The sequence below is a fragment of the Scomber scombrus genome, chromosome 7, assembly GCF_963691925.1.
Source record: "Scomber scombrus chromosome 7, fScoSco1.1, whole genome shotgun sequence".
NCBI classification, from domain to species: domain Eukaryota; kingdom Metazoa; phylum Chordata; class Actinopteri; order Scombriformes; family Scombridae; genus Scomber; species Scomber scombrus.
The window spans coordinates 25,909,425-26,023,205 of record NC_084976.1 but is presented as its reverse complement, the minus strand read 5'-3'; the positions used below and the strand labels follow the sequence as shown (position 1 = coordinate 26,023,205).

The following is a 113,781-nucleotide window of genomic DNA, read 5'->3' as shown; positions in this document are numbered from 1 at the left end:
TTAACATAGTTTCATTTCAATAAATGTTCAAATGATCCAATATTTCAGCTAAAAATCAAAGATTAGAGATAAAGTCCAAAAACTGAAAACAGATTTGTGTATCAGAACTTTATTTTTTAATTCTTTACTCTCCCATTAATCATCTCACGACCCCTCAGATATATCTGGTGATCCTTTGGAAGGGTCCGACCATAGGTTGGGAACCACTGGACTAAACTAGCTAACTATCTCCACCTCAGCAGCTACAACAATAACATGATGTTTACATATTGATGCTTTAGTATTTATAATCAATTGAAAGTCATCTATAAACTGATAAGTCATTGCATAACAAGTTTTACTTTAATTAGGTATATTTTGCTGCTAATGCTCATGTATTGTTATTTTAACCCTAACCCTAACCCTTGGATTTTTAATGCAAGACTAACCCTTATAACTAATAATTAAAGTAATAATTAAAGTATTAGTAAGTCAGACTTTGATTTTGATGATGGTGATGCCCAAAGATGCAGCTGCTCCTCCAGGTCCAAAATGTGCAGATATATTTCATGTTTGTCCTGAATGGCTCATGTTAAGGCATTCTATTTTCTCTTGCACTTTGGTCCCGAGAAACGCAATTTCATTCTAAATAAACTTGAAACGAAAGTATTAATAATCTAATGATGGCATATATAAAACATATATCAGTCACTGCACATCAAGTACTTTTACTTTAAAACTTTAACTACATTTTGCTGCTAATGCTCATGTACTTATACTTTAGTAGGGTTTTTCATGCAGGACTTTTACTAGAATAGAGTATGTTTTACATTGCTCTATTGGTACTTTTACTTAATCAAATAATCTGCATACTTCTTTCAGCACTGGGGTCTAACAGCGAGTATTTCTGGACACAGTCATTTGTTCCAAACTCCATCAAATTCTTAAACAATGCTGCTTGAGGCCGAAGATTGTGCAATAACTTTTATAGTGCTTTTTTTATTACGGTGATCTTTTAGCATGTGTTTCTTCCATTGGTGTACGAATGTGTTATGTGCAATGTTATGGGATATGTGCAATACTGTTATGTAATTGCTGTTGGGATGGTATGGCTGGTGGTGTATTGTTTGTTGTCATTGTGGATGTCAAGGCATTTATGGCGCAGTTGCTGAGTCCAAGACAAATTTCGCTAAACGGGACAATAAAGTACATCGCAGTTTACGCTACATTTGCATATCTGCAGTGCAGTTCCACCTTCGGCCTCTGGGGTGTGACAGTAAGATCATCAACAGTTCCCTTGCACTTTATTTAATGGCACAGAAGAAGTTTCAGATTTTTTGGGGGGTGAGAGGGTGAGGGGCTGGCCTTTTTTTTGTTCCACTGGAGAATCCTGCTTGAACGGTGAGCAGGAGCACAACAGACCGAGGAGAAATCAACCCGACGCCGCGGACAATCGTCTAAATCTCGGTTGCCCGGAGGAGAGGGGGGGACCAGCAGCAGCAGCCCTGCCCAGAGACGGACGTGCTGGGAAGAAAGAAGACGGTATCTCTGCTGCTGGCTGCAGGGTCAATGAGCAGACAAACCACTGGCAGCTATCGACGTTAGCCTAAACTCCTCTGCGGGGTCTGGGGGTGGGGGTGGGGGGTTTCTGGTAGGGGTAGGGGAAGGGGGCGGGGGGTAACAACTGAGAAGGGAGAAGACTTACACGCCGATAGAAGAGGAGGGGGCTGGAAGTCTGAGACGCTTCCAGCCTGAAGGGGCCGGAGCTTTGGCCACAGCACCCTGGACTAGTTAGCCTGTACCCGCGCTGCTAAGTGAATGGGATGGAGCCGGGACCGTCTGGCGCTGGTAGGTTTTTTAAATTTTTAAATTTTTTTTTACTTTAGTTGGTTAACATGCTATCTTAAAAAAAAGCAGGGGGCATCGTAGCCTGGCCTCGGCGTCAGGAGGGGATGCACAAGGAGGCTTTTGGTTTAAGAGAGAGTAGGGTGCTCTCTTGCAGCTTCCATGCATAACACTTAGTATCTCTCTCTCTCTATATATAAAAAGCGTTATTATTTATCCAGATGTATAGCTACATACAAGCCCTTTTGGAGTGGCTGTAAATATCCTCACCATGCGCGGGGGCAGGGAGGTCGTGGGAAATCTTGGTGAGGAGGGAAGGAGGTGAAGCCCGCCTTCAAGCAGCAGCATCTGGCTTCACCCCTTCACACTACCAGCCTTCCTTCTTTCTTTTTTTTACACTGACAGCTTCTGGTTTGCTCACAAGCCCTCAGGTAGTCTAAACAGTGTTAAACACCAGCTAGCAGTGCCTTTTTACATGCATGCACACACACATACACATACATACATGCACAGGCCGAACATCTGCAGAGAGAGAGAGAGAGATTAATTATTTATTTATGTGAAAAACCAAAAATATTCCCCCAATTGTGATGCCTGCTCATCTGCTTGTTGGAGTTGTCAGACGCTGGGGTTTTTTTTAATGTGGGAAGGACTGAGAAAACGTGCAGTGCGTTGCGTGTGTGTATGTGGGTTTTTTTTTTTTTGCTCTGCAGGGTTTCAGTTTAAGATTTACAACTAGTGCTTATCAGTATCACAGTGATGGTGCTGTATTTTCTTTGATGTGGAGGCAACCAAATAAAACACTCACTTTAATAACTTTATACCCCAGGTCTGAAGTCCACCTATTATTGTGGAAAAGCTCGAACTCTGTCTTTTGCAATACAACCTTGAATCTGTCTTGAACTAGTGGAGGGCAGGTCCAGGATTTGAATGCTTTCTTTTTGTATTGAGATAGTTTACTGAGCTCACAGACTCTATTAACTATCTCTGAATCCTCTTTGGATGTATCCAAGGCTGTCTTTATTTGCACAAGTAGGCCTGAGTTTGAAATTACATTGTCAATCTAGATATTAAAAACCGTGACTACAGTTGAAAAGGCTTGTTTTTGTTTTTTTATGATGTGGGGGAGGTCCCCCCAGGGCCCCTCATCTCAAAGTCTGTTTTTGTGTTTGAAGTGTGATGATTCAATGTGCAATTTCCCAAAATTGAACTGATTGCCATTTTTAGCTCATGGTCAACAGCCAATTGTTCAGAGAGCCAACTAGTTAGGCCAAAACAATTGGTGCATAATTGGCCACTTCTTCTCATTCATGTGCTTGGCCTCTTGTGATCTCCTGACAAGTGGCGGGGTCTTCTAGTAAACATCCGCTATTCCATATTTTTAAGTTGTTAAAGGGTCATTACACTTTTATTTGTGTTTTGCTTTTTCAATTTCATTGTTTTTTTGAATTTGAACTCAATAGCTCTTTTTTAAAAAAATAATTACCTACACTGGAGATACTACTGAGCTATTACTGTTGAACAATGAAATTAATTAAAAGCTTCATACTGAACTCACAGTACAAGCTGTTTGACAATGTGTTGCACTGCAAAGAAAGCTGACCAAATGATCCCAAAATATGCAGATTTGGCCATTAATGACTGAAGTGCACTAAAAACATACATGTTCCCCCCCAGGTAAAGTAGAGTGGGTTTATTTCTTGTTACGTCATCGTAAAGATGGTAATAAGTGAGTGTCTTCATGTTGTGATGCAGCTCTAACGCTCTGCTTTATGTCTTATTGCCCGGGAAAGACTGCTATTGTCTTGGGATATGTGAGAGCCCTGGCTCCACTTCTCACCATCTGCCTTCACTGGCACGAGGGCGAAGTGTGTGTCATTGTGTGTGAGTTTGCAACAACCACAGTGCACTGTACACACTCACATATTCACACATGTACATGTTATTTTGCATACAGTGTATGTGTGGTCAACACATGCCTGGTTTCTGTGTTTATCGTGTTTGTCAGATGTGTTGTAGTGAAGTGTCTTTCTACACTCTGTTGAGCAGAGCGTCTCTGTGTTTTAATGCTAATGTTACTCGTCCTGTCATTTTTGACATTTTCTGAAGTACGTTTGTTCCTAGGATTTTCATAGCAGCTATTTAAAGCAGGGCTTTTCCAGTTTTGGAAACACAGGTGCCCTGGACTAATGTGGGAACATGCTCACTGCAGGACCAAAAAGGCCAAGGTCTCTTCAGTATGACCACAGTCGCACCCTGCCTCCTCCTCCCATCTCTTCCAACAGCCTCACACACACAGGTCCCCCTGATATCCATGACAATGCTGTGTTGCCGTGGTGTCTCCATGGTGAGGCTGGGAATGTAGAGGGGGGCCCCCAGTGTTTGTGTGCATGAGTGTGTGTTCCCCCGTAGCAAGGGCACTCCCTCTGTCTGAGTGTGAGACGGAGGAGCAGGGCAGCTGGGGTCTTTGTTGTGGTGGAGGAGGGCTGTTCTCTGGGGACCCAGAGGTTAAAGCACTGGGCCCCTCTCAGGCAGGAGTCACAGCTAGCCTCACATTTAGCACCCAGTCTAGGAACCCCTCTGTATTGACACCAAGACCGGCTCAGACTTGTTCTTAAGACATGACACTGGTATGGATCCTGATTGAGACTCATCAGTGTGATTAAAGTTGCATTCTATGGGCCACTCCTGTTTTCAAATGAAAGTTTTTCTGGCAGTGAAATATCGCCTCTTTAGGCCTAGATCATACTAGCCAATGCCACATTTAACTTAAAACACTTGTGAAGTGTTGGATATAGACAGTTTTAGAAATAAGACTTAAAAGTGCACAATATATCAAGGGCTGCAACTAATGTTTGTTTTGATCATCAGTTATGCCAACTTCACACTACACAATTGTAGCCCTGATTTTCCATTCACAGTTTTTAGAGATCACCGACAAAAGCCCCAGATCAGACGGAAATTGGCATTTGCTTGGTGCACACAAACTGTGGCGTGATCTCGATGTATGAACTGTTCAAAGATGTGATCCGAGAGATTCATCGATGTATCGAAGATGCCTGAAATATATCAAATAAACAAAATATCTGGACCTGTCAGGGAATCCAAATCCTGTAGTGTGAAAGGTGTTGTGACTAGCAATGAGGGCAGCAACGAGCTACAGCCAATGAGAGTGCAAGAGAAAGTGTGAGGGGAAACCAGGAGGAGGAGTCATAACAACACAACATCAACAAGCATGGCTATGGAGCTAAATTCATCCCAAAAGTAAGCAAACATGTTTTACAGATGCTCGACAATTCTCAAACAAACGCAGCACTGCATTTTTCAAATACAAAAAATACCTATCAAACAAATACACCATACTTCAGAATCAAATACAGCATGTCTTCTCTTAAGTATAAAAACTTATCCTACAAAGACAAAAATGATGACGTGACCTTTAGTACAATATTTCCACCATGATTGTCAGATGTCCCGAGTAATTCGCCTTCCTTAACAGCAGTCCCCTTATTCCCAAATCTCTTCATTATGGAATGCACAAAAAGTGAATTTTTTCTCTTTCCAAACAAATGTATAAAAAAGGTCAAAAATGCCCATACCAGGAAACTCAGTTAATTTATCTGTATATAATCTATTCCTGCCCCCTTTGCTCCTTCCCTTATTTTAATAGCTCAGCTTTCTCTACTTGTATATTCCTTCAATGTCGTTATGTTATTTCAACATTTCTGGCAGTGACAGCTGGCAGTGGTTGTTCAGTCTGCTCTGATCTGCTCAACCCAATCTCCTGGTGCGTTTAAAGGCACATTGTGTAGGATTTATTGGCATCTAACATTGAGGTTCCAGATTGCAACCATCTGAATAGCGCTCCCCTCACTCTCCCCATTCAACCTACACAAAACTTAAGAAAAACTCAAAAAGTTCCTCTAGAGCGAGTGTTTGGTTTGTCTGTTCTGGGCTCCTGTAGAAACATGGTGGTGTAACATGGTGGTGTAACATGGTGGGCTGTGTGGAAGAGGACCCGCTACCTATGTAGATATAATGGGCTCATTCTAAGGTAAAGAAAACAGAACAATTCTTATTTTCAGAGGATTATACATTAATTAAAACATACTTATGAATATCATATTCCATTTCTGCTAAGTCCATACCACTTCTTATACACTACAACTTGCTCAGGTAATTTCTGAGAAAATCAGAACAACAGAAAGATTGTGCCAGAAGTCATGTGATATTGTTTTTTGTCTTTGTAGGATTTATTCTTTTGTACTCGAAAGACCTGCTGTATTTATTTCTGAAGCAAAATGCATTAGTTTGTTCATGGTGTTTTGTAAACCACACTGTTAATGAATCATAGAGCATTTGTAAAACATGTTAATGTGAAATTAGTTTCATACAGGGCTACAAGAAAAGTTCACTGATCTGCTTTGTCCCAAGAAGAGGAGGAACATTTAGTTGAACTTTGGCAGCAGCACCAATGCCTTTTTGGTGATTGCTTGTTGCTTGTGTATATCCATTTTTGGAAGAAAAAAAAAATCTTGTCACACACATGCTGTCACGTCATTTCCTGTGTCACTTCTTGCATGTTTTTTAATGACAAAATGTAGTTTGGAAACCACAGCTTTTTTGGGAGGATTCCTCCTGGTGAAAGTGACCTCCTGTTGCTGGTCATTCATGTAATGTGCAAACCCCAACGATCTCAAGATTCCTGATTACAAAGACAGAAAGTTGTGTAGTGTGAACAGTGCAGTGATCTAAACACATTGAAAGCCATGTAGTCTGTGCTTGGTATAAGTCTGTGTATTATTTTCTTTATTGTCGATAAGTCAATTGGTCTCTAAAATGTTAGAAATGGTGAAAAATGCCATCATATGTACCCAGAGCCTGCTGTCTCATCTTCAAAATGATTGTATTGATCTGACAATGCAGTCATTTTGATTCCAAAACCCACAGACATTGAATTTACAAAAGAGTTTATTTCAAAAATCAATCTATCATCAGAATAGTTGGGAACCTGTTTAACAGCACCACACTGTAGGAGTTTAACACATTCAAAAGTCACACTTTGCTACGTGAGGAAGCGTTATTCTAATATATCCCTTCTCTTCTTGTTCTGTTCCCCCCTCCTCCCTCTTGTTCGTCATCATTTCACCTAATCTGGTTTTTGCCCCCCCCCCCCTTTTAAATAAAATTCCTTGTCAATATCCTCTTCTATCACCCCTCACCTCACCACTTCTGTAACATACCTCTCTCCCCCTCACTGGCCTCCAATCCACAATTTGCTGCTAAACTGTTTCCCTCATATTGTTTCTCCTCTTCCCTATCTCTCCTCTCCCTTTTCCTGTCTTCCTGTCGTGCCACTCATTCCGTCCACTATCACGTTCTCTCGGTCGCTGCCTACGCTTCCTTCCTGACTTTTGCCCACATTTCTCGCCCTCGTTGCCCTGTCCTCAACCACTTCCTTTGGCACTTCTCTCTCCTCTCTCAACCGTTCTTTATCTCTTGTGGCCTGCCCTTCCTCTGCTCTGACTTGTTCTTGTTCTGCCCTCTCTGTCGCTTTGTGCACATCCACTCCCCTCATTCCTACCCTCTGTCCCCAAACCTCATCGCCTCTGCCACCTGTCCTTGTCAATGGCTCCCCATTCCCCATTTGTCCAGTGCCCATGGGGGCCTTCCCCCCACCCCTGCAGCAGGTGTTCCATGCCCCGCGCCGGCCAGGCATGGGTACCGTGGGCAAGCCCATCAAGCTGCTGGCCAACTACTTTGAGGTGGAAATCCCAAAGATGGACGTGTTCCACTATGAGGTGGACATTAAACCCGACAAGTGCCCCCGACGAGTCAACAGGTAACGTGAAGACTGTGATAACACCTGCCGTATCTCTTATATTCTTCCTTCATCTGGTCATACTGTCAAGATAAGATAAGATATTCCTTTATTAGTCCCACGATGGGGAAATGTACAATATTGCAGCAGCAAGTGGATAGCAAGAATAGGGTTAGGGTTAGAAAAAAAAAGTATTAACAGAGAGGATAAAGAACAATAAATAAGTACACAAACAATAGAAAAAATATAGTGAAAAATGTTCCTTGTATTTCTTGTGTGTGATGTCCCACATTGATCTGAAAGATAACGTGTCTTAAGTGGTTATTAACCAGCAAGACATGTATTTTAAAAAGTCAACAAGCAGCTGAGATGTCAGCAGTCTGAAATGGGATAATGAATGCTCGACAGCCACTTGTAATCACTGTTGTCAGTCTGCAGTAACGGCAACAATTTCAACATGAACAATGCTACTGAGGTTTAAATGTGATTCTTTGTAACAGCAATTTATCAATTTAAACAGATTTGTTTCCATGTTTTAGTGACAAAACTGGTGCAGCTTATGTGGTCCTCAACCCTCAAGCATAAAACAATGCGACCAGTTTTAGACATTTCCATCCAGTGAAACTTATTTTCCAGGCTTCATATAACATTATGTGCTCTGCTCTATTCTGAAGGGAAAGCTTATGTCAAAATCATATCAGGTTTGATTCCAAACCAAGTCAGCAAACCAGCAAAAGGCAATGTAAGAAAAGTCCATGAATCTATGCATCAGATGGTAAAAACACACACTAGCTCATATGTGTTTCAGATCATATTAAGCAGCAGCAGGAGGCCTCCTCTACCCATATGGTGGATTCAAAAGTGAATCTTACTTAACTGACCCTTCCACCTTGACCACTGTTCATGCTGTAGCGTGCGCTTGAAGACGTCCTCGTATCAGATGGTTGAACAGTTTGCTGTCAGATGCAGGTTAAATCAAAATGTTAGTTTCTGAATCACTGAAGTCACTGATTTGAGGAAGGATTCTGACGTTATTGGATGTAATAAATATACTTTTAAGTCAAACTTGTGATAAAATGCAGCAACAGAAATAGGCATCTTTACAGTTTAAAAATATTGGGATGTAACATTAAGTTCAGTGCCTGTAATTAACAGAAAAAGCAAAAAGGTAATAGGTACTCTAAAACTTTTCTTTTTGTGGTTCTATTCAGGGTATTTCTTTGGTTCTCTCAATAACTCTACACACCAGGGAGAACTTCTCTAGACATTTTTTACTGACCCCATCCAAATATGTTTTTCAGCTGTGACAAATTAAAAACAAAAAATGAGCTGCCATGTTCACGATGTATCACATTTATTACTGTAATCCGAGTTAAAAACGGCACATAAACATAAACAATGAAATTCAGGAGGGAAATATGTTTTTGTTGTCTGTCTGCCTTGTTGATTTTTTTTTTTTCATGGTTCTCCAGAGAGCCAGTTCCTTGTAAAAGACTGTCAAGTCCTCCTTTGAGAGGAAATTGCAACACAGCACACAATATGTGTCTTCATGTTTGATCCAGGAGAATCCTTTTACTTAAGAAGGCATGAATGTTATTTCATCCTTTTTTTGCTTTTAGCTTCCTCTGCTTTCGACTCCACACTGAAATTGTGGTGTGAAGCTTGTGACTGTGAGGTAGCTGTCAACAGTATGATTGGCTATCTCATTCGACATTTGTTTTTTGTGTGGAGTCGGATGTCAGTGGAAGGTTAGAAGCATGGATGTAATGCATCTATATAAGCTAACATGGTTTTAGTCATTTTTTTGGCACCTGCCCAGTCACTGAACTCTCAGGTCTACTGTCCCGATTTGGCTCACCAGTAGCCTCGGACCATTAGATAATCATCAATAATCATTTAAGCTGTTGAAAGAAGGGTGTGAAACAGAGAGAATCTGTCTTAATGCTGCCACTTTAGAAGAGTAGCAAAAGTGCATTTACATAATACTATTTTATTTTTTCTCTAACCACAAATGATTGTGAAGCCAGATGTTACATTACATGTATATATTGTGAATTTGTTTTTTTGCATGTTTCCTCAAGAAAAGTTCATTCCTTTTCTCAAAACGGGATAAAAAAGGATAAAAGGGATAACTTAGTTTTATTGTTTATCAACACAGCTATGAACCAATGATAGTGTCCTCATATAACATTCTGCTTTTGATTAAAAAAACTAATACTTCATTCAAATCCCTGACAGTTTCAGCAGAAAGACAAAATTGTTCAGGGATCACTTCAGGAGAAACCTTGAGCTTTGTTCTCTTTCTAATGAGCAGGAATGTCAACAGTAACAAAACAACTGAAGCAAATCTCTTAATTGTGATTACGCAGAGTTGTAGGTTTAGAAAAGAATAAACAGGAATCTCTAAAGAAGAAGTTATTACCATCCTCTCTAACATGCAGAGGGGATCTTTGAGCTTCAGTTTCCTTTGGTTTTAGGCTTTGGACAAAGGATCCAAGAAGGCATCCAAAGGTCGAGCCCCTTTAACCTTTTCTTTTCAGAACCTCTCCTCAGCCCCCACACTTAAATGAAGGCCAAGGCACTGGCATTAAAAGGTGGCCCCCTGCCCTCACCCTCACTCTTTTTGTCCTTGCCTCTCCCCCCGTGACCATGAGATATTGCATCCAGCAGCTGCATCCTGCGCAATCAATATTCCATCATCTTGAGGACTGCCCCCTTTGGCCCCCTCCGACCCCCCAATCACAATAGATCATCCTGATCAGGCGATGGCTTTAATTGGCAGAGCTGCTCCTTTCTGTCTACAGCTCAGTGTAATTGGCGGTGCATATTAATGTCACATTGTGTTTGTCGCTTTCTGCAGGGAGGTGGTGGAGTACATGGTGCAACACTTCAAGCCCCAGCTCTTTGGAGACAGGAAGCCGGTGTATGACGGCAAGAAGAACATTTACACGGTGCTAGCACTTCCTATTGGGAGTGAGAAGGTAGATGTTTGTTGTGGTTTTGTGTTACACAGAATAACTTTGTATTATTCAGTGATTTTAATCTCCTGTAAAGCATGTATGACTACCCGAGATTTAAAGACAATCACAAACACCTACTGTTTTACAGAGCACTCACTGTGTGGTTGCTGATCTTTACTTTTAAGGTGTAGCTGAGTATTAAAGTACAAAGTGCTCTGTATCCTGTAATTTCCTGGCAATTATATATATATTTTTCCTAAAGTCAACTATGTAAATCATATGAAAAGACCAAAACATCTAATTACCTGGTACTACAGGTAAGTACTGTTTGTGTAGCCAAAGCTCGATAAAGCTTATTCCTCTGTGCATGAGATCTTCATTGTTAAAGAAATTATTACAAACATTGAGCCACACTGTTGCACAGGATGACATTTTTCTTCGTTATAACAAAACAAGAGTGTTGTTTATTTTGAGTCAGTATCAAATATGCCGTCCCTGTAAATACTGAGAAGTGCGCCAAATCCACAGCTTAATAGTACCCAACAAATGCTCTGTTAACTCATGTTTGTGCAATGCAAGATAAAAACTACACGTTACAGCTGTTTTTAGGAAATGATTTGGCTAACAACTGAACGTTTTTGTTTGAAAAACCTTTATCCATGGAGGCTTCACTGAGAACAATGCTCTCTCTTCTCTGTAAAACCACAAAAACCACTGATGTGCTGACCTCAGAGCAGCTTGGCCAGAGCAGTTTGGGTTAAGTGGCGTTTGCCTTAGTGTTGGTACGAAGGAGTGAGGGGCAAGTGCTGCTTTTTCAATTTTCACACCCAGGTCATCATGCTGGTGCAGGGATCGAACTGGCTAATAACTTCCATTCACAGGCCAGCTACTGTAACCTTAAGTGACTCATTTTTAAACATTTACATCTGCAGTAGCAACAACTGGGCTTTAGACTGAGAGTCACAGACAGGAGGAGTGAGTCAAAGAGTACAGAGACAGACTCACGCTGTGTATGTTTTGGTCTTCTCATGGGATGTGTTGACAATAAGAGAAATCTAAAATATGAATTAAAGGATACGAACTTATATGCTATGACATGGGGTCATATTAAGGAGTCCATAAAGGAGAACAGACAAAAAAAACAAGAAAGCAAGACCATGTAAGCTCATCATGTTTTGTTGTTATAATGTTGTAAAGTGGTATATAGTAAGCAGGAAAGTGTGAAATACTTTGTTAAATAATAAATCTGTCTGCAATGAGGTTTATATTGCACTTACAGAGCCTGATAATGCACATTTCTTACTATAATTTTTATCTTTATCCGAATCCTTGGTTACTATGCTCCTCCTGCAGCCTTGTTCTTTCTTTCTCACTTCAGGTGGATTTTGAGGTAACAATCCCTGGTGAGGGTAAGGACCGAATCTTCAAGGTGTCCATCCGTTGGCTGGCCAAGGTGTCATGGCGCCTGCTCCAGGAGACTCTGGTCAGCGGCCGGCTGCAGGTCCCCCTCGATTCAGTTCAAGCGCTGGACGTGGCCATGCGCCACCTAGCCTCTATGAGGTACACACAGCTTCCCTCTTATTTACACCAGCACACAAACACACATACACATACTGCAGTATCTCCTAATCCTCTTAAGGAGTTCAGGGAGGAGAGCAACAGTCAACATCGACACCATGTTTTTGTCAAGCTCACTTTCTATTGACAATATCGTGGAGCCAAGCAAGGTTAACCAGGTTGTTCTGTTCACTGCATCAGATCATCATAGCTGCAGGGGTCAGAGTCACTAAACAAAAGATGCTTGTTAGCTGAGACTTGTGTGAGAGTGTCCAATGAACAAAACTGAGCAGCAGAATACTTAATACATACTTCATGAAGACTTGACCTGAAAATGGTCAGACATTGACAGTCTCAAGTCACAGATGTCTGAGAAAGACTAACATGTTTTTGTTATTTACAGAGGAGAACTTTTCATCCCTAAAACTCCAGTTTTGTGTTGTTTTTTTAAACTCCTACACGAGGCTACAACTTTACCAGACATGAACACTCACACTGAGGTTATTCTTCGGATTCATTCTTCGAAGTCATTTTGCACATTCATCATTTTCAATTTCAACTCCCCACTTCCTCCAATTAGGTACACTCCAGTGGGCCGCTCATTTTTCTCCCCACCTGAAGGATACTACCACCCACTTGGTGGGGGGAGGGAAGTCTGGTTTGGCTTCCACCAGTCTGTACGGCCGGCCATGTGGAAGATGATGCTCAACATTGATGGTGAGTCATTGAGGAAAAGCTCACCAGAGTGCATGTAATCAGTTAATGATGTCAGTGTGTTTTGCTGACATTGCACGACTGTACAGAAGCAGTGGGGAAGAAATTACAAGTTAAAAGTACAATCTGCTCTGGGAACAAAGATGAGTTGAATCATGAGTTATGGTTTATAATTATCATCATGAAAATAGGTTGCTGCTCTCTTTTCTGTGTCTCCCTGTAACATGATTTTTTTCTCCAGTTCTATGCATTAAATTTTGATCTAAAGGCTCATAAAAGTTGTGTACCTCCATGTACATCTTGTTAAGTTCCTCTTCCCTGACTTATGTAGGCTAATTCTGCTCTCCGTCTCCCTCTAGTGTCTGCTACGGCCTTCTACAAAGCCCAACCTGTAATTGAGTTCATGTGTGAGGTTTTGGATATTCGCAACATTGATGAGCAGCCCAAAACTCTCACTGACTCACAAAGGGTTCGATTCACCAAGGAGATTAAAGGTGGGTTCCTCGGCAAGTATAACGTTTCATTTTCCATTTTCCACCAATGCAGTTTATACATTTCTGTAGACCCTTTAAATAAGATACTGGATATTTCAATTTTTAATTTTGAAATATAAAATAGATCTTTTTTATTTAATTGGAACCTCTTCTTTTTAACTTTGCGTTGGATTAACTTGTGTGTCCTTCTGTGTCTCTGCTTGCATAACGTCCTTATTGTTGGCACTACCAGGCCTGAAGGTGGAGGTGACCCACTGTGGCCAAATGAAGAGGAAATATCGCGTATGCAATGTCACCCGACGTCCTGCCAGCCACCAGACGTAAGTGCAGCTGTTGAGAGCATTACATAATGTTAATTTGCTTTATAGTAAGCTGCCACTTCTATGACTGCTTTGTGCATTAGATCAAATACATCTATGGTATACATTAGTGCATACATCTATAATGATGTGTTCAACCTGGCTGTATAGATTTGAACAGTATACATAGATAACAGTGTAAATAACCACCTTTTGTTAGAGATCTTCTTACAGTAACAAAAGTTCCCCTTACTAATGGCCTCAACACATTTTCATCTGTGTTTTATCCAAAGTTTAATTACATTTAGTAAGTGGTTTGACTTTAGATTAGAAAGTAAGAATTGTTTGGTCTCCTTTTCTCTATTTGATGTAAACATATTTTAAGTTGCTGGTCAGACTAAAACAAGTTTTAAATGGGTATGAAGCAATTATTACAATTTATACATTCATGTCAAATCAATCAATACATTAATTGACAGTTGACTTATTGAACTCAAATTATCATTATTATTATTATTACTAGCTAATCAGGTGCTGGCCAGTGTTGCATTGTAATGAAATGTGTTAATGCAAACTCTCCTCATTACAGTAAATGCAACTTCTATGCCCCCCCCCCATATAAATATTACAGTCATTCATGTATCTTGTCTTTCTCTCTCAGGTTTCCCCTCCAGCTCGAAAGTGGGCAGACAGTAGAATGTACAGTGGCCCAGTACTTCAAGCAGAAGTACAACTTGCAGCTAAAATACCCCCACCTACCTTGTCTACAGGTGGGACAGGAGCAGAAGCACACATACCTGCCCCTGGAGGTGAGGATGGGTTCGAGGATAATTTAACTGTGACGTTGCAAAAATATGTGTGCTGTCTTTAAAACTATCTTGTGATACATTCAGGTTGTATGTGATTAATCAATGTCTAAACACTTTGGATTTACTCGTTCCAGGTTTGTAACATTGTAGCAGGACAACGATGCATCAAGAAACTGACAGATAATCAGACCTCCACTATGATCAAAGCAACAGCTCGCTCTGCACCAGACAGACAAGAAGAGATCAGCAGGCTGGTGAGTTGTAAACACTACTGATGGGTGGAAGACACATCAGCTGAAGTAACCCGTTGTATAGGAATGTATTTAAAGTGTAAGTGACAGAGACAGCAATCTATATGATGGATTTCCTTCACTCTTCCTCCCCAGATGAAGAATGCAAACTTCAACCTAGACCCGTACATCCAGGAGTTTGGGATTAAGGTGAAAGATGAAATGGCCGAGGTGACAGGCAGAGTGCTTCCAGCCCCTATCCTGCAGTATGGAGGACGGGTAATACATAGTTCATTTATCAACTCTAATAAATAGGTATAGTTAAATTAAAGTTTGAGTTATGATGGTGAGAGTCTGGAAATAGAGGCACTTAAGTGTTGAATAGCAAAAAAATATAATTTTTTTTTCAAATGCAGTAGTTTATATAATTTTGCGTTAAATCTGACCTGATTTGGTTTAAACTTTCTCTCCTCTGGTCCTCTCCTCCACAGAATCGTGCCATAGCTACCCCCAACCAGGGAGTGTGGGACATGAGAGGGAAGCAGTTCTATAATGGCATTGAGATCAAAGTGTGGGCTATTGCCTGCTTTGCCCCCCAGAAACAGTGCAGAGAGGAGGTGCTCAAGTAAGTACTGAGGGGTAGCAATATAGGAAATCATTTTAATTACATATATCTCAATATATTCTGGTAGTGGTAAGTTATTAGATGCTGTTTTTATTTTGCTGTTTAGCAAAAACATTTTTTAGTGATTTCTTTACACACACTGTACAAGACAATAGAAAGTTAAATACAATGAATGAGAGGTAAAGCATTAAAACCGTAGCTTGCTTCACTAAATTCTGTCCCAATTAATCTGGTTTCTTCTCAGGAACTTCACAGACCAGCTGCGTAAAATCTCAAAGGATGCTGGGATGCCAATTCAGGGCCAGCCATGTTTCTGTAAATATGCCCAGGGAGCGGACAGCGTGGAGCCCATGTTCAGACACCTGAAGAACACCTACTCTGGACTGCAGCTCATAATCGTCATCCTGCCAGGGAAAACTCCTGTCTACGGTAGGAGATGTTGTTTTTGTTTTCTTAAATATGCAACATGGTAGGTCTTGAGCGTGAGTGATGAAGTACAGAGATGAAAAGGGTTTCAAATTGTCTATAAACTACTAAAACATCGAAAGACCTGTTAAAGCATCACCAGTCCCTAAGGATCATGGTGTTCTTAATGTCCCATTTCCAAATTGTCCCCTTCAGCGGAGGTGAAGCGTGTGGGGGATACTCTCCTTGGCATGGCGACGCAGTGTGTCCAGGTGAAGAACGTGGTGAAGACGTCGCCTCAGACGCTCTCCAACCTCTGTCTCAAGATTAACGTGAAGCTGGGAGGCATCAACAACATCCTGGTTCCTCATCAGCGGTGAGTTTCTGTTTGTGCTGCTTTTGAATTAGTTTTACTCTCATGTGAGCCATTCATAGCAAACTGGTGCTACGGGTCTTTGGTGTTCGCACAAGACATGAGTGTGCAACTGTTCCATATGTATCACTGTTAGATCTTATAATTATAACAAAACCTCTGCATAATGTTTTATGTTTCTTTGTTTGTATGTTTAGAAATGTTGTAACTTTAAAATAATGTGTTTTCTTGACTTGGTTACTATATTAAAAGTGTGTTTGGTCTCCTTATGCAACAACCTACACTTAAATTTGAAGTATTCAAAGCCCACAGCGTTCTGCCGGATGATCTGTATTGACCCATCTCAGCATCTCAGCTTGTGATTATAATATAACTCCTTAAAAACAAGCCCACATTGCCTTCATGAGCAAGTGTAATTTGCATTTCCTTCTCCATTCGCTCTTGTAGGTCAGCAGTGTTTCAGCAGCCTGTTATCTTTCTGGGAGCAGACGTCACACACCCTCCTGCTGGAGATGGCAAGAAGCCCTCCATTACTGCTGTAAGTCTCATTCATAATCCTTTAACCTTTAGAGCCCGACGGATGCAATCTGTTTCCAAATTCTCTGTCAAATTGCTCCTGAAGTATTCATCACAGTGAGGTGGGGCGCATTACAATTTGCATTCATCTCTACACGCATTACTCTTGTTTGGATCACTCATGAACTCATCATTGCATAGATATAGAACACATATCACAAGAAAAAGTGGAACCAGAGCTTTTTAATGATGCTAGTCACACGTATATACCATAGACTGTATATAAGAAATGGACATAAAATCCATGACGTCACCCATTGGTTTGTGGACTGCTGCTCGGGGGCTAGTTTCGGATCTGAGCAGTGCCATCTTGAAAATTCCAGGTGCATGCTGGGAAAAATAAAAACACGGATTCTACTTATATGGGCATCAAGAGGGGCATGAGGAGGAGCGGGGGAGGTTGCGAGGGCTGGATCTCGAGGACATTGGGCACGCAGCACGTAGCCACGCCCTAATGCATACCCTGCTTTATCCTCAATTATAAAATCAGTGAGGGCAAAATTTCAAAAATGAACATCATACTGCATTGAAGAAGGCTTTAAACTAGCGACTGAGACCATAAACACATTTTGAAAACGTTTACTGTCCTTTTGACACCAAAACGGTCGCCCCCTGATGGCCTTTTGATAGAATGCAGTTTTAAGTTACTTCCGCGTTGGCCTCCGCTCAGAGGACCGGAACTCCCCGCCTGGTATATACCAAAATAATCACATTATGAAGACAGATTCTTCACCCATCTTCACACTCCTGTTTCTTGGTTGAATAACTCACAAAATCCCAATCAACAGACCCCTTTCCAATGCTGCTAGTTGTTAATCTATGCGACAAAGTGTTGTTGAGTAATTCAGTTTTGAAATTACAGCAAATTTATGATATGTTTCCAATATAGGGCTGACCACTTGGGTTGAAGAATAAAATATACACAAAATATATTTGCTTTTCATTGCAATGATTCAAAAGTTGTGATCAAAAGACCTGTGCACGGAGTGCCCTGGCGGTCGAGTGGTTAGAGCGCATGCCACATAATCGCAGCGTCCCTAGTTCGAATCAGGCCAGGGACCTATGCTGTAGGTCATTCCCCTCTCTCTCTCCTCCTGTTTCCTGTTGGCCTTTCTGCCATTCACTGTATAAATAAAGACATAAAAAGCCCAAAATAAACCTTTGAAAAAAAGAAGACCTGTGCACAAGTAGGTTAAGCTCACCTGCACAAACACATTTCCATTTGGCACAAAGCATATTTTTTCCCCAATTGCTAAGTCAGAGAGTCAATCTCCCCAAAACAATTATGAAAAAATGTCTTTACAGCAATTTATACTGAGATACATGTAAAAACAATTTCATAAGACACAATCTACATTTCCTTGATTAAAGGCTAATATAAAAAAAACCTACAAATATTATCCTGTTAAATGAAAGATATAGGTAGCCTAGACTGTTCTGGGCAAAAAAAAGAACAAGATATGGCATGTATGAGCCTTTATAATGACAAAGATAAGAGCTGAAAGGTAAAGGTGAAATTACCTTGAAAATAGCCTGGGGCTCTCAGGGTTAATGAAACAACACTCTTTGACTTAAAACTCAGTCTCATTAAAAAAGAAAGGAATCTGTGTGTCGTACAAAGCCAGGTCACTTATTAAATTTAGTTTAATATAGTTAGATAGTTATTTTTTATTATTTTAGATATTTTATTGACAGAATGATTAATTGACTATCCAATAACACCACTACAGTGATTTTATGTGTCTGCTATTATGTATTAAGTATGGACTGTATAAAAAACATTAAGTAACTCATAGGTTATTGAAGCCTAATTTATTCTTTGTTACTAAGTTAGTACTGGAACCAGAAAATTTAGATTTGGAAAGGACACAATTTTGCAAATATGCCTCAAAACAGACTTCTAGCTGTGCTTTAGACTCACATCCATTAGAAGAAATTCATTCAGAGACCCTGACTTTTTATAGTTAAAGAAAGAAGTTGAAGTACTTTTCTGTTAACCTCAAAACAGGGTTTAAAAAAAAAGAAAAAAATCAGCATCTACATCAGTGTCTATTAAAAGAGAACTGCGGCTGGAGGCCCTGGCGTCACTCAGCTCTGGTGGTTGTCACTTGGTATAGATACACAAACAAGTCAAAGTAATGTAATTTACACATTTCAGTCAATTAACATTCAGAATAAATCAGCATGAACGTCAGCCAGGCCCTGTCCACAGTCTCTGTTTGTCTTGGACTCAGCAGCACCAAATAGAGCAGCTCTGACACAACTGTGGCTAAATGTGGATTGAAATGACAGTTTATTTGGTAAATAAGTTGTCTTTAAGTACAATGGAGGCTTGCCAATGTCTTTTTCATCAATACATCACTCTGCTGTTGTTTATAAAGCTCTTAGAAACTTAGTGTAACTTTTTCTTTATTTAGAAGTACGCATGTTATGTAAAGTGAAAGTAAAACACTAAAGTAAGCTACAGAAGGATAAATAATTGTTCAAAATTGCCATGTAGTGTAGTCTGGCTTCTCTGATGGCTGTCCAGATGTTAGGTTGGCAGGTTTATTCCATTTATAGTCAAATGAAATCAACATGGGAATGTAAATAATGCAAATGACTTCAAGATGTCATACAAAAATAAACGCACACGACTGCAGTTGCTTGGTGACAGTGGCACTGGTGCACAGCAATTAATCCCCCAGCCTTAAACTCTACGGTCGAGGAAAAGAAAAGCTGCGAAAGCAAATTAGAACACTACAGAGTAAATCTTATCACATTCAGCTCATATGTGAGTATTTATTATTACTATTCAGCAAAACCTTGAATGCACATAAGAAATGGGGATGTTTTTTGTTTTTTTAAACTGTTGAATAGATTACATATACTTTAAGAACTTGGCAAGGACATTTGTGAAGAATTCTGACATTTCCATAGACTACTCAATTAATTGCTTTTAAAAAAGTTAAAAAAAAAAATAGATTACTAAATAATTTGAATTATGATTAATTTCAGCCCTAAAGTACAGCTCTAATAAATACTGTTTAGGCTCAGGTCATTCATAACACTTATAAAGACTTAAGAGAGTTGAACTAAAGTATTTTGGCTGATTTAAAACATTTCAAAACACCAACATGTTTCTTTTCTGAAGAATTAAAACAGTGGTAAATGCCCAGAATCACTCTGCTTTGAGAGACCATTTCATGAGAAACGTCTGCAGTCAGACTTTTTGTTTAGACTTTGATACACAATAACTGAGGCTGAACAAAGAAAAAAAAAAAAAGAGTATTAAGAGAGTTTGTGAAGGATAAGGTGAAACAAATGGCTCATCACTGACTCATGTTCAAAAAGGAAATGACGTCAATCCTCGTTTGCCCTTGACCTCAGCTCTGCTGTGGTTGGCTGCGTTGTTGCCTAGCAATTATGACAAACTATTGAGTCACACAGAGAGGGAGGATGGGAGAGGACCGGCTCTATATTGATCAACCTGAACAAGGAGAAATCTGCTAAAAAATTATGATAGTAGTGCAGTGTAAAGGTTTGAGGGGAGAAAAATAAAAGGTTGATGTTGAGCCTCCACTTCCCATCATTGGCCACTAGGGGGTGCTAATGTACACAAACACATTAGGAGACGTGCTTCATAATTACTATGTGAAATAACAAGGAGGCTGATGACGTGTGAGGGTTGTTATTACACAACAGAGACTAATAAGATAATAGGCATTACATTTTTTTGTTTCCTATTCTTTTACATATATATTTGTGTTTGTAGATGGAGTATTTGAATGGAGGGACTCAAGAATGATACAAAATAGAAATTTAGGAGGAATAGTGAAGATGATCTGATGCAAATTTGAAGAAGATTGATGAAGATTTTGAAATTAGTGCTTTGTGAGCTACATTACCAAAACAATAACCACTTACCATCTTGGGGGGTTTATAAGCACTCCATCCTCCACTTCATCATCATCGATTGTATGGATGCCTTAACCATCTTACAATACTTGCATCCTTTTTTGTGTATGTGTTGCCAGTGGGAATCAAATCACTAACTCTGGCAGTGTCTCACTCTGTCTCTCTCTTCCAGGTGGTAGGTAGTATGGATGCCCATCCCAGCAGATACTGTGCCACAGTGCGAGTCCAGAGACCCAGGCAGGAGATCATTGAAGATCTGTCCTACATGGTGCGTGAACTGTTAATTCAGTTCTACAAGTCGACCCGCTTCAAGCCCACCAGGATCATTTTCTACAGAGATGGAGTTCCTGAAGGACAGTTGCCGCAGGTATATTTGATGGGATGTTTTTTAGACTCTGATAGATTGTCCAAATTGTGCTTACAATGTGTGATTTCTTATTGCCGTATTTATATAATGGCACAAAGTTGGCAAAGGGCATTTCAGCATTTTTCTATGATAATAAATGGTGCTCTTCTACGTAGATTCTCCACTATGAACTCCTGGCCATCAGAGATGCATGCATCAAGTTGGAGAAAGACTATCAGCCTGGCATTACCTACATTGTGGTGCAGAAACGCCACCACACGCGTCTCTTCTGTGCTGACAAGTCTGAAAGGGTGAGCTCTCTACTTTCTAACACATTTTTTGTCTCTTTTCATACTTGCACATCTGTTTTTAGGTGTTAAATAATTATAATCTTGGGTTTTTCTTTTGATAGATTGGGAAGAGTGGGAATATTCCTGCAGGGACTACAGTGGACACCAGCATCACTCATCCCTTTGAGTTTGACTTCTACCTGTGCAGCCATGCAGGCATACAGGTACTGAGAACAAAAATGTTGTAGTACTGTGTGCATAGTGAACTTTTTGAATTCCTTGAATGGATTGTAATAGACTGAATGCCTCTCACCCCAGTTCATGGGGTCCAACCACATTTGAATCACATTATATAAACAACCACATTATGTCATGTGTTTTGAATTTTATTTTTTACAAAGCCTTGTTTTCTAATTTTCTTCTCTTCTCTGCCTCCAGGGTACCAGCCGGCCATCTCATTATTACGTCCTGTGGGACGACAATCGTTTCACAGCTGATGAGTTACAGATTCTAACCTACCAGTTGTGCCACACTTACGTGCGTTGTACCCGCTCCGTCTCCATCCCTGCCCCAGCCTACTATGCTCGTCTTGTGGCCTTCCGTGCCCGCTACCATCTGGTGGACAAAGAACATGACAGGTTAGTGATATAATGAGTAATATAAAACAGGGTTTAAGACACACTGCACATAGAAACAGTGATTTCATGGTACTCCTTTTGATGCCTCATTATGTGATACGCCCCCTAGTGACACATCTCAATCAATCTTTATTTATATTATTTATATTTATTTATATAGCACCAAATCGCAACAAAAAGTCATCTCAAGGCACTTTTCACATAGAGCAGGTCTAGACCGCACTCTTTATTTAATTTAAAGAGACCCAACATTCCCACATGAGCAGCACTTGGCCCTTTTAACGGGAAGAAACCTCAAACAAAAACAGGGCTCTAGGTGGACGGCCATCTACCTTGACTGGTTTGGGTTGAGGGAGATAGAGAGAAAGGGAGAAGAGAGAGAAAGGAGAGCAGGGGCACAAATGAATCATGCTCCTCTTTTAAGATTTAAAATCTATTTACTTTCCTCATTACAAATGGGTCATGCACATTTGACTCTGACTGAGTTGAGAAACTGCGTTCTTCGTAATGTTTTGCAATTCTCGTACATACGAAGGGTCATTGAGCTTTGCCCTGCATCTTTTCTCTATGTCTTTGCAGTGGAGAGGGCAGCCACGTGTCTGGTCAGAGTAACGGTCGGGACCCCCAGGCGCTTGCCAAGGCTGTTCAGATTCACCACGACACCCTGAGGACCATGTACTTCGCCTGAGCTACACCAACCATCACCACCATCGTTCCCTCCCACCTCATTTCTACCTGAGTGGGCAGATGACCCACCACCACCACCTCATCCCCATCCCTTATTCCCAATGACTACCCACTACACATACTCCACAGACCTGCCAGTCAGTCACCCAAATCCAAGTAACAAAAGGCCCTTCACCTGTAAAACACAGGCAGACTCTACAGCCTCATGCACTCAAAAGGTTATGAATATTATTATTATTGTCATTTTGTTGTTTTTACTTTACCAGGACTATTGCTCTTTTTATGTTGAATTTTTAAAACGTCGGTATTATTATTATGTAATTGTATTGTACGCTACCTTCACACTCCTATGTATGCAAGTATGCAATACGGATGGGAGGAAAATAGGCGATAAAAAGAAGAAAAAACTTTTTTAACTGCCACCACGATGCTGCCTCTTTACCCATCTGAATGCCGGATGCCAGTGTTCCAAGCCCCTTTAGTTTGGGGATCCTCCAGAGGGGTGGTACTGGGCACGCACACTTACATGTATCATTTTAACGTTGTCATGAACTACATACATGTTTTTGAACAATGTTATTTTTTTTAAACAGCCTTGAGGAGTCTGAGGTATGGTACATTAGCACTTAGTGATAGCATGTAGGTGCCACCAGTCCTGCACATAAGAGTTTGTTAGTTCATGTGAGGCTAGCCCTCTGGTCTTTATATTAGCAGAGACTGAAAGAGCAGGTGTAGCATATCGTAGATACATGAGTGAATTCCTGCCGCACTCTATGTGCTGGTTGGCCAGTCCCTTAGAGAATTAGCCTATAGAGGCAAGCTTAGCATAACAATAGAGGGACCATTTGCATAGAGTGTATCAAATATACTTGCACCCCATGCACCTAAACCAGCATTATTAACCAGCCAAAAGTGATGCCAACCAATGGAACAGGGGCACATGAACAGGAGGATAATTTTTTGTATTATTTTATTATAATTTGTTTTGTTTATTTCTGTATGCATTTGTTCTTCTAGGATTTATGAGGCACTTTTTTTTAATTATTATTACTTATTGATTTATTTTACTTCAAAATGGTGAGACTGGTCTGTCCAGAGGCTTGACAGCTTTTTGAAGTTTTTCACACCCAGACTCGCATAGTTTTCTGAACAAAGAGGTAACTAAGGCAATAGGCAAGGTCATCACTCCTCTCTAGATTTGAATGCAGGCAAATATAAATGTCTGTGATCACTTAAGTGCTGCAAAGCTGAACTCACATTCAGCGGTTGACCTTGCTCTGATCATTTTGCACATTCCAACATGTTATCGGTGGAGATCAGGCCGCAGTGAACTCTAATAAAATAACCTCCAGCTGCGCACTTCTTTGCGTACCTATACACACCTGTCCCATTTTTACACAAAGCTCTTCCCTCTGCAGGCATTTACAACTCATAGCCTGGATAGCAGAAGCACATAAATCACATCCCCTTGTTCAGTCTCTTTCATAGCATGTAGAGACTATTTTTTCTTCAAATGCACTTGTTCCCCTTATTTCCCTCCTAAGCCAAACTATATGGACAACCCACCCACTCACTCCATCACCCTTTCCATCTTCTCCTCCTTCCCTTGCTCTTCTCCTCTCACTTTTAACATTGCACACCTGCAGCATCCCCCCTGCCCCAATCCCCTACCTTGTGTTAGCCAATCCCCATTGGTGCTCTGTGTGCATGGGCGGCACAGATAGGGGATTGCTACATTGGACAGGATGGGCCACTTTTACTACTACTTAATATGCCCTGCCTTTACATCTAGTCACTTTCTGGATTTATGGAGAAAAATAATGCATGTAATTATTTTTAAAGACTGGATATTCTGAGCCACCTTATTTTGGTTTCCTTAGAGGTAGGAGCCCTGCGCTCACCACTGCCTGTCAGTCGTTTTTGCCTCGATTGTGTAATGGTTATAAAGACTGCTTTTTTTTCCTTTGTCATTATTATTATTATGATGATGAATATTGTGACTAGTGTCAGAGTGTATCCTCAAGAGGGCACTGTGGAAACGGTCTCAAAATTCCACCTCAGTTGCCCTTAAGCGCCTCAAATCTTGTCTGATGGTCAGAGCCCCTTTGAGCGGAAAGGGATCAAAAGATAAGAGATCAGATGAGTTTCATTTTTAAATCATTGTTATGAACTTGCATAATCAAAATGCCTTTGTACACTGTTTTACTGATCCTTCATTGTGTCCAAGGTGAATTGTATATATAAATATATAATAACCTGTTATGTATTTTGGCTCACCAGTTGCCGGGCCTTTTCATAGTTGGGGGGGAAGTGTTCTACCCCCTTATTCTGTGCTAAAAAGAGAAAAAAAAATCAGTCTGGGGGCATTTCCAAGCACCACTGAATCCAGATGCAGTTCTTCACTCACTGAAGCCACAAAGCACCTTGCAAAGGGGGAAGACGAAATGGCAGTCACCCTGGAAATGCATCATGTGGACACTGGAGAGTCCACTCCTCTCCACACAGCCTCACTGTCTGACTAAGCAATATTGAAGCCACTGATCAAGAACAGTCCTTGTCATAGCACTTCCCAATAGATTTGAATGAAAGGACATGGAAGCATATTATTTTGGCTCTGTATGTGATAGTATGGGAACTCTGTTGGGGAGGGTTATTTTTTAAAGAAAATAAAATTGTTTTTTATTACTCCTGTTTTGTTTTATTTACTTGTATCTTAAATATTGTATGGTTTACAAGATATCATTTAAATCTTTATGGTCCAAAACTAGCACAAAGTCAAAAGAGACTATAACATAAATGGATTGCAGCAAAGTTTACACATTTTACATTAAAGAAGTTCACAGTTTTTCAGGTGTGTCTTTCAAACAACAGCTGTGTTGCCCATATGAACATTGAAAGAGATTTTTTCCTTGCTGTAATCAATTATCCTGTTCATACTGGCTATTAAAAGATCCTCTTCAAATGTGCTTTTAAAAGATCCACAGTCTCCTCCAGTCATTTTGTGCAAAGAAATTAAGCGTATATGAGGCTTCAGCAGTCCAAGTTATATGAAGTGGATATCTGACACATTTACAGTGTTTCCCTGCTGACCTGTGGTGGAGGTATAGTAACAGAAAGAGGGACTTTAGCATTGTAAAGACTGTCATGTTAAAAAGATATATATTTTATTTAAGTAATTTGGACAGCTGAAGCTTCATATTATCCTCAGATTAACTTTATACATGTTTGCACAGAAGGATGCTTGAGGATTTTGGTCTCCCTTCACTGACATTGTAAATGCATTATGAAGGGATCTTCATAATATCTTCTAATGGTCATAATGAACAGGAGGGATGATTATAACAAGAAAACAGGTTTCAATGTTCATTTGGGTACCTGACTGTTGTTTTAGGATACACTTGAAACTACTACAGCAGAGGATAGGAGGCTCTCTTATAAGTTTGGGAAACGAATTAATTCATAGGTTCTAATTTATGAAAGGTTTTTGCAAGAAGAAAGATGAATTATTCAGTAATTTATTCATAGTATTGTAAACGTAGGGTTACCTTTGGATGAAGGCGGAGTTGATTCTTCTGACGTCTGGTGACACAGAGCCCACCTCTTCCTGTCGGTGTCAGAAAGGCAACTTCACCATATTTAGCTGGCTCGCCGAAGCCCTGCAGAGTTGATCTGTCAACCAGACTGAGAATCTTGATACTTATCGGCGGATACAACCCGGTGCTGACAGCTGTGATCTCGCACCGTGACACCGGCTACAGAGGACGGCGTCGCTAGGATACGGAGCTCGGTTAACGGAGCCGCGTCAACGGCAGTTTTTAATGCGTGAAAAGTAACCGTCGTCTGACAGAATTCCAACTATCCAACTGCCGAGCTAGCCAGCTAGCTAACTACTGCCGCTACGCTCGCTCGCTGTGCTCCTAGATACCAATTAATGTCGTTTCTGTTCATGTTCAGCCATCGGTAGGAATTTATTTGGACTCAGTGACCCCGCTGTGATGATCTCCTGACAGCTCCTCTCGTCCGTTCCTGACACTTTTCTAACCCCTGGCTAGCGAGCTAACTTGGGGCTAACTAGCAGTTTTTTTACTGCCTCTGTGTCGCGTTGAGCGCAGCAGTGAGTACGGTAGCTTTCTCCGTGGCAGTGAAATCCGATTGGATACGTTGACCGTGTGGACGGGGACGCCCGAAGACCCGGCCCCGGCCGGTGTAACGACCGTACCTAAAGGGCCCCTTCTGGCAGCCTGCAGGGAGGGGAGCTACAGCAGTAGAGACCGGGGCACCCAGACACTCAGAGCCGCAGAGGCGTCGCACTGCCGAAGGAGGCACCGGACTGAACGGAGGAAGAGTACCAGACATTTGACATCTGTGATCCGGGAAGTGAACCGGGCAGAGACCTCATGAATGGAAATCGGAACTACAGGTAAATGATAACATAGAGCAGGGCTGATTTTAGGGTCAGACCTTTAAAGGGGCTCAGCTCCTAATGAGAATTTGACATACAATGCCCTGCAAGTGTTCAAACCTAATATTAATACATAGTAGAGTGGTCTACTATAGTGTATAATAATAATGGTTCAGAATAAACAATGACAGATTACTACAGAGAGGACTCTTAGATAGTTAACGAATCCTGAAGGAAAGGCAATATGATCTAAAGTACATTAAACCTGTTAAAATAAAACCATTTGAACCTGTAGCATAATTGTTTGTCCCATCTCTAACAGACAGGCTCACAAAATAATTAAAGTTGTGTAAAATATTTTTTAGGAAAAAAAAATTATATATATATATATATATATATTTTTTTTCTTTTTTCAGGGGTGCTGAGATCAAATTTAGAAAGGGTCTAAACATCTAAAAAGGATTCTAAAATTGCCACTAGAGTCTTCTTCTTTTTCTTTATCAAACTGTAAGCATGTTTAAGATGATTCAGTGGGAGACGTTGGGGGTTTCATCTTGAAGGTGTCAGACCATAGACAGGGAGTTTTTTAGCCTCTGTCATTTTGCCTCAACATGAGTCATGGTGAAATATGGTGTCATTTAATGAAACTCTTCGTCATGCGAGAGTGAATTCAACTTTCCCCTTAAACTTTAAGTAAAAAAGTACAATATGTGACCCATAGCCCAAAAGGTGGAGATGAGTTAATGTAAATCTCCGTCAGCATCAGTCAGGTGTGAGACTTCATCTACCAGGTGCTGAAGTCAAGCCTGTTATTCCCCCTCTGATATCAGAAGATCCCATCATCATCAAGTCATGATTTTAGTCCTCATGGTGTAGGAGGAGATGTTTAACAACTCAAATCTAGTGTGGCCATTTACCTGCTAACTTGTGGCAGGCAGGGTAAAAACTGTCCTTTCAGGGCCCTGGGGTCACCATCAACCACTGACCCCACACTGACCTCAGCATATTTAGCACTAGCTGTGCCCATGCTTAAGGTATCTAGCTAATGCTGTTCATACATGGTGAGTAGGTAGTTTTTAGTGAGGATGTTGTGGATTTGTGGTTGTTTTTGGAACAAATTGGCTCTGTTTAACCTGTAATGTTTAACTTTACACACTATTTTCCCACCTACAACACTACTACCTTCAGTTGAAAAACATCTAAACCTTGATGTTGGACTCTGTAGTGTAACCCTAAACATTTTCGTCCCATCCCTCTGATGATTAAAAACTGTGCATCCAGCACACAGCCAGTAAACTTTTTTTTCTTGATCATAGTGGCGGTTAAACAGTCCTAACTGCCTGGCTTTGTCTCAGCTGTGGAGGCTTTCCACTTATATTACCATAAACTGAATGCCAGGTACTCTTGATCAGCCTGTGACACATGATACAGCAGTTGATCCTCACCCACCTCCTCCCTCCTCCTCCTCAAGAGGAGATCCCTCTCTGACTGCTACCCACTGTCTCATTAGTGTCTGGGCTCCTCTCAGTTTGGACACTTCCCAAAGTGTGTAGCATAAGGGAACAGGAGGTGTTTTCCCAGTAACCAAGCACCTACAGTAAAGCCAAACAGACTTAAACTGTTATATGTGTGTGAGTCTGTGCCTGTGTGTGTTTTAGGCAGGTGTGTGAGCCCACAGTATGCCCCTGAACTAGATTAAACATGGTATGTCCTCGTCAGCAAAAAACGAGCTTGTGACCAGAAAGAAGCACCTGTGTTTAGTGTGCACAGGACTGCTTAAAACAATTTAGTCACATTTTTAGGCTCGATCACATATTTTCATTTTACTCCCTTATAGACCTAGTAGGATTGATCAGTTAGTTGACGGGAAAATAATCGGCAACTATTTTGGTGATCAACTAATCAAAATGTCAAATATTTCATGTCGTTTGTGGAGATTTTCTGCTTTTCTTGCTCTTCTGTGATAGTAAATTCATTGGAGTTTGGAAAGTTGGTTGAACAAAAAAAACAATTTAGATTTGTCTACAGGAAACTGTGACCATCCTCACTTTATTTTATAGAACAAATGATATATTGATTGAGAAAATAATCCTACTTATAATGTAAATAATTATCATTTGCAGCCCTACTGATATATCTATTGTAGTTATATGATCATTTTATGTTTAGTTTAGTTTATTTATGTTAATTTTGTGCAACTTTTGAGTTGTGTATTCTTCCACCTGAACTCTGAAGCTCCTCGATTGCCATGGAGGTGATAAGAAAGTAAACATGTGCAATTGAATGGCATGTGCTTGTAACATATAATTCAACAGCAGTCTGAGAACAAATCAAATATAATATCACGAGGAGTCAGATCTACAGTAAGTGCGTTTCGGAGTGAGGTCGGTGGTTTCACATTAAAGCATTAATACAGTCAGACAGGGGCATGTCCTCCATTGAAGTCTTTATCGTGTGTGTCAGTGTTTGTTTACTATTGTATATCACCAACTGCCACAGGCCCACCAGCGAGCCTTACGCCTGGGTGAATGATTTAAAAGGGGCCCTCCATCAGTCAGTCAGTCAGTGGTCTGGAGAGCGGTGTGAGAAAATGCAAATTGATCACCCGGCTCAGAAACTCACAGTCACTCCTCTATCCAGCAGAAGTCTGAGCAGCAGCACATGTGGCATTAAAGCCCGGCTCTGGAGAGATTAGCACTACTGATATAATGAGCGCGAGGATTTCGAGCCTTAAGCAATTCAGATCTATTTTGACGTGCTAACCCTGAGGTATGCCCACGAACAGACGGTCACTTGATATTGATGTGATGTTACATCATGGCTGAGTCACAAACTCTGAACTACTGTGAGTTTTCTGATTGTGGGTTAAACCATGATAACGTTCAATTAACCTTAAATTAGGGCTGGGCAGAATATTGTTATTATATCTATTAGGACCCGACCGATACTTGATTTTTGGGGCCGCTGCTGATACCAGTATTAGGGAATTGAAAAATGCTGATATCGATATATTGGCTTATAACGCCATATATACATAATACCTCCCACTAATAAGACTGAGGCTGTCCTTACTGTTCCTGTCCCAGGAATATTGTAGATTTGTATAATTACAGATTATATTAGAGATTGTTTATTGTATATAGTATTTTATTTTATTTTTTATCACTTCATCGTGACAAGGCTACTGTTGTGTCAATTTTGAATTTGCCCCTAGATTTTTTTTAATGTGGCCTATATATCTTCTTTTTTTTTTTTTTTTAAATTGGCACATATCGGACAGCATAAACACGGATACCGATATATCTATGATAGGCTGATATATCTGTTGGGCTCTACTATGCATCAGGATATGAGACTTAATGTCATCTTAGATGTTGGATATTGTAATATTGTGGTAAGTGTTGTTTTTCCTGGTTTTAAAGGGGCGTAAAATAATGTTAATATCTGAACTGACCAGACTCTTCTGTTCACATATTTGCCTTGACATATAATCATTATATCCACATCACTTATAATTATTTATTTTTGTGAAAACATCAATAAACAACCCTACAATACTGTTGCAATATTGATATCGAGGTATTTGTTGAAAAGATATTGAGACATTTGATTTCGTTAATGTCACCCAGCCTTAAACATGAAGGTGTTTCTCTCCCAGCTTCAAAGTCTGCATGTGACTGTCGACTGCGATCCTTTCATGTGGCTGCACAAATATATGTACGTGGTTTATAGAAAGACGCGACTTACTGGAAAGTAATGAATGAGACAGATGTGTAGTACAGCATTGGGGGAATCTCCCCCACCCCCCACCCACCCCCCCTCTGCACCTGTCCCACCACAGTCTGTGACCAGGTGGGATTTGAGTTGGCTGGAGATGACTCAACTTTGTATGAAAGGCAGGTTTGGTGGAGGGGGGACAATTTGCAGTCCATTATCGCAGCATTTAAAAAGAAACAGGCAACTTTCAAAGAGACGATCTATTTGGGGTATTTTTTGAGGATGTCTAAAATTAGCACACGTTCTGTCAGCTTGTCTTATTGATGTCTTCTTCTTCTTTTTTTATCTTCTTCTTCTTCTCTTTTCCCATTTTTTTGTTTTACTCTCCTTTTTTCTCACACATCTATGTTTCCCGCTCTTTTTTTCAGTTCACAGACACTTACCACTCCCTCCACCTCCACCTCCACCTCCTTCCCCCCTTCCTTGGTTACTGCCTCTGTTTCCCTGTCTGTGGCTCAGTGGGAAACTCTGCCTGCCCCGTCATTCTTCTCCTCGTAGGTCGGTCCTCTTGTGGATTTTTGTGCAGACAGTGGGGTCGCCTTTGAGGGGACGGCTTACTACTTGATTTGCAGTCTCTCCCCATAATACTCAGTTCATTCAAGCAGCCCACTGACAATAGACAACCCCCCATCTGCAACCCCCAGCCACCCATAAGGCTAACCATTGCCATATTGTTGGAGGTTTTTGGGTGGAAAGCAGTTTGCTGTTGCTCTTTGGGCTCATTGTGTCAGAGAGAGATTTCCCCCTTGGCTTTATTTTACCAGAAAATGGAAAAAAAAACTAAAAAAAACTTTTCCCATTAATCTCTCTCAGAAGATTCAAAACGTTCTCTGTTTTTGTGAAGACCGTATCTCATTATTGGCATAAGAACTAGCCAAGTACTATAATAGTCCTGCATTTATTATAATGCATTTAACGCTGCAGGGCTGCAACTAATGATTATTTTCATTATTGATTAATACTGTTGATTATTTTTCTCAGTTTATCAATTAGTTGTCTGGCAGGCCCTTCCACAAGGATTGGCTGTACAAGCCCAAATTTGGTGGCCTCTTGTACACTCTTAATGCCATTTTTCCATCATATATAAAACTCCAACATGACAGTATTTACAAAGAGCTTAAAACTCAATCAAGCTTAGATTTGTCTTTTAAACTGAAATCCTAAATAGCATCTCTACTGATGTGTTATTCTACTCCCATTTATTTTTTCTTTCTTTCTCATGCTCCTTAACCCTTACGTAGTGTTCAGGGTCAAATTTGACTAATCTTTTTTTACATTTGAGAGCTGTAAAAACCCTATACACATTTATTTTAGCCAGACGCTTCCTAATCTGACCCACACTGTACAAAAATAGAAATGAAATGCATATTTATTTTTTTCTGTGTGTGTAGCTGATACATATTTTTTTTATATGCAAATGTAAAAGTTTAACCTGTGTTTATTAAAAATATCAACATAAAAACAAGTTGTTTTATTCGTCATATTGTATAAAATATTCTCGTGGACCATAAAATAGTGATTGTGAATGTGTTTTTTCTACAAGATTGATCAAACATTTATTAATGACTGATGGGGAACTGCTGTAGAGACTAATTATAAGTCACAATTTGATCTGTATGTAAAGGGTTAAACAGGAAAAAAAGGCCCAATTTAAACATAATAAATGGAAACAAGTACGTGTTTCAAAATACAGTTGCACCGAATCCGATACTGATATCAGTTGAATATTGACTCAAATAGTTGGATCAGGTATCAGTGACAATGGGCCAGTAAACCAGCAAATTTATATATATACTGTATGTATTAATGTAAAGCAGTGTTTTAAGTTAAGCCTGATATTACCTTTCACATAAAAGAACGATCCCAGTCTCTTCCACACATGGAGGCGTACAGCTGATTAATTAAACACTGATATCGGATCAGTACTCGCTATCGGCTGATACCTAAATCCCAGGTATCCGTATCAGGACCAGAAAAGTTTGGATTGGTACATCCTTACTTCAAATACGCTTTCTGAAATGTTTTATATATTGTGTTTTCTCAGAGCTACAGCTGCAGGGAACGTGTCTTTTCTTTTTTAAATGTTTGCTGGAAAGTCGTAATTATGTGTTGGTGTAGTAGACAGAGAGGAAACACTGCTGGCTGACACATGCTGTTGTCAGAGTGTGTGCGGCTGATGGCAAACTCCTGCGAGTGGGCCGAGTAGAGAGGGAAAAGTCAAGGGATGGTGTGTGTGGAGGAGGAGGAGGAGGAGGAGGGGGAGGAGGAGGAGGTTGTGATGTGTCACAGAGATTAGAAGCCAGAGCAGCCAGACCACGCTTCTTTTCCACCACCACCTCCTCCTCCTTCTTCTTTTCCCCTTCCTGAGATCTGTTTTTTGGGGGGAGCTACAAGGGGCTCATTTTAGGGGGAAGTTATGGACAGGAAAAGAGCGACTTGGATGGGTGTGTGTGTGTGTGTGTGTTGGGTCGGACTCACAGGAAGAGGACAGACAGACAGACGTCAGATAATAGTTTCATGTAGACAACTTCTTCTTCATCAGTATTGCTTTATCACAAACATTAGAGATATATATTATTAATTAACAAAATGTGACTGAAATGTTTCTCACAGGGAAATATTTATGAAGCTTGCGATCGTCTTCCTTTCATCCATCTGTTAATAAATCAGACATGATGGCCGACTATCATTTTGCCAAAAAAACAAGCAGACTCTGCCACATAATGAAATCACTACTTAATTGTGTCCATATTATTACATTTTTAGGTCAGAGAAGAAGTTGCATTTATGCTTTTTTTTTTGACGTTTCTTCCAACATATATTGTGTGTACATACAAAAAAATAAATAAACAATAATCAATCAATCAATCTAACTTTATTTATACAGCACCTTATATACAGGCTAGTGTAGTTCAAAGTGATTTACAGTTAGTTGATTCACAAGCTGGTAAGACAGAATAAATGGTAACATAAAAAAAGGAATAAATTAAATTAAGTAACTAAATGAAATAATTAAATAAGTAAAATAAGAGAGAAAAGAGAAAGGGTTTATTAAAAGTTAGAGAAAAAATTAACTGTTAAAATACATTTAAAACAAGAAAAGTAAAATAAAAGATGAAAGCTAGACTAAAATTAGGTCTAAAAAAGGGATAAAGAGACAAAAGAAACTGATTAATAAAATCGATAAGAAGATAAAACTTATAGAATGATAATTTAAAAAAAGTAGAACAAATTTAAAGTTTAAAAACAATTAGAACATTACAACAAATACAACAAAATAGAATTAAAAAAAAAGACTATAAAACAATTCAGTTCTCAATCAAAAGCCAGGCTGAACAGGTAGGTTTTGAGTTTCTTTTAATTATTAATTACTAAGGATCATGATTTAAAGTTTTAGTTTTATTTTCTGGGTAAAAAACAGTCAATGAAGACTGTCCCAGTCATTGAAATGGGATAATGATTCATGTTGAAGTCACATTTGACGCACAGGAGTCTTGATCGCACCACCACAGCACCTTTCATATAGGTGAGTGTAGCTCAGAGTGCCTCATTGACAAGTTGATAAAACGACAGAACGAGTGTAGATCAAGGACGAAATAAAGCAAAGGAACAGGATGGATGTATCGTAGACAATCGGGGCAGTATTGTGATTTGGATCATGTGGCTTTCAATGTCTTTACTGACGGTCTTTCATTTGCTCTGTGATGTCAGTTGGAAGTATTGAGCTGAAGGTTTGCAGCATAAATGTCTTTGTTAGATGTGTGTTAATGAAAAGGGAGGGAAAAAAACGGAGACTGTTTTTTAAACTTCACTCTCGACAATCTCTAATAGCATCAGAAAACCCTGGAAGAGAAAACGTTGGCAGCCCAAAACCGACTAACACACACATAACTGCTGGAAGTGCGGCTTAAATACTGATGATGAATGGGGAAAATATGATTTTCTTTAATGCAGGTAAGACATCATGATTAAGACGCTGACATGACAGTTGCAGTAATCTGAATTTTCACATTGTTTTTTGGCTCTAATTAACTCATTAGAGAGTGGGTAAACTCTCCAGTGACACAGACCTGGCCAAGTCAGCTTAAAAAGTCAACAGCCTCTGGCCCCTGTCCACTGTTCCACTCAGGCTGGACGGGAGAGACTCCGAGGAGGACAGAAGGCTCTATTTAACCTGCCCAAGTAGATCCTTCTGGTCAGTGTAACAGAGCTAGTACTTTGTGTGTGTGTGTGTGTGTGTGTGTGTGTGTGTGAATATACATGTGTGTATCCATCACATATCCCCCCCCCCCCCCCCCCCGAACTTGCTTCAGGGTTGGGTTGGTTTCCACTTTTGCCGATTCAGCTTAGATGTACAAGCGTCATCATGAGACGTTTAACCCTTACCTGTACATACTGCTCGGGGGCAAATTTGACATCTTTAGGCAAGGCAGCTTTGTTTATATAGCACATTTCATACACAGGGGCAGCTAAATGTGCTTTATATAAAATAAAAAACATTTAACATTAAGAATTCGAAGCATAAACATACAATTTAGAAAATAAATAAAACAATTATAATAAAAAAATAATAAAAAAATAAAAAGTACAGAAAAATAGAAAGAGAGAAAGAAAACAAAAAGCTAGACTAGAATAGAGCATAAAATATGAGAGTGCAGCATAAAATAATGATGTGCATTAAAATTATTAATAGAACATACAGTGCTAATGAAAGATTAAAATTTAAAGTGCTTTAAAAGAGCTCAATCATAAGCACATGAAAAGAGAAACATTTTTTAACCTAGATTTAAAAATATTCACATTTGGGGCTGATTTCAGTTCTGTCGGTAGCTTGTTGCAGTTGTGTTCAGCCTAACAAGCTAAATGCTGCTTCACCATGTCTAGTTTGCGTTTGAGAGCACTTTTAGATTTAAATTTGATAACTTCTCCTAATGTGACCCAGAATGTGCAAAAATGGAAATATTGTTATACTTTAAAAACATTTTTGTAGAGACTGTTTGACCCAAATGTCTTTCATTCAGACATATTGTTGGATTCTTCACATTTGAAACAAAAAACATTAAAACTCAAGAACAAACTCTGCTCTCTTAAAGCCTCTTTAAGGTTTAATCGCCCCTTTATCTGTAACTGATGAAGTGTTTATGAATTATTTGTGATTCAGACTGTGACGGGTCAGAATATGAACAGTATGTGAGGGTTATGTGTATCACATGGAAGATCTGACACTGACCAGCAGCCAAAGACAAGCTGGAGGAGGTAGGCTGACCCGGGCTAACGGCGCACATCTCACTGATAACCTGAATAAACCTGACCAGGCTGCTTCCAGCTTCCAGCAGATACAAAGAGATGCAACGGGTCGTTCTCCGAGCCTGCACCGCAGATAGCAGCTAGTTAGTATTCAATTCATTCAATCCTTATTTATATAACGCCAAATCACAACAAAAGTTATCTCAAGGCACTTTACACATAGAGCAGGTCTAGACCGTACTCTTTAGTTTGATTTTAAAGAGACCCAACATTCCCCCATAAGCAATCACTTGGCAGCAAGGAAAAACTCCCCTTAAACGTGAAGAAACCTCAAGAAGAACCAGACTCTAGGTGGGCAGCCATCTGTCTTGACCGGTTGGGTTACGAGACAAAGAGTGGAGAGAGGAGAGAGAGAGAGAGTGTGAGACACACACACAGAGAGGCACATCAACAACATCACTAATAATAAAAGAAGTATGATTAATGGTAATAAGAAGAAGAGCAGAATGCTTAATTTGAACAGAACATGATGAGTTTAATTGATTTCCGCAAATCTAGCACTTATAATATGGGAATTTCCTGCACATATTTACAGCAAGGTATAATCATGTTCAGCCAACTTTTGCACCGGTGCAGAATGCAGGACGATGGGCTGGAAGCGCTGCGTCAGACGGTCCGACGTCCGCCCCGGACAACACACCTGGAGTGCTCTCTCTCCCGCTCTCCACAAGGCTATGGTAATAACTAGACAAGGCTAATAACCACTAATTACTATATAATATAGTTCAGAGAACAGCTTAAATTGAAGCAGAGCAACAAAATGCAATCTGAGGTAAGAATAGGAGGAGGTAAGACCTGTAGTCCCCTCCCAACAAAGTAAAACATTTAAAGGGGGGAATTCCCCCCCACTTGATGAGTTTCAGGCCCTGTTCTATCATATATACCCTTCTGTTTTCATTCTGACCTCCTCACTCACATACATGCACTGTGTGTCACTGTGTTTCATGTTCATCCTGAGGGAGATTCAGACATTTTTGCACGTTGTTGTGACTGACCAGACTCTCATCAGCCTGTCAGCGTGCGGCCGCCTGCTGGTGTTTATCTGCGGCAGAGACAGGGTGGCAGTGACTCCCATGGGTGCCAGACGCAACACTCCAGAGGTTGATGAGGGGAATGGGAGGGAGGGGTCCGACTGTGTGACTGTCTGTGACGTGCATCAATCCATCCACGCCAGAGCTATCACTGTCTGTGTCTGTGTGTGTGGGTGTGTGTGTGAGTGTGTGTGTGTGTTCTGCCCGCTGTGACTGACGCCATTGTGCCTCGACACTGAGCGCTCACTCTGTTCCCACAGCTCAGGCCTCTCTGGATTAGAAACACAACAGCTGTATTGTGTGTGTGTGTGAGTGTGTGTGTGTGTGTGTTGCTGTGGGTATGTGTGTGGACATGTGCACTCGTTAGCAGCGTGGACGTTTGTGTACTGGGGGAGGGTGGACGTGGCTGAGGGGGGGGCGGGTAAGCAGGGACGGGATGTCAGCTTCTCACTATCCAGTTATTCTGGCTCTCGGCCCAGCGTGTACAGTGTGACTGTGTTATGTTGCAAAGCAGCGGAGTGGAAAGAGTTCACATAGCTGAGAGGGTTCTGCAAAATATTCATGTGCTAAGAAAAGCATCACAATTATTAGTGTATTTACATTAATTTGACTTTATTCCACATGCACTTGCTGCATGGTATCGCTCAGCTTGAATTACAATTAGTCAACTAAATTATACACTTGAACTCACCACAAATTTCCCATTAATACAAAGAAAACCACCAAAGCAATTTATTTAATTTCACCGGCTGCTCATACTATCGATTTGCATGTATATTTTCTTTTATTCTGACCAATAAAGAATGGATCTTAGGACCTCACCGATGAATCTTTTTAAACTATAATAATATTAGTGTTAACTTCACTATTATACCAGTGCTTTAGTTGAACCAAGCTAAAGTAATATAGAGAAATGCTGACAATAAACTTAATCCTTACATACTGTTCAGGGTCTAATTTGACCCATTTCTTTTATATTTGAGAGAAGAAAAAAACACATTAAAAACTTTTCTTCTAGCCAGAAATGTGATGACTTATCTTCATGTGACCCAGAATATACCAAAATGGAAATATTTTACAACTTTCTAAAAATGTTTCACACTCAGAATTATGTATAGAGATTAATATGAGGGGATAATTATTATACCCAAATATGATCATAGGTATGTAAGGGTTCAACTACCAGACAGGGGTTGCATAGCATGGAGAAAACCTTTTTAAACCATGATTATATCGTCTATATTAGAAGTTAGACTGCAGTTATTTCACCTTGCCAGTTGACTTGTGTAAAACTGATCCTCCAAAAAAAAGTGGCAGAATATGTCCAAACACGGCGTTGCCAGCTAAACCGCACGAGCGACACACAAAGTCAACAAGCTGCTAACTGAAGCTGTGTGTTCAGCATACTGAGCATACTGACGGACAGCAGGAAAGTGGATTATGTCGCAGGACTTGTAGGAGTAGTTTGAGAAGTTTCCATGGACATTTTCAATACTGTATTTCTGCCCTGAAACATGTTATTTTTGGAGTTTGTTGTAAGTGACATAAATTCATGCTAACCACAGGGGCTGTTCTCCGAAAGAGGAACCTACCAACATTTCAACAGAAACCTTTTCAAGGCTGCAGAGCTTAAGCATATTAAAATATAGAGTTGATTGGCTTGGTTTGTGTAACATCAAAATACTTAATTATAAATAATCTGCTGTAATTGGAAGGACTGTAGTTGGTGCAGAAAATGGCAAAAATATTAATTGAAGAACATAAACATTCATCAAAACAGTTGAATGCAAATTAATGTGGCTCTTTTTTATTAAGGGATAATTTCTTTTTTAATGCAAAAACCCATACTGCCTTTGATTCTGAGTGTTATATTGAGAAAAAGTGGATTTTCTTCTCGCAGTAAATAGAAAAAAAAAATAAAATTATATATTTCGATGTGGGAAAAAGTAGCTCTGAGTACAACCTGTGTAACCAACCAATAAGCCCACAGACTGAAGGGCACTTTTCTTCTACACCTTGCCACAGAGTTGCTGCATTTTCATGAGCTAATGGAGTTAATTTTTATTCATGTTCAAGAGGGGGTTTACCCCACCTTTTGTTGCCTCTCACTGTCTGAATATACAGGCTCAGGAAATGAGAAACAAACAGATAGACAGGGGGAGGATAGAGGTTCCTCTCCTCTGTTTGTTAAAGCATGTCCTTCCTGCAATTATATGAAAGTGCCCACATGCACACACAATGTCGAGTATTTCTCAAATCAACCAGGGGAAACTTTCCCTGAACCCTCACACTCACCGTACAAAGAGTCAATAAGCCTTTCATGTGTTTGTGGTTGAGTCTTCGCTATTTATCACAGCCATCTATATCACGTCACCTACCAACAGCGCAGGGCTCCGTGGTGTTATCCCTGACATGCTTTTCATTAGTGTTCAGTGTTCAGACTTGCTCAATTTTGGATTTGTTCCTGTAAACTCATGCAAGCATCTCTATTTTCCAGGGGTTGTTGTACACCTTCCCACACACCCTGCCAGCCCTGAGAGTAGCCACACACTGACAGTCAGGTCTTACTCATCTCATCACAGTGCATTGTTTCCTCTAAGATCTTTTTTCAACAGCGAAGGCTGAGGGTTTGTTTTTTGTTGTATGTTTGTTTTTGTACCTTGGTGGTACAGTATGCCAGCGGTCGGAGTAAACAACAATATGTCATTTAAAAAATGAGAAATAAAACTAACTTTATTTACATTGAACTCTACATATACCCACAATTTATAGGTGCAGATTGTAATATTTTAGTTTTGAACATTCAGAAATGAACTAAAATTACTTTGTAGGCTATAATTGTATAATTCTTAACATTAATAATTAATTATGAATATAACACATTGTAATAATAACACAGCAAATGATTTTTTAACTGTTAAATCCATAAAACCTAATGTTGGATAGCTAAATCTACTCCTTTCTCTCCTCTTCCCTTTTCTTCTTTTTCCCTCTCTCTCTGTCAGCTGTGCACTGAAGGTCAGTTTGCAGATGTAACCAATCAAGTCAAAGCTGGGTGATTACTAGATACTCTTTTTGGTACTATATAAACAAAAGTTTGGATTTTTAACTTTTGTTTCTTTTCTGGAAATGACAAGATAACCAACAGCGACATAACCAGAAACATCCATCTTCCTGGTGATCTCTCTTTAGCCAGCTGCCACATCATTTACCTTTTTGGGAGTGAAATGAAAAGTCATCATAGAGATAAAGCCTCATTTTAACTAAATTAATAAGCTGTTTCTTGACCATGACGCGCTGCGCAGCCTTGCTTTGCTCACAGTCAGTTTGGACACTCCAGTAGAAAACAAAGAGCTGATTTTGTTGCTCTGATGCACCTCAATTCTACTTGTCTCCACTTCCGGTGTCCATTCTTTCAAAAGTCCTTTGCAAAGTCGTGTAATTGTTCTCTTCCCATTTTATAAAAGTCTGCAGCAGCAGCTGCTACTGAATGAATGTGGTGGAAACACTGCTGCAGTAACATTGCTTACATGTGTTGGACAGTTTTTTTGTTTCATGTCTTTATTGATTTTAAGGCATTTGTATGATCAGTCTTCAGGTTAATACATCAGTTGCCTCTGAATCCTGAAGCCTGAGAATGAAGTACGCTCCCAGCCATCCCCCCAACCCTCCATCCCCGTCTTATGACCCCCTCGCTCCTGCTCCTGTGGACGAGTACGTTTGTTGTGTCTGTTTGTGGAGGGAACAGGGACACACAGTTTTCAAGAAGCAGAGATAGCAGAGATAGGAGGCAGGTATCTGATATGTTGCTGAATGATCAGGGTCAGGGCAGATATTCTGAAAACGCTGGAAAACACATCTGTGTGACATGCTGGGCAGATTATAAACATCACAGTTTCCTTTTTTTTGGGTGTTTTTTAGTCTTGCCTGCCATGTGCGTGATGTTGTAAGGTCCCATCTGTGCTCACAGCAAGCAGTAATCACTGAGGCCAGAGGAAATTTTCTTAATCTGAAGATTGCTTGAATGACTGCTATATACTGGCTTCAAAAACGGCATCAAACTGTACTACATGAAAGAAAAACATCCTCAGGCCTCTTTCTCCCTAAAATACAAAGTCAGTTTTTTTCCCACAAGAGGTTTGGGTCTTGTCTGTTTTTTACAAGTTCAATTTTAACTTGAGGTTTTTCTAACATTTCCCGACTAACATGAAACATTCGCTTGTGAAGAAATATGAACAGCGTCTTTCTTTTTAGCAGAAGTATTCTTAAAAATCCCAACATAAAAAAATGTCTCAAAGCATTTTCTGAAAAAGCGACAAAACAACCCAGAGGTCTTTTATAATCACAGGAAGCCAAAGAATGCAGAGGCCAGTTAGCCAAATATCACGATGGTGGGGTCAGTGTTTTGTTTAGACCCACACAACTTGTTTGTTTCTTGATGCCTGTTTGTATCTTGTCAGATTAGCACCAGCCAAACTAGAGTCAGGACTGCAGGTGGTCAGGCAGACTGCGATACCGGGCGCTTTTTGTGGGAAGGTTGGCCTTGGAAAATCATCTGTGGGGAAAAATTTGTGTGAAATCTTGTAGCAGTTTTTCACTGTGTGTGCATCTGTTGTGGAAAAACATCAGGAGACACTTTTCTTTGTGCAAAATAAAAGCCCATACTACAACTACAAATTATACATCTCTGTCTTTAGGTTTCACACTGACACTCTGTGTACGCTTTAATGCCTAAGTAGGTGGAAAATCAAAAACTTAAACCTCCCGTGGTGTGTTTTTTTTTAGTTTTTTGTTTGCGTCATATTTTAATTTATCATTCTGTAAGACCTTGCCATTGCTGCTGTAATTCATCCTCTGCTGAATCCAGAAGCAGGATGCTCCGCTGTGTGTTTTTCTGCCCGCGGAGCTCACTGACTCATGCTGAATGGAAGCCAGTTCAGAGAGGCAGATGATAGCCGGAAAACACCAACCCTGCCCACTCAGTAATCCTGCCACTCCCTGCTATCCTCCTCCTACTGGCCGACTTTACCAAACCCATCACGGCACAGAAAAAGAAAAAAAAACTGCTCTCCGTAAAGGAGGTTTGTAGCCAGGAGTTTTATAGGAGCTCTGAGGGTTCGTTCACTCATGAAAAACCTGAAAAAATCATAGAATAAAAAAAAAAAGAGGTGATCTCCAGGCCTGGAGAAGTTTTTGAAAAGTAACTAAACCCAGAAATCCATAGAAATTTGCTTCACATATACCTAAATAAAAGGTTATAATATGTGTTTCAATTAAGAAAATTATTAAGAAAAATATAAAAGTTGGGTTCATGTAAAAAATGTTCAAACCGATTTGATATTAAGTAATATCATACAGTACCAAACAGTAATATCGAATTTTACCACTAGGCTTGGCGTGTAACTCAGCCGCTCTCGAGTGGAACATAATGAGAGCCGCAAAAGCACTGCACTGGAGGCGTTCAGGTGCAGTGTTGAGTGTAGGTCACCTGTGTGTTGGAGGAGCCCACAATACACATGACTCTAGTGATGCAGGTAAAGTGGAGGAAAATTGACTTTGAGCCTAAATGAACTCTTCACGTTGGGGTCACTCCCATGAGACACGAGCCTGCACAGAGTCCCGTAGATTAAAAAGAGAGCGTGTATGTGAAAAATATCTGATCCGCTTGCTGTCTAGACACAGGGTAGAAGAGCTAAGCATCCAGACGCTGCTGCTGCGTGCAAATCAACTCTCCTTCCCACTACCAACTTTTTTCACCCCGCTAACCAACCGTAGCCAGCAGCAGTGCTTTCCTCTTAGCTGCTGCGGCTGCATGTAAAACACAAGCCTACACGAAAGTGGTATGGAGAGGTGATTTGGTCATTTGTGGAGGTGAGGATCCGCTGTGCTGTTTGGATATTTCATCAATGTTTTCATCAGCATGTATCAGACAGACCAACCCGTACTGCCCTTTTTCTCTGAGGACAAACTGATGAAAGGTAAGGATAAATTACTAATGTTTTACTTTATACATTGCAGACACATTTATATATTTAAAGTGTGGCTATTTTTCACATTTTTTCCCCCATTTTACAACTCCTAATCCAGAGCAAAATGTTTAAGTGTAATAGGTTAGTAAAACATAAACAGGCAATTTAACAGTATTATTGTCCTTCACATACTTAGTTTCGGTTTTCATTAGCACATCATATCTGGAAGAACAACTGGTTACATTTCTTGCTCTTTTAATAGATACAAAACAACAATAAACACTGGGGAGAAATATTGCGACTTAACAACGTAGAAGTTACTTAAAGTTTCAAATTTTTCCCCTCCACAAAAAATGTGTGATACAATGTGTAGGATAAAGACAGCATGTGTAGTTCCGTACATAAGGCATTTTAAATGACTAAAATGAAATGAATAATTATTAATGCACATAATATAATCAGAATACAGCACTGTGGTTGGTCTCACCTAAGCTATGACTGTGTAATATTCATTAATTTGGTGTGTTTAACTGAAATAAAAGTAAGTTGTAAATTTGAGATTTAAAGTAATCAAACTGAAATCTCTCCATTATATTTGTTTGCAGGGCTCATGGGATGATTTCTGAAGGAAAAGCACCTGCACGCATCCATATCCACACTGAAACTGGACAGCAGTCTGCACAAAGACAGTCAGATTGATACTTGATTTGCAGCAGAAGCCTCCCTGAACCAACTCACGTCCTCCAAAAATCATTTCAGAGGCAGAGACTAAAGATTAAGATGGACTGCAAACAATTCTTGATCACTCTCCTTGAGAAGTTGCCAAAAAAGGCTCCAGTGCCTCACACATTAGTGAGAAGCATGCACTGCTTTGACCCGAGACGCATGGCTGAGTCTGAGGAGCAAATGAAATGAAAAGAATTCTGCACATACTTGTTGAAGCCAAACACATAAATGAAGCAATGTGTGATGATATCCTCCAGAGAGTTTAGGGAGCTCTGTGATTCGACTCGTCTTCAGGCTAAAATCAGGGAATTTGACGCCAAAACAGACCGAGCGGACACCCTGCTGTACGAGACGGTGGGAACAGAAACATCATTTGTCAGAGCGTGGGATGTGGTGATGATAGTACTGCCTCATGGACAGCAAGTGTGGAGAAAGAATAACAAAGAATTGAGGATGGAGAAACCGGAGAGGACTCTGCTGGCTCAGATTGTTGACCTGTCAGGTCTATTAGAGGCATAACCGAGAGATCACAGAAGAGCTGCTCCTTTCAGCTGCAGGAGTCAGGCAGCCATGGCTACCTGCATGAATAGAAGAGAAGGAAAGAAGAGCAAGCTGCTGACGACAAGAGGAAGGCCCTCACAGATGAGCAAGATGATATTAAAAAGAAGAGGGCTGGGATGGAGGCTGGTATTTGTGCCATTGAGAAATCGGTGGATGAAAACACTGAGAAAGCAGAAGCCACAAGCAAACTGACCTGCATCACCAAATCCAAAAAGGAAAAAAGCATCTGTGCTGAAGATTAAAACGTATGTTGATGAAAAAAATAAACTGTGTGGATTGTTAAAAGGAGGCATAGTTGGTTTAAAATCGTATTAGTTACAAAATGTTGTAGTCCAAATGTCAGTTTCTCTCTGATACTTCGGACTCTGAAGTGAATGTCAGTGTTAGTGCACACTTTTATTTACTTGTTTATTTTCTTCCCAGTCATGTATGTTATGTAGTGCTCAGGGTTTGAGAGATTGTATTCTGTAAACATCTTACTGGTGTGTCAGCGTTTCTTAATAAATGTTTATTTTGTATCCAACCACATAGCATGTCTTTCATTTTTGTTAAGATATACAGTGGTACATTTTGACATGGATTTGTATTCTTATTTTTCATGTATACGCAGATGTTTCAGAGAATGTGTGATCATGAAAATGTTCCTCAACGTTATGGAAATTAATAATAATAAAAATTGTGTGTGAACCCAACTTGAATGAATTGGAGATTGAGATTACAGTCTGTGGTAGACACGTTTATTCCCTATTTCATGTGTTAATGAGGACTTACACCAATAAGTCTTCCTTCCTTTTTGTTGCTCTTCGTGTGTGAAATTGGGTTTACCTCACAAGTTTTACTCAGGGCCCCATAGGAATTACCATCACAAAAGTTAGTGTGCACATAGTTTTGTGTGAGAGAGACAGCCATGGCAGGAATTCCAGACTTTCCTCTTTTTCATCATTTTCTCCCAGCAGGCTTTTTTCAAACACGAGGCCTTCACCCTCCATCAACCCTGTTAGCCTCAACTCCACAGGGGCAGAAAGCGTATACAGTACTTCAGAGCCGCACTGTAAACAAACATGGTTGCTCATGTTGTCTGCTGTTACCCCACAGCTCACAGAGGGTTTCTGTTCTGTTGTGGGGACATTTTTATGAACTTTCCCTCAGCGGGGCCCTCAAACCCCAACAGCACCCACACGTGGCTCTATGAGTCAAATCAGTGATGAATCACACTCCGCTCTGACTCTCATTTATCAATGACACATTCGGGGGCAGTTTTTTGGTAGACTGGAGAGAACCAGACTTACGGCTGTGGACACAGAACTAGACAGTTCAATAAAAAAGTCCAGGAGGCTGGAGGGGGACATAAACAACACAACACTTTCCAGGAAAATGGCTGAATTGTATCCGAGATTGACAATAGCACAACGCACAATAGCATCATAAGTTTAATCCAAACATTGTATTGGCACGTCAGCAAAGCCATTTGTTTTCTCAAGTGTGATGTGGCAGGCAAGCCTCAGCAGACCCAAAAATAGCACTAATGTGAGTGTGGCACATTAAGTTGAACAGAACTCTGTTTCAGCATCAAAGTGACTCATGTCTCAGACATCTCACAGCCCTTTCATGAGTGTGCGTGCACACCAGTCATATTTTTTTTTTTGGAACAAATGTGGACTTGTGTGACTTTTAAGTAGATGGTCTAACATGTTAATGTTGTGAGTCTACACGACTAACCGCTCATAATCCTGTCATGCATTGGTTTTATTTCATTAACAAATCTAGAAATTAGTGTGAATCAGTTTATTTATTATTCAGTTATTTTGCATTGGCCTTTTCATACTGGTCCTCATTTATATGGCAAAAGCCATTATGAGAAAATAACAATGAAAATTGTCTAAGTTGCTTACTTTTAGGAGTTACAGTGTCTGAGGTGTGAAAGGAGTGTTATTTTTTATGTTTATTTTTGCAGCATGTCACATTTCTCATCTAAAAGAGCCGCTTTTATTTCCACCACAGTGAAAATTAACAGTTTTAGTTTAAATGATTTCTGACAAAGTCACGTTAAGTATTATCTTTAGGGAAGAATTATTGTATCGCCACGTTGCAAACATTTGTCTTTACAGTGAAGATGTATTTAATTGCTATCAGGACTGCTTCATTTCCAAGTAGAGCTGTTTGCTTTAGAGTTGGTGCTCCACAAAAATGCTCATGCATTGAGTGTTTACAGAGCTGAGTTTGTTTTTTCCTCATGGGTGTGTGGTGTTCATTTTGAAACTGGCTGACACATTTATTATATCATCTCTGTACTTTTTCTAAGGAGGTCAGATCAGATTTAAAGTGCGTGTTGCACAGAAATATGACAGTATGGTTTTACTATAGCAGTATTGCAGAGGTGTGTATCATTTTATAAAAAGTTGAAGTCGATGTGAGTGTTGTTGGTGTTTCCCCTCCACAGTAGCACTGAAGTTACGTTGACTTTTGGAATTTCTCTGTTTTTCCACCGTCAGGCTGTTACTGTTGCGTTACTGTGAGTGTGTTGTGTGTGACACGTGCAGCATTGTTCCATTTCATCTTTTGAATGATATCATTGTTTTCCTTTCTTGTTTTCTCAATACCAAAACTGATATTGTAGGATTAAAAAAAAAAGTTCCTTTCATATGTGAACACAAACAAATAGTTTTGGCTTGTGAAATCTCAAGTTTAGATTTAAAACTTTGTGACAGATCTCTACTAAAGCAGGATATTATAACAGAACAGTACATTTTCAACAGTAAAAGTGACTTTATACTAAATTATAAAGAACAATGAATGAAGCCCTGATACAATAAAATGTATTTTGAATACATTTTTGTAAGTAACGTTTATAGAATATGCAAATATTCATGTTTACATTTTCGCATATATGCCGATAAATAATGCAATCTCTCTGATAAGGTAATATCTGTCAATAATGGTACTTATAATGTAACAGCTGAGCTTTATATATCTGTTTATACAACATGATCTGTTACATTGTTCAGTGTGTTCAATGCACTGCACACTTTTTCTAATTCCCCATATGTATCCTCTCCTCCTCCTCCTCCTCTCAGGAGCCGTTGGGGCCCAGTCCCTGTTCTCCATGCCCCGGCGGCCTGGCTATGGCACCATGGGGAAGCCCATCAAGCTGTTGGCCAACTGCTTCCAGGTGGACATCCCCAAGATGGATGTCTACCTGTACGAGGTGGACATCAAGCCTGACAAGTGCCCACGGCGAGTCAACAGGTAGGATGGACCCTGTGGCCATTATTTTTATTTTTATCTGTATCTTATATGCTTCCAGTTATATAATTATACCTTCTCTTTACAAATGGACATTTAGCTGTTGTCTTAATGTGCACATGCAGTGTTTTGGTAAGAGATAAATGTCTGCTGATAGACACCTTACAGCTGCCTGATAATGTGATGTTTAAAGTCTTCCTTTAAAATGTTGATATCTTTTTTTTTTATTACATTGAGTATAACTTACTGCAAATGACTTTTTTGCGTGTTGTGCAGGGAGGTGGTGGACTCCATGGTGCAGCACTTCAAGGTGACAATCTTTGGGGATCGGAGGCCAGTCTACGATGGAAAGAGGAGCTTGTACACAGCCAACCCGCTGCCTGTGGCACCCGCAGGGGTGAGCTGGAAAAAAGACAAATACACACATACACACAAAAATACTGTTTCCTCTACATACACGCACACCGACACAATCTCAACATTATCTGAACCCGACAATGTTGTATAAAATACCTGTAGCAGTTAGCCACACAGAGCTCATGCATGAACACATGCTTCTGTCGTGTTCACAAATACACAACTAACCACCTGAACCAGGACTCCACTAAGTGATTTAATGTTGCTGTCCGCTCTCTTCTTATTGTTCCCCACAGGTGGACCTGGATGTCACTCTGCCAGGTGAGGGAGGGAAAGATCGCCCCTTCAAAGTTTCCATCAAGTTTGTGTCTCTAGTCAGCTGGCACATGCTCCACGAAGTGCTGACCGGCCGCAGCATGCCTGAGCCCCTAGAGCTGGACAAACCCATCAGTACCAACCCTGTGCATGCAGTGGACGTGGTGCTGCGACACCTGCCATCCATGAAGTGAGTTGGTTGTGTTTTATTTGCCTGCTTTTTTCATAAAGGTTAAGACTCAAGGCTTCACTCTTCTAACTATAGCTGTGGGCCTAAATGTGTTATTGGTATTTATAGATCATTAGAAGATTATTAATGATCAAATTTAGTGTATTCACGATCATAAAAATAAAAGGATGATAATACTGACATTTGTTACTTTCACTCACCGTACTCTTACTGAAATAATTTAGGGAGATCACATAAAAAGCAACCAAATTGTGATGCAAGTCCTGATCTATTAAGCTTTATTTTATTGTATTGTCCCTGTTTTTGAGTATTGGTGAGCAGAGTGAACTTAAGCTCCATTCTTTAAATAAGAAATGGTCTTTTGATGTTGCTTTAGCAGATTTCCTAATTCCCATTCAAGTGTTAGTCACAAAGAAACAGCCCATTTATCCTTGTCAGCTCTTCCCAGCTCTGATCTTCAGTCATCAAATAAAAAGCCAGAAGATAAAAAAATCAAACACATTGTAAGAAACAACCCCTCTGATTCTCGTAGTAAATACTATATATTTGTTTTAGCATACTGGCGCCAATATCAGCACTCTGATCCCAACGGAAATCAAACACGGCTTATATGAGATCTCGCGCAGCGCCGTACTTGACCTCATACCATCTTCTACTCGATATCACTTTCCTAATCTCCAGCAAGAGCACAGTCGAACACAATATCACCTGCACTTTAATGAAAATCTTTTTCCAAATCATTATTAAAAAGTGGTTGTATCGACACCTTTCATTTGGCTCTGTTCGCAGGAGCCTGCTATTACATTGGCGTCGTGTCACATTGTCATGCTCAGGATTCAGCAAGAAAAATGTAAGGCTCATACAATTATTAATGGGCCTCCTGGGCAATGTAAGAAGAGGTCGATGGGTGCAGGCGATGACACCGACCCCTCGTATTACTGTTGTAGTTTGAAGAGCAGCTGAATGTGATACTATATAAACACATATTGACCCGCATTCTCAATTCAGGATGTGCCAACTAATCGTATATTTCCTGTCATCTCCTGCGCCCTTTTATACTTACCCAATGCTCTCATTTTTTTCTCTTTGTTTATGCCCTCACGCTGGCGACAGCCACAGTCGGAGGCATTATGTTTTCAGTATATCTGTCCTTCCGTCCCATTCTCATGAACACGATACCTCAGGAATGCCTTGAAGGAATTTTTTCAAATTTTGGAACAAACATCCACTTGGGACTTACAAGATCACTGTGGCCTCACATCCATCCCATTCTCTCGTGAACGCTATACCTCAGGAACGCCTGGAGAGAATTTCATTATGTCTGACACAAACGTCCACTTCAGTTTCATCCACTTGGACTCAGGATGAACTGATTAGAATTTGGTAGTCAGAGGTCAACGTGACCTCACAAATCACGTTCACGGCCGCAACTCAAGAATTCATACGCTAATGATGACAAAGGTTCACACAAATGTCTAATAGAAGTGATGACATTTTATATTTAGGTCAAAGGTATGTTACCATATTTCACATTTGGTCAGATACTGAATCGGTGACATTAATCGCTCATCTTTGAGATTGTAAAGATCTTCTGTGCTGCTTGGTTGGAGACGTATGTGTGAAGCGTCTATGTTTTAGAGTTTGTAGCTTCTTTGCACAACATCCATATCTAAAACATTGTCTATTTTCATGGTTACAACATTGTGCTCCATCCGAATTAGCTTTATTGGTCAAGCATGTGAACAAACACAAGGAAAATACACTTATTAACTTCTATTAAATTCCTCCATGGTACTACAAATATTATATGAGTCAGGACAGTCATGAATGTAAACTGCATCTTCTAGGGTTGGTGGAGGCGTACAACAACGAGGCAGTATTTCTAGCTTTCTACAACCCCTGATTGCTTTACCATGCCACCATTTCTCATTCCTTTACTCCCATTGCTCTTTTCTTGTTATCTTTATAATTTTGACTTGTCTCCATCTAGGTACACTCCGGTGGGCCGCTCCTTCTTTTCTGCTCCAGAGGGCTATGACCATCCCCTGGGAGGTGGAAGGGAGGTGTGGTTTGGCTTCCACCAATCTGTACGCCCCGCCATGTGGAAGATGATGCTTAATATTGATGGTAAGAACAAAATTCTTGCTTAGATTTTGCTGCAGTGGTTTATCAGAGCTATAGTAATGCACCACAGCTTTAACAATGTAAACATCTGTCTCAGATACAGACTAATGTTCGCTTATACAGCTGTCTATATTTTAAAATACTCACACAAAAAAAGCACAAGAGTCATATTGTTTTCCTTTTAGTCCAATCTTTGGATTAAAAATAAAAATAAAATTCTTCTCCACTGTACAGTCGCACAGAAATTGTTTTCTCCCCTTCTGTCACAGCTGGGGAAATGAGATTTTAATAATTAAACAGATAGATTAGAATGACATGTAACCTCCATGATACAAGCTATTTTTAGAGATTTGTGCGTGATCAATTTGCTTTCAGTGATGTGATGTTTGAGGAAATGTAATAGCTGTAGTTAAGATAAATCTAGCCCGGCGATGTCGCGCTCATGAGAATGCGGTTACACTTGAATAGCTATTTCATTGAACAAGGTCAGCAGAATACTATCAAGTCTTTTTTATCATCACGGAGGCTGTAGCTGTAGCACGGGGCCAGAGAGAGAGAGAGAGAGAGAGAGAGGGCCAGAGAGAGAGAGAGGGAGAGCCAGATATTTTTTTAATGAAGCAGCACAGTTTCCACAGGCTGGAGAGTGAATTACCAGAGAGCAGACAAAGGAGTTGCTTTACTTGATATATTTTGTTCATTTTTCCTTATATCAAACACAAAACTCTTAGCTGCTGTTGTTTATAATTGCTGATGAATGAGGTTAGGTGTACTTGGTGATGGCATCGATCCTTCTCTGACATCGCAGGTTTATTAGTTGTGGAGCAGCAGATTAAATTGAACAGAACGGAGTCAGTTCTGCTGGCTGAGAACCAGTTGCTTGGAAAAGCATGGAACAGCTCAAGATCTACTTTTGGTAATAGGTTCCAGCGTTGGCCCCAAAATCTCAGTTTGATGATCTGGAATAACACACTACAGTTGCAATCTGATGTTATTTGAGGAAAGTATGTGTCAGAAAGGATGGTGGAGAATGTGTTTTACCATATGCACACTACAGGAGGTTGTTGAAGACCACTTCTCTGCTGAGGAGAGGAACTCGGAGGAAGTCGGGTTCTTGGCTGGATGGGAACCAACTAGTTGGTTGCTGGGGAGACAGAGGAACGCTTATGTGTGTGTGTGTGTGTGTGTGTGTGTGTGTGTGTGTGTGCGTGTGTGTGGTCATGCCTGCATGAGTGAGACTAGTGGGTGTTTCTGGGGTCAGGAGGGTAGCTGTGTGGAGCGTTTCCTTGAGACAGCTTTTGTTTTGCTTTAAGTGCTCGAAGCCTCTGACTCTATTTGAATCTCTCCGTCTTTACTCTTTGATTCTCTCTTTGTCTCATTTTCCCGCTCTGCCATCCTTGGAAATCAATTGGGCGCTTCAAGTCTCTCCTCTGCTCTCCAACAACAAACTAGAACTCCAACTGTGCCCCAAAATAAGATATCCTATGGGATGGCAGATTATGTTTATGCTTGTTTACAAGAAACTCATTTTAAAACACTGGAAACAAATAGAGACCCCTACTTTACAGACATGGAATGAATGAAGATATTATTTGACCATAGAAAAGACATAGTTAGAAGAAAGAATAAAACAGAGCAATTCAGTGAGGTACTGAAGTACATTTACAATACTTACAAGGTCTAAAAGTAACCTTGGGAGAGGTTAGAAAGAGGTTACTCAGATGGAGAACACAGGACAAAGAACTAATGTGAAGTGTGTTCATGTGTGTTTGTTTGTAGAGGGGAGGTAGTCAGGATGAGGGGTGTATGTGTCACATGTGTGTCAGATGAATGAGTGTGGCAATACTTGGAAATGTGAATGTGAATCTATCCATTCTATTTTCTAACTCTTTGTGAACTTATATGACATGAAAATGGCTTAAGTAAACTATTAAGACTATTTAATTACATGTGCATGAAGGAAGCAAACACTACCTCCTACGTTTGGCATCATGAGTGAAGAAAAGCTCAAATTCCAGATAGCTGTAATCATGAGAAATGAGACCTTTTCAGTTTTACATCTGCATGAATGATGAATGACTCAGACACTCGTAAACACACAGAAATACAAACACAATGCGTGGGGAGGACAGTTGCGATGATGTCACTTCCTGTGCCGGTGATGAAAGGCTCTCATGTCTCATGGGGTAAACCAGAGGTGTAAGTGTGTGTGTGCTCAATGCAGGTATACAACACTCATGGATGTGAACTTGCAGTGCATTTATTAAACACGCAGTCAGAAACAGGTTACTTACATCACAGCAGCTGAGCCACCGCACTCTCTCCATCTGTCTCTATCCATTTTTTGACACATACTCCAGATATGATACAGTCAACTTGGTATTCATGCATTAGCTTTGTTACTTAAAGCTGTGTGTAAGTTTGTGGCAAAAGTTTAAATGAAGGGTTCTTAAATTATGAATGAAATGTAAACTGGCTTAGTTAGGTAAGTATTTAATTTCCCTTCTCTTAAAATGCCAAATACATCCTCACACGAAGCCCATTAATTTACAGTGCCAGGCAGAAATCAAAAAAACATTTCCATTCACTTTTCCTTCTCAGACATTCAACATGTATACTATGCAATTTCAGTGTTTAACTCTTGACTCCTGTCCTTGCTTTATCTTGCAGTGTCTGCCACTGCCTTCTACAAGGCCCAACCTGTCATCCAGTTCATGTGTGAAGTGCTGGACATCCACAACATAGACGAGCAGCCTCGCCCCCTCACAGACTCGCACCGGGTCAAATTCACCAAAGAAATCAAAGGTAAAAAGAGCGTGTCAGTGAGAACATGCTGACTGAGAAAAGAAAGGAAAAAGAATCAGATGAATAAAAATGCATTGTGTGAGAGTTTGAAAGTGTGAGTGGAAAAAGTAGGGAGAGCACATGTCACAGCCTTTCACACACAGACAGGTTCTTAATGCTACTTGATATTATTCACCAGGTTTGAAGGTTGAGGTGACGCACTGTGGAACAATGCGGAGGAAGTACCGCGTCTGCAACGTGACCCGCCGGCCTGCCAGCCATCAAACGTGAGTCAGCCTCTGGGCGGGTGGGCGGGCGGGAGAGGGAACAGGAGACTCTGGGTGGAGTGGTGCGGATGGGATGGGGGCGGGGAGCACCGACCGCAGAGGATGCGATCGCCAATTCGCTACCGAACTAACCAGATAATAGCTGACTCATTGCTCAGCCATGCCCTTAACATTAGTCATCAATTAGTGAAGTAGCAGTTGTAGTGCAGTGTTTGTCATCTGCGGCAGAATACCTCACTGTTTTTTTTAATCCTTTAAATGGCTTCATATGAACATATGGCCAACAGAAAAAATGACCCATATCTATAGGAATGTAGCATTGAGCAGTATATATGTAAAACTATTTTTTAATCATATATTGATTTTAAGGTTTGATGAAGAAGATGGCTTTAAACTAAGTGTTATTATTACATGCTCTGGCTATGATTTTATTTCAAAAAGTTCAATCACTGCTAGTTTACATTCTAAAAGGGGTTATCCAGTCTATACCTTCCTTACCCGGTAGTTATTGGCTGTTTCTGTTCTGCTGTCACTGACATAAATACGGTAACAAGTCACAACACACTTCCATGCCACAAGTTAGAAATTGTGATATATTGTTCCAGTCCAATTTTTTTTTGCCCCCAATCTGACTCATTTAACCACATTAATAATTTAAAGCATATTAAAGTTAGTGCTAAACAATTGCATTAAAAACAAAACAGCCTTGCAGCAAAATATAGATTGATACTAGCTTATAGTGATCAATTAAAATATGCCTTGATCAGTTGTAATACAATGTTATAGATTAGCTGTGGACATCCTGATAGTGCTAAATGCACTTGATGGAATAGCTTTTGACTCAAGATGCTCTTTTCTCTGCAGGTTCCCTCTACAGTTGGAGAACGGTCAGACTGTAGAGCGTACTGTAGCCCAGTACTTCAGGGAGAAGTACAACCTTCAGCTTAAGTATCCACATTTGCCCTGTCTACAGGTGGGCCAGGAGCAAAAGCACACCTACTTGCCCCTGGAGGTGAGAGAAAACTAGCTGATATCCTTCTTTGTTATGGGGTCTCACATCAAATTGACAATCATATTTCAAGTGTGATGAAATTTGCCGTGTATGATCCACTGGGCTGCTCCCAGGTGTTTCTGTGTATTGTCTATATAAATTTGAAGCACGGAAGCTGCAGAAAATCTTCTCTTGGCTTAGTAACGGCTCAAATGATCAAAATTTGCATGTTCAGCTTTTGTTTGAGCTTTTGCCTTTGTCTCCTTGCAGGTGTGTAACATTGTAGCTGGTCAACGGTGCATCAAGAAACTGACAGATAATCAGACCTCCACTATGATCAAAGCCACAGCTCGCTCTGCACCTGACAGGCAGGAGGAGATCAGCAGACTGGTGAGTCCTGGAGACACCTGCTGAATCCAGGTCTTCTCTGTCAAATTACACTGTGGCATCTGTTGATTAGTAGGCTTTGTTTTAATACTGTAGGAGCCAGCTATGACTTACATTCAAGGTTGTAATACGGTAATTTAATTGCATAACTGAAAAAACATTTTTTTTAAATTTGAATGAGCATGCGCTTGACATGCACAATGCATCCCTTGGTGATGGCACAGTTGAGAGTGAAGGCCTTCCAGAAGAGCACTCACTTGCTTTTTCCAACAATTATTCATATCTGAAGCACACATCAAAAGTCCTAGCTAAAAATACTGACAATGAATGCTTCTGGTTCACCTGTAGGTAACAAAGGTAATTTAAAATGACCCAAATTTTGCATCTTGTAGTCATGTTAAGTGGATTTTTCCAGTTTCACTCTCTATATTAAAATCCGTAATAAGGAAGCAAACACAACATTTCATTTTAAGACAAAATTGAATGGAAAACAGCTCTGTTTCTGTTTTTAAAAGGTTGTTACAAACTTTTATAATTACAATAAAAGCCCTGTTTTCCATTTTCCAATTTTTGTTCCTTAAAAAGAAATTGATGGAGACGAAGGAACATGGATTTAACTACCTTGTTTTGTAATCATCTCGGCCGGATTCTCATTTTATATTGTTAACAGAGGCATGTCTGCGTGCTTATCCATCACATTTGGCAATTACAAGGCAGGCCTACCAAGGGTCAACAAAATGCCAGAGTCGTAAGGGCTTTAATGTGTTTGATGCTGCTACCGTGTCTGCAGCTTTGTCTCTGGCCACGATCAGATTAGCGGTGCACATTTTGTACCTGTTGTTACCATATTAAAACATGTCTCCCTATCTCTTCACTCAGCATCAAAATGACTGGACTTCACACTAAATCGTTGTAGACATCACTATGTGGCGTTTTCATTTAGATACGCCATTGCTTGATACTGTGTGGTACGGGTGGAATATTAGAGGTTGAGAGACAGTAAAGGACAGAACAAGCAGATAAGCTGAACAACATAATAATCTTCGTAATACATTTTGAACTGTGGTTACAATCACTTTGGAATTTGGTGCCACCACCTGACGTTTTGTGGCATGTCACCAATTCATGCTAAAAACTTTAATTGGAAAACAGAAATTGCATCAAGAGGCATATCGAAAAATTGATACCAGCACATACACCAAAAAATATAGAAATCAATGCATCGTTAGGGTAACAAGCATAGGGGTTATCTGTCAATAATGGCACAAGCTTTTGGCACAGGGGCAAACATTGTAAAGATTACATTTTTAATGCAAGACCCACTAAACCACTGCTGTAATTTGGCTTCAGAGCTGATTTTAGTTCACTTTTAATATCCAAGAAATGATCTACACTAGTTATTCACAACAAGTCAATGAAAAACATCTTCTATATTCACAGTTAACATTTTGTCTTTTTTTCCTTGCAGGTGCGCAGTGCCAACTACGAGGCCGACCCCTTTGTGCAGGAATTCCAGTTCAAGGTTCGCGACGAGATGGCCCACGTGACGGGGCGAGTGCTACCCGCCCCCATGCTGCAGTACGGCGGCAGGGTGAGCACAGAGCACTTTATGGTACCCTTCCTTTAAATCACGCCCATTCTCTCTGTTTGTCTGACACGCTGTCCCCTTCCTCAACCTTTATTCAAACTGTCTTTAAAGGGGGAACTAACTCAATGGCTTCCGTTTGTTCTTCATGGTGTCTTTTTTGCTTATTTTTTGTGGTTGAGTCTCAATAGGGCACATTTGTGTCCCTCTGCCGCAGAGGTTATATTTGAACAATCCTCTGGAATCAAATTTCCAAATTATGATTGGATACACTATAAAATATTGTGAGATAGCAGATCATAAAGGCAGATATCGCCAAAAACTTTTCAATGATTTTCCTAAAAATAATTTTCCTTGTTGAGGTCAAGAGGTAAGTGGAAGAGGTTTCCAAAAATTGGATAAAAGAGGAACTTATTGAGACTGAACCACAGTGTTGATTAACATCTGTCTGTCTGTCTCCTCTGTCTTCTAGTTTAAACCGTGAGGAGACAAATACTTTTGTACATTTGGGTGTGTGTATTATTGAAAACTATGACACTGTTATGCACACTATGTTGTGCGTGATACACACATTCTAATTGCATCTCACATTCTGTAGATTTCATCATGCTAGCTTTGCAATAAAATACAAGATGGTCACAAAACATCTTAATGTTTCTTCTGGTCTGAAAGATAAAATATTTTCTGGTGAGAACAAAGACTTTTAGCTGCATGTTTGTTGGAGTGAAATGTTTTTTCTGTATGTGAGCATTTATGTACAAAAATGTTAATATGTTTTGGTGTGGCTGAAGAGTGTCTGTGGGTTCTCAGAGAGTGTGTATGTATGTGTGTGTGTGTGTGTGTGTGTGTGTGTGTGTGTGTGTGTGTGTGAGTGTGTGCGAAAATGTGTTTCTGTCTGTTGAAGTGCGTGAAAAGAATAAATGCGAACGTTTGCCAGCATAATCATGAGTACATGTGGTGAGACTGCAATATTGTTTCAGAACCGCACTGTAGCCACGCCCAGCCACGGGGTGTGGGACATGAGGGGGAAACAGTTCCACACAGGGGTGGAGATCAAGATGTGGGCCATCGCCTGCTTTGCCACACAGAGACAGTGTCGAGAAGAAATCCTCAAGTGAGATCCTTTGCTGATGTTTATTTCCTGTCTCAGAGATTCTGTTGATACTGATTCTCATTCAACAATCATTAAATGTATTTATATAAAAAGGCAATATGTTGGTTGATTACTCATCTCTTATGTCAGCTGTTTGCAGCTGGCCATTGTGTTTGTTTCAATTTTAATATATATTTTATTTATTTATTTTTATTTTTATTTATTTAAATATGTCAGAGTTAGATGAAAGGATAGATATCATCTGTAGTCCCTGGCCAGATGTCAAAAATGTACCTTAAAAACGTATCTGTGCTGCATTGAACAAACACTACAAAAAAGGAAAAATACAGTGATACTGCTATTGTGGCTACACAACATTACAAACACTACACAACTTTACTGTAAGTTTGTAAAGTTTGTAAGTTTGTTTTGTTATGGATTGTAGAAGAAAAAAATCATAAAATTACATACCATATGTGATTAATAATTAAAGTTGCATTTAAAATATAAAATGTTTTGTTAAACTAATGAACTAATTTCAACGTCACACATATAATAATATAAACACAAGAACAGTATGTTATGTTGTTGAAGATTTAGCAGCATTTTTATTTTTTCCCAAGCTCAACCACAGGTGGAGGTACAAGCTTCCAGTGTTTCTATCACCATTCTCCTCACTGTTCACCTCCACTCCCTCTCTTCCCTTGTTTAGGGGTTTCACGGATCAGCTGCGTAAGATCTCTAAGGATGCCGGGATGCCCATCCAGGGCCAGCCATGTTTCTGTAAATACGCCCAGGGAGCGGACAGCGTAGAGCCCATGTTCAGACACCTGAAGAACACCTACGCTGGGCTGCAGCTCATCATCGTCATTCTGCCGGGAAAGACTCCTGTCTATGGTTAGAAAACGGCTTAAAAATAAATATTCCATAAATAGTCCAGATATATTGTTAGGGTTAAGACTGTGAGGAAACAGACCATTTCTATTCTCGGACTGTTGCTTACCTTAGCTTCCCAAATATATGTCAATTAGAGTTTTCTGTGCACTCTATGAAAAAATGTTTTATTCAGCTTTTTATATTTTTTACATTTGGATTTTTTTCTCAGACTGCGATTACATGTGGGGTTTTTTTCTGAAATCCTGAAGTGTTTACATTTAGAACTGCTTTCCTATGTATTTATACTTAGCTACAATTTAATCCTTTGACAGATAATTGTGAAGCTTTGAATGAGATTACTCATCATTGCAGAATAATGAGTTCAATAGTATTCCACTTCTTTCCTACGTCTCCATGTTAAGGGCTAGTTTTTAATGTTTGCTTTTTTCTTTTTCTTTCCACCCATCATAGCGGAGGTAAAGCGTGTGGGAGACACACTCTTGGGCATGGCCACGCAGTGCGTTCAAGTTAAGAACGTAGTGAAGACATCGCCTCAGACGCTCTCCAACCTCTGCCTCAAGATCAATGTGAAGCTGGGAGGCATCAACAACATCCTGGTGCCACACCAACGGTCAGCCGTGCTCAAAGTTTTTCAGCCTATAACAGCTTGAACCATTCAACTATTGTTTAAAAATGCGTTTTGTGTTTGACAATTGTGCAGATATTAAAAAAAAAGAAAACATACACCAAGGAACACACATTGTACCATACATGGAGACACTGTACCCATTGTAATGTAACTCCTATCTTTGCTATGTCTTGATCAACAGACCATCAGTGTTTCAGCAGCCAGTTATCTTCTTGGGAGCAGATGTTACACATCCACCTGCTGGAGATGGGAAGAAGCCCTCAATTGCAGCTGTGAGTTTCTTCTTCATTTTCCCACTGATTTTTTTTTTTTTTAATAATTTATTACCTCTTTTGTCCATGTATCTGACATCGTAACTAGCATTTCAAGCTGATTTATCATCTTTGCATCTCCCTTCTTGCGCCTCTGCCTCCTGAATCTGTCATTATACCCTCTCACTCATGCTTGATCTGCTCCTCCCCTCTCTCACCCAGGTGGTAGGCAGTATGGATGCCCACCCCAGCAGGTACTGTGCCACCGTGCGGGTCCAGAGGCCCAGGCAGGAGGTTATCCAGGACCTGGCCTCCATGGTGCGGGAGCTGCTTATCCAGTTCTACAAGTCGACTCGCTACAAGCCCACCAGGATCATCTTCTACAGGGATGGAGTTTCAGAAGGCCAGTTCAGACAGGTCAGCTCCCAGTTTCTTCTTCTTTGCATTCCTTTCACAGACCAGTCAGGGTGTGAATTTGAACACTAAACACCAGCCCCAAATTCTAGCTAAATTTAGCTAGAATATTCTTTACTTTCTTTTTGTAGGTCACAGTCTACATGTTTTTATATAGAGATAATACATTTGGATCTTTTTTCCACTTCATAGTTGATGGATACTGGTCAGCTGGTATTTCATTTCAAATCAAAATATATGAGCATATTCTTAAAATATTTTCAATCACAGACTAGTGAGAAATATATTTACAATGAAGGACAACATTTTCAGGTTTTTCATTATTTTAACCATGAAGTTAATATTTCTTCTAATTCATCTGACTAAAATTGGTTTTGTCTCAGCTTTGTAATTCATGAGTGGATGCCCAGTAGAGAAGTTTTTTATAAGTCCTTGAAGTTGAATATTTCTCACTTCCTCCTCAGGTGCTGTATTATGAGCTGCTGGCCATCCGTGAGGCCTGTATCAGCCTGGAGAAGGAGTACCAGCCAGGCATCACCTACATTGTTGTGCAAAAACGCCACCATACACGCCTCTTCTGTGCCGACCGCAACGAGAGAGTGAGTCCCTTAATACACACATGCTTGACAAAGCTATGGTACCCATTAACGTTAGTACAGTGTGTTATGTTTTAGTCCATATTATTATTTATGCTCTCTGCCAGCACGTTAAGTACTTGGAGCAAGCCTCCTTAATTACCTTTTGTTGTCAATTGGACTGTTCACCCTCCTAACCCCTGTAATTACATTCGATTAAAGCATTAGGGCCCAATGCAAACCGAGAGCTCTGGAGTGGCACTCAAGGCCCCTGGAGTACAACCAAGTAACAACCTTGTTTTCAGTGCAGGCGCTCCCACACAGAGCCTTAAGCTCTCTAGAGTATTAGACTTTTAATCGGTCGATTGTGATGCACTTGGTAAACCTTTGCCTCGGTCGGCCCATCAACTAGTTCTTTTTTTTAAGCAATTACAGTTTTTACTTCCTGACGTTATTGCTTTGAAAGCTTTGTTTTCTGCCGCTGTTTGTATCCTCCATTTACTGTTCTAGTTGTTTTTATTACAATGGTTAAAAAAATTGTTTTTTTAAAAGTGAAAAAAGAAGGAAAGGGAATTTGGGGCTAACTAACCTCAACTCTCCTTTTGTTAGGTTGGACGTAGTGGAAACATTCCTGCTGGTACTACCGTGGATACGGACATCACACATCCCTACGAGTTTGACTTTTACCTCTGCAGTCACGCTGGAATACAGGTCAGACCAACCTCTGTCTTCTCTGTCCAGTCCTCTGCTTTCTCAGAAGTGTTGCACCACACTCTGGTCTAATAAAATCTTTAATTCTGCAGGCTTTGTGCTTTGGCAGAGTCACGCACTGTTGCAAATAGATAGTGACAGGATTCAGAAATTAAGTGCCAACAAGAGAAAAGAGGAAATATTTAATGTTTTTTATTTGTTTGTTTTTTTCCTTTTCTTGTAATTACGCACCCAGAATTAGAAACTTGAGACTTTTTTCGAATACTCATTTTCAGCTTAAGAGCTGGAAAAGTTTACAGAAACGTATGATGCAGTTTTATTGTGCTGGTACTCAGTTATTGCACCTTTGTGATAATTGAGTGCTTATGGCCACAAGACAGGAAACAGCTGGACAAAGTGGTGGTAACTGCTTCACACATTTTGGGCAGGATTGCTTGGCCACTGGCCGCTACTTCAACACTAGAAAAGTTAATACAGTTGCTGTGAGGTATGAAAGAGTATTAACACCAACAACATGAAATAGACTAACATTCTGCTACATACATGTTATAAATAATAATTAGGCTACTCTAATAGTAAACATATTCTTTTCTTATTTCAAGTAAAGTAAAGCATTTAAAGATAAAATAATGTGCATGAGTGAATCGATCATTTTGGGCTCTTACATCATTCCTATTTTCTGTGCCATCACTTTAGATTTGAGTGTTTGCTCTCAAGATTTCTGCTTTGTGTGTAGTGGCACTTAACAATCACCATGGTCACCATGAAGCATATGAGGAAGACTGGTTTTGAACTGCCAGTAGAAAGTATTTCCTTAATTTTATGCACTACATTCATTGAGTATTGGGCTGTGAGCACTTCCAAAAGGCAGATGATCTACACTTAACCGAGTACCTGAATGCCTCCTGTGTAGACACTCGCTGCTGCTTATCTGCTAAACGTTGTGCTAACACTACGCTTTCTGTCTAGACACAGGATCAGAGTATCCATTCTTGATTTAAAGCTTTGTTTTCGCTACTTTTCTCGTTTTAGAGCAGACTAGTGTCACGCCTCGTCTCTCCCTGACATGCTGGACACACTTACCCACCAGTTCACACCTTTAACTCCTAATTCGTCTATGGGAGGTTAATCTTGGAACTGTGGTGCTGATAGCAACCCTGTAATAATAAAATATCTGTTTGTAAAGGTTTTATTGTTTGCCAGTGTTTGTACCAGTTGTTTAATGTCTCAGTGTAGTGTAGTAGAGACTGGCCTGATGTTATTGTATTATGTGAGCTGACATGCAAGCACATTCCCGTATGCTATGTTGAATTGACATTGATGTATTGTGTTGTCGATCCCTAGCGAATAATCATAATACAAATGTTTTACTTAATTCTCTTCTCTCAGGGCACCAGTCGGCCTTCCCACTACCATGTACTGTGGGACGACAATTGTTTTACGGCTGACGAGTTCCAGCTGCTCACCTACCAGTTGTGCCACACCTACGTACGCTGCACCCGCTCAGTCTCCATCCCTGCGCCAGCCTACTACGCCCACCTGGTGGCCTTCCGTGCCCGCTACCATCTGGTGGACAAAGAACATGACAGGTGAGGAGTGAAGAGAAATGTTTGCATAGTATTTGTCATTCATTATTTGCATTGTGCTGCTGTTTTACCCGCCTGCATTCCATTATTGTTTGTCGTTTGTCCGTCATAACAGATCCTCTCCTCTCTCACCTTGCAGCGCTGAGGGCAGCCACGTGTCTGGTCAGAGTAATGGTCGGGACCCCCAGGCGCTGGCCAAAGCTGTTCAGATTCACCACGACACCCTGAGGACCATGTACTTCGCCTGAGCTGCACCAACCCTCCCCAGCCATTGCCACCCTTAACACACATCAACACACACAGACACAACCATGCACGCCTGGCTTGCCAGTCAAGGAGTCCTCATAGGTGCAAGTCTCTCCCCCAACCCAACCCCAACCCAAACCTCCCCCCGACCCCGCGCCCACACAAACACACACGCCTAGTCAATCCGGACCTGACACTGTGCAGAGGAAAGCAGGGAGGAAGGAGGGGAGGAGGCACCCCCACACTGGACTGAGGATGCAAACGCTGCTTTAAAAAAAAAAAGAGAGAGAAACTCAGCACTATTATGCAATATTAAACCAGCCAACTAGTTTATTTCCACCCTTATCAGGCCCCCTTTTCATCGCCCCTCCTATCTGTTTTTCCCATCTGTCTCCTTTACTTGTGGCCTAGTGGGGTGTTTTCCTTGTTTGTTTTTACTTTTCCCTTCCTAATGTCTACACTGCAGTTTGGCACAGTCTCTCTTTATAGTCTACAAATCTGCTCCTCTGCCATCTACAGTACCTCAAGTCAGTTTGAGCAGCAGCACTTTTACATTCTGTCAGTTTTACTGTAGTTTCTTTTTTTTTCTTTTTTGTTTTGTTTTTGTTGTTTCTCCCCAGTGTTTGAAACAAGGGAGCAGAGAAGGAAGGGTCAGATTCTGGAGTTGTTAAGTGGAGTTTGATTTTTTTTCTGAATATTGTTATTTCATTGGACCTCATGTCCTCCCAGTTGCCACTTATTTTTCCTAAATTCCTCTCGTTTCCTTTCTTGTTCTGTCACTTTTCACTAGTGTGTGAAATCACCAGTACTTTGTATGGAGCGACTTGTTCTTTTGAGCACACTGCCACCTGTTGGCTACGAGGTATAAATGCCCCCTTATAGTCAATACAAGGAGTTGTTGCCTGTAAGGTTTCAGATCAGTTTTGATTTATCTTAAGAAGTCAGCTGTCACATTTTAACAGGGGCACAGTTTATATTGGCTGATATATCAATTGCTCAATTGCAGCCATCTATGGATTTTATTTAAAGTATAACACTGTTATTTTATTCTGGTTGTTATTTTTCTTCTACATTATGTGAAACATTTTATGATTCTAACTTTTAAAAAAAAATCATTTAAGCTTATGTTTTTAATCCTAGCAATCGTCATGCATTCATTTCCCTCAGTGCTTTATCTCACGTTTCCCTCCCTTGTGTTTGAAGTGGTTGGTAAATAGAGATCACGTCGATGGTTTCCTCTAGTGCAATAATCAGCTGAACGAAGGGAAGAGGATTTTAGGGGACATAAACGACTCAAAAGAACGGTTACATTTCATTTGGAAGTTAGTGTCCTCGGAAAGGAGAAAAGTTTGCCACTTGCAAGGCACTTTTATGTATTTCTCCTCGGTGAGATGATTGATCAGCATGTTTTATGAATTTGCCCCTGCTGTTGGGCAAAACAATGGTGCAACTGCAGTTTTGGTGATTTTTCATGTTTTTACTTGAATTGAAGGATTTTATGCGCCTCTGTGGTTTGAGAATACTTCATCATCAATGGGCATAATTTCAAAATTCCTGATCATCAGTTTGCTAATGAGGCTGATTTGATTAATTCCTAAGATTGACCCATTTTGGAGATCAAAGCTTTTCACCTGATGACAGAAAAGTGGAGGACAAAGGCCATAAAGAGGTAGTATTCAAGTGCCTGGTGGAAGGAAGTGTTTAATGGTCAGTGGGTAAAAGAATCAACTAGCATATTCTTACGAATGGGCAGCATAAAATGGTTTAAAGATTTTTTTTTTGGCATTTTTGCCTTTATTGGACAGTGAGGCAGCAAAGAGGCAGACAGGAAACAAGGGGAGAGACAGAGATAGGTATGACATGCAACAAAAGTCCCTGGCTGGAATTGAACCAGGGACGTTGTTATTATGTGGCATGCGCAGCGACTATTGGTCTACCAGGGCGCTCCAGCATAAGATAGTTTAAAGCAAGAAAGTTTCACCCGATGCCTCTTATTCCTCTCAACACCTGTCTACTGACTTTTCTATACATCTCATTGAAATCATCCTAAGATAAATGTATTTATTATGTTTGCCTGCACAGCAGTGTTAGCTGTTGGCTTTGCTTATGAGCAGCAATCAAGCAAAGCAGGTCGTCTTTTGCTTAATCTTCACCTACATGGATCCAGCTGCTACAGTGTGTGTACCTAATGGGCCAGGTTCATGGGCACGGGATCAGCCTAATCATAAAGTAATTCTTTTAATAAAACCGTTCCTTTCAGTGGAACTCCTAAGTCGGGGACTAGTCTAATTCCTGTCCATGTAACCAGCCCAAAGAAAAAGTCGAGACCAGCTTCAGAACAAAGCTGAGGAGTCGGGTGGATGACCAACACAACAACCAGAGCTACAGCTGACTGTTTATTAGTACTATGAAATGTGCGTCTGGATTACGGTCACCACTTCGTTCCTCTGTGCTGCTGATGATCTGAAGCTCGTCTAGGGGGGGTGGGGGGGTGTTTATTAAAAGTTATCTGCACTAAACGAAGCATGTGTTTCGGGACTGAACACAGGCGTGGTGCTACTCTGTCTGAATTAGAATCTGAAGCTGAATTTCTCTGAGACTTTTTAGGAGTTGGTGGTAGGTTAGAAAAAAACGGTAAACCTCACTCACTGAGGGACACGGGAGGGTCCCACTGCTATGGTTGGCGCGGGAGCTCTAGATTAAGGATTTCACTGGGTAGTTGTGGTCACCATTGAGAACCAGTAAACGGTACAGTGGCGCATGTTTTGAAGGCAGGGGCTGCCTCTTGGACAGCGAGGTATAACGTGTAGAGTCCTGCACCGGCTGTTTGACTACCTTTCATAGGCTAGCCTTTCCTGTGTGGAAGCCTCATGATTTCACTAGTGTCTGAAAGCCTTTTTAAAAGCCAGATCAAAAGTATATTTGTACATTTTAAATTATGTAATGCACACCACTTATTTTTGCTAACAGAAAAAAAAATGTAGTCTAATTATTAATCTTAGTAATAAATGTATCATGTTAAGTAACGGTTTAAAAAGGTATAACAAAGTTTTATTATTGCAATAGACTGTCACTGTATAACGTATAGTGTATGTGTGAACAGTGGTGGGGTTGTTGAAACTAGTGATGTGTGTTTGGACTGTCATACTGTTATTGATAGGAATGTGGACTTAAACCGCCTCTTGCTTTGATGTTTGGAAAAAAAAAAGTTGCAAGATGTTGGATGCTTATTTCTCTCCTTTTTTTCCTCTCTAGATGTTCATACAGTCTGCGGTTTGTCGTAGAGAGACTCTTGAGAGAGAAAATATTACATACTGTATGCGAACGCCAAAAAGGCTTTGTATTAAGATATTACATCCCTGTTGTGATGACCCATAGTCGAGTAGAAGTGGAGTTGATCGACATATTGAGCAGAGTTTCTGCTCTCGAATGTTCTTGGATGTTTCTTCAACTGTCGCTGATGCCTGCTCCTCATCAAGGGGGAGAGTGAAAAGGAAGTGGGCGCAAGTAGTTTTGAAAGTGTTGTTGATCCATTTCAAGGACACATGTGATCCAAGTATAACATAACAAGTGGTAGTAGTTCTCCATTCCTTTGTGTTAAAACCAGAGGAGGGAAGGGGGGGAAGGTTGGGGGGGATTTACGTCGGATTGCAACCTCTGTTGCTTTCTTCTCCTCTCTTTACCCGAGCCACTTTGCGCGCTCACAAATACAAAGAGTTGGCCTCCCGGTAAATCTGCGGTGTGACAAAGCCTGTAATCTTATTGTTACTCCCCCCCCCTCCTCCTCCTCTCGCTCCCGACCATTTACTCCCTGTGCCAGAGGACTACATTCCACGGCCGCACAATCCCATCCGATCCCCCTGGGAGGCGTAAGAAAGATTAGAGCTGAAGGACAATAGTGAGGTCTGGTCAGTAAGATAGAGTGGGTTCCCCCGATTCATTCGAGCACGTGTGATTTCGGGAGGACTCGAGGCTGGTAATTGATAGCTTTGTGAGTATGTGGCAGGTTATGTTGGAGGTTGAACAAGTCTGCAGGTTGTTTGCCAGAATTAGAATCCATTTCTAACTATCGCTATCTCTGCTGTCTGTGATGGATGTTAAGTTTGTGTGTAAACTACACTCTTGAGGGCAGTTGAACACATGTTTACATAGCAGATGTGTTTGCCTCGCTTACAGCTGAAATGTCATCAGCTCTGCTTTGCAAATATTAGCTTGTAGAGAAGTGACCTAACATGGGCGAGACCATTTGGGCCTGTGGAAGTGAAGACTTGAAGGGGATACAATGACATTATCCGGTTTGCTTATTTTTCTTCAACAGACAACAGAAAATCCTTGTTTGTCCTTCCAGTTCTATTAAAATGACTTAGAGTTGGAATTGATTGAAATAAAAGCTTGCAGCTAATTGTGGCCTCTGGCACTCAATTAGCACCGCTAACGATAGAGATAAGTCTTTTGATGGAAGCTGAGGAAAAAACATTTTACCTACAAAACTAAAAACAGTCTGGTGAAGAAAAATAGCCAAATGAGCTTCAAAAGGTCAGTGTCTCCCTTTTTTAAAAAATGGATGTGAAGGTGTATTCCATTTTGAGTAATCGATCAATATCTCTGATTTTGGTTGCTCTCTATTCACAGTGGAAGGTAGCAACGGAGTAAGAAAAAAAGTCCACAGAAAGTGCCTTTCCTCTTGATGGTGCTGTTAATTGAAAGATAAAAATGTAAAATCAAAGAAACAGAATCTCCTTTTCAAGAACACATTGCGATGCAGGAACGGCTGCATTTTACACACACACACAAACACACACACGCATACACTCACTGTACGTGTTTGTTTTTTAGAGACGGCAATGCAAACTCGTGTTTCATGTATTTAGACATTAAGCCTACATAGAAATAGAATATATGCCAAGTATATGGTTGTGGTTGAGCTTTTTCGCTTACTAGTGCATTTAGTGTCTTGGACCAATGGTGTCGTTGGTACAGTGGAATGTGCGTGTGGACGGGTGGGTGGGTGGGTGGTTTTTGGGGGTGGTTGGGGGTCATAGTTGACACTAGCGCGGTGTGACACAGCCCAGCCCACGAATGACAAAACATAGCACAGCACTTTAGAGACTGCCACTCTCACTCAGACACATAGCCAAGAGGTTTCAATCTCTGTCCCTCCAGTCCCCTTCTTCCTCCTGAGCGGGAGGAGGAGAGGATCAAAACCTCAGCGCAAACGAGGAGTCGAAGGGATGTGTGTTACCAAACGAAGCAGTCTGTCATTAAAAGTGTGCCTCATGCTCTCGTGACTTTGTTGTTGGCTCGGTTGAGTCAGCCTCGGGTGGTTGTTTTTTTTTGTTTTTTTCCCTCCGAAACCACCGCTTGACACTTTGTTACAGCTAGGGCTGGGTGTCAAAAAAACGATATCAGTACCTCCCAGATTGTTGGCACCAAAATTTTGAAGCATCCCAAAGTTAGAAAGAGAGAGAGAGAGGGGGGAAAAAAGTGGTCCAGAACTTTTTACAATAGAATCTTGCACTGAGGAATCAAGGTTTTTCTTCTTGAAGGGCATTTTAACCGAGGAAATCAACATATGTAGAATCTTAAAAAGGCAGAAATGTAATTAAGTCTGTTGCACAGGGAAGTATCATTCAAGTGTCATTTTCCAGCAGGTATAAAGATGAAATTAACAGAACCAGTGTCAGTATTGAAACTTTCCTCGCGATGCCCAGCCCTAGTAGCAGCCCATGGCATTTCTTTCATCTTTAGTGCAATGCCCTGCCATGTGTCTTGTCCCTAATGGAGGGAACGTGTGCCCAGCAGTATCCCTGTCTTGAGCCGGTAGGGTGTCGACTGAAAAACTAAAAGGGTGGTCTGTTGTTCTGTGGGTACCTTTTCAGTCCAGGGGGTGAAATCTTTCTATTACAAGAGATCTCAAAAACACTGCACCTCACTTACCTTGGTATGCTGCATATGTTATACTACATGAAAGAAAACTGCAAATTGCTTTTATTATGACATATAATGCTTGAGTAATGCCTGATTGCGATATTCTTATACAGTAACTATTTTAGAGTCAGAAGAAGTATAACTGTAAAAAATATTCTCTGTTTTGTCTTAACACTTATCCGATTTTTGAAAAATTGTTCTTGAGCCGACTTTTGTTTTGTTGTCCTATTTAAATGTGTTGTTCTTTAAATATATATATGAAATATATATATGCGGAATATTTTATGGTGTATTTATTGAGAGTGCGTTCAAGCGGCTGGAGTCTCCGCATCATATTGCAGCATGGTGGGGGCGGAGCCAGGAGGACGAGGCCTTAGCCCCTCCCCCTCCATGTTGACGCCTTATTCTCCTACACGCAAGCACAACAATATGGAGGGGGGTGCGAGGTGGAGGAAAGGGAAGAGGTGGATTTTGACCCGTTACAGAGCTGTGAGTCAGGTTCTGGTGGATATTTACGGGTCAACTCTCCCTTCTTCCTCCTTTTCTTAATATTATTTACCCTCCACTCTTCTATTTACCACCTGAGAAGGCCAAAATGCCAACCCCCACATGTTGCAGCTCATCTCTGACGAAGGGAACCATTTCTGAACCACACTGACTCAAGTGTCGAATAGCTGACTTTTTTTCATCCCAAGCTGCTAATTGGTACGTTAGCCATGTAAATTCCCCGAGCCAGTACAGGGCAGGTGGGAGATCATAAAAGAAAGAAAAAAAGGCGGGGGAAGGAAAGATATCGGAAAGGCAGAATTTTAAGGATTAAGGTGAAAATTTTAGTGTAGGCATTGCATCTTTCCTCTTAAAAGTGTCTCCTGTCAAGTCTTTTTTTTTTTTTTTTTCCTTGTGCCAGAGCAGCATTTTACAGCAGGAACAGGTCTCATTCCACGGTTAAAAGACATGCCTCAGCCTTAAGTGCGTTCTTACATAATCGTCAGATTTATATGTGACTTTTGCAATGCCTGTGTTGGGTGGCCTACCAAGAAAACAAGCCTCCGTACTTGATCTGCCCTGATTCCCCAACCGGCATCCTCATCTCTTCTCATCTCTCATGTAAACCACTGACATTGCTACAGACCTTGGTGAACTCTGATGTACGAATAAGTGTAAGCTTTCAAAAAATTGCTCTGTCCCGTTTGTACTGATGTCAGATCAGAAACCATGTCTGGGTCAAACTGTATTTTAGAAACAATTCTTGGTGTTTGTTTGAACCTGCACACCAGATGAGCAGTGCTTACTGCCAGTTCAGATATCATGTATACATTCTGAATGACATGAAACGTGTGCTAATTTGACTTTTATACACTTTCCTGTCTTTGTTATTGGTTATCAATTTATTGTCATCTAAGAACAGTATTTTTAAGTACAGTTTGATCCGGGCTGGACGGGAACCAGGAGGTTCCCCAGTGTGCTGGATAACAGAGACCTGTGCCTGTATAATGAACCAAGGATGAATTGTGTTGTGTTATTGCTGTTATTTTCTTTTTTTATTTCTGTTGGTTGTCCCCCACCTCAACTGAGGATCAGAGACATGGAGCTTTTGAGTGTTGTCAATCCTGTTCCAAAGCAAATAAGCCCACTGTCCTTTTTAAACCAAATAATTTTGGTTGAATCGAAGTTTACTTCAATGTTTACTCCCATGGCTTTTAGATGGTAACCTGTTTTCATCCCATTAGCATTCCAATAACGACTTGGAACCAAATATTGCAAAAGAGATTAGGCTTCTGATGCCGTTTTCCCTTGTATACACACTGGTTTTGAAGGCAGATATGTGACCGTGGCCAAGGATTTGAAACATTTTATGTGTACACTGATTGTTCAGATTGTAGTAATTTTTTCAATGTAGCATCACTTGTATTTCTAACCAAGATCTTGGGCTCTGATACCTCCTGAGTGAGGCACCAGCAAACGGATGTATACGTTGAACAGTGAACCTTCCACCAGATGATCCATGTCTCAGTCTCTCTGTATGTTGCAAAGGCTCTGTTGTACCAACAGCTCTATTCCTTTCAGTTTTAAATGTCTCTTTTTCTTTTGTAACTCTCTTTATAGGTTGTTGGCCTTTTAGTGTTGCTTTGCTTCAGTTTGAAGTGTATCTTTGACTAATACTTGCAATAAAAAGCTTTGCTTTACCTTGGTAAGATGTCATACATGTGTGAAAAGTGAAATGGAGAAATAAAATAGCCACAGATTTATTTAGGAACATACATTATGAATGCACTCAGGAGCAGCAGAACAGCAGCTACAGTATAACAGTATAACAAAACTAATCCTACTGATTAGTTTTGTTATACTGGATACTGATCATACTGATTTATACAATATTGCATGATATCAATCAGGTATCAGTTCTGCAAAAGTCAAATAATCAGAGACTGACTTGATTTTACTGTGTTGGTGTTTTTCTGTTCACTCCTGTTGAATTTACTTGAAAGAGTAAAATGTCTTCTAGTGAAGCTTTTTCCTTGTTAGAAATACAATAAATACCAAAGTGAAATATGTACCGCTAAAGAAACACATTTACAAATCTTTGATACCATTTTTATGAAGAGAAAAACTACCACAAGCATACCTGATGTACCTTTAAATGGTGATGGTCACTTGACCATTAATTTGTTCAAAATATTAAGCTTTGCCAACTTGGAGCAGAAGACTCGTGAACAGGAAGGCTCAAAATCAGGGCCAGGATTAGCCAGGATTTTAGAAATCATAAAGTCTGAAATTTACCTTAATTTTGGTTTATTATTCAGACTTTTCATATTTAATGTTTTTAGTTAAGTGCCCAGTTAAAGTTTCTGTAATTTCTGTTTCCTAACATTAAGGGCTAAAGGCTATTTCAAAACCTGCCCCACACTACTGGGAATACAGTCCTGGAAGAGAAATGCTGAAGGCTTTAGTAAAATCCCACAGGTTTACTTTAGATTGGAGTCTAGAGACTCAGTACACACTCCAACCTCTAATCTCTTTCACTCACTCACTCACTCACTCACTCACACACACTCACAGTCGTGTTTCCTTCACTTCAGAGGACATTACTTGACTTACATTAATCTCCTGAAGATTTATCCTAACCATGCACCTTAACCACAATCACTAACTTGTCCAAGTCTAACCTTTATTTAGCCTATACTTAACTTTAAAGTCTGTGTAAAGTAAGAATAAATATGTGTTCTGAGTTTGACATACCGCAGAAAAGTGTGTTGTTAACCACCCTGCCAAATTTGAATGATTAAAAAAATCGCCATATATATGAAATTAGCCTTCAAAGTTGTGTAAAAGTCAGCCTCTTTCTCTGCTCCCAAACGCTGTGGGAGTGCCCGCCAAGTCTGCTGAAGCCCCGCCCCCTACCAAGTGTCACCTGTCAATCAAAGTCACCACCTCTACCAGAAACATGGACGCTACATCTGAGAGCTTGGCATCTTGGCGGCTAACTCGGCAGCTAGCTCAGCTATCTGGCTAACTGTAGTAGTAGTAGTGTTAGATTTGGCGCTTTTCCACTATACAGTTCTAGCACTACTCGGCTCGACTCGACACGGTTCCAGGAATGACCTTTTCCATTACAAAAACGTACCTACTCAACGTGGGCGGGGTCGTCATAGCAGGGCTCCGCGAAACTGCAGTGACTTCGTTTTATACGCGACACACACAAAACACATAAACAAAGGACATTGAGGCAGTGGTGTTGCTGCTGTATGTGGCTTTTTGTCACACACAAAGCAAGAAAATTGAGCCGTATGGCTGTAACGCTGTTGCCAGTATTTAAAAATGCCAGATTAGATTCTTGTGTGGGACGGCTCATGACTCTTCCAGCGACAACTCTTCTGACCAATCAGTGGCCGGCAGTCTGTTGACGTCACATTTAGTATTGGCTCGGCTCGCTTGTAACCTCACCAGAGCAGGTACTAAAAAAGTACTAGGTACTATCCCTAATGGAAACGCAAAAAAACTTGAGTCGAGTCGTGCTGGAACTGTGTAGTGGATAAGCGCCAATAGTAACAATAACTCACCACTAGGAAGGTTAACCACTGAGGAGAGCGAACTCTCGGTCTTATATAGTAGGGGAGGGAACCCGGTCACACGGGTACGCCACTACGTCATAGGGTAGCCCTTTTTTGCAGGCTCAGAAAATCAGGAAAAATGAGAGGATGAGGAACAGTTTAAGGCTCTATCTCCACAATTCAGTGCTGCATAGTTATCAGCCTTTTCACGTGTTTTCTGTAACCATTTTCCAACATGTATAATATGTTTAGAAGAAAATCAATGAATTGACTTTACACAGACTTTAAACCAAGTCTTTACCCTTAAATTAATCATTTACGTTAAGGAGACTTTCTTTTTGTCCCCATAAAAGGAGGTGAGTCCCCAAAACATGAGGAATACCTGGACTGTTTTGGGGACATTACATAGCCTTAGATGAATTTCCTGGAGACTTACCCTAACCTTAACCTTAACTAAAGACCTGAAAATGAACTTTTTCCCAATCGAGGCGCAGCTTTTGTCTCCAATTAATTGATCCTAATCATGACAAGTAATTTGTCCCGACAAGTAGCCTATGGCAGACCACACACACACACACACACACACACACACACACACACACACACACACACACACACACACTGCTGCTTGCATAGATCCACATCCCAGCAGGCACCCAGTGAGAATAGTCAGTAAATGTTCATCAACAACAACCAACAACAACCAAACTGACATGCTTGCTGTTCCCACTAATGAGCTGAAGTGTTTGCAGGTGTGATACCTGCGCCAGTGGCGTGAGGTGGGGGTAACTGGTGGCAGCAGCTCCGGCAGTAAAAGAGGGGGACTTCTCTAAAAAAGACTATCAAGCCTCTCTCTATCGCCATGGTAAACACACAGGTGTTTTCGCTTATTCTCACTGATTAAACCTGTTAGGTCGGCTCTGGCGTGTACTCTGACTGATCGACATCTCCCTCTCCTGATAGTTTGTTGCAGCACTTAGTGGAGGACAAATTTCACCAGTACATAAAGTTTGATTTTACATAATTCCCAACATGGTTCCCCACAATGTCAAACAAATAACTGAAAACACCTGTATGGGTCTTTTAAAATATGCCCTGGAAGAAATAAAGGATAATAATCTTGAAACAATTGAAACCCCTAAAATCTTTTTTTTCTCTTCTTCTTTTTTTATAGGGCACAGGTTTTATTAGCAATATGTCAAATTTATTAGGCTCAAAAGGCTGAGGAGGAGGATGTTTTTAGCATGACCCGGATCATTTATAGGCTGCAGACAATGTAGACCTGCAGTATTATCACGAGGATCATATAAAGTAGCACCTACCCTCATTTCACCGAACACTTCTCATCAAGATAGAAGAATATTGTGCCGATTCATCCAGAGGAAGGATCACTCCTCTGTTTTATAGGTCATGTATCCGTTTTTTCCGTGCACTCACACTCTTACTTAGCCACACCCTGCGTTTCACACAGTTCACCGTATGCTCAGCAAACTGGGAATCACCTCATGAAAAAGAATGAAGAAGAAGAAGGAAGAAAGAAGAAAAAGAAGAAACTTCTTCCAAAGAATTCAAATGACCAATGTGCTACACTCTAACCCGATTACTAACTAACTAGAAATGAAACAATTGACCATTAATAGATTTGTCAGTTGACTAAAATTAATTGCAACTATTTTGATAAATTCTTCATTTTTTAAATGTTTTTTAAGTTTCTCAAATGTGAAGCTTTTCAGGTGTCTCTTTATTTCTAATAATTGTAAAGATAAGAAGTCATGTATATATGGGTGTATAGTAATTCTAACCATGTTGCTCATTTTTTTGAAGTGGAAAACAGTAAAAACAAAGTCAAGGAGGTATTGTTGAAAGCTCTGACATAACATTAATGAATACAACAAAAAAGTACTGCATTTGAATTCATATTTCGTGTCAGTAGATTTAGGGTTACATACAAAGTGATAAAATAATGCAGTGTCAAAATCAGTACATAGCCTATTTTTATTTATAACATTATTCAAATGTGGAATTGTGACTTACTGTTGGATTCATAACCACTTTTCTCTTTTATGGCAGTTGGACTTCGTGATAATTTAATGTTACCAAAACATGTAGCTATCAGAATTGGTTTTGTAAAAATGTTTATTTCTTCACTTTAGGAAATTTGCAAGGAGCCGGGGACGCATTACACTGCAGCACAGCGTAATGAGAGAACAATAACCAACAGAAAATGATCACTTCCCCTCATTAAAAACAAGGTGAGATGGATGCTCTGCGAGGAAACAGACGCTCTGCAGGCTGGTAGTCAACACTGATTATGTTCACATCCAACTGTCATAAACAGCAAGGTCCCACTGCGCCCAGCTACATCCAACCGACAAAATGATGGTGTTAATTTCTGCACATAATTTAAATAAAGCAGAGCCACTATTTAGTCAAACAGGCGTGTGGGTGTAAATGCAGCTGCCACAGTTTCTCTCACACAACATTCATGATGGTAAAATAACACTGTGACCAGTTTGAAGGTTAAAAGCTAAAAAAAAAGAAAAAAGACAAAAGACAAAAAGCACTGTCCTGTTTTTAAGCATGTTGTCCTTCTGGCCAATCAGTAATGTCAAAACAGATGTTTGTCCTATAAATAACAGTAAACAGTTACACTTGCAACAAGCATTGCCATTTGAGAAGAAAGTTTTCTTTATTCTTATGTCAGGGTTAGACTCATTAAACTTACATTAATATTCATGATTTCTTTGGCCACTTGAGGGCAGTGGAACAAGCTGTAAAACACAATATTCACATATAATCACCTTTAAAGAACCAGTGTGTAGGATTTATTGACTTCTAGTGGTGAATTTGCAAGTTGAAACAAACTGAATACTGATCCCCTCACTTTCCCCTTTCAAAGCATGTAGAAGAACCTGCTTTGTCTGTGAAACTTGACAAAACCCTGAAACACCCTGTCTAGAGCCAGTGTTTGATTTCTCACTTCTGGGCTACTGTAGAAACATGGTGGTGCAACATGTCGTGCTCCGTGGAAGAGGACCTGGTCCCTATGTAGATATAAAGAGCTCATGCTAAGGTAACGAAAACACCTGCCCTGGGATTTTACACTAATTAAAACATACTTATGAATATTTTTTATTCTATTTCTGCAAAATCTGACCACTAGATGCCACTAAATCTTACATACTGGTCCTTTAAAAGCTGATATAGTGAATGTTTAAGTAAACAGTTTCCAATTTCAGCACACTCCAGACACAGAGTATCCAGTTGCAGTTGGGTTTCTGACCATCAGATAAATATAAGTCCAATATCTCCTGTCTCCTTTTAGCTCCACTGACCCTGTTTTTTTTTCCTTTAAAAAAAAATATCTCAGCACTCCATATATTACTCCATCATTTGGTCGCATTACACTCCCTATATGCAAAGCTAAAGGGAAAAGTCAAAACTTACCTTTTATGCAGCAGTGGGTTGTATCTTCAAAGACATTTTTGTTATCTTACAGATGTGTACTGTCTGCCAGGAACGATAAAATATTTGCCTGGCGGGCAGAACTTGTATGTTCATACCAAAGCATAGTAAACCTCTCTGAAGACGCTTGATAGCAGCTAAAAAAAAATACTTTAAAGACTTTTCTCTTTGCGTCTGTGTCACTGAATCAGAATAATTTACAGAGAGCTGAAGTCACAAATTGAGCTAGGTCTCCAGCAGCCCCTGAAGTAGATATCTGACTCTATGATCCACTGTGTTCACCTGCTAATTGCTTACTTTGTCAGTTTGTCCTTTTGTGCTGCGCAGGTCACAGAGATCAGGTCACATAAAAACAGCTGCCTCCTGCATTTGGAAATGATGATGATGATGAGAGTGCTGAAACTTTACCAAAACAGTAAAGTTGTGGGGCGGAAAACAAAGAATGAGCTAAAAGACACTAAAATGCTCCCCAAATCACTGTCGGATGATAATATTGATTAGTTTTTAGCTTTAACAAAATCTGAATATCACTGCTATAATATCAGTGATTTTATGAAATGCTGGTAAATATTTGGTTGTATTTCACTAACAAGTGTTACCAAAGGATGAAAATAAAGATCACAGCCAAGTCTGCTTGCTGCTTTTTGGACAGACCATCAGATATGTTAATTCAGTCCTTTCTGAGGATGCAGTTTAGTGAATTATTCAGCATGCATCCCTTTAAGAGTCTATCTAGTTTTTTTTTGTTTTTTTTAAATAAGAATTTCCCCAGTGAGTACATTACATCATTTTGCCATGTATTGATGCATCAGCAATCCAGGCAGCTAACACTTTATCATAATTACCAAAGGAGCAGTATAATTAGAATAAATACCAACTGAAAATATGTGTCAGCTTTAATACAGGTCTGAATCACTATGTTAATAAATGAGTTTACGACCCAGCTGAACATACAAACTGGTCTGACAGCCGCTGCCTGAGCTGCACAGGTGTCTCTCATACAGCTGATTAGGTGAAGCCTTGTAAATCATTTCCATCTACTGTTTGTTCTGTCTGGTTATAAAATGCTGCTTTGACTGAACATTTTGTTGGTGTTCACTTTCGTTTCTTGTTTTTCTATTTTTCATTTGCTCCCCGTCTTTGTTGTTTTTGTCACAATGTCACCACAGCAGGTTTCCTTGATTAGCTGCATCTGTAACACCTTGACCTTGCAGCTATAAGAGGAAGACTTGGAGAAGAGTGGGGAGCTCTTTATTCAACACTGTGTTTCTTGTGTTGTTGTTACTGTGAGTTTGTTGTTTTAAAAGTTGGGCTGAAGGTCTCTGGTTGTCTTCTTTTTTTAGTGTAAATAAATAAAGGATGTGCTTTATGAAAAAAAAACTGATACATTTAAATTTATAAATGTATCTTGTGCCAAAAAAAGGGCAGCGTACTGGAAAAATAGACATTGCACACAAAATACCTTATGCAGTGTTTTCTGTTTAAAATGAGAAATCTACACTGATGAAATGCAATCACTGTCGACTTTAGAACACACTGATCATATCATCCAAGTTGTTGAGTAACAAATTGTAGCTTCACAAGCAAAACAGACTTGGGGGTTGAAAATTCAGTGAAGAGGTTTTTCATTAGAGGGGCTCTGAGAGAAAGATTACAGGAAGTCTCAATCACATCAAGATGTCTTTTTCTTTTTTTACGACATGCAACGGGACCTGAGAACAAATTGCATGTAGTTAAGATCACAACAAGACAAGAGCAGTCACCACATTTACTGCCTCAGAGGTGACGTGAGGAAAACTAACCTATATTAGATAAAGATAACTGGTTAAGTCATGATTCAATTTATGGATATAAGATAAAGATAGTTTGTTTATAATTACATATAATATATATAGATTAAAAAGATAAGAAGTCATGTATATACGGGTCTATAGTAAATTATTAGGAATTAATAAAAAAAAGATGTGTGTGTATGTGTGTCTGAGACAAAGTTTATTGGGAAAAAAATTCAGTTAATATATATAGAGAAACATCAATAATTAATGAATAGAAGGAGTGGAGAAGAGGTAGGATTAAATACATTTTTGCTTCTTCCTACTCCTTTTTGGACATGTTAATGGATTATTGATTTCATTTATTGATTTCACTGTGTATACTGCTTTTCATTTACTTTTTATTGGTTTTTTTTTGTATTTTTATTTACATGTTCAAATTAAACATTTCAATCAATTAAAACAGTGTTATCTGGCTGTTCACTTTGAACTCATCTGAGTATTTTAATTAACTTAATATGAGTTTTTTCCCCTGTTGGCTTTACGACCATCCTCATCCCTGCAGTTCCACCTCTCACCAGCAGTGGGAGCAGTTCACCAACAGAAAGTCTGGCTTGATAAGAAATGTATGGAGCACTGTGACCTCTGTCAGGGGCTCACAAACAGTATGTTCAATAGGATGTAAAGGGTGGGTCTGTGTTTTGGGAGGTGAAGCCAGAGGATGTCAGAGTTATGACTGAACTGGACAAGACGTATGTGTGGATACGTGTTGGGAGACATGAGGAGAAGATGAAGCTTGATGGCACAATTCCAAAATTACCTAAATATTTTTTTTTACATCACAGGATGTTATTATGAATCTATTTTGTCAGTGCTGTTTTCATTTTTATCTCTGACCTTCACCTTTGCTTCTGTCAGGATAGTGGTGTGATACACAAACATGACACACAGGCTTCATGCCTCTCTCTCCTGTGTCCCACAGATGACAAATGATCTGGTAGCATAGGGAATTATCACAGATGTCAACCTGCAAAAGAGGATCCACCAACAGCTGCAGCGGGCAATCATTGTGCTGTGCTTTGGCATCTGCTGGGCACCATCAGTAACAAAATATTGATCTTAATATCTCCATAGTCTTTGCATATGTAAGCATACTTTGTGATTGACTGTTTGCTGAATATGTGTTTGGCCCTCTGAAAGTTTCTGCAATCTATTTTTTACGAACTTTGATTGCTTTTCCTGAACTTTTCTTTATTTATCATTGAGCCAAGATGACAGTCACTTTAAAGGATTAGTTTGACATTTTTGAAAAAAATATGCTTATCTGTGTGTGTCTGGTAAATATAAGGCTTCAGCAAGAAGGCAGTTAACAGGAGGTAACAAAATCCACCTAATAGCGCCTCTAAAACTTGCTTTTTATTACATTACATCTTGTTTATTTATTCTGTACAAAGACAAAATACAAAAATGACAAGTTATGGTTTTACATGGGGTTATGCACAGAGGCAGGTTAGCTGATTGCAGCCTTTATACTAAGAAAAGTTAATCTAATTGGTTGATTAAATGTTGGACTACTGTTTCAGAGCTCAAGACATTAATAATAACAACATAGTTCGATTATGAAATTACCTTCTCTATAAAAAGCTGGTCACGTCTTTCCACCTTGGCTACTAGAACAGCCATTTCCCTTTAGTTGGCCCTTCTGGTGCCATGAGTGGGAATACCTTTGGCAAGGAAATCCAGCTGTGATAAGAACAACACTGCTGGAATGCATTCACAGAGACATACGTTGAATAATTGGGGTCAACAGCAGTGAAAAGTGGCCACTGATATTTCTCATGGATGTGTCATGGATTCAGTGCTCTGTTCTTTACAGCTGCACGGAGTACAATACACCCCACAAACAATCTGAATTTAAGAGTCCACTATTGTGTGTGTGTGTGTGTGTGTGTGTGTGTGTGTGTGTGTGTGTGTGTGTGTGTGTGTGTGTGTGTGTGTGTGTGTGTGTGTGTGTGTGTGTGTGTGTGTGTGTGTGTACACGTCACGTTACTGAAGAGATGGTGATAAGATAATATTGAGCTGTCATGGATCAGCAGACAATCATTTCTATTTTATGGAGTGTGTGAATTATGACGGACTGCTCTAACAGCCTTTTCCAGTCATTATTCAGTTATTGTACACTTGTCAGTACTCAGAGTCTGGCAATGCATCTATAATGAGTTTCATTATTTACAGCAATTTTTGATGGATATATTGCTGCAAAATTAATGAAAAAGTACCCACTCCAGTCTAAACCATGACAGTTTACTAATATCACATTATTATGATTATTATGTATTTATTTAGTTTTTAACAATAACGGCTTTGTGGAGTAACTGTTGGGTTAAAGAGTAAAACCATGTTTAATATATTTGACCTTTTTCTTTCTAGACCGCCGGCTTCAGTTGGACAAAAAGAAAAGTATGGTACTTTTGTGAAGCTCCTGACAACGTTTTAGTAAAAGCCAACACATTTCTACCTTAATATTTAATTTTTTTTCTCAAGTTTTTCATTTTTCATTTGAAATCTTTTGACTCATGCGCATACAATAAATGAGATAACTAAACTGTATCATGAACGTGCAGTACTCATGCCGACTCATAAGACAACAGAAACACTGTTGCAGAGGTGCAGATGAAAACTTCTCACATATATTAAATTTTTGTCCCAAACTTTACAAATAAAATCTGCCACAGAAAGGCTCCCATCCTTAAACCTAACTCAAGCTTTTCATAATCAGGTATGCAGAACACCTTATCAGAAATAAAGGACATTTCACTAAAGCCGCGTTTCTATTGCAGGAACTTTCCCAATGGGACTAAGAACCTTTTGAGGAACTCATTTCCTCTACCTGTATTTCCTCTAGAGGGAACCAGACTTTAAAGTTCCATTGAGATTGTTTTACCCTCCAAAAGTCACTGCTTGGGAAGGGTTTCAGTACTTTATAAAAGCACAGGGTCAAACGCACACACGTTGGCTGCTACAACTGCTATAAAAGAGGAAGTACCATAGTAATGATAAGAGTAGTCCTTAAAGATGCCCTGTATAGATTTCATGTAAGCAGACAAAAGGTTAACATTAACATTTAGTGTTATTCAACTAAATGCATTGTGTGTATCCTTTAGGTCTAACAGAACTGCTGAATGCATTTCCTTCCTTAATGTTTTTAATCCTGTGTTGTTTATATGTATATATGCTTGCAGTCTTCTTTTTCTCCCCTGCCTTTGTTAGCATATAGCTGCATTTCTTGGCACAGTCATTGGAATAGTGTACGAGAAAAACAAAACGAGGACCCTCTCTTAAAAAAAAATACTGCTACTAGAGGTCAGAAATTACACAGCACCTTTTATTTATTTAATTTTTTACACCATCACAATAAAATATGAAATTAACTTAATCTTCAATCTCACATAAATGAACAATCAAAGCTCTTCATTATCACAACACCTACCTGTTTTTAAAGCTAATATAACTGTACACACATATATTTGGCTGTTGATAGAGTTCTGCTTTGCTCAAGCAGTATGATTTTCCTTCAAAATAAATGCAATTGCAATTCATTCACCTTTTGTACATCCAGCTTGGTCTGACTTCAGAGGACGCTCTCTGGCTTGCAGGTTCAGCCTCATATGATGGATGTGCTTCTCATGCACCTGGATCTCCTCTGTAGTCTGGAGCCACATGAGACCACAGGGTAGACTAACATGACAATGTGAGCAGTGCTAATAAGCTTGTGATGGAGGAGTTTTGGCACAAATCTGGGTGAGGGAGCCATTCTCTGCTCTTTTTTAATGCTTATACTAGAAGGAGAATGCATACAGTCCGGTCTTTGATGTACGTTTCACATATTGCCTACATTTGCAACTTTAGTAGACTTGCATGAGACTTTGTTTCATATAGGACAGGCTCATTTAGAGGACAGCCATAATATTTCATCATTGTCTTCCCAACCTTGGGATATAGCCACAAGTATCTATTCTTGTATCAGTTTGAAATTTTTGGCAATAGTAAGGATAAATAATAGGGCGTCTTCCCTTTTTGATATATTTCAAAACAGCACAGAAAGCAGAAATGATCTTTGGCTAAACTCCCGAAGGCACACCTAAACTTTCGTGGCAGATGTTCGATTGCTTTTTCCTCTCACATCAGATCTAACTTGTCCTCCATTTGACCTCTGGTTTTCTGGTGTAGTTTCCTCCATGTGGTCCAACATAGCTCCACTGAGCACAGCAATAACACTGTTGGAGGTTAGAGGGTTCATATCTTATGTGATGTAATGGGTGTACTGTGAAAGTTAATGTTGCCAGTGTGGGTGATGTGGGTGATTTTTATTTAAAAAAAGAAGGGGGGATCCTTTGAAGACACACAAGTTGGATCATCGGTAGGAAACAGCAAACTGAAACTGTATTAAACACCAAATCAGCAAAAGCACAAACTTATGCAGAGGATTTAAGTTTGAGATCTACTACATACAACTCATACACAGATTATTCTGGAATTAAACTAGAGTTGAATTTATCAAGATTATTATAATGCTAGAAAGAAAAATGATTGATAAATAACTGAATTTCCTGATTATATATCAGTTATTGCAGGTGTTTTGCATGTTTCCATGTGCATTTTTGAACAAAAGGTACAGACTTAGATTCACTTATATTCTAAAAGAGACACAAAATTTAGGGGAAAGTTCTGCATGTTTTGTCTCTTGACAAGTGAACCAATATTTGTAACTTAGCCTTTCTACATAAAGTTAAGCCAAATTTCAATAAAATATTTTTTTCTCACTAACTGAGGAATTTTCAATAAATGTGTTTTAATGGTGAATTCATATCATGGACTTAAGGCAAATAGATTTAGTTCGGTGTGTTTTTGTCACATTATGTGCAGGGATTTTATCATTGAGGCAATTCACTTCAATACAATGCAGACAGAGAGAGAAAGATAAAAGCTTACAAAATGGTTATTTTATTAAATACACAATCCAGCAGGAGGCAGTGTAAAGACATCGCTGGCACTTCAAGCTGAATATCAGTTTTAAGATATGCTTCCACAAGCCAGCAAGCAGCTCACTCTTCACATTGTTCCAATGCAGTGTAAGGTCATACTGCTCACAGGACAGGAAGTTCCTCCCTCATAGTCCACTACATTTCCTGTTCTCCTCTCTGAGACCTTTCGAGTAACAGAAGTGTTTTAGTATTCAGGCCTTTTTTTTTCAGATGGTGTCATCCAAATGTTCGTGCAGCCTCTCTCCTCTGTTATTGTGCCTGTGTCTCCTGAAAAGAAACAAGTGTCCAATTTAGCTCAAACAGCAGTGATAAACCATACACTGGCTCGAGTAAACATGACAATTGTTTTGTCAGCAGACGCAGCCCGGCCTGTCATGCCTCATGTGTGTCACTTTTCATGTGGGAGGATGCTGGGTAGCATTATGTTGTCATTTTGTATCCACAGATTTTTTTCTGGCCTCTTTAAAGCAGCTGCTAACAATGTCTTATTTTCTCTCAGCGTATGGCTTTATCATCAGAGAATAGCCTAAAAGGAGATTTGTGTCGTTGCCTGCCAGTGTCTGTGTGCTTTACTGTACCTCCACAGTAGAAATGCCAGCGCTCCTCCTAACAGCAGGACCAGGAGGACCAGACATACTATAGCTGCCGTTGCCCCTCTGCCCTCTGTCTCACAAGGTGCTGTCAAGCAGGAAAAAGATGCCCGAAGAGGGGAAAAACAAAACAAAACAAAGGTCATCTGACATTGCTGACTTGGTAGTAGAGGAACGGTTCACTGCAACAAGTCTGTACAGTTACCAAAGAGTAGAGCAGCAGCAGCTAACAGGATGTTTCCTAAAATACGCCGTCTGTCTTTGGATCATCACGTCTCATGGCAGATACAGAGAATTGCATTTGTCTCGCCTGTTTAGCTGCAGTGGGAGCAGCAGTAGCAGTAGTGGCGGTAGTGATTTATTGATTGCACTGTGGAAAATCCCTTATCACTGAAACACCACCAGTGATACAATACACAGAACAAAGTGCAATCAGGACACGGCTCGGATCGACGCAAGGCATGCTATAACATAGTCTGAGCTGTGAACTGACTTTAAATAAGATGTCAATGAGCTCAGAAGCAGCAGCACTACAATCGAAAAATACTTCATTAAAAATAAAAGTGCTGCATGAACACATTTTACTTGGATAAATGCAAGTAAATGTACATAAATACTATAAAATGTTCTTAAAAAATCAAAGTTTGAAGTAATTATTATGCAGAATGTCCAATTTCAGAGTGTTATATTACGTACTGTCGATTTGGATGAATATGAGGGATGCATTAAGGTGTAATCAGCATTTTGACTGTTGTAAGTGTGCATGATGGAGTTGATTATAATATATGTATGTACAATTTTGGCTTAGAAGTAACATAAAATAGAAATACTTTTGTAAAAAAAGTACCTCAAGATTGTACAACACCGACATAATATGTGTTTCTGGCCACCTTTTTCTTTTATTTTTGGTCTCCACCAATTAGGGCTGCAAACAATTATTTTCATTATTGGTTAATCCGTAAATTATTTTCTGAGTTAACATATTTATTAGTAGGTTGGTCTATAAAATGTCAAAAAATGATGAAAAATGTTGCTCACTGTTTCCCAAAGGCCAAAATGACATCCTCAGATGTCTTCTTTTTGTGTCAACCAACAGTCCACAACCCAAAGATATTCAGTTTAGTATCATAGAAGACTAAAGAAACCATTAAATAGTCACATTTAAGAATCTGGAAATAGAACATAACTTAAAACCATTAAGGAAGGTGTACTGAAGAGAAGAGTGTTAACAGCTTCATGCAACAGAGAAACAATTAAGAGTCAATTCGAACCTGCAGTATAGGTGGCCGAACTGTGGCTCCTCTTGTTGCTAACCATGCAGGTGAAGTGGCCACACATGGTAGCCATGGTTACAAACAATGTCGTTCCATCAGTGGAGACCTTTCCCACAGCCTTGGTGATGGCGACTCTCTCGTGGAGCCAGCTGAAGTGGGGGTCAGTCCCCCAGGCCTCGCCGCAAACCAGCACAGAGTGAGACACGTTGATGCTGACTGAGACGTGATGTACTTCCTCTGGAAAGACAAACAGAGGTGAGGATATGAGTGAAAAATGGAGATAAGGACGGAGGTAAAAACTCAGAGCTGAGCAGAACCAGGAGATGATGGTGAGATGTGAAGTGCTCAGCCGTGGGCATTTATCTGCTATAAAATAAGAATAATGGCACACGGCTGTCCAAGAGGGTCTAAGACAAAGAATCATGAGGGACGTTTAACGCTGTCAAGAGAAACTGGCTCAGTTTCAGAGACAATAATGAAAGCGGAGAGGCATAATGTCGGAATATTGGATGATGGAAAACCCTGGAAGCTGAGAGAGCAGATGTAGAGAAGAGTGGAGCTGATGAATTGATAGTGTTGGAGCAGACAGATGAGAGTTAAAGCAAAACTAAGACTAGACTGGAGTCATCTTGAAGCACAGAAACAAAGCCTGTAGGCAAATCTAATTTCATGTGTTTCATTATTAAATGAGACATCCACCATCAGAAAAAAACAATGCCTGGTGGTGTGAAATTAAAGCACATTATACTGTTGGTAATTGAGGTAATCCTAGAAAGGCCAGGACAAAGTCAGTTGATGAGTATTTGAAATATTTCTGCTTTTGTATGATTACTCTGAGATTTATAGAAGACCACATGTCTATATAAACTGCCTGTGAGATTTTCAAAATGTTGCAGGAAAACAGTATTTACACTCTGTTACTCTTGGCTGCCTCTAACAGCCCCAACATCCACTGACCTTTCTAATGCATGACTATTTCCTTGCCTATACAGATTGTGGAGGACAGAATCATGTACAGTCCGTGTGGCTCAAACCTCTAGACTGTTCTTGAGGTCAGAATGAAAAGGTATGGAGAAGTGGCCTTCGTTAATTACTCCCCCAAAACTCTGCAACAGTATGCCTGAGGTCTTAAGGGACACTAAGTCTGTTGACATTTCAAAACCTTTGCCTTATTTTTGCAATTAATGATTGTTTACACTATAAAATGCCAAGAAATGAGGACAAATGGTAATTCCAGTGTCACATAGCCCAAATTGTTATTTTACCATATTTAATTTTTGTATGAAAAACTGTTTAAAGAAACTAGGATTCAAAGGGATTGCGGTTTCCAAGCAAAACAAACAAACAAACAAACAAACAAACAAACAAACAAACAAACAAACAAACAAACAAACAAACAAACAAACAAACAAACAAACAACATTTTTAAATCTGAACTTTTAACATAGTGGGGAAGTCCTTAAAGTTCTGAGACTGTAAATTGTCACACTGGATAATATGGTATTTTCAAATGTTGGCATTTGAATTTGATAAACTGCTTAAAGAGCAATTTAGCATTTTGTTTTAAATTCAAATGATTCAATGATATTGCCTCACACTTTGGGGGCGAGGAGTGAATGTCATAGATTGTTCAGGTATTTGGGGTATCTAGAGCAAACTTTTTCATTTCAGAGACCCCTAAATTGACTCAAATTAGATAATGGACCCCCATTTGATAAGTTCTTTTGCTTTTCAGATGTTTTATTACAGAACGTGTATGAAAAAAGTCAATGCTCCAGTCATACTTGTAGTACAGAACAACTTGCAGCCTTCATCAGGGTCATCCACCCTGATGGCCTGATTGGTCTATTAATAAAGTTGTTCTATTCGACTGGTATTGCTGGAGCTTTGACTTTTTTTTTTTTTAGACTTTTTCCCTTCTCCATGCACCTTAGAAATAAGTTGTGCCAGAAACCTGCATTACTGCATTGCATTACTTATGGATGGAATTACAGTGAAATAAATTATTCCCCTTTCAATCCCCTCAAGGACCCCTGGGGATCCCCAGACCACTTTGAGAACCATTGATCTAGAGGACAAACATCTACTGGAAAGCTACTTCTTTTGTATAAACTAAATATACATACAATAATGATTCAGAATCAATTGATAGTGTAACTGTGAATATAATGTACTAATTCAAAAAGGTGGATTTAGTGTTCAGTTAATCTACTCTGATTGATTAATAAAACTGCTGACTAATTTTGTCAATTGATAAATTGTTTCATTGCTGCTATAATGTGGACTAATGAACTCAGCATTCCTTCACATGCTACATATCATAGACCCACCGTATTCCCTGACAATGCACTCTGCATGGGTTTTGGCTCCCGTGCCGTCCGACACAGTCACAGTGAAGACACTGCTGTCTGCTCTGCTGTATTCACTGATCTGAAGTGTCGTCTCCTGCTGCTCCACGTTCACACTGACGCCTGGCCTTGTACCAGCACACTTGAGGCTTTTGCCAGGGCACGTGGCCAGTGTCTCTCTCTGAGGATTCCTTCCAGTTTCAGGCACCCGTTCCCAGGTTACCATGGAGACCTCTTCCTGGGGTCCGTGCTCGATCTGGGCCTGGAGAACCAGACTTGATCCGGGGATTGCATAGATAGGCTCCTCATTGAGGATGCGCACTGACATACACTGGAGCCCACATGGCACTGAGAACAGAGACAGAGACATTTTTACTGGATGCTCATCAGTGTTGCTTTCATTCCTCTTACAGTACATATTTCTATTCAGCTGGACAGGATGACTTGGAGTGTTTCATATTCATCAGTTTTGACCTTTTGGCTTTTGGAGGGTTTTCATTGTTTGGGCAGAATGGGAAGCTAATAAAACAAACAATGGCGTAATACTTCATCTACATCCTCAGCATATAGTTTATGAATATGTATGACCACTTCCCATCAAACAATGTCAACAGATGATTTATAGTGCATGACAGCCATGCCTAATGTGATATCCATCAAACCACATCAATATCCTAAAATCTGTGTCAAAACTGCAGTGGACCTGGTAGGCCTCTGTGCATTTACCACAAGGAGTATTAATCATGTGTCTACACTGTGCTGTGGCTTGATAGGCAAAGGACCGAGGCGATGTAAATGATACAAGTGTGGTAATTAATACAAAAAGAACTTCGAGGGAAATACAATTCTTTTACATTGGTATTTTTGTTTCCTCAGAGAATACAAATATGCAACGGTCTTATCCTGCAAACAAGAAAACATAAAAAAAGGAAATGGGGGTGTTTTTCTGTATTGAATTTGTGTTTACTTCCTGTATTTTCAAGCAGATTTTTAACCAGAAATCATTAAGACTGTGGTTGCAACAAAAAAAAATCCTTACTCAAGAGCAGAAGTGGGGCAACTCTCCAGCACAGGAAATACTGTAGATCCATAACACCTGCTGATATAGACAGAGAACAGAGAGAGGAATTTGTCCATGACCTTAGCAACAACACACTATTTCCTCTGTACTCATGCAGGGGGGGTGCCACTACAGCAGGAATAATAACAGCACCTCAAGAGAAAATGTGAAATTAAAATGAGAGCAAAACCAATTAAACCAGCATGTCCCTCCTAAAAAAATGTAATCCAAATGTTTAGGGTATTCTTTTTTTTCTTAATTTATTTGTAAAGTATCCAAAGAACAACAGTATTGGCAGTGCAGACTCCACTAGAATCCATACTTGGAACAAAATGGGGACAGGGTCTGCTGCCAAAACTAAAATGAACCCCCTCAAGCACAGCTGCTACAACAAAACACATAGGAAATGCTGATAGCAATGCAGGAACACAACCCAACCTGCATGCATTAAATATAACCTGGAATTCCCCTTCGCAGTTTACCTTGAAGTTGTCCACATCAAAATAAGCCCCAGAGCGAAATTCACCTACCTTTCATAAAGTTGACACAAAAAATAAAGTCGAGAAAGAGCTCTGCCACTCCTTTCACTGTCCCAGAGGTTAAGGTGCAGCACGCTTCACTCTGCTAGCTGATTTATGGCCCAAAATAAAACAATATAAGTGCTTGCCATTGCATTACAAGAAACGATCTAGTTAATAATGGCAGTACCAGATCTACAGCTGTTACTTCAGCACTAGACTAATGTAACAGGAGGAAAGCTCAATGTGTGAGGACTTTCGCCTCTGTCTGGCCCTTTTCTCTTCTCATCAGGTCCAGTCAGTGAGTCATGTAGGCGTCACCTTGTTTTCAAGCCGTTCAATTTCCTCCCCTCCCCCCCGGCTTCCCCCTTTCCTCTACAGTAAAGGTTTTTTTTCTGCTTTGTGCTTTAAATAAATGAACTTTCCATTGTTAAATCAGTGTTCTTCATCCCCCACCACCCACCCAACACACATACACACTGCCTTTCCCTGACCTGTGTCCAAGCATACATGCTCCCACAACAATACGGCATGTTAGATTTGGATTTTCACACCACTGTTGTTGCACTGTTGGTAAGCAGAGATAAAATGCAATGGTATTCTTTTAAGGGGAAGTCAGTGACAATGTTGAAATTCTGTCTTATGAAATAGGCTTTGTACTGCAGGCTTCTTATCCAGCACAAACACTATTTGCCCTGCAGACACAATATATTGTCTTGGCTCTGGACTGTAAAAAAGGGGTAATACATGAATTACTCTATTCTTACCCCCCCCCCAATAATTGTCTCCTGCATGCAAAACCTTCAAGCACGTAAAGGGGAAAACCAGCCTTTAATTCCCATTCCCAAGGGAAAGTTCTGTGAAATTGAACAGAAAACCCTCACAGTCTGCTACGTAGACAATGACACAAATTAAGTTCATATTCAAGTCTTTTCTAACATCTAAAACGCTAAATTTAAACCTCAGTTAGTTCTTCTTGTTGCTTAAACAAGATGACATGATATGGTCAAAAGCTCCAGAACAGCTGCCAAATGGACCTTGAGATGAGATTGTTTTGTTAACCAGACACCTCTTTCATCGTACCAGAAGTGAAACTTAATGAAATCACTTATTTAGGGGCTAGCTCTGCAGTTCCTCTCTTCAGGAAAAATATCCCGGGGCACTGATGTAACGAGTGATTCAAAACTGATTACAAATCCATTTGTATTTTCGGAGAGTTTATGAATAATCAGGGGATTCACAGCTGTGGCTCGCACAGAGTTCTTTGTCTGCAGAGGAGTGCTATTAGCTGGAATTAACCAGCGGGTGGCACTAATATACCAACTGAAGAGTGTCAACACTTTGCTTTCTGCTTCTGCTTCTGTGTCTTCTGCAGTCATTATCAAATGCTTCTTCTTCCATATGCAAAATCCTTTATGTGTGCTGGTTTTGGTTCATGTTAATCCACATGAGTGCATATGTTAACAAAGTAAGCAAAGAATAGATTGCATAAAGATGTTATTACCTCCATATCATTTTATCAACTGCTTCATTGGCTCATTACTGCCATGTAAGAGAAAATGAAAATGAAAATATTATATTCTCTGAAAAAGTGATGTTATCTCTGCATAACTGCTGTCAGTTTGTTTATGAGTTTCATAACTGTGAAAACACTTTCACAGGGAAAAAAGGTAGCATAGTTTAAATCCAACAGTGATCGAAACTAAGTATTGTACTTAAATCGGAAAAATGAGGTGCTTGTACTTAATTCAAGCATTTCCATTTCATGCCACTTAAAACACATACGTCACTGCAACTTGCAGGGGAAATTGTGCTTTTTATTCCAATAAATTTATGTTGCAATATCAGCAAGGTTATTGCACACCATCAAGTCTTAGTGACAGGTGCGTAGGATCAAAAGCTTTTAAATAGGAAACAATCCATCCATCGCTTGTTTTCACTTTATTATAACATTTTGTCTCTCAGACCTTTATCAACCCAAATTCATGAAGATGTAGTTATCTGTTACAGAAGTGAGTGTGTGGGACATTTATTTGTGTGTGTTCATATTTAAAAAAATGCAGCATGGAATAAAAAAAATCTAAATTTGTATCATTAAACTAACTATCTATAATGATTTACCACAGGGTGTCACTCTTTTGCAAATACTTGGCAGCTGGCCCTTTAAGAGAACAGGTGCGTCTTTGACAGGTAAAGGTGGAGAAACAGGAAGTAGACACATTAGTTAGCAAAAACAAACCAGTACAGAGCCTTAATTCCGTATAAAAATGATCACGAAGGCAGAGGGGAAGTACTTTGGTGAGTTTTATACAACTAACTCTGTATCACTACTCAGGAGAGAATGTTTCTGTTTGTTTTTTTATCACGTATTGAATTGAATGGCACGCTAGATAATAACTAATAGCAGGCGTTCCCATTTGAGTTGGAGACATTCTGCTTTAAAAACTGCTAAAAAACCTGTGTAAGAATAATCAGACTTCATAGCAAATGTAATTTTGTCTATTAAAAGAGTTTAATCTCTCTGCAGAGCGGCCTGACTGACGACATGAGACAACCTTTGCTGCTTATCAGTCTGTCACTGGCAGGTAAAACAATTTGCACTGACAGTCTCCTCTCCTCCTGCTCCGACAGTACACCTTCAAACGGTTCAAACAGCTCACAAAAGCCTCTAAAGAGTATCGGTGGAGTCTGAACTGTGGGAGGGAGGGGGGATACAGGTCTGGGAGGAGAAGCTGAGGTATTCAAAGCACGTTTATAAAACAATTGCATTTCAAGCAGAAGGCTCGTCTTAACCGCCCTTAAACCTGAGAGGCTGCATTCCCGTCTGTGCACTGACTGCTGAGTGACGTGATGCGTTCACGGCCCCCTCCCAGGCTCCTAAATCTGAGCTCTCATGCTTATTCAGAGTGACTTGGGGGCTATTGTTTTATATTCAAGCATGTCATTTGGTGTTTTTTTTGGTAGATGGGGATGAGTGACTATACTGTTTAAAACCCCCCCCCAAAACAATTATAATGATAGGATGCGTGACTGTTGTTAGTGCATGAACAATAGGTCTACTACCGATACTGATGCTTCACTAATGTGTGGGAAAATACATGTGGGCCAACCTGGCTTGCATTTGTCACAAAACAGTCAATATGAATGTGTTTAAATAAAAACAGAAGATCATAGACTGTACAATTTCAAAAGATGCTTAAAAATCTGTCACAGGCAACATAAATATAATTAACAAAGCTTCTTTCATCCCTTCTTAACCAAAAGCTTTAGGAAGATAAACTGAGGGAGACAGCCTGTAATGTGGGTGTAAGATATTCTTGTGTCATTGGGGTCTGGTTATTGGCATATGCACAATTTAAAGCATAAATCTGTTGACATGCTTTATTTTTCTCAGGATCATCAAATCCTATGAAAACACCAAATCTAACAATGAATTGATCCTACTAAGTATTTTCTGTGCGGCCAAAGCTTGATATAGCTTACTGTGTGTCATAGACCTCCTTTGTTTCCCCAAAATGATAAAAAAGAAAAAAACCCACATCCATGATTCACATCGTCGCACTGGGTGCTATTTTTTCTTTTTACCAGCCACTGTAGTTTATTTTAAATCAATCCTACATCTACTGATCTGCTGCTGTAAATACTCACTATAATGCAGAATGTTGTATTAATCCAAATGCTAACAAATGCAGCTTACTTCTGTTTGAGTATCATTTGCTAAAAAACAACCCAGCTGTTACGCAGGCTTTCCTTAAAAAAAGAAGAATAAGAAAACTATGTCTTTGTGACTTGCATTTAATGACACTTCCTTAGGAGCCAGTGGGCTTGTGGCTAAATTTCACACATATGTAAAGTGGGAACATCACATCAATCCAATGATATCAACATCACACGCAGATGTGATTTAATGATGGACTTTGGCCTGTAGCTGAAAGAGATCTAAATTAAGTGTTGAGAGATGGTCTTTTCATTGGATTTGTTGACATCCTACAAAACTCTAGAAGAATGCCAGCCTTATTGTCAAAGTGTCTTTGAAGATCTTGCATAATGGGTGTGAAAGTAGTAGGGTATCTATTATTGTTGTATAAAATTTTCCCGTCCAGAATTTCAGATTTCGAATTTCACCCAGTGTTGAGTGAATAAAAACAAAAAAGATCAAGCATCAAAGATTCACCTTTGTTATATTCAGCAAGATGAGCAAAGAAAATTAGCACCGGGAATGTAAATGATATTTTAATTTGTTCATTAACTAAGGCTTGTTGTTCATGCATGAAAGATAATAATTAAAGTAATAATCAGCAACATGTTCGTATAATTAAATATTCATTTCGCTGCTGTGTATTGGAAAATGATATTGCGAAATTGTAACTCAGCCTACACAGTTCATGAAAGCTTTTGCTTTTTCTATTCTAAACACTTGTGGTTTGGTGGATACGATTCTGGAAATCGTCCTTTGGTGCGTAAGATTTGTTTTACATTTCCAGAAATAGAGGTTGGTTTGGAATAAACAGATGGAATGGGCTGTTAGAATAAACAGTTATACACATTAGACTAACCTACAAAAATGTAAGTTTAACATGAGATCCAAGTAAAAACGTTTCTGGCTGCCAGATAAAGGAGCAGTGTGTAGAATTTAGTGGCGTCCAGAAGAACAGACTTGGCAGAAATTGAATATAATATTCATAAGTTTGTTTTAATTAATGTATAATCACTTGAAAAGAAGAATTGTGTTTTCGTTACTTTAGAATGAGTCCTTTATATCTATATAGGGAGTGGGTACTCTACAGCGGCATGGATGTATAAAGATACCTGGTTACAATGTTGGAGGCGGGCTGAGTTGTTGTTTGGTGTAGCTTGAAGCCAAAAAAGCCACATCCTGCTGTAAAGAAATTACCCAGATGAAAACCTAGCCCTTTGGCTAACTTGAATGGGGATAAAACAATTAAATTATTGGACTGAATGAATCAGATTCTAATGTGTGAAATGGGTCATTTCGCGGGGCCACCATAGGTTCTACACGCTTGGAAGCGTCACAGCAATCACTGTTAAATAATGATTATGTTTTATGGCATAACAACACTGTGGTTGAGGTCTGATTAGGTTTAGGTTTAGGAAAGATGATAGTTTGGGCTAAAAACTGTCCCGTCTCCTGCCGCAAAGTCTGGTTTATGCCATCTATTTATTAAGCCTTTCATCCAACCTGGCACCTCTGAAAATGGAAATTTGTCACCTTATACAGATCAGCTCAGTCTCATGTTGTCTATTTCACCTGTTATGGGAGTTCAGATAACCCTGCATGTTGAAAAATGGTGCTAAAGGGGTACCCAGTCAATTAAAAAGGGACGCAAAGGGGTCCTGACGAAGCTTCAATTCGTGATGAGTTGGGAGTGACAACAGGTTGTAATGTGGTTTTGGATTCAGTCCAGATTTACAACAGTCGTTGACATGACTTCTTGGCTCTCTGCTGTAGCGCATTCTAGGAATGTCTGCGACTAAATCACTTACATAGTTATATATTAGTTATATAGTAATAATTCACTGTAACACAATAAAGTCTGACTCTTACTATCATAGTTGGAGCTATTTGAATTGCTTTTGTGGCCTTGTAAAAACAATCCAACTGCTCATGAACACATTAGTACTGTTCTGCGTCACCCATGGGTGTTTCCTCCCTTTTGATTCATGACTCTTTATCTTCTTTCTATCTCTTTTTAAAAAAAAAAGCACAATGCTGATATTTTTAATCGGGCACCGAAACACAGTTGTTGTCTTTAACAGCTCAATGTGAGAAGCTGAATGCAATCCATCTTGCTGTTGGCTCTTGTCATTTTATACTCTGCTCCCCTGTGAAAATTGTGTGAAGGCAGTCCAGCGAGACTGATCAGGACCATATTGATTTGATTCACTATAATTCATTGGCCAGAGCGTTCTTGCGTGGTAGCTTTATACGGCAGTAAAAGGGCATTGAAAATGCAGACTGGGTTTCCCTGCTTGAATTTGTAATACCAACACAAACAAGAGAGACTGGCAGCCAAAATGCAAAAACACAGAGTTAGAGAACCATTTCTTTCCAACTCCACTCACATACAGAGTACAAATAGATAAACAGCATGCAAGAGTTACATGCCTGAATGTGTAAAATCAGTGATTCTTTACATAAGTGTTTTTGAGAAATTGCCTATGCACCACTGATTCTTGAGAAGAGAGACAGCAAATATTTCAGCATGGCTTACGTTAAGACAAGCTAACAAAAACACAAAATAGATGTTTAGCCTTGGATCACTCGCAATTCAAAAAAACATGGTGTGAAATCTACAAGGGACAAAGGAGTGTGTACCTTACTAATGGGTTTTTACCCCCTGAGCCAAGTCTGTGTGCATATATAGATTTTGTTCTCTGCAGTGGTAAAAGGAAGTATTCAGATCCCTCTCTTTAGTACAAGTACCATTTCATTGACATAAAAAGTTCTGCATTCAAAATATTACTGAAGACAATGTACAGAACTTTAGTTGATCCTTAAATTTGCATATTATCATTTATCAGATTATTCGATTGTTAATTCTGATTCATCATTGGGGAAGCAGCATCTTACAGTTGTAGCTGGGTTCAACTACTTTATGTTTAGTTATGTAATTTAGTCCAGTGGTTTCCAGCCAAGTTTTGGGCCCCTACAAGTTTACAAGATAAATCGGATGGGTCGTGAACCTGGATGTTCTGTATTTGTTATTATTTGGTATTAATGTGGCAGGAAAAAAAGATTTCTATTCATTTCTGAAAAATGATTCTCTTATGTTTGCTTTCTTGTCAAATATTAGATTATTTGACCTCTTTGGGTAAGAACAGTTACAATCATTTGAGGAATTTAGAAAGGGAAAATACTCTGCTAAAAACTCATAAACATTTGAAACAACACTTTTTTGGAGCCAAAAAGATTGGGAACCAGTCATTTGAGCTTTAACTATACACTGTATTTTATAAGCTCATCAAATACTTTTTATGCAAAGTATTAGAGCTGCAACAATTAATGGATTCCTTAGTCAGCTGACAACAAATTAACTATTGTGATGATGGATGATTCCTTTTGAACCATTTTTTAAAAAGAAAAATGCTAAAATTCTTAAATATGAATATTTCCTGATTTCTTTAGTCTTTTATAACAGTAAACTCTGCCTTTGGGTTTGTTGGGATAAAACTACACAATTTAAGTTGTACCTTGGGCTTTGGGAGTTTGTGATCATCACTATTTTCTGAAATTTTATAGCTCAAACAACTGATTGATTAGTGGAGAAAATAGTTGACAGATTAATCAATAATGAAAATAATTGTTACTTGAAGCCTTACAAAATATTAGTAGAGTAAAATGTATAATATTTCTTTCTGTAATGTAGTAGAGGAGAAATATAAAGTTGCTTTGAAAGGAAATGCTAAACAATTCTTTAAGTACAAGATGCTCAGAATTTTACCCAAGTATAGATCTTGAGAAAATGTTCATAATTATTTTGCACCACTGGTTCTCTCTCCTTTTATTGTCTTTTTAGTACTCTCTGCCAATGTGCTGGCGCAGGATCCTGTACAAATCCAGTTCCAGATAGACCCTTTGCTGATTCAAACTGGTACTGATGCAGTGTTCACAGTGCTGACAGTGCCTAATGTACTATCCATGACATGGCAGTACCAAGGAGGAGTCACCCTTGGTTTGTGGGCCGGAGGAAATGCGGTGGTTAACCCAGTGGCCCAGTTCCAGGGCAGGGTCACCATCACTGCCACCCAGCTGCGAATCGGAAGCACCCAGCTCAGAGATGCAGGAAACTACACAGTGGAGGTGACCCCCTCTGCTACCACAGGCCTGGCTACTAACTCCAGATCGGTACAGCTGAGGGTGTTTGGTAAGAAATAAAAAAGTTTGCCTGTAAGTTCACTTAAGAGAAGTGGGAGGGGAGGTAAAGGAAAGGAAATAAGGAGGGGTACTGGGGTGTGTGGGAGAAGGAGATTTTCAGGGAAGTGATAATGTTAAGGAGGAACTGAAGGGAGTAAAGAGAGAATCTAGAGGATTTGGGGAGTAAGAGAATTAGTCTGGGAGGTATAATGAAATTAGTGACCCATAGTAGGCGAGGTAAAATTAATGAAAAATGAGGAGGGGATGAAGCTACTGGCTCAGGGCTTTATGCTAATTAAAACTCATTTGATATGCAGCGCTCATGCTCTGAGATGTTTGATATGGTAGCAGTTTAAATGTAGCGTTACATTTACATACAGTACATACAGTATTTGCATTCATTAACATACAGTATTGTAATGGAGCCTGAACAGCTGAGTGTCTCTTTATTTTGAGTTATAAGCCCACACTGGAGGGATGACGTGCAGTCTCTCTCATCCCTGTCATCCCCAGCGCTAATGGGGTGGCAAGGTGACCAAATTGTTAAAAGCATTAGTCTATTATTGCTGAAAGGTCACATCCACCAAATGCACAACAGCAGTTCATGTCATGTGGCAGCTGTGTTCTTGAGCATGCCTCTCAACCTCCTACATACTCACTCATAAGTCACTCTGGAAAGGCGAGCCAGCTGAAATCCTAAAATACAAAATGCTACAGCTGAGTCACAGGCGAGCGGAAACAAAAATGCAAGTGATTAGAGCTATTTGGTAGTTGCCTGAATGTTTTTGTTTGTTTGCTGTTGCTGCTGCGGTTCTCTCTTAGTCACAGCCTTCTCCGTCCATACGCCCCCTCTTCTCCCTCTCCAATTATTTAACTTAGGCTGCCCGCCAAGAGGCATCTCCGCTAACTCTCATTCCGTCTGCCCCCTTTTTCAACATCTGTGCCTCTATCTGAATCCTGTCCCTTCTTGGCTCTCACTTGCTTTGATTACAAATTATTCTCAACAGAAACATAAAACTGTACTCCATTGTTCTGTCAGTCCAACCTTTGAAGAAAGCTCTCTCACACTCTGATGATCAACAGCTAATGGTGCCTTTTAGAAATCTTTATTTTTTGGGGGGTAATTCTGCTTTTGCAGCTCTTTGGAGGAATCTTTTATGTTTTACTCTCTGTGTAGATGCAGTGGCCGGTGTGAGTCTGGTTGTGCCGTCAGTGGCCGTGGAGGGAAATAATGTCACTCTGAGCTGTACATGGACATCTGGGACAGAAATTACAGTCCAGTGGGGCAAAGGAGGTGCAACCATCACAGCTGACTCCAGGATCACAATCTCAGGTGGCTCGCTGGTCATCAACCCAGCCAGGCGGAGTGATGCTGGGGACTACACATGTACTGTCAGCAACCTTGTCAGCGCCCGCACTGCCACACAGAGCCTCACTGTCTACTGTGAGTGTGCACTGATCGAAGTTGCAGCTAATCTGCTGTAGCCACTGCAAATAGCAGTAGCTTATCTACTTATCCACATTGCACTGAATATAGTGTGCTGAATTGCACTCAGATACAGGACATTCTTCCATAAGCTTCTTGATTTGTCTTGATCATACCCCTTATTCTAGTGTGACAGTCTCAAAGTATTATCCCAACACTGCCAACATCACCCCGGTGGCCTACTGAAATATCCACAGCATCCCTATCTTCTGTCATCTAACACAGATTTCTTTGCTCAATTGAAACACACATCAGGTCATGAGTGATGGTAAAATCCATTGAGACTATGCATGCCACAAATACATGCATTAATGGACATGTAAGGCACCAGACAGCAGACTGAATTTGGTCATGTAGAGTGAATAAACAATGCAATATCAAATTCAGAGGGGATTTTGCAGTCCTGCTTTCCAATTAAAGTTTATGAAATGAGCATTGGATAATTCCCCTCAAACCTTTCCACCTTTCTTTTGAATTATACTTTATATGGATTCCTTCATATCAGATACACTCCACAACAGGTATACAAGTCCCATTCCATCACAAGCTTCAGGAGATTAGCCAAAACCAAAAATCGAGATGTCACATTTAGACAGAAAATCACACCAGCACTGATTACACCAGAAACAAAGACCAAACTATAAAACAACAAAACAACACCTTTCTTTAAATTTGTCCAATCCAAAACAAATCCAAAACCCAGAAACATTTAATTTATGGTGATGAAAAAAAGAAAAAGCGGCATGTCCTCACATTTAAAAAGGTAGAATTTTTAATCAAATTGATCACCATCTGTTCCCCTTTACGAATTAATCAAATATCAAGTGCCGTTGTTTGATTTTTTAAAATCTACTAATCAGTTAAACAATTTATTGCTTCAGCACTTCAGAAACCTGTTGTACTTTTTTTTGTTGCTGTATATAATTTGAATTGAAAGTCAAGCTAAGCTTTAAAGGTTAGTATGTAAATTCTAGTCTGACTAACAAACTATGTTGAATAGCAGGCTGCAGTAATTTGTCTGGGAAGTGTTTCCTCATTATGCAGTATTTTTCTTCAGCCTCTGTGCAAGATATTGAGCATAATGTCCCTCACCAGCCAATCTGATTCACCGGTAACCATGACTTATTAAGACACATGTTAATTTGAAGAGGTGGAGGCTACTGCACTTCCTCATTAGCTGAGTGAGTTTTAGCTAGACCTTTCATGCCTTTGACTTGCTGAATTAAGCCCAAAGTTAATATACACATTTTCTTTGTTGCTCTTGTGAATCAAATGTTTGTGATGCTGTTAACAATTTTCCTCTGATCATCACCAAACCAGATGGCCCTGACACCCCTGTGCTTACCAAGGAGACCCCGAAAGATTGTGTAGGAGGAGGGGATGTTTTGGTGGGAAACACGGTGCGTCTCACCTGTCTGTCTGACTCGCTGCCCCCTGCCCTCTTCTCATGGCAACGTGATGGGCAGCCAGTCGCATCCGGCCAGCCCGACAGCGGGGTGCTCAGCTTTCCGACTGTCTCGACTACTGAGAGCGGCCGATACGTCTGCATGGCCAGAAACGGCATCACAGGAGGCACGTCGGAGCAAGGGACAGACTTGGCCATCGTAGGTGAGTTATGGTAGATGCTGACCTCTCTGTGACTGATAATGATGACGGTAGGTTTTGGACTCCGTCCCTGTATCTGTCTTAGCGACAGGAGAGGGGCTGAATGTGTCCTGGGAGATTGATCTGGTGAGAATGTGGTCAAAGTCATTCAGTGACTTTCACACACACACACACACACACACACACACACACACACACACACACACACACACACACACACACACACACACACACACACACACACACTCTCTCTCTCTCTCTACTATTACTTTATCATCCTTGTACAGAATCTTCTCCTCTTTCTTTTTTTTTCTCTTTACTCGTCAAATCTGTCTAAGCTCCCGACTCATTATGTTTATTAATTCTCCTCATTTGTCAACATTCTTTCTATTTCAGACACATGTCTCAATGGAGGAGAAGTGGCAGGGATTGTGATTGGCTGTTTGCTGCTGATCATAATCATCGTGCTCCTCATCTTGTTTCTTGTGCGAAGGAGGAGGGGTAAGTCTGTGTGTGCAATTGTGGACATTTTTGTTTGTCCATTTTTTCATTTATTTCTTAGCTTTTGTTGGCATGATTGTACTTTTGCTGTGACACACTCTTTATGAAATGCTTTTTGATGCTCGCAGTCTATATTTTACATAAGAGCTCTGGTGTTTTCTTGCACTTAAGTTCTTGCACTTTATTTCCATTATTTCAGACCAGCAGAGACAAAGTGACACTGTGGTAGTGTTGAAGACTGATGCAAATCCCAGGCCTATAGTAAGCCACCATAAAGTTTATATATGATTCAGTATTAATTTTGTCTTTAGTTTGTCCATGTGATGATGCTAAATGGCTTTTCACAAATTAACCTTCTTATTCCATCTCTCTTTTTCTGCCTCTTCTCTCCCTCCCTTCATTTTTCATCTGCTCCCATTAAGCCTTCTGATCCACAGCCTAATGGTGCAAGGGATTTGGGCCAAGGTCCCCATCCCCCTCTCTATCACCATAACACACACACACACCACCCTGACCACTTATACACAGGCGCGCGTGAAAGCCCTGGCAACCCACCGATACTGCTGATGAACGGCATGCATAACTCTGACACACACCAACACAATGGGCGTACCCACACAAATAGACTCCTACACAATGCCATTCAGAACACAAATTCATACCCACACAATGGCATTGACAACCTGGCGTTCACACACACTGATGCTCAGAATGCAAACACACTCCCAAACACACAGCAGCAAAATCCTAACATTCTCATACAGGCTGGTGGTGCCCAGGGCGGTGCCCAGCCACCAGCGGTCCACGTCAGCCTTAACACGCTGCCACAGACTGCCCAGCAAAACAACAATGCACAAATGCCCACCATTCATGTCAATCTTAACTCATACCCAACCAATGGCCAACAGGCTCATCAGGATAGCTCATTTCCATCTACCAATGCAGCCAATAATAATGCTTCACAAACCCAGATACAAACTGGGCAATCAAATCCCAGAATGCAAAGTGGGCAGTCCTATCCGAGTGATACCCGGCAGAATGAACACACAGGCACAAGTCATCATGCTCAGTCTGAACCAATCCCGACTGGATACACACACTATAACAGCAACAACACCGCTCAGCGAAATGCAAACACACAGACCTACCAGCAGAATCCAGAGCCTCATAACAGGCCTGATCGAAACTCAGCTGCCAGCTCCTCCCGTCCACAGGTGCCATGGGATCGCCTCAGAGGGACACCAGCATATCCCAACGAGACTCTTCAAAGAGGACAGACATCACCTGAGTTCACCTCTTCGACGACAGACTACACTTACTCTCCCGCTGTCCATCAGACTAGAACGCCAAACAGATCTCAGCCTCAACCTCAAAGCCAAACAACTTCCCGAAGCAGACCTCCAGCCAGACAAGATGCACCATCAGTGGACAGACATACAAGGAGCCGCTCAGCCGATGTTCAAAGCCCACACACTCTTAGAGTGCCGCAGCTTGAGCCTGATAACCACACACATAGAAGCCCCCGCACACAAAGAGAGAGAGCTCAGCAAGACATCAGAGGTCTGCCCGGTAGCCAGACTGCCCACGGGCATGAAGCCACACACAGCAGTAGCCCTCAGGCACTGCCTCTCATGAACGGGCAGGCCTCTGTTGGCCGCTCTGCTGTGTCACAAGGACCCACAACACAACAGGGACTGACTTCACCTCAGGGTGCAGATACAAGAGCTTTGGCTGATCCTAATCACCTTCCACAGGCACACATGTCCCATCAAAACAGAGCAGCACCGATCCAAAAAACACCACGAGGTCTGGGCACACAGACACAGCCTATCATACATGGTGCCAATCAACCTCGCCAAGGAGGCACTGCTCCAGTCCCGCACCCTTCTGCCCAGCCTAATCCCAGTAACTTAACCCAGGCTGCACTTAAAGCACACACAGAAAGGGCTCAAACATTTCCGAACCGGAAACAACAAACCCAGGCTGCCCTGCTTCACCCTGGACACCAAGCTCGAGCTCCTGCTGCTGGAGCTGAGCACCCACCAGCCCCTCCTCCTGTTATCCCCCTTTCACAGTTCCGAACTCTCCCTAAGGAGCAGACCAAGCACAAATCCCCAAATAGGGGCCCTCAACCCCCCAGGCCGCCTGTTAACATACCTGTGGCTCAACGACACCTACAAGTAAAACAGCGGCCTAATACACAGCGACATCCTGCCACGATGCCCGCCAACCATCATCATCATCCTGGTAATGATCACATGCATGCCACTGCACAGTGGCAAACCCATGGCCGAGGCCACGGGAACCCTGGCCACTTCAGCCACCAGGTGAGTGAGACACGGCATGATAGTTTGAAACTGCAGCCAACAGATAGCGTATGTTTATTGATGGTGTAGATTTGCAGCACATGGCTGTCTTAGATTATATTTAGAGCTGTCTCATCATATCATACTTCCATGCTGTATTTGCATGTGTGCAGCAGTATAGGCCCACTTCTACCTGCACTGTCGACTTGACAGTTTGTGGTTGTATCTGTTCTTGAAGGAAGCTTTGACAGCAGCTTTAAGTGGATGTTGCATTTTTACGATTGACAATCCCGATGCCATAAAAATGTATGTAGTCTTGAGTCTTTGTGACACAGTAGCAGTTTTTAAAAGTAGCATTGTATGTCAGAGGTTTTGCTGCTTCTTCTTCGTGACATGTTGGCAATGAAGGGCTTGTTGTGTCTCTCCAGCAACAGGCTCACAGAGGGAGACCAAGATGATGACAGATGTCAGCAGACTACACTCTACAACTGTCCCGCATCCACTGACACAAACAAACAGCTGACAGACGTGATCCAATAAACCACCAAGCAAGACTGACTGCACAAGGTTCTGCACTCAAACGAGCTGTCACAACCCGGTATCTCAGTTCTAAAGTCATTTTCTTTAATAAAAGAAGTGAACGCATGTCCCACAGGGATCATAGAACCTAACTTTATCGAAGTAAGGTCCTATTTTCTTAGAAACAAATGACAAATTTTCTTCAAGTACGAGGCCTAATTTACCCTTTTTAAGCCTCTGTTATGAGAAATGTATTAAATTAAGTGAAATATACTAAAGGGTTTTCATACAAAATGTTCCCCCATCAGCCCTCCTCTCCAAACACCCACACTATGTTTCCCAGACCCTCATGTATTGTAGCATTTTGATATTTGGAAGCACTGGTCATGCATCAAACTTTGCCGAGAGCCTCCTCAAAGCAGACAAGTTCAGTGATCCATAGCTCCTGACCAAGCTTACATCCCCTCATTCATTCATCATCAAAACTAAACAACACTACCTTGGCCAAATGCGCTTGAGGTGTTTGTATGAATATATTTGACACTTGAGGAGATCTAATAATGACAGATGGTAAATGAGAAGAGACCTTGCACAAGACGGACTTGGCCCCTGGGAACGATGACAATTAGGAAAGGAGAAATTAGCTGTAGAGGTGGTCTTGATGTACATGGAACTATTTATTTTGCGCCTTCTGTTTACAGATGCCTCTCATGACACTTCCCAATTAAGGGGATTCGCCTCAGCGGAGCTCGAAAGTAATGCTCAACTAACTATGAAGGGGACCCCGCGAATGGATGGGCACTTATTAATTAAATGCTTTTATATGACTTAAATGAGTTGGAAAATAATCACATTCGTGCATGAATGAGGTCAGCACAAAGACTTGAGCAGCAAAGCTTTCTGCTGAAAAAGCACAGTGTAACAATTTACTGTCTGTACACTGGTCATGGGTAGCACATTAAAAATGATGGGATGTCATTACTACATTAACATATTATGTATTTATTGATTTATTATGTTTTTAAACTCAGGGATATTCTTGTAAAATTGATTATTTAGGTTGTACTTATTGATATCTATACTATTTTTCAAGTGTACTCAAAAATCATATGAATTTTAAAGGATGAGACCACCCACTGATAATCTGTATTACTCTTATTGTCAACACATACAGTAAACCAAAACCAACAAGGAATTAATCTTTAAAACAGATGTCTGTGCAGCCAAAACCTGATCTCATTAATGAGCCACACCGTTCAACTGAATGACATGTTCCCTTATTATGATGAATATGAGCACTTAAATTTATTTTGAGTCAGTCTAAAATATATTGAATTAAAAGTATTTATTTGTTACCTTTACCAAAGAGTCATGGCTTTAGTGGGAACAAATGGACTTGGAGTATTAGGAGACAAACTGCCATGTTTTTTAGTAAATTGAGAATAAAAGAAAATGCAGACTAGCACCAGCTTTGTATAAACTCAATATCCAAAGTTGAAAAAAAATATGAAAAACACACACCTCCTCTGCTGGCTCCAACCAGACACCTGGAGCAAGAGTTACTTTACTGCTTTTGGAAAATTCATGCTTGTAAATCGAATATTCAGATGAGATTGTACAAGTACAGTATTTATCTTTGCTTCGCACATTTTTTGGGCTCTATGAATTGTTGAAAGATGTTTATGTTATTAAAAACAATAAAGAATTATTACTCTTATATGTCTTTGCATATGGAGTCTACTGGTGAACAGATTCAGTGCATCAGCTTTCCTATTTTCATCACAGTGTAGATTGATTATTCATAGCAGAATTCGCAATAAGGATTTTATTAAACCTCTACTTTTTCAAAAATGATCGCAGTCCTCCAAACAGGAGGATCTTTCGATTTTTCAGTACAATATGTCCTCACACACGTTGATAGTGAATCAGACCACACAAGCACCTATTTATTCTGGTGTTCCTCTGAATCACATAACTGTCTGCAGTCAGAGCATATTTCTGCTCACTGTCTGTAGTGCTAATTATGCATGGTGCCTGTGTACACCGGGCGCCGTTGTTGATTCTCTTCAGATAAATCTGTTCCTTCAGCTTGTTGTGGAGGTGCAGAGCGTGTGTTTGGATCACAGCTCCATGGATCACAGCTCCATCAGTCTCCCAATCCCTTGCTCCCACTTGTACGTCACCTCTGATGAACAGTCCTGCTGCTCACTATTGAAGACACTTCACGGTAGTCTAGCACTGTAATGAGTGGAGATGGAGTGCATTTGAGTACCTGGCACTAGAAAAGGTTACAGCATTGTCTAACATTTCACAAACACAATATTTTGTATACTATATTGTGTCTGCTGTCATTGGAGTGAAGTGTTTTGTTTATGGTATAAATGGCTGAAATTACAAGACGCTCGATAGTCTTGAAACACACACAGTAAACCTCAAACGCTGATGTGGCCACCTTCCCTTGGCCAATTTGCATGTAAATCTGCTCGTGTTGTTTAATTTACCATGATTTACTGTGACCGCTGCAAGTAATTGTAATTGTTTACGCATCCCTTTGGGGCTCATAAATTAAAGGCAAACATAACTCAAGTGTGCTGGGTGCAAATAGGGCATTTTTTTTTGTATTGATGAGTGCTCGTTTTGGTGTGTGTGTGTCACACAGAGAGCTTTTCTGACTTGAATGTGGATAGAGCCTGTGTTGATTTTACTCAGGAGACTGCGGTAGATTTGCACAGTAAGAGTTAATACCACAAGATGGCCAATATAATCCTAATCCAATTTTAATTTAAATTCAGCCTGGCTCAGCAGCCATACATATTTTTTGTAGATCTGATGGCATTTCACAGTTTGAAATGACATAGAAGAAGCCATACGGTACTGACAGAGTTTAGTCCAATTAATTACTATCTCCCAAGTGAATACACATTTATGATGGTGCTGTTCTCTTACTTACTGCAGTCATGACATTTTTTCTCCACTACCAGAGAAAAGAAAGGGGTCAGACATGATAGCCCTCATGAGACCCCATCATCACTGAAGTGAACTGCAATGTCCTTTGAGATCCATGTGTCCATCCGTGTCAAGGTGTCCTTGAGCAAGACACTGAACCCCTGCTGTAAGCGCTATAGGTGAGATGACACATGTCTCACTCTGGGCACTGACCCGCTTTAGTGAAATGGCACAAGAATATGAGCCTCACAGGGATATGAACTGATATGACTGACCAAAAAAACTCAACATTTTAGAGCATGACAACATAACCCTGAATTTATAGCTCTACTCTGTGCCACAGTTATTCAAAGTGTCCTTGAGCAGGACAGTGAATCCCCAACAGTTCACTAACTGAAAAACGCTCTAGATGGGAGTGTCTAAAATGTAAATCATAAGCCAAGACTGCACTGTGGAAGCCATAGACTTCATGCCTCATCATCCCACAAGGGGGAGCCATGTGAGAGGATTTTTGAGGTTATCTATTGATCACTTTCAACCATTTTTTCTCCTCAGGGCCCTCACCATCTGTGCAAGTATGATGGTGGGTGTTGAAATTAAAATACATGCCATAGGCAAAGTTATTCTTGCCTGTAGTCCAGCACACAGACACACAGACACACAGACACACGCGCGCGCACACACAAAACAAGGAGAAAAACAACTATAGTAGTGTGTAGCAGCAACGAGGAAATCCTCAGTTGTCACAGGCTTATTTATAGATGCTTAAAGGTGAACTGCTGCCTTCAGGGATACATATCAAACACAATAACTTCAAAGAGTTTTGTGTTTCATCATAATCTTTTGTTGGTTCAATTGAACGTATCATGTTGTTTTTCATATTTTCATGCTTTCTCTTTCAAATAAAGGCAGTTTTTTTTTTTTTACTGAGGTTTTCAGTAAAATAAATCTGAAGCAAACCGTTGGAGGGCTTGTAAAAAAAAAAGAAATCTACATTTGAAGATAGAACATCTATGGGACTGATCAATTCATCATACATACTGGACTCTTAAGTGATAGTTACACATGGTTTCCTTAAGAAGCAGAGATTTCTGGTGAGAAATGACAAGACATTTAACCATAAAATTATTTGAAATGAGCACAGTGAGCTGCAGTGAGAGACAACTAAGAGTGAGATCCTGACCAAAATAAATACCACACCAACCTACAAGCAAACTCATATTCACACCTACCAAGAATTTGAAAGGAAACAGCTTGACATTTCTCAGACTTAAACCACAGTAACTCCCACAATACAGCACATACGCATCTTTTCTTTGAACTTGCATTGTGGCTAGTACTCATAATTAAGCCATGTGTTGCAGAAAAAAGCCATTGAACGTCAGCAGAAAACAGGAAAGACGATGGTATAAAACAGAACAGATGCGCACGTCACTAGAAATATATGTCAGCCAAGAACAGAAAGTAACGGCAGCATCACAGTTAAATGCAGTTACAGAGGGGATTTCATTTAGTGCTTTCTGGCCCACTATCTGCCTACTGCAGCTATGTCAAACTTGTACTTGCTTCTAATGACATGAATAGATTATTTTATTACTCTTACGGAGGCTTAACATAGACATATAACATTTCTAGAAGGAATTACGGCTGTGACAGAGAAGATTAGTCAGAAAAACAAGCTGATTGGTGTTGTTACAATACTATTAGATCTTCATTTAAAGTAACGTTTACTGAACAGCTGCCACTGTGGTCACAAGTGACATTTACAAGATGATGGCAAATACCAGAAACATAGTGTAACAGCAGCATAATTGTAATAAGGGTCATGAAGTGAGTCAGCTGAGCCAGTAATGTCCAATATACATTAATATCTATCTAAACGTTTGCTAATGTTAGCTACAAAGGTTGCATTCAGACCAACATTAGCTCTGTGTGAAAACATGCAGCTGTCTTATTCATATGAATGAGAGCAGTGTATTGACGCAGTGGTGGTGCCAAACAAAAAAGTTGAACCAGGCCCAACTTTTGCTGCAACCATAGACTATATATAAAGATGCACGTAGCGAGGTGTGACGTCATCCGTGGGTTTGTATCAGAGCTACCATGGAGCCAGCACCTCAGATAAGGAGTTCAGGGTGTCGCCTTTCATACTAATGTGGAACTGAGGTCATAATGACTCCGTGAAAAACTCGATATTTCCTGAGAGAAGTTGACTTTTTCAATAGGAGTCAAATTAGGATCAGGGATGTTTTGGAACCAGCATCTTGTAGAGGTTGATGGCATTGCCCTTAAATGTACTTCGGCACTGGCTTCAGCCTCAAGTCATTGCATTGGCCAGTAAGATTAATTAATTAAGGTTATGTGCACATTCCTGGGAAATCACGTTTTTATTTTGTAGCTGTTCAGTGTTTTTTGGTGTCTGATAAGCCTTTCAGTGCATTAATTTGCTGCAACCGGAACTCCTTGATGGTATTTCATTGTCTCATTGGTGCTGTAAACAACATGCCCCCACCACTGCAGTCCCTTACAGTGTTTTCACACAGCCCTGATTTTGGTCTGAATACAGCTAAAGGCTATGTCAGCAATACCCCTGAGTGTATTCGCTCCAGCAAGCGTTTGTTTAATTGCTGACAAATTCAACTTTACATTTCTAAGAAGAGTTAAAAGGTTACATAATATCACTTTGAGGCCAGGAAATGAATGCACACAACCATGTTCTGCACAGCCCTGTATGGCCCTGTGCAGGTTCTACATTACACCAATTATCACTTAAGGCTATTTAAACAACACACGCACCTTTTAAGTCGAAGGGGAGATTCAAATATCCCAACATGCCAACCAGCTGTGTCAGAGATCAGAGGATAATTCCAGGAGCAGTTGTGCAGCCACGGTGTTGGCCAAATTTCTCAGATGCAAAAATGTGTCTTTCTGTGTGTGTATAATTATGGCAGAGGATGAAGAAAAAGACAGAATTGTAAATATCAGTTCAGTGAGTAAAGGTGAGGTAGGGTGCTGCATGTAGTAGTAAAAGCCTGATTAAACAGGCAGCTCTCTTCCAACGTGGCATGTCTGCAGGGAAGCCCCACATACCTTTTTATCATCAGTCTGTCACTGGAGCTTATAATACCCTGCCGGACATACGCTATACTCTACTAGGAACTTGACTTATATTTACATGACACCAGCTGCATAGCCTCATTCCTGGTTTACGGACACTTCTGGCCAACATTGTTATGACTGAGTTGCAGAGCACACACAACCAAAAATACTATTGATTACCTTTTATTCTGTAGGTGTGTATTAAATCCAGACTGATGCAAAAACAGCAGGAATCCCTCAGATTTACTTATCAAAGAGTTGAGCCAGAGATACACCGTATGTATGTAGCCTGCTGAAGGGAGGAGCTTTGCTTGCTGAACAACGAACTACTGTGAAAGTGCAGCAATGTCTGCACACAATATGCTGCTCTGCCAGCTGACATGCTGCAGAGTACTTTGTCCATGAACACACTATGTAATTGACACCACTGTTTCTAAATAACCTAAGTGCTTTTTCTGCACTATGCACTATCGTGTCAAATGTCCAAAGGAAACCATGTATCTCTAAATTAGGTGATTTAGAATTTTAAATATCTCTTTTATAAGTTGAGAAAATTCTACTTTTTCATTCTAAATAAACAATTAAAAAACTAAATTAATTTGCTAAAATGTGTCGTCACAAAGCTGACAACTATTTTTCTCTGTCAATACTACTACTACTACTACTACTACTACTAATAATAATGATAATAATAATAATAATTTCACAGATTAATGGTTCTCGTCCATCAACCATGCAAATACAGATATCAGTAATTTGATAGCAATGATCCAGATCTGGTCTACGTTCTGCATTCTTGTTAAATACAGGTTGTGGCCCCTATGTGTGTGTGTGTGTGTGTGTGTGTGTGTGTGTGTGTGTGTGTGTGTGTGTGTGTGTGTGTGTGTGTGTGTGTGTCTGTGTGTGTGTGTGTGTGTGTGTGTGTGTGTGATATTTGATGTAGATGTGTTGCCCTACTTATTTGGTCTCAGCCTGGCTTCTTTAAAATACTAAATTTATCTTTCACACCCACAGAGGGGAATTGAGAATGGTTTTGATCGACAGATAAGTCAACTGTAATGAAGTTATCCTCGTTTTAGCAATTCATTAAACATTTCTGAGTGCAATATCAAGTTAAGTCAAATTCATTAGCATAGCCAAAGTTAGCCAGATAGACAAAAAATAATCAAAATGAAAAATGACGTTAAAACTTTATTTTAACCACTTTATTCAGCATTAATAAACATTTAAGTACATCTTCATAATTTGAAGGTTGTGTTGAATACACTGTATGAAGTATTTATAAATATACCTTCACTCTCCATAACAACTGAGCAAACCCCATCTGCAGATGAAGGCCATGAGAGGTGAAAGGTTATTTTTGTCAAGCTAAACTTGAACTTCAAGCTCAACACGTCTTCATGAATTTTGAACATGTGTATATATATATTCAGTTTTAAATCTGCCCGTGAATGATGTTCACATGTGATAAAGATTTGTTCATGTGTAATTAAATATCATATAATATTTCAGCCACGTCATACTTTATTGTTTATTAACTGTTAATGCTACAATTATAGATGCTTCAGAGGTGATGCTTTTCATAAATACCTTATGAATCACTTGAAAATGCTCTTAGATCTGCTTACAACTGAATTGTAATGTTATAAATCAGGAATTAAGTGTAGGTTAATAATGCTGAAATGATTAGCTGATCACCTGAAAGATGAAAAACTTAATTTTGGGAAACCATTAATTGCTTCAGTCACAAATAAAATAAACTACCAAATCATTTGCTGTTTTCATTTTAATTTGTAATATTATTAATTAATTGTTTTTTTTGGTTTCTTTTAAACATCCACTTAGGCTCTGCTAATTCATTATGGGCTTTGTTATTACTTTTGGCATTTAAGACTAAATGAATCATCAGAAAAATAAACTGATAATGAAAAACAATCATTGGTGTCAGGCCTTGTGAGCATATAACATCATGTTCCTGCTTATTTGCTCTTTATTTGAGTTGCAAAATGTGGCCCAGAGAGCCCTTGAATATCTCTGCCCTTAAAAAATGCCACCACTGGGCTGCGTGACCTCATGTTAAGCAGGCCTTTGGGGGAGTTAACAATGACATTTACAACTTTTTTTGGCAAGCTTCACTTACATAAAATTGCTCTATGATATATTTTTGCGCAGCTTTTGATAAGGACTTTTTTTTTTTTTTTTTTACAGGACCTTGAAGGTCTTCAGGAAATGACATTTTTGCTGACCTAAAAAGTGCTGTTTATCCTATCAGCCTGTTACATATCTTCAAAAAATAAGCAAACTAATATCCAAACACACATCTCTTGCTATCTCTCTCCATATTACTGTGTTAGTCACTATGACCCACAAACGAAGATGTGAGGTTTTATAAGGCCGGTGTGGCTTACAACTTGCTCAAAACCACATTTAATCAGATGAACTCTTGCACACCCCTGAATGCAAGATGAGTCATCAAACATCCAAAACTGTTTTACGGGAAGAGAAAAAAAAAAAAACATGAACTTTGATATAATAAATACTCATCAATACTCATACTCAAAGATAGACTTTTTGACACACAACAATACATAAATGAACCATTAACACAGATTAAAACTGGGAAAATGTATTTCATTTCATGGGGCCTTTAAAAATTCTGTGTTTTGTTACAGCTTGTCGTGCTGCCCCCCCCCCCCCCCTCTCTCCCCCCCTCACCCCACGTCATTGTAGGTTTAAAGATTAATAAACAACAAGCGAAAAAATGGCTTGCGGTTTTCTCCGCACTTTGATAATGAACAAGTTTCACAAGACAATGCTAGCTAAAACAACAAGCTCAAAACAATAGAAAAGGGAACAGTATTTGCAACACTGTGTGTATGTGAAAATTGACCTGGTTTACTTCATCAGTAAGACGCACATTACACTACAGCTCTATTTTCTCCCCCTGGACCTTTTGAATGTATAATTGAAGTTATTTTTATGTGTAAATTTGTGTTTTAAGTAAACAAATATATAGTTTTTTGTATTGGAAATGTGCTCCAATACAATAAAGACAATACAATTATAGAAAATGAGAATATAATATATATATATATATATATATATACAAAAACATCTTTCTTGAGTGAAACTTTTTTCAGTCCACTCACCTTTTGGTAATGTCTTGTAAGAAAGGAAATCAAGAAGAGCTATTATTGGTATTGGCCACTTATTTTACAGTGATAGTGTGAGGTCATAAGCTGCTGACTTCTCATCTAAATGCTGCCAAGTGTTAGCAAAGGTTCCCATCATTGAAATTTAATCTCACCTTAACATAGAAGCGCAGTTGCTTTGCCACTCTTCCCTTTTACACCATGAAGAAATGAAAAAGATGTGTATTCTGTACATCTATCGATCAATTTCAAACCCTAATCAGACGAGAAGTGACTTTCAAGTTTCATCGACCTCCAAGAATGAGTCTGCTGTCTCCGTCGCATGGCTCTGGTCCAATCGGGGGCTCCTTTTATCTCACCAATCACCCGATGTTTGACAAAGTCATTGATTCGACTCTCTTTTCCTCTCATGATGAGATGCATTTTAAGTGCTACGCTTTTTGATCTCTCAAGACATTTTTATCTTCACCATCCAAGCTCCTGGTCTGAGTAGTCTGAGCTTTTCAACATCTAGTACTTCCATCAGCTCGGTTCCATATACAGTAGATTATTCACCACTTTCTGCAGTGGTACCATAAAAACTAAACTCTCTTTATTGGCACTGAAGTGGCTAAAAGCATTTTGTATTCAAGACCTTGAACAATGACTGATTAATTGAGACAGATTTTGTATGAAAGCCACAACAAAAAAATGGTAATCAAGTATCTAATTGTACTGTAGATAAAAAGCAGACAAATAATAGAGGCCAGTTTTCAAATAAAGGCTGTATAATAGATGGGCGAGCACAAAGCACAGTTCAACAAGCCTTGTAAATAATCAACAAGCCGTTTCCTGTTATGCATATTCATCATTTTCAGGCTCATAATGAAGCGCTGATGACGTGAGAGCAATATTGTTTAGGAACCTCAAACATTAACGCTGTATGCGACCGTGATCTCTGACCACTTTCAAAGCACCCATAAGTCCAGCAGCCTCAATATCAGCTTTGCTTTTACAACCACTTTGTTCCCGGCAACAACAGATAACCCAATAAACGCCCACAACCAGTCCATTGTACAGGTGTGTGACTTGGCCTTGTTCCCAGTAGAGGGAGAAGTTGATCACAAGCTTTAGCAAAGTTACACCGAAACTTGGTTTGTTTATGAGACTGCGTAAAGGAGTGTATCACCACATGTTGGCTGAAATATTAATTGCACATGTTGGCAGTGAGAGCCGACTGCAGAGCACTTTGAAATGGGACTACAGGAGAGTTTCCTTTTT

The 113,781-nt window shown here is 40.0% G+C and overlaps 3 protein-coding genes across 6 annotated transcripts; 2 read left to right on the top strand and 1 right to left on the bottom strand.

Annotated features, from left to right (window-relative positions):
• Positions 1–1,657: 1,657 nt before the first annotated feature.
• On the top strand, positions 1,658–25,267 carry ago1 (argonaute RISC component 1). 2 transcript variants are annotated; one of them, XM_062422233.1, is made up of 19 exons: positions 1,658–1,827; positions 7,480–7,666; positions 10,506–10,626; positions 11,984–12,165; positions 12,743–12,879; positions 13,236–13,370; positions 13,603–13,690; positions 14,331–14,478; positions 14,613–14,732; positions 14,865–14,987; positions 15,200–15,333; positions 15,578–15,762; positions 15,955–16,114; positions 16,559–16,649; positions 20,757–20,951; positions 21,107–21,241; positions 21,343–21,444; positions 21,659–21,858; positions 22,438–25,267. In XM_062422233.1, exons 1-19 carry the CDS (start codon positions 1,803–1,805, stop codon positions 22,544–22,546), a joined length of 2,577 nt encoding a protein of 858 aa, XP_062278217.1. In that variant the 5' UTR covers positions 1,658–1,802; the 3' UTR covers positions 22,547–25,267. The 2 variants fall into 2 exon arrangements, with proteins under 2 accessions (XP_062278217.1, XP_062278216.1); XM_062422232.1 differs by having other exon boundaries at positions 13,236–13,382; positions 22,438–25,266.
• A 933-nt stretch (positions 25,268–26,200) lies between these two features.
• ago3a (argonaute RISC catalytic component 3a) lies at positions 26,201–63,634 on the top strand. 2 transcript variants are annotated; one of them, XM_062421706.1, is made up of 19 exons: positions 26,201–26,965; positions 47,393–47,564; positions 47,838–47,958; positions 48,215–48,423; positions 50,414–50,550; positions 53,215–53,349; positions 53,528–53,615; positions 54,480–54,627; positions 54,877–54,996; positions 56,462–56,584; positions 57,559–57,692; positions 58,384–58,568; positions 59,019–59,178; positions 59,378–59,468; positions 59,670–59,864; positions 60,326–60,460; positions 61,046–61,147; positions 62,537–62,736; positions 62,873–63,634. In XM_062421706.1, exons 1-19 carry the CDS (start codon positions 26,947–26,949, stop codon positions 62,979–62,981), a joined length of 2,583 nt encoding a protein of 860 aa, XP_062277690.1. In that variant the 5' UTR covers positions 26,201–26,946; the 3' UTR covers positions 62,982–63,634. The 2 variants fall into 2 exon arrangements, with proteins under 2 accessions (XP_062277690.1, XP_062277689.1); XM_062421705.1 differs by having other exon boundaries at positions 62,849–63,634.
• Positions 63,635–83,051: 19,417 nt separating this feature from the next.
• si:dkeyp-97a10.2 (uncharacterized) lies at positions 83,052–89,298 on the bottom strand. 2 transcript variants are annotated; one of them, XM_062422708.1, is made up of 6 exons: positions 89,044–89,298; positions 88,493–88,552; positions 87,436–87,801; positions 85,103–85,342; positions 83,820–83,919; positions 83,052–83,508 (listed from the first exon to the last, which is right to left on the bottom strand). In XM_062422708.1, exons 1-6 carry the CDS (start codon positions 89,048–89,050, stop codon positions 83,448–83,450), a joined length of 834 nt encoding a protein of 277 aa, XP_062278692.1. In that variant the 5' UTR covers positions 89,051–89,298; the 3' UTR covers positions 83,052–83,447. The 2 variants fall into 2 exon arrangements, with proteins under 2 accessions (XP_062278692.1, XP_062278693.1); XM_062422709.1 differs by having other exon boundaries at positions 88,493–88,549.
• Positions 89,299–113,781: the final 24,483 nt, after the last annotated feature.

Bases quoted from the DNA above. Each gene is read 5' to 3' on its own strand.
- ago1 (XM_062422232.1), top strand. From the start codon at position 1,803: ATGGAGCCGGGACCGTCTGGCGCTG. The intron at 1,828-7,479 runs GTAGGTTTTTTA...CCATTTGTCCAG, and splicing joins GCCGGGACCGTCTGGCGCTG to TGCCCATGGGGGCCTTCCCC. The intron at 14,733-14,864 runs GTGAGTTGTAAA...CTTCCTCCCCAG, and splicing joins AAGAAGAGATCAGCAGGCTG to ATGAAGAATGCAAACTTCAA.
- ago3a (XM_062421705.1), top strand. The intron at 48,424-50,413 runs GTGAGTTGGTTG...GTCTCCATCTAG, and splicing joins CGACACCTGCCATCCATGAA to GTACACTCCGGTGGGCCGCT. The intron at 60,461-61,045 runs GTGAGTCCCTTA...TCCTTTTGTTAG, and splicing joins GTGCCGACCGCAACGAGAGA to GTTGGACGTAGTGGAAACAT.
- si:dkeyp-97a10.2 (XM_062422708.1), bottom strand. The intron at 85,343-87,435 runs GTGGGTCTATGA...TTGTCTTTCCAG, and splicing joins GTGCATTGTCAGGGAATACG to AGGAAGTACATCACGTCTCA. The intron at 83,509-83,819 runs GTACAGTAAAGC...GTTTCTTTTCAG, and splicing joins CTGGCATTTCTACTGTGGAG to GAGACACAGGCACAATAACA.